The 113,916-nt window shown below is 44.7% G+C and overlaps 2 protein-coding genes across 3 annotated transcripts; one reads left to right on the forward strand and one right to left on the reverse strand.

The window, feature by feature from the left end:
* Positions 1-1,906: 1,906 nt before the first annotated feature.
* On the reverse strand, positions 1,907-60,893 carry OSTF1 (osteoclast stimulating factor 1). 2 transcript variants are annotated; one of them, XM_056118748.1, is made up of 11 exons: positions 60,702-60,893; positions 33,069-33,115; positions 22,426-22,476; positions 18,493-18,556; positions 16,196-16,249; positions 14,731-14,838; positions 13,925-13,974; positions 10,511-10,589; positions 9,407-9,505; positions 2,901-2,931; positions 1,907-2,518 (listed from the first exon to the last, which is right to left on the reverse strand). In XM_056118748.1, exons 1-11 carry the CDS (start codon positions 60,733-60,735, stop codon positions 2,479-2,481), a joined length of 657 nt encoding a protein of 218 aa, XP_055974723.1. In that variant the 5' UTR covers positions 60,736-60,893; the 3' UTR covers positions 1,907-2,478. The 2 variants fall into 2 exon arrangements, with proteins under 2 accessions (XP_055974723.1, XP_055974724.1); XM_056118749.1 differs by lacking the exon at positions 2,901-2,931 and having other exon boundaries at positions 60,702-60,891.
* Positions 60,894-61,241: 348 nt separating this feature from the next.
* Positions 61,242-91,524, forward strand: NMRK1 (nicotinamide riboside kinase 1). Its single transcript, XM_056118750.1, has 8 exons — positions 61,242-61,259; positions 69,185-69,238; positions 78,415-78,505; positions 79,155-79,203; positions 84,511-84,655; positions 84,741-84,812; positions 86,018-86,124; positions 90,868-91,524. Exons 2-8 carry the CDS (start codon positions 69,210-69,212, stop codon positions 90,972-90,974), a joined length of 600 nt encoding a protein of 199 aa, XP_055974725.1. The 5' UTR covers positions 61,242-61,259; positions 69,185-69,209; the 3' UTR covers positions 90,975-91,524.
* Positions 91,525-113,916: the final 22,392 nt, after the last annotated feature.

The following is a 113,916-nucleotide window of genomic DNA, read 5'->3' on the forward strand; positions in this document are numbered from 1 at the left end:
ATTATATGTTTAGGAAGATTATAAATTATAAACCTAAGTTCAATAACATTTCTTTTGAAAACAAAAACCCTCTTCTATTGACTTCAAATTTTGTCCTCATCCTTTGATATCACTTACTTTCTACTAAAATGTAGTTGGGGTATCTGAAAGACCCCAAACAGGTTGATCTCAGAGTACCCTTTCTCTCTGCACCCACTGTAAGAAAAACCAGGGTCACAGATAAAAAAAAAAAAAAACCTAATTAGTTATTCATTTCCTGAGTTAAACCACTTTCATCTTCAAAACATTTCCTTCTCTTCACTAAAAAGTGTTTTCTGAAATTAGTGCTGAAATTTCTTACAATACTTACGGGTCTAAAGTCTGGAAGCTAGACCACTGACAAAGGTCATCATTCTTAGTACTATTGTTTTAGTGATGTAAAATCACAATCTCCAAATGAAGTGTTACTTTCATACTACAAAAGCTCTCTGCAGGAATTCAAATCTTTTAGACATAGAAAGATTGCATTCATCTGGGGAACATAAAGTAACAAAATAGGAGACTAACACCCAAGAGTGGCTGAGATTAGTACCAGGAGGTTTACTCCATGGCTTGGAGGCCAGCCACACAAGCTAGGGGAAAAGGGAGCTCAGATAGAGAAGGGAGCACCAAATAAAGGGTGTTGGGAGGATCCTCCCAGGATGGGAGAAACATGCTGAAAGTAGACTACAGACCAAACATGATCGCCACTCAATGCCTCTTTTGCAAACCACAACACCCAAAAGGAGAGAGAGAACAAAACGGTAAGCCCTGCCACAGAGGCAGGGTGGGATTGAGGGAATGGGGGGTGAGAGGGATAATGGGACCCGTGGTGGTGGGAAATGGGCACTGGTGGAAGGATGGGTATTTGATCATTGTATAATTGAAACCCAAGCACAAAAATTCGTAAGTCTATAACAGTACCTCTTGGTTTGTCACTAATAAAAATAAAAAATAAAAAAAAAAGATCGTGTGACCGCCCACCTATGAGATGGTCAGACTTCTTCGTCCAGACCCTGAACGATCGGTTTGAGGCTCTTCGTGTTCCTAGATCGAGCAGACGCCATTGGGCTGCACTAGCATGTGACAGGGATGAATGGAAACGTTACTGGCGCCTGCTTCAGCAAATCAATGAGTAATGGGATGTCAAGTGATTAAGTGATCAAGTGATGTACAGTGATGTTTATTACTATATTATTGATAACATTAAAATTCTGAAACGAAAAAACGAATTCAAATCTTTTTGTGCTAGAAAACAAATGTTATCATAGAAAAAAACGAGAGCAAAAAATTATTTCATGACACCACTTGCCTACTTATTCCATTTTAGAAAATGAGGACATCTTCCATCGATAGGGAAAAAAAAAAATATATATATATATGTGTGTGTGTGTTATATATCATTTGTTATTAGAATGGGGGCCACACACAGCATTGCTAGGAGACCATGCAGTACCAGGGATCAAATCAGAGTCTCCAGTATGTGTAGTGTGAGTTCAGCCTATAGAGTTGTCTCTGGCCCAGGAACTCCAATTTTTAACCCCTTATGGAGGGGAAGAGGAAGAAAAATCTGGAGATTCTGGTTCTCAGAGGTTACTTGAGGGGGTTGCTGGAGGTGTTGAGGGGTGCTTCATTGACTTGGGCTACCTCCTGGACCTTATTTTTTTTTCAACCTTCCAAACCTTAAGCACAGTCTAATGAGTCTCAGGGTTTCTTTCACCTTGGAGTCAAAACTGAGAGTTCATCACTATTAAAGGTCTCTATTTTATTAGAAAGGCTACCTTCTCAATAGTTTTTATCTAGCAGTATAGACAGCTAAGCATAAGTTTGGCTATTCTGATTCTTCTGTGCTAATAAATATAAAATATAATTAAAGAATAAAACTGTCTTTATCGACACACAAATAACAAAAATCTTTATTAGCAAAGGGTGACAAAAATGAATACGCAAAAGCTGGCAAAAGACCATCACTGGAAATGTTTATTTTTGTCAAAACAGCTGACAATTTTGTGTTAATTCTTCTGATTCATTATTACAACAAGCTTGTCTCCCTTTGGAAAAAAAGAAAGTCGACTCAAAATAGGTCATCTTGAGGTAAAGAATTTTAACTAAAAATCCACACCCTCTTTTTAAAGAAAAACCTTAAATTTCTTTAGCTCGATAAATAGACATAAATCTCTTATAGTCCCATGCCGGAGAACAAAAATGTACTGTGGTTTTCAAAGTAACCATGACCTAAGGGTGACCAGCACTTCAAGGTAAATTGAAAGTAGCAACTATGAACAATGAATTTACAGGTTCCACTCAAACACAGGGAAATTCTGCCACACTCATATAGAATACTTTTTTTTAATTTACCAACACTCTTTTCTTCTCGCAAAGGCAAGGGTTGGAAAGGCAAAAGCAACAGAATTTTGAGATCTCCACGCTCCGGCAGGGAATTAATCAGAGTCTTCATCATCAAGATAGTCCTCTGCATTGCTTAATGTTCGAACTGCATCTTTGAAAAATGAGAAGAAAGCAAAATAGAGAAATTACAAGTGGCTTGAATTCTCTTTTCCCTTTTGATGCTCCCGACAAACGAACAAATTAGATTCTTCCCTCTGACCCAAGCACTGTACTTTGCCTGAGGATCTTTTTTTTGGTTTGAGCTTTTTCAGCCTTGCTGCTGAGTGTCTACTGCCAGAAAACTGAACAAATACACAAGTCCGCATGCATCTTAGACGTGCAGACCAGTAAATCACAGAGCTACAGGACCAGCAGTTCTTATGCAACGACACCATTATACACACCAAGAGCAACACAGACACACCAGACGTCCCGGCACTTGGCAACAACCTCCTCACCCAGTGACAAGTGCACACGACAGCTGGTGGCCTTACCTGTCCGCAAGGTCACTGGATAGAAAGAGGACTAATAAAGGGGAGAAAAGGCAAAGAAAGAGAATGAAATTACAGAAGCTTCCGTTTTATTTCAGAAACACTGATAAACCATAGAAGCAAAAGAATGAAACTGAAAAAGAAAAAAAAAAGAAAAAACTGAAAGAGAGAGCTGGACCCCGCTGTGTGAGAAATCAGTCCTGCAGCAGTTGAGAGGGAAGACGTTTGTGTTTTCATTGTGCAACTATTCAACTGACTGGTCAAATTCCTATTGCAACAAGTTAAAGTTGGCATCATTTTCAAAAGAAGGTTTAAATGCAAGAACTGTTAGAAGTCAATAAATATAAGCTGTAACAGCAAAATCATGGCTCACTGAAGACATGAATTAATCCTAGTCTGGTAAAGAAAATACAAAAAAACAAATTGGGAAATCACTGTCGTGCCATAAAGCGAGGATCCGACAGCAATATTTTGTTTTTGTCTTTAAGCCACACCCAGCAGTGCTCGGGACTTACTCTTGGCTCTGTGCTCAGGGATCACTCCTGGAGGGGCAGAGGGAACCATACATAGAGCTTGAACAAAGCAGAGGTTGGCCATATGAAAGGTAAGTGCTTTAACTGCTCTGCTATTGGGCCCCTTTTTAAACAAAAGACAGGGGCTGGAGCGATAGCACAGCGGGTAGGGCGTTTGCCTTGCACGCGGCCGACCCAGGTTCGATTCCCAGCATCCCATATGGTCCCCTGAGAACCGCCAGGGGTGATTCCTGAGTGCAGAGCCAGGAGTAACCCCTGTGTATCGCTGGTTGTGACCCAAAAAGCAAAAAAATAAATAAAATAAAACAAAAGACAAAGAGAAACAGCAAAGTTCTTTCCCCTTCTACTTTGCTGCCACAATCCTCCATTCTGATCATTTAAGATGGTCTTTGTCCTTCAATGCTTTCTTCTGCTTTTTATTTTAACCTCATTTTTTCTAGAAGCAAGATCACTTGCCATCGTACACTCTCTCTAAATGTAAAACAAGAGGTAGAAATGGGCTGAGCAAAGTCAATTTATCCCCTTCCTTCCTCTTACGAACTGCTCTGAGTCGCAATTTCTCTGGAAACATCCCAGGGGCACAGTGCCCAGTGTCTCCTTGTCACAGTCCTGGGGGCAGGGTGAACATGGGACTATCTCTCCGAAGAGCACTTCCCACATCTCCTACTTTACTTCCACTGGTCTGTCTCACTCAGGTCCTAGACTCACAAAAGCCACAGCCAGCACCAAGGCCAGCAGTGAATAAGTGGTAGAGAGATAAACACAAAAGATGGATGGGTTTCAGGGCAACAGAGTGAAAGAAGTTAGATATCAAAAAAAAACATAGTGAATGGAGCAATAGCACAGCGGGTAGGGCGTTTGCCTTGCATGCAGCTGACCCGGGTTCGATTCCCAGCATACCATATGGTCCCCTGAGCACCGCTAGGGGTAATTACTGAGCGCAGAGCCAGGAATAACCCCTGTGCATTGCCGGGTGTGACCCAAAAAGCCAAAAAAAAAAAAAAAATACTGTCTGATTACATTTACATGTCAGTTTCAAGATGCAGAGGGTCCTAAGAGGCAGCTGGGTGTAAAGAAGAACCTATTCTAAGTGATCTCTGGCTAAGAAGTGCTTTTTGGGGGGTGATGGCGGGGAGGGGGTTGGGTCAATCTCGTGATGGTCATGGATTATCCCTGGCTCTACTCAGAATTACTCTTGGTGGTGCTTGAGGGACCATATGGGATGCTGGGGATCAAACCCGGGTCAGCTGCATGCAAGGCAAGTTCCCTACCAGGGGTACTTATCGGGCTAAGAAGTGAACCTTTTTTTAGTTGGATGACTGAGGAAATGAAACAAGAAGGGAAAAAATCATGAAAAATATAACATGAAAATGTATAAAATGCTTAACAAGACAGCCAGAGATACAGGATAGTGGGTAGAGTGTTTGCCTTGCTGATGCAGATTTGAACCAGCAGCCCAGATGGTCTCCCAAGCAAGGCCAGGAGTGACCCCTGAGCACTGCCGGATGTGGCCCAGAAAACAAAACAAAACAAAAAAAAACTTATAACAAATACAAGAGTTCACTTCTTGGCTCAGGCCCTAAGGTTACCTATTTATGGGATCCATAACTTAATCAGTACAAATTTGGAAGCAGATTAAAGACACTTAGAGTGAACAGAGAAAAAGGGGCCACTACCTCCAGTGTCGTTCTACCAAGATTGCAGAAAAGCTGAGGGAGAAAAAAGGAAGAAGTGTTGGCCAACTGCCTTCCCCTTCTTCAGCTGCTCATGTGGAAACTCGTGCATAAAACCGACTGGCGCAAGTCTTTTCCTTGCCTATCCCCACCAAGTGCAGTATGTTCCTTGCCCCGCCAAGTGCAGTACGTTCCTGGTCCCCACCAAGTGCAGTACGTTCCTTGTCTGACACCATCAAGCTCAGAATATGCCCGAGGTAAAGTAGAGAGAGAGTCTGTGGCAAACCGTCTGCCATGGAGGCAGGAGGAGGGTGAGAAAAAGGTGGGGTATACTGGGGAGATTGGAGGTAGGGAATGTGCACTGATGGAGGGATGGGTGTTTGAACACTGTATGATTATAACTCAACCACGAAAGCTTGTAACTGTAGCTCCCGGTGATTCAATAAAATAAAATTTAAAAAAGAGAAAAGAATATGACTGAGGTTCATAGCCTCTAACTCTTACAAAACCTCACTCCTGGGTCAGAATTTCAGGAGGGCCCCCTATGGCAACAGGAAATCAGTGGCAAAGCAAGAAGTTAGGCCACAATGCCACTTCCTGAGTCGACCAAGGCGACGGTAGACGTGTCTCAGTGCAAGTGTCTCCCACTGGCTGCATCAATTTCTTCCCAGTCAAACTCACAGCTGGGCACAATGTTCAGCTGGCACCTTTCATTCAGGGAGTCAGCAGTGCCCACAGGGAGGCATGCCTGAGGAATGGCTTCTTGGCCAGGCTTGTTCTCACAGTGCACTCTCATGGCTTAACCAACTCAAGAGTCCCAAAGCGCTTCCTGGGTATAACGATAGGGCGAAACATAAAAAGAAAAATTTGGAAGAAAAATCTATCAGTAATAAAAGATAAAAGGAGTAAGAGATTCTTGTGGCAAGAAGCTATATTTGAATTTTGCTGACACTTGAATAGGATTAGTGCTGGCAAGCTCCCTGAAGCCATGAAGGGCAGGAATTATATGCCATTTTGGATAGAATCAAGCAGGAGATAAAGGCACTGACAAAATCTTTCATTTCTTTTGCTAGGAAATAGATATGGAGCAGGAGACATTACCTTTAAAAAAAAAAATGATGCCTAGGAGAGAAGTAAGGTTCCCAAGTGCTTACAAATAAAAGAAAATTCAATTCAAATGCTAAAAACGGATATCAGGATCTCATTACATAAGTTATGAGAATTCTGAAAATGATAACAGCCTCGAGTTAAAATGGAAACAAATGCGCTGGGCCTCCATAATGGGTATTTCTCAAAAGCTATTTCCTCACCAACGAGAAGCAGTCTAACCCTTAGACCCACAACAAAATGGAGGTGTGGAATGAGCAGCAATTGAAAAAAAAAAAAACTTGTGAAAACTGACAGTTCTGTTCAAAACAAAGGCAATGGAAATGTGTGTCATTATCCGCCTATTCTTCCAAGTGACCGTTAAATACATTCGTGTATGAAGTGGCAAAGACAAGAGAAAGATCTGTGTAGTGAGAAAAAGGCCAATGGCTCCAACCAAATCTTGTTGGTTTTTCTTCCCGCCCCCCCCCCCCCACCTTAAACTCTGAGCCAGGAGGGGCAGGAGCTATAGTACAATGGGTAGGGCATTTGCCTTGCACACGGCCAACCCGGCTCAATCCCTGGCATCCCAGATGGTCCCCTGAGCATCGCCAGGAGTAATTCCTGAGTGCAGAGCCAGGAGTAACCCCAGAGCATCGCCAGGTGTGACCCAAAAAGTCAGTAAAATAAAATAAAATCTGAGCCAGGAGGAGGACAGGAAATGAAAAGTGTAAACAGGAGAGGAGACAGTGGGTGAAAAGGAAGGAACATGGTGAGTTCAAGGCAGATTTTCCCAGGATTTCTCTCAGGAATGATCACCATAGAGTAAATCTTGGACCCATTCAACAGGTACACACTGAAAGGCTAAAATACACAGGCAGCCTCGTCCAGTGATCACGAGTGTTTTACACTTTTTAACACAAACTCTCCTTTGCTTTTCGCAAGCCCATTCTCTGCAACATCAATCAATGTCTTATCTTTAAGAAGGGCCACAGAAATTTTACCTCTAAAATCAGCCACTGAAAGAGTGAAATGAGTTAGCAGAGGGACAGATACAGAATAACTGCATTCATCTGTGGGATATTAAAAAAAATGTAATGCTCTACATCATTAATCATCAGGGAGATGCAGATCAAAACCACAATGAGATACCATCTCACACCTCAGAGACTGGCCCACATCCAAAACAACAAAAGCAACCAGTGCTGGCAAGGATGTGGTGAGAAAGGGACACTCCTTCACTGCTGGTGGGAATGCCGACTGGTTCAGCGCTTTTGGAAAACAGAATGGACGATTCTCCAAAAATTAGAAATTGAACTCCCATTTGACCCAGCAATACCACTCCTGGGAATATATCCCAGAGAGGCAAAAATGTATAGTCGAAGTGACATCTGCACTTGTTTGTTCATTGCAACACTCTTTACAATAGCCAGAAACTGGAAGAAACCTGAATGCCCAAGAACAGATGACTGGTTAAAGAAAATTTGGTACATTTACACAATGGAGTACTACGTAGCTGTTAGAAAAGATGAAGTCATGAAATTTACATACAAGTGGTACAATATGGAAAGTATCATGCTAAGCAAAATGAGTCAGAAAGAGAGGGATAGACATAGAAAGATTGCATTCATCTGGGGAACATAAAGTAACAAGATAGGAGATTAATACCCAAGAATAGCCGAGATCAGTACCAGGAGAATTACTCCATGGCTTAGAGGCCAGCCGGGCATTCTAGGGGAAAGGGCAGCTCAGATAGAGAAGGGAGCACCAAATAAAGGGTTTTGGGAGGATCCTCCCAGGATGGGAGATGCATGTTGAAAGTAGACTATGGACCGAACATGATCGCCACTCAATGTCTCTTTTGCAGACCACAACACCCAAAAGGAGAGAGAGAACAGAGGGGAATGCCCTGCCACAGAGGCAGGGTTGGATGGAGGGGTATGGGGGTGGGAGGGATACTGGGATCTGTAGTGGTGGAAAATGGGCACTGGTGGAGGGATGGGTACTTGATCATTGTATAATCGAAACCCAAGCACAAAAATTTGTAAGTCTACAACTGTACCTCATGGTGTTTCACTAACAACAACAACAAAAAAAATGTATGAGACTAATATACAAGGCCAGGAAAAATAGAGGCCAGGAGGAGTGGTCCACGGTTGGGAGAAGAGACCAATGTGACAATAATAGTTAGAAATGATCAATCTGGACAAGAGGACAAGAACTGAGTAACCTTTCCGTATCTATATTGCAAAGCATAATTCCCAAAGGGGGGAGGGAGAGAGAGACAGGGACAGAGGCACAGGGAGAGACAGAGATGGAGACAGACAGACAGGGAGAGAGAAAAGTGCCTGCAATAGAGGTGGGGGGGGGGGTACGGGAGGGAAACTGGGGACATTGGGAAATTGGTGGTGGGAAATGTACACTGGTGAAAAGATGGATATTGGAATTGGAACATTGTTTGACTGAAATCCAATCATAAACAGCTGTGTATCTCACAATGATTAAATTTTTTAAATCATTAATTTAAAAAATCAGCCACATAGAAAAACACAACAAAATCGGGGAGGGGGGGGAGAATCACCCACAGTGCCATGACTAGGTAACAAAATATACAAAATGTCTAGAGTAATTCTGATGACAGTGTTTCCCACCTTTAAAATGTAAAGAAAACATAATGGTGGGACTCTCTGTCACTTTATTTAAAACCCTTTAAAGATAACTCGTCCTAAAAACAGAGCTGAAAAGAGGAAACAGAGAACACAGTTCCCGAATCATGGTGTTGGCAGTGTCTAGAACTTTACTGCAAGGAAAAAAATAAATCAAACAATTATGTAACTTAACAATTAAAACAGGAGTTGTCCCTGCAAATTTGTTTGCAAGGGGGTATTCTGGGGCTGGAGTGACAGGACAGCAGGGAGGGCATTTGCTTTGCATGTGTCTGACCCAAGTTCGGTCCCCAGGACCCCACATAGTCCACTGAGCCCGCCAAAAGTGATCCCTGAGTCTAGAATGAGAAATAAACCATAAGCACTGCCGGGTGCGGTCCCAGAACAAAACAAAACAAAAAGGAGGGTATTCTGCTATATTGGGAGTTCCGATATAGACCAAAAACACAAAAATCTAAACTCAGAACTGACCTACAGAGTTTAGCAAAGAAATAATTTCCCTTCATATTCATCCTGACGGCCCCAGAGGACAAAGAACTGAAGCCAATTACCTGCTCCCTGCTTCTTCTTCAGGAGGGACGCACAGGCCGCGTTAGTGGCCATGTCCAGAGCCAGCTTCTTCTCATTGTTTCTTAAGTCTGTTCGAGCACCTACCCCAAGACAAGTACAGTAAATAAAATGAATCTTTTTGAATATTATCTAGCAGCAGCAGTCTGTCTTCCTTCCACTAAAACGAATCACTTTTGGCAAAAAGAAGTAGAGAACTATTAGCGCCAAGCAGGAAGCTTTTTTTTTCAAAACAGAACAACAAACCAAAAACCTTTCACAAAATAGTAATAATACACTTGGCATGTTTAACCAGGGAACTTCTTGCTGTATCTGTGATTAATTCCACTACCCTGACACTCTCTCTCTCTTTCTCTCTCTCTCTCTCTCTCTCTCTCTCTCTCTCTCTCTCTCTCTCTCTCTCTCTCTCTCACACACACACACACACACACACACACACACACACACAAAAAACCCAACCTGAAAGAACCTCTGATATAAATACAGTAGAGGCTGAAAATTCCAGGATTAAAATGAGGGACTTGGGGCTGGAGCAATAGCACAGCGGGTAGGGCGTTTGCCCTGTGCCCGGCTGACCCGGGTTCAATTCCCAGCATCCCACATGGTCCCCTGAGCACTGCCAGGAGCAATTCCTGAGTGCATGGGTCAGGAGTAGCCCCTGTGCATCGCCGGGTGTGACCCCAAAACCAAAAAAATAAATAAATAAATAAATAAAACGAGACACCCTATTATTCTTCTAACACTTATTATGGCATAATTAGACATAGCAATTTTTTAGGATAAGCAAAGACCCTATATCTATATATCGCTGGAGCAATAGCACAGTGAGTAGGGCATTTGCCTTCGTGTGGCTGACCCGGGTTTGATTCCTCCGTCCCTCTCAGAGAACCCGGCAAACTACCAAGAGTATCCTGCCTACATGGCAGAGCCTGGCAAGCTCCCCGTGGCGTATTCAATATGCCAAAAACAGTAACAACAAGTCTCACAATGGAGACGTTACTGGTGCCTGCTAGAGCAAATCGATGAACAGGAGGACAGTGCTACAGACAGCTAAGCAAAGACCCTACAAGCTCAGCATACTCTTTTACCTTTTTCCAGAAGCAACTGGACGATATCCGCATAACCCTTCCAGGCAGCTGCATGCAAAGCCGTGTCTCCCAACTTATTCTACAGTGATTAAAAAAGAGAGAGTATTATTTTTTTTTTTCAAAATGTGGACTGACAACACACATGAAATTAGATGTGCTCTACGTAAATCTAAAATGAAAATAGTTGGGACTGGAGTGATAGCACAGCAGGTAGGGTGTTTGCCTTGCACGCGGCCAACCCGGGTTTGATTCCCAGCATCCCATATGGTCCCTCCGAGCACTGCCAGGAGTAATTCCTGAGTGCAAACTGTGATGCAAAAATAAATTAATTAATTAAATTAAATAAAAAGCGGGTAGGGCGTTCGCCTTACAAGCGGCCAACATAGCCAACCCGAGTTCGATTCCTCCGCCCCTCTCGGAGAGCCCGGCAAGCTACCGAGAGTATTCGATATGCCAGACACAGTAACAACAAAGTCTCCAATGGAGACGTTACTGGGCCCGCTCGAGCAAATCGACGATCAACGGGAGGGCCTTTACCTTTACCTTTACCTACAAAATTCCAAAGACGAAAAGAGACTCCAGGGATAAGAGGCGAGTCATTTCCAGATGTCGAATGGGCCCCAGGCACAGAAAGTGACATGGCCAAGCACAAGGAGAAATAAGATGTCTGCCGAGGGAGAGGGGCAATGTGCTCCCACGGCAGCCGAGCAGGCAGCAGGAACCCGAGATATCTGGGGTCCTGCAGCAGACTGAGGAAAGACGGGGAAACCAGGAGTACTGGGTGAAAGTGTACTGGGGGGTAGTTAGATTATCACAACTGCAGATCACTTGCCTCTTCCTTTGCTATCCTGTGACCTAGTCATGGTAGAATTACCCTGTCAAGAAATGCATCAGAGGGGCTGGAGCAATAGCACAGCATGGAGGACATTCGCTTTGCACGCACCCAACCTGGGTTCAATCTCCAGCATCCCATATGGTCCCCCGAGCACTGCCAGGAGTGATTCCTGAGTACAGAGCCAGGAGTGGCCCCTGTGCATCGCCAGGTATGACCCCCCCCCAAAAAAAAAAAATCATCAGAGGGACCAGGAAGACAGTTCAACAGGCTGAGGGCATGCCCAGCACGCCGGCACCTGGGTTTAATCACCAGTACCATATGGTGCCATGAGCACTGCTGGGAGCAGCCCTTAACCATCTCTCCTATGCAGGATATAAAGAAACAAAGGGGAATAAACAAATTGAAGGCAGCAGAAATAAAGAGTGTGAGAACTGGTCTTCAGCAGAAAACTTGCCATGGGGGGGCTGGGGGTGGGCCACAGCAGGACAGGGATAGGAACATTACAACAGTGGTGGAGGGAAGCCGTCACTCAGGAGCAGGAGGACGGCTAGAAGGAGGTGCTGTGCATGAAACTATCAGCAATAGTACTGTAAACCATAGTGCTGAACATTTAAAAATAAAGTGTGGGGAGGGCCGAGATATAGTACAGCAGGCAGGGTGCGTGCCTGGCACACGGCTGACCGGGGTTCAATCCCCAGCATCCCATATGGTCCCCCCCAAGCACCACCAAGGAGTGATCCCTGAGCACAGAGCCAGGAATAACCCCTGAGCATCACCAAAGTGGCCCAAAAACAAAAAAAAAAAAAGTACTTGTCATAGAGGCAGGCTGGTGGGTGGGAAGACATCAGCGGAGGGAAGTGGACACTGGTGAAGGGATTTGTGCTGGAACATTGCATGCTTGAACACAATCATGAAAAACGGTGATTCATGGCAGCTAAAAAAATTTTGTTATAAAATTTTAAATGGTCTCTGAGCACTACAGATGACCCTCCCAAACAAACAAATTAGAGGGACAGACAGAGATTAACCAGTTTACAAGCTCATGGGACCTGAAGGTACAAGAGGGGAAAGCAGTAAGGCCAGGAAGGAACTAAAAGAAGAGGTTTGGTGAAAACCTCCACATGAAGCAGGCAGGCCCTGCCTCAGCTGTCCTCGCCTCGCAGACAGCCCTGCTTTGTCGAGTCTCCTACGTTCCCCAGCAGAAAGCTGGAGGAGACTGCTCTGTGAGGCTGAAAAGCCCCACATGTGAAAAAGAAAAGTCCTCCCTCTCACTTCTGGGGAAAAAACAAGCTTCTATAATGCCCATAACCGGGGGCTGGAGAGATAGCAGAGCCTGTAGGGTCCTTGCCTTACATACTGCCAATTCAGGTTCAATCCCTGGTATCCCATATGGTCCCATGAGCACAACCAGGAGTGGTTCCTGAGTGCAGAGCCAGGAGCTTCACCAGGTGTGGTCCCCAAAATAAAATAAATAAATAAAGAGATGAGACCACTCTCCGCACACATGAAGGTACTGGCAGAGGGACAAAGCCACGTGGGTTCCGGGGCTGAGACCTCCAAGCCTACTAGGATTGGAGTCGAGCATCTTCCACCCAGATCCTCCAAATTCCAGTAGGCGGGGGTCACACCCATCACCTGGCCCCCTGGCGCCGTGTAATCCCATCAGCGGCCAAGACTCAGAGACTATAAAATCCAGATCCCGGAACCGCACGGCCGCATTTGCGGCCGCGCGACATCTTATCAGAACTTTTTTTTATGACATCTTATTGTCTCATTCCTACTTTGGACAAACTTGCAGGCTATTGAATGTAGCCTGCCCACAGGGCAGAGTCTGGCAAACTCCCCGTGGCGTACCAAATATGCCAAATACCAGTAACAATGATGGGTCTCATTCTCCTAAAGAGTCTTGAATATAATCTCAGGGCTAGGATGAAAGAGACGTTACTGGGGCCTGCTCGAGGCAATCGATGAATAAATAAAGAGATGCCCATAACTGGGCTGGAATGATAGTACCGTGGACAGGGCACTTGCCTTGCACGAAGCCTTTTATCCCTGGAAACCCATACAGTCCCTCAAGCCGCTAGGAGAGATTCCTGAGTGCAGAGCCAGGAGTAACCCCTGAGCACTGCAGGCTATGGCCCCAAAACAAAACAAAACAAAACCAAACAACACAAACAGCTTAAAGAAGCTTATGGCAAGACAACTCTGTAAGAGCCCTAAGATCCTTGGCATGCCATGCCCCACTCCCCAGTTGTTCATGCCCTGTAAAATTTCCTTCCCTTTCCTGCGGATGAGACCAGTGACTGTCACAGAGTATAGCTCCCCCAATTAAGTCTCTAATCAGCTTGATATTGAGTTCATCAAAGGAGATTATCCTGGGTGAGCCCAGCCTAACCAGGGGGCTCTATGTTTAAAAAAGGTTTTTGACCAGGGTTTGATCCCTGGAAGCCCATATGGTCTCCCAAGCTTGGGTAAGGATGGGTAAAGATCATACAGGACACTAAGATTTTACATGCCCATCAGACGTACAAAGAGACCAAGGCAAAGGTATTAAACGACTTCCGTCCAAGCAAGCTTACCTGCTGGTTCAATTCAATGTTTGGTTGAGTCAACAGCATTTCCACTATATCTGAAATTCAAACAGAGGCGCTATTTATTGTTTTCAGAAGGAAAAGGACAAGATCTGCTAAGTCTGGGCATATTTTAAAAGACATACAAAGTGGAATTAGAAACTTTTTTTCCCAAGTAACATAGCTTTTGTATTTTCATATAATATCTACAAATACTTTAATATTCACAATAACATTTAATATTCTTGCAACTCATCTGAGGCTCATCTTAGATAATATATCATAGCTAAATTAAGACAGGCTTATTTGGGGAGACAGTCAAACATTATCCTCAGGCTATGCTACTTCATTTGTGGAATTCTTTGTTTTTCACTGATGTCAGGAGTGTTTTTGTGTAGGACACAGGCAAACAGAGAAAGAGTGCAGAGGTTCAAATGGAAGTTAGGCTCAAATACATTTTGAAGCTCAATTTTCCATCACGGTAGACTGTAACAGAGACGTTGGGGAAAGGCTACTCTACAGCAATCATTTCTGCCCCTTCCTCTAAAGATCAAACAGGGATTTGCTTTGATTTTACTATTGTTTTCCTGTCACCTTTCCAAACACAGAGAGGAAAGGAAACTTCCACTCTTTCAAGTGAGTGATATCCATAAAGTATAAGGAAGCAAGCCTACAGGGATGTGGCTATTGGCTGGTGTTCTAACAGACCTGCAAAGAATACCTGTCTCTGTTTTGATTTTAATAACAATTCTGGTTGCTTAAGCAAAGCACATTTTCAGCAGCACAGATATTATGATCGCAATAGAATGGAATACCTTTGTGACCCCCGTGACTAGCCCAGTACAGGGCCGTGCTCCCTGCTTTGTCTAAGCCGTTGACCCCAACTCGGTTGTCCAAACACTCTCTCAACCAGCTCAAATTGCCTGTGGGGGGGAAAAAAGAATTTGACATTTGTGAAAACACACAAAAAGCATTTTTGGTTTTTGCTTCACTTTTGGATCAGATTTATTCTCCATAAATGTCCAGTGGATTCAATCAGCAAATCTGAAAATAAGACCTGTCAGGCAATGCATTCACTGTGGTACATTTTTGGCTCCCTATTTATTAATGGAAAACATTACCATCAATTTTTCATGGTAAGTTAATGGAAAAAATGATCTAAATGGGTTTACTTGAAGCTTTTTTAATCTGAAAAGAAAAATGGTTTTTTTCTCTTATAAAATTCTAGAATCTGAGTGGGGGTGGGGGTGGGGGGGGTGAGGTAGGGGGTACAGAGGGGGAGAGGGAGGAGTACCAGCTTCATATATCAAATGTATCTCACAGTGATTCAATAGAGAAAAAAAATAAATAAAATTAAATGTGTTTTCTATTCTTGCCAGAAGCGTATATGCAAAGGTATAACTATTTCAAATCCACTGGCTAACGTCCTAAGAATCTAACTGACAGAGAATTTTTAGTATCAGTTTGGTAGTTCTACTTCTGCATGACCCTCAAGGAATAGTTTCCTCTTGCTCCAATTTTAGATTTCAGAAAGATCTGAAGTAGGATGAAAGGGAGCTCACAGCAGAGAGAGCTCATGGAAGTCACCGAATCTCAAGATATCACCAAACAGCCTGGAGCTTGAAGGAACTTCGACCCAGCCCCAGCTGAGAAAAATAAATCTATAGGAGAAAGCCCCAGGTTTAAGCCAAATTTATCCCCCCCCCCACCCTCCACCCTAGACTCCTTTCCATTGCTCCCTCCACCTCCCACCCCATCCCTAGCCTCACAGAAAGGCCTTACAGCAAGCAACACTCTCCTCAGTGCTGACCACCAAGAAGAAACCAATGCTTCTGCCCTCCAGTTACTCATTTTGGCCTCCTCTGCCAGCTTCCCTCAAACACACTTCATTTACTGTTCTTCCCATATCCTTGTAACGATCTCTTTCTTACAAATCTCTCTCCTCAGGCTGAGTCTGAGTTCTGGGAGCCACAGAACAAGACTTCCCACTTGCCACAGAGCCCCGGTTTTAGACTAAGTATACGTACATGTTTGTTGGCTACAATTTTAAAATTAAAACCCTAGCTCTCTCTTGAGGAAGAGAGCAGTTGGAACAGATTATCTGCAAGGATTTCAATGGGGGGGGGGGGGAACTATTTAGGATGTGAGAAGTTTGAGATCTTGATCTGGGGGTTCATGACTACATGGCTGTAGTCATTTGTTAAAACTCATCAAACTGAATCACTAGAACTGGTGCTTTTCACCAGGCATTTCACAATCTCCCCCCAAGGCCACACCTACCTCTTTTTGCAGCTTCATGCAGTGGATTGTCAATAGATTCTGCCTGCTCAGCCACTAGATTGAAACGAAAAAGCACAAATCCAAGATTGTACAATACCCAAGGGATTCACACCAACTGCTGATTCATTCATCCAAATGATCTTGAACAAAAATTCACCCAGAGGGTCTTCAACAATATCGCTTTCCCCAACTTATTTTGGGTTAAAGGCATAAAATAAAATACAAAGAAAAGAAAATCAAACTGTTTCCTGCTTTAAAAGAAGCCGAACTTTGTGTTAGATGAAAACCAAGCTAAACAATCAGGCGGTAACATAGCAATTAACTCGGGGGAAAAAGAAAACCCACACACATTCATTAACTAGAAGCAGAAACAAAAACAAACCAGATTCATAGTCTGCACAGCATTAGAGTCAGGAATGTAATAAGCAGTCTCAGAGACAGCAGGGCAAAAGAAAACATGTGATGCTCAGGTTGACATTCTAGAAAAGCCTTCCTTTAAATGTGGGTGAGAAGAATGAGTTCCCCATGTGTGAGCATGTAGGGAGTAGAGTAGAAAAAAATGACTTTCCTGGGGCTGGAGCAATAGGATTGGGGGTTGGACAATTGCCTTGCACACGGCCAACCCGGGTTCAATCCCCAGCATCCCATATGGTCCCCCAAGCACCGCCAGGAGTAATTCCTGACTGCAGAGCCTGGCCAGAAGCAACCTCTGAGCATCGCTGGGGGGGTGACCCAAAAAGCAAAAATTTAAAAAAAAAAAAAAGATTTTCCTCCCTGAATTGAGAAAGGGGGAATGAGCATTCCAAGTTCTAAGGAAGGCTTGCTTGCTCACAGAAATTCCAGAACTAGGAGTCGGGAGAGACTTCAAACCTACCCCTTCTCCTGCTTAGGGCGTTGACTGGGTTTCTACTGAGTTACTGGGGACCCAAAGAGGACTATTTCACACCCTGGATATTCATGACAGCTGGAACTGGAGTACATGGTCAAAGAACATTTGGAATTTCAAAGATCAGCAGAATTGAAGCGTCTGAAGTTTTTGTTTTTTGAATCCCAGATGGTATAACCTTTGCAGGATAGCTGAACCCCAACCTTCAGGGAACCCATGGAACCCATCTTTTTAGTCCTCCTTCTCCTCCTCCTCCAGAAGCTTTAAAGTGCCCTCCGTGAAATTTTCTAAGTCTGCACCCACTGCTTGAGATGGGAGCCTGATGCCCCACTGCTCTAATGATTCGTTCAATGCTCAAGTTGAAAGGAAACAGAAATGATTTAAAACAAACAATCCCTCTGGTTATGGAGAAATAAGAGTTTTCCCTCACACAGGGAAACTGAGCTCAGTGGTAACACGTAAGTGCCTTCACTAAGGTCCTTTGTTACTAGGAAGCAACAGAAAACAGCTTTCAACCCACAGACCCTGTTGACCAATTCCGTGCTCTTGTACGTGGCTGTGTTTTGTCTCTTCTAATGACACAGGCGGCATCTCACTGCTGATTTTCTCCCAAGCTTTCATTAGCAGAAAATAAATGTCACTGCCCCAAAACTGCATTAACAAGGCAAACTGACTTGATCACGAAAGAAAGGGCTGGTCTAAGAAATCATTCATGTTTGCCACTCAATGCCTCTCTTGCAAACCACAGGACCCAAAAGGAGAGAGAGAGAATAAGGGGGAATGCCCTGCCACAGAGGCAGGATGGGAACGGGGGGATGGGGGGTGGGAGGGATGCTGAGACCCGTGGTGGTGGAGGATGGGAGCTGGTGGAGGGATGGGTACTTGATCATTGTATAACTGAAACCCAAGCACAAAAATTTCTAAGTCTATAACTGTACCTCATCGTGTTTCACTAATAAAAAATAAAGAAAGAAAAAAATCATTCATGAGAATTTAACAGGAAAAAAAAAATGTGCGTTGTATGAAGTAAAACTACAAAGGGTGTTAGGTTTGTGTAGGTTAGTTATACTTGTTCTAATTTTTTTTTCTTTTTTTTTTTTCTTTTTGGGTCACACCCGGTGATGCTCAGGGGTTACTCCTGGCTCATGCATTCAGGAATTGCAGACCTTGGCATGAGGTCTTTCAAGAGTGGAATGAGGCATTTTTTATTTTTTTATGCTAAGGAGTCAAGTTCAAGAGCCATAAAATCATTAAATGACCATGTAACGAACAAGAGGCTCTTGGAGTAGAGTATGTTCTAGAATGTCCATGATGCTGGTATCTTCTTATCCACAGCAGTAAGCAGAAAGGCCTCGGGAACCAAACAGATGAAAGGTTCAAAGGCAGAAAAAGTCACCGCAACCCTGCTTACCATAGTTGCTTGGGATTAATCCAGTCCTGCCTTTGGAGGTCCCTTTCCACCAGTTGGTATCACTCTGATGAAAGAAGATTGAATTAAGTGGTATCAAATTCAGGTTCTATTCAGTCACTTTAAAACCTTTAGGCTCATGGAATATACCTACTCAACAGCCTCGTTCTAGATGTCTATTCCCCTTTATCGTGTCATTACAATCATTCTCACATCCACCTGCCACACAGTAAATACATTTCATCATAGAGCCTCAACAATCAAACAAGGCTGGAGCGATAGCACAGCGGTAGGGCGTTCGCCTTACAAGCGGCCAACATGGCCGACCCGGGTTCGATTCCTCCGCCCCTCTCGGAGAGCCCGGCAAGCTACCGAGAGTATTCGATATGCCAGACACAGTAACAACAAATCATAGATAATACAAAACAAACCAAAAAAGTTACCCTGGGCTCAGACTACTCCAGGAAACTTTGGTCTAGAACCTAATCTCTCTTAAGCATCAAACTGTTCATTTCTTCTTTTTTTCTAAAGGTCTCTTTCTTTCCCCTTTATTTTCAAATAGCTTTTTTTGAGAGTGGGGTGGAGGGACACTCCCTGCAGTGCTCAGGGCTCACTCCTGGCTCTGTGCTCAGGGGCCATTTACTTCCTGTGCTTGGGATATCAGATACAGTGTCGGGAAGGAAGCTTGAATCAGTCACGTACAATCCAAGAGTCTTATCCCCCATCCCCCTATATAATCTTTTCAGTCCCATAGGGGTATGTCTGATTTTAAAAATTATGACCTATAAAAATTAGAACAATGGGGCTGGAGTGATAGCACAGCGGGTAGGGCGTTTGCCTTGCACGCAGCCAACATGACCGACACAGGTTCGATTCCCAGCACCCCATATGATCCCCTGAGCACCGCCAGGAGCAATTCCTGAATGCATGAGCCAGGAGTAACCCCTGAGCATCACCGGGTGTGACCCAAAAAGAAAAAAAAAAAGAAAAAAAATTAGAACAAGTATAACAAACCTACACAAACCTAACACCCAACTTCAGAAATCATTTACTCTCATCCAAAACTGTTTCATATATACCATCATTCACAACTTCCATTTTCTTCAGATTTTTTTTTTTTTTTGGCTTTTTGGGTCATGCCCAGCAATGCTCAGGGGTTACTCCCAGTTCTGCACTCAGAAATTACTCCTGGCGGTGCTCGGGGGACCATATGGGATGCTGGGAATCGAACCCGGGTCGGCCACATGCAAGGCAAAGGGCCTACCCATTATGCTATCGCTCCAGCCCCTCCTTCAGATTATTTTAAAATAAACTCCAGACATAATTATTTCATCTGTAAATACTTCATTACGTACCACAGAAAAATTATGAACTTTTCCCAAGGATAATTATACTAGTATTGCTCCTTTAAACTAATAGCCCCTCACTGTCAATATTATTGAAATTAACAGTTACATTTTTCCAGTTGCCTCACAACCTGGGAATCCAAATAAGGACCATATAATACAATTGCTGGGGGGGCTGAAGAGACAGCGCGGGTACAGGGCACTTGCTTTGCATGAAGCCAACCCAGGTTCAATCACTAGCATCCCATATGGTCCCCCGGGCACTGTCAGGTATATTCCTGAATGCAGAGCCAGGAGTAATCCCTGAGCTATGTTAGGTGTGGCCCTTAGCCCCACCACTCAAAAAAGCTATTCGCAAATAAAAGGGAAAGAAAACAAACAAACAAAAAATACAATTGTCGGGCTTCCCTCTTTTGTATTCATCCCTTCATAATCAACTTGATGGAGAAGCCACCTTCTGTTCTGTGGAGTTTCAAAGTAGATTTTGCCTATTTCATTGCTGCGTTAATACTGAATGCCTCCTCTGTCCTCCATTATTGCATATAAATTGGTCCTTAGTTCTAGAGGCTGAATTAAATCCACACAGGGTTTTTGGACAAGTCTATTTCATAGAAAGAACTGATTTCTTCCATCGAGACAAATAATACCTACTGGTCTCTTCTGTTGTGGTGAAATCCTAATTCCATTATTCTCTCTTCACTTAAATAACCAGAATATTTTCTTCAATAAAAAGTTGGCTTTCTAGACTATGGACCGAACATGATTGCCACTCAATGCCTCTTTTGCAGACCACAACACCCAAAAGGAGCGAGAGAACAAAAGGGAATGCCCTGCCACAGAGGCAGGATAGGATGGGGGGGGGGGGTGGGGGTGGGAGGGATACTGGAATCCGTGGTGGTGGGAAATGGGCACTGGTGGAGGGATGGGTATTTGATCATTGTATAATCAAAACCCAAGCACAAAAATTTGTAAGTCTACAACTCTACTTCATGGTGTTTCACTAATAAAAATTATTTAAAAAAATAAATAACTTCAAAATCTTTAAAAAAAAAAGTTGGCTTTCTTACATTCTCTCAGGGTGACCGTTGTACTAGATCGTTTGTATCATTGAGAAATGGTGGATTTAAATATAGTAAATGTATTTCAGTCCTTCCATATTTCAATCTCTCCAGCCCATGGTACTTCCCCCCACCCTGGTCCTTGGGCCATACCCTATAAGGCTCAAGTGCTGGTTACTCTTGGTTCTGCGCTCAGGAATTACTCCTGGTGCACTGGGACCAAATGGGATGCTGGGGGCTGAACCTGGATCCACCGTGTACAAAGCAATGCCCAACTTGTTCTAATATTTCTCTGGCTCACATGTTTTATTTTTAATTCTAAAATACATACAATACTTCTCAGAATAACAGTACCAACACTTCTCCAGTAAGACCGTGATCAAAAACAATCTCCTTTTTGTCTATTTTATTCTATTAAGAGATGTTAGTGCAACTCAGCTGTAGAGTCACTTGGGACTGTTGTGCTCTATGTGGTTATGTGGTTATGCCAATGACCCTGGATACAATTAAATACATTTGATTCATCATGTTTTTTAAAAGTAAGAAACCACTTTTGGCATTTAATTTAATCTTGAAACTATGTAGAAGTTTATATGATTCCAAAATAAGATACAATAAGGGGTCATAGTTTATATGATTCCGAAGTATATAAAATAAGGTGTCATTGATCTTCTATTTATCTCCCTTTGCCACCATAGAACAAACTATTTTCAGATTTGTTTCCCTTATGACTCCTCCTTTGACCCTGTATTTCTAATTGAAGAAAAGAGGTATACAGATATCCTCTCACCCTTTCTTAGTGAAGTTATGGAAAACTATTCAGCTTTTATTCACTTACTCAATAATAAAGCACTGATAGTTTTTGTTCCTTTCTAAGCTGTAAAGTACTCTACTCACGGATAGATCAAAATTCATTCAACTTATTATTTTTTTTTTTTCGGTTTTTTGGTGCACACCTGGTGATGCTCAGGGCTTAAACACTCAGGAATTACTCCTGGCAGTGCTCAGGGGACCATACAGGATGCCAGGGATTGAATCTAGGTCAGCTTCATACAAAGCAAATGCCCTATCCTCTGTACTATCATTCTGGTCTCTCAACTATTCTATTGAAGAACTATTTCCAAACTTATACTATTACACTGTCCTCCCGTTGTTCATCGATTTGCTCGAGCAGGCCCAGTAATGTCACCATTCTGAGGCTTGTTGTTACTGTGTTTGGCATATTCAATACATCACGGGGGGCTTGTCAGGCTTTGCCGTGCGGGCAAGATACTCTCGGTAGCTTGCCAGGCTCTCCGAGAGAGGCGGAGGAATCGAACCTGGCTCGGCCTGCTGGCTGTGCACAAAGCAAACACACTACTGCTGTGCTATCACTCCAGCCCACACTATTACAAATCATACTAAAATGAAAAGAACTGAGCACATGTTTCTCTATAGGTACACATTTGACTAACATACAACATAAAGCTACCCAAATTACTTTAGTTTACATGTAGCATTAAAAATCATCACAAAATATCAGCTGGGCTTACCATGTCAGTAATGTAGATAATATCACCTTCTTCGAAGAATAATTCATCTGGCTGAAAGAGGGGGGAAAAAAAAAGTTTGATTTCATGTGATTTTTTTAAATTAAAAATTATATAATAGTTATGATAATAATCATCTAAATTCTAAATTCCAAATCCCCAAATATTATCAATTATGTAGGTTTTATTTTGTTTGTTGCTTTGTTTAGTTTGGTTTGTTTTGGACTTTTGGGCTACAGGTGGTGCTGTTCAGGGATTACTCCTGCTCTGTACTCCAGGCTCACTCCTGCCGGGGCTTGGATGAACACGTGCAATGCCAGAGATGGACTCCAGGTCAGCTGTGTGCACTGTACGTGCCTTACCCACTGTGTTATCTCTCCCGCCCTAACCATATGCTTAAATATGCATAAAACCATATAAAATATCTCTTATTTGCACATGTATAAAAGGCTGAATTTTTCCCAATGTGAATGTTTAAAAAATGATACTGTCACTGTCACTGTCCTCCCGTTGTTCATCAATTTGATCAAGCGGGCCCAGTAATGTCTCCATCATGAGACTTATTGTTACTGTGTTTGACATATCGAATACATCACAGGTAGCTTGCCAGGCTCTGCCGTGCGGGTGAGATACTCTCGGTAGCTTGTCGGGCTCTCCAAGAGGGGTGAAGGAATTGAACTCGTGTCGGCCGGGCCGGCCGCATGCAAGGCAAATGCCCTACCACTGTACTATCCAAAATTCCCCAAACACCTTCTATTCTTCCAAAATGAAAACATACAAGATGTTTTTCTATCAAAATATGATACTAACGTAGTCTCTTCCTTTCTCATACATTTTTCCATAAAAGGATAAATGTCCAGAATTAAAACCTTTAAAAATAGCTATTAAGCTTAGCACACTCTTAAATGATTAGGCTTCAATCTTTAAGGGCCTTCCTATCAATATCTGCTTTCTGCTTATTTCAGAAAAGATCGTCACGCTCAGAGAGAATGAACATGTCATATAGGAGAACAGCTAATACTATTAATAAGTGAAAGAGCTAAACGCTACAAAGCAATAACTCAGTTCAGAGATATAAGTAGTTCCAAGGGGACTGCTTAGTTGACTATAATCAATTTATTCTCTGGCCTATATACTGAAATGTCCGATAGATTCTTCTAATAAAGCCTAACACTTTAACCAAACATCTTTCCCCCATCATTACAAAATAGCACCAGCATGATTTTTATGAGTAAACAGGAAGATGTCTACTGAGAGTGTGTGTCATATATTGGGAAATGCTTAATCACATTGAGTGAAAAAAATGTAGGCAGGGCACAGAATTTCACATAGGATAAGATCACAATTGTGCATGAAATATGTGTACAAAAATTTCTAAACTTTCTGCCATAGGCGTGCGTTATTTTCATAATCATGGTTGGAAAAATCATTTCTGGAAACAGAGGATGTGAAACCAGGGACTGTGGTTCTGAAGTCAAGTCGAGGCCTTTAGGTTCGACCATTGGCAGCCAAAAAAAAAAAAAAACAACGCTTTGTTATTTCTGGCTGGTTACTATTCCACAAAAATTATGCTAGTCAAATGATTTTAGCTGTTCATTTTTCCATTTATTTCCTCCATCAGCTGCAGAGTAGAGCAATAACTATACTCATCATCTCAAAAATCACCTATATTGTCATTATAACTGTTTTCCCTTGAGTGTCAAAGCTATATCACATTTTACCACACTTTAAACAACTAAAATGCATAACTATCTAGATGCAGTATGTATTTCAACATTAAAGTGAGCAAATAATAATCCATAATATTAAAAAGTGGCTTTTTTTAAAAAAAAAGGCCACTTTCTAAAATGTCTGTTGCATTTATGCTTTGGTTTATATAAACTAGATTTACTTATATAGCGCAAGTTACACAGATTCAGAGAGGTGTGACATACATTTTAAAGCATTCCAATTGTGCATTTATTTTAAAAGACATAAAGAACTCTTTTAAAAAATGTTGTAATCATCTCTAAAATGCTCTGGTAATCTACAACCAGTATTAGTATCAATGAGTGATGAGCACAGAAAGTGATTAGGAAAACAAATTCCTTGACTGTCGTTGTTTTCTACTTAAATGAATCAAATGATGGTGGTCCCAAGACACAATTCTATTAACTAAGTGTGCAGCAGTGACAGAGCCTGGATTTGTGAAGACACACTTTGACACACATCTTACAAGACAGTTCTGTAATGATTGAGCTTTGTCCCTGCTGCAAACTGGATCACTCTCTAGGAAAAAGTAAATCACCCCACAGCGTCCAAGCAGGATGTAGTGGACGTCCCTATAATAATAAGATTAGCCTTTGCTGCCAGTTTTAACACAACTTTACTATATCTCCTTTACACAGTAGGGGAGTGGAGACCAAGACACATTTAAAAAAAAAAAGTAAAGAAAACAGAAGATATGTAAAAGCACAACATTTTTCTAGAATGACTGGGTGTCCTACAGTTTTCAAAGAGACCAGTGCCATAAAAAGATCATGCAGGAGTCAGAGAGAGAGTGCAAAGGGCCGGGCACATGCGGGTGGTCTGGGTGCCGCCCACAGTTTGGATTCTGCTCAGAGGGTGAAGCCTAGTACCATTGGGTGTGGCCCCAAATCAAAGGAATAACAGATCTTTCTGATTTTAGAGCCATTCTGGATTTTTGTTCTGTACCATTCTTATTCCAAGAGCTAACCTTACTCACTGTGTATATCTTAACAATAAATCCTCCTCTTGTCATGTTTTTTGCCTGAGAAGGGATGATCTTTCCCTAAAACCCAGGCCTCCTTCTACAACTGCAAACAGCAAATCTGCCTCAACACCCGCATTTAATAAGACCACTGGTCTTTGAAAACAAAAAGGCATATTTTGAAAAATGCTGGAACACGAAACACATACAAAGACCTGTGATTAGTCTTTTTCACCAAAAAAAAAAAAAAAACACCATAAAGCCCAAAAGAATAGGGTTCAGTGGGTATATGGTTCTCTCTCTTTTGGGTAGATGAAAAGGTTTTGGGACTTCTTAAGGCGGGTCACACAATATCAAGAATGTTCCCACGGCCACTGAGCTATTGACGTTAGAAGGGTTAGTTTTATAGTATATGGATTTCACACCAATTAAAAACTGGCAATAAGAAACTGGAAGAAACCTGAATGCCCAAGAACAGATGACTGGTTAAAGAAACTTTGGTACATCTACACAATGGAGTACTATGTAGCTGTTAGAAAGGATGAGGTCATGAAATTTACATACAAGTGGTACAATATGGAAAGTATCATGCTAAGCGAAATGAGTCAGAAAGAGAGGGATAGACATAGAAAGATTGCATTCATCTGGGGGATATAAAGTAACAAAGTAAGAGATTAATACCCAAGAATAGCTGAGATCAGCACCAGGAGGATTACTCCATAACTTAGAGGCCAGCCGGGTATCCTAGAGGAAAGGGCAGTTCAGATAGAGAAGGGAGCACCAAATAAAGGATGTTTGGAGGATCCTCCCAGGAGGGGAGATGCATGTCGAAAGTAGACTATGGACTGAACATGTTTGCCACTCAATGCCTCTTTTGCAGACCACAACACCCAAAAGGAGAGAGAGAACACAGGGGATTGCCCTGCCACAGAGACAGGGGGGATGGGGGGATGGGGGTGGGAGGAATATTATCCATGGTGGTGGAAAATGGGCACTGGTGGAGGGATGGGTATCTGATCATTGTATAATTGAAACCAAAGCACAAAAAATTGTAAATCTACAACTTTAAAAAAAAATAAAATACAATAAAGGGAAAAAAAAAATAAAGAAAAAAAAATTAAAAAATTAAAAAAAAAACTGGCAATAAAGCCTTAAATAGTTAAAACTCTTGAAGTCTTTTAAGTAACTCTTGTCCCTTGTGGTCTGGTAAAGTGCATAGTTCGGAAAATGTTTCTAAGTACAGTGGCTCTGAAACTGCTTTGGTAATGGCTACTGTTCCACACTGAGGTCCACCACAAGCCATTAGGTCAGACATATACTTCGACTGAGGCAACAAGAGGGGGTCCATTTCAGCCAGGTTAAGAAAACTGGACAAGCACACGCAAAAAAAAAAATGAACTCAGACCTCTAACGCCAGGCACAAAAGTCAGATCAAAGTGGATTAAAGACCTCAAAATCAGACCTGAATCCATAAGGTATATGGAAGAAAATATAGGCAGAACTCTCCACGACATTTAAACTAAGGTATCTTTAAGGATAAACACCACGTAAGTGGAAACAAACATAAACAAATGGGACTACACTAAACTAAGAAGCTTCTGCACCTCAAAAGAAACAGTGATCAGGGGCTGGAGAAATAGCACAGCGGGTAGGGCGTTTGCCTTGAACGCAGCCAACCCAGGTTCGATTCCCAGCATGCCATATGGTCCCCTGAGCACCGCTAGAAGTAACTCCTGAGTGCAGAGCCAGGAGTAACCTCTGTGTATTGCCGGGTATGACCCAAAAAGAGGAAAAAAAAAAAACAGTGATCAAAATACAGAGAGAGAAATGGAAAAATACATACAGAATGGGAAAAATTATTTACCCAATACCCATCAGATAAGGGGTTAATATCCAGGATATACAAGACATTAGAAGAACTGTACAAGAAAAAACCTCCAATCCCATAAAAAAAAATAGGGAGAAGAAATGAACAGAAACTTCCTAAAGAAAGAAATACAAATAAAAATACAAAAGATATATGAAAAATTGCTCTACAATGCTAATCACCAGGGAGATGCAAATCAAAACAACAATGAGATATCATCTCACACCACAAAGACTGGCACACATCAAGGAGAACGAGAAGAACCAGTGTTGGCGTGGATGTGGGGAGAAAGGGACTCTCATTGTTGGTGGGAATGCCAAGTGGTTCAGCCTTTCTGAAAAACAATATAGGCATTCCTCAAAAAATTAGAAATTCAGCTTCCATATGATCCACCAATACCAACTCTGGGAATATAACCAGTGGGTGAAAAAAAACACAGCAGAAATGACATCTGTACCCTATATGTTCACTGCAGCACTGTTTACAAGAGCCAAAATCTGGAAACAACCCAAGTAACAACCCGAGTACCCAAGAACAGATGACCAGTTAAAGAAACTTTGGTACATCTACACAATGGAATACTATGCAGCTGTTAGGAAAGATGAAGTCATGAAATGTGCTTATAAGAGTATCATGCAAAGTGAAATGAGTCAGAAAGAGAGGAAGAGACATAAAATGACTGCAACATTTCTGGAATATAAAAATAACCAAAAAAATTAAAAAATAAAAATAACAACATGAGACTAACACCCAAGGACTATAAAGACAAGGGCCAGGAAGACTGCTCCATGGTTGGAAGCCTGCCTCCTGAGCCAGGGGAGAAAGCAGCTGGGAAAGAGAAGGGATCATTAAGTCAATGATGGCAGGAGAGATCACTGTGCTGAAAGTAGATAAAGGACCAAACACGATGGCCTCTCAGTATCTGTACTACAAACCATAATGCCCAAAAGTAGAGAGAGAGAAAGAAGGAAATTGTCTGCCACAGAGGCAGGGGGTGGGAAGGGGTGGGGGTGGTCGGAGGGATACTGGTGGTGGAAAATGTACACTGATGGAGGGAGGGATGTTCGATCATTCTATGACTAAAACTCAATCATAAAAGCTTTGTAACTGTATCTCACGGTGATTCAATTTAAAAAAAATTAGTATTCAATTTAATAAATAAAATACCATTAAAATTTAAAAATGCTGTTTGTTTTATTCATTCTGAGAAAGGAGACTGAGCAGTTCTGTTTTTGTCTTTTTAATCAATACCTTCCAGACACACATTACCCAGAACACATCTTCTTGCCCCCCCACCACCCCCCCACCCCCCGCCAAATTAGGGAAATTAGTCTTACCCTAGACAAGGAAAAGGTCTACCCAATTCTTCAAACTGGGTGGCGGCACAGACAAGGAAGGTAATTTCTAGATTTTAAAATGTCATGGTTTTTTTTACCAACAATATTCACAGTCTGCATTAAATAACCACCGGCAGGACACCTAATGTAAACTGTTCGATGAGAATCTCCTTTTAAATTCCTGGCATTTTACCAATGGAACAGAAATGGGAAAATAGTGACACAATCAAGTAAGCGGTTCTCTATTCTTACCTGATCACTGATTTTAACCACATTCCTCCTTCCTTCTCTCCTTGAAGAGCCACCAGATAATCAGAATAAGTACACTATTGGCAAAAACTTTCTCATTCCCATTCCATATATTCTCATAAACATGCCAATCCCAAGCCATTAATTCTGTTGGCTCATACAAGTATATATTTTATGAAAAATTATAGAAAGATTACAAATTACGCTTTTGAGATTTTTCAAACATAGCCATCTGAAGCCCTCTAATTTAAAAAAAAACATAAATTGTATTCTCCATAGATTTTATTGTTTAGTTATGGGAGGATGGGCTCTATCTAGCAGTGCTGGGGGGGGGGGCCCACTCCTGGCACTACTTGGGATACCATGCCCAATGCTCAGGATCAAACCACAAACACAAGGCAAGTGTCTTGACAGGATGGAACCAGCGGCCTCATGTCTTCAAGGCAAGCACTCTAGTCCTGGGGGCCATTCTTTGTTGCTTTGTTTGGTAGCAGTGCTCAGTGATCTCTCCTGCCTTTGCCCTAAGGAATTATTCCCGGAGGGTTCGGAGGGTCTTAGGAAATACCAGAGATTGAACCCAGGTCTGCTGCATGCCAGGCAAACATCCTACCCACTCTACTAGCCCAGGGGCTATTCTTTTTTTTTTCTTTTTGGGTCACACCCGGCAATGCACAGGAGTTACTCCTGGCTCTGCACTCAGGAGTTACTCCTGGCGGTGCTCAGGAGACCATATGGGATGCTGGGAATTGAACCCGGGTCGGCCGCGTGCAAGGCAAACGCCCTACCCGCTGTGCTATTGCTCCAGCCCCGGGAGCTATTCTTATCCTCACATTGGAAATGAGAAATTTGGTCACAGCAAGTACACCCAGACTTACACCACAACAGTCCGATTCCAGGGTTGTTTCCCCACATGTTTCTGTGCTTTCTCTCACACGGAATGGCCCTACGTAGTTATTACTCGCTGTCATGGAATCACATCCAGGTTGGAAGGCAGAAACCAGCAGTGATTTCCCACCAGCACGTAATGCTGTGCAACAAAAGCAATTCCTGAGATGTGCAAAACGTATTCGACCTCCCGTGCTTGACCCTAACAACAACCCACCAGGCAGGCTCAGTCACCGGCAGAATCTCCATCGCACGGCCAGACTCAACTCAGAGATCAGTTAGTGGCAGGAATGAGCTCCTACTTCAGATGGTGAGAATCTTAGTCTAGAGCTCCTCCTCCATGCAGGTGCCTCAGAACTAGAGCGGCCCAGCAAAGATAACATGGTGGTATAGGGTCTTGTGACTGATTTAGAAATCAGTCACCCGGACTGGAGCGGTAGGATAGTGGGTAGGACATTTGACTTGCACGCAGCCAGCCAGGGTATGATCCCCAGGAACCCATGTGGTGTTCCGAACCCACCAGGAGAGATCCCTAAACCCAAAGCCCTGAGCACTGCTGCGTAGAGTCCCAAAACCAAGAAGGAAGGGAGCAAGGGAGGAAGGGAGAAGGGGAGAAAGGGAGGAAAGGAGAAAGGAAGGGAAAGAGGGGGAGGAAGGTTGGAAGGAGGGGGAGGAAAGGAGAGAGAGAGAGAGAGAGAGAGAGAGAGAGAGAGAGAGAGAGAGATCAGTCCCACATCTAGCACACTTGAATACTCTTTTCTCCCCCACCAACACGGACCCATCCACTGGTCTGTCCAGTCCATCCAGCTCTCTGTACCACATTTTATTAGGCTTCGGGTTAGATAAGAAATAAGAAAACAACCAGGACTGGATGGTGTCAGGACCCTGCCTTTCAGCAAGACATAATGGTTGGCGGGAACAGCCAGGAATGCAAGCTGCCCTGGGTTCCGGCTGTGCATACAGACCCGAGCTGGACACCGCTGCTGCCCTTCCCCATAGGTGGAACACTAACAGAAACACTGGACCCAGAATGCCCTGGAACGTGGCCCCAAAAGCTGGAGGGAAAAAAGAAAAAAATAATATATATATATATATATATATTTGTTAAAATCTATGAATATAGCCGCCACTATTCCATCTAGCAGTAACAAACGTCTCCTTCCTTAGTAGCAAAAGGACCGTGAAACAGTTTATCTCATTTAAAGGTAAGGTAAAGGCCCTCCCGTTGATTGTCGATTTGCTCGAGCGGGCCCAGTAACGTCTCCATTGGAGACTTTGTTGTTACTGTGTCTGGCATATCGAATACTCTCGGTAGCTTGCCGGGCTCTCCGAGAGGGGCGGAGGAATCGAACTCGGGTCGGCCATGTTGGCCGCGTGTAAGGCGAACGCCCTACCCGCTGTGCTATCGCTAATTCTCTCTAAAATTCTATGAGATTATTATTAGCTCAGCACAGTGGGTTTGCCTTGCACACGGCCGACCCGGCCGACCTGAGTTCGATTCCTCCACCCCTCTCAGAGAGACCAGCAAGCTACTGAGAGTATCTCGCCCGCATGGCAAAGCCTGGCAAGCTACCTGTGATGTATTCAATATGCCAAACACAGTAACAACAAGTCTCACAATGTTACTGGGCCCACTCGAGCAAAGCGATGAACAACGGGAGGACAGTGCTCCAGTGCTCCAGATGAGATCAGGTGTTTTCCTAATTTCCCAGGGCACAGTAAAGGAGCCAAGTGGAGGATCCTCTGATTCCCCTACCTGCATACCGCCTCCGTCTTTGCCTTCAAAGCACTTTGCAGGCCCTGAATGCGACACGTCACGTTCATGTGCCTGCTTGCTGTCTGTCTTTTCCCAAGAAGATGGAATTTTCAATGGCATTCACCCTTTTTACTGTCACTGTACTACCCCAAAGCCTGGAGCATCTGGCAGATAACCGATGCTCCCTCACCCATGGGGGACCACGGGTTTAATGAGAACACTGAAGCAATGACAATGGAAATTGCTACCTAAGTTTTTTTTCCTGGGCGCTTTGGGTGATAGGGAGAGGGTGCAACTCTCACAGAGCCGAAGGGAGAAGGTTTCGGAGCAGATCAAGGCGGGTGGCTGTGAGATCTGAGGAAGATGACTAAGACCCATGATTTTATAGAAGTCACCTGGTGACTGTTCAAGCAAATCATGGCACCGTGTGAGTGGAAGCAGGATGATGAGGCAGATGAGCTGGATGACCCGGAGACAAGAGGAACCTGAGTATGAATCAAGCGGCTGAGCGTTCACACCTCTGCACTACAGTGGAAAGATACAAACATCTGTAATGCTATTCTTGGGGGTTTTTTTGGTTTTTTTTTGCTTTTTGGGTCACAGCCGGCGATGCACAGGGGTTCCTCCTGGCTCTGCACTCAGGAGTTACTCCTGGCAGTGCTCAGGGGACCATATGGGATGCTGGGAATCGAACCCGGGTTGGCCGCGTGCAAGGCAAACGCCCTACCCGCTGTGCTATCTCTCCAGCCCTGTAATGCTATTCTTTTGCCTCTCTGTTTTATTTTTCAGTCACCGTGAATTATAGTTTTTTCATGACCGGGGCTCAGGCATACAGTGTTCCAACACCAAATCCCTTCACCAATGTCCACTGCCTTCCACCCATGTCCGCAGTGGCCCTCCTACTCTCCAGCCAGCCCCTAGGATAGACACTTTTAAGTTTTCATTTCCGGCACTGTGGTTTACAGTACCAATACGGTTTCATGCATAACACCTCGCCCGTTTCAGCACCCTCCCCTCCACCGAGTGACCACTTCCCCCCCAAACACTGTCACAGAGTTCTCTTCCCTGTCCTCTCAACCCCCACCCCTGACCTCCCCAACCCAGGGGTGAGTTTCCTCCTGAAGACCAGTTCTCATGTTCTTCATTTCTGTTCCCTTTAGGCATCTGTTATACCCCTGCCGCTTCTCTCTAGACCCAAATATGTGACAGATATGTTGGTCTCACTCCCTCTGACCAAATTCACTCAGCATGATGCCCTCCAGATCCAACAACATAAAAAGTAACAAACTGCATGATTTCACCGTTTCTCACAGTCGAGTAATATTCCATTGTGCAAATGTACCATCATTTCTTCATCCAGTCATCTACTCTTGAACACGTGGGTTGTTTCCAGATTTTAGCTCTTGTGAATAATGTGGCAATGAACTTGGGAAAGCCGTATCTTTTCTGAATTGTGCTTTTGGGTCCTTGGGGTATATGGATGTAACCATTTATGCCTTGCTAAGGAAAGGCAGATCATTTGGGGTAGAGAATTGTCCGGGGGAATCATCTTACGTGTGTGTGTGTGTGTGTGTGTGTGTGTGTGTGTGTGTGTTTCTGGGAATGGAATGCAAGGCCTCACACAAGCAAAGCAAGTATTTTATCTCTGAATCACCCCCAGCCATATTTTTACAACCACTTAAGAGATAAGTAGCTAGAAAAAAGAGATAATGAGCCCTAGCACATGCTTTGCATACAGGGGGCCCAGTTTCAATCACTAGCATCTAAGCACTGCCGGGTATGGTCCTAAAACAAAACAATAAATAAAAATCAAAATAATGAAAGTTAAAACTGAGTACTTACAGTTCTGGGTTCAAATGTGTACAGAGCTCTGAACACCTTAACTTGCCCTAAAACAAAAGAAAAACACAACACGTGATTCATTTTATTTTTGTTTTGTTTTTGGGGTCACACCGGCGATGCACAGGGGTTACTCCTGGCTCATGCACTCAGGAATTACTCCTGGTGGTGTTTAGGGGACCATGTGGGATGCTGGGAATCGAACCTGGGTTGGCCGCGTGCAAGGCAAACACCCTACCCACTGTGCTATCAGCCCCCGATTCATTAATTTCTAAGTGTGCTCTAAAACGAGTATCTTCTTCTATTAATATATTATATCAAATTCTTTTGAAATCCCTAATAAAATTCCATGTGAGAAATTTAAGTGCCTTTTTCCATCATTGGAAGTAATTTGAAAATATTTATTCACTGGGCTGGAGCAACAGCACAGTGGATAGGGCGTTTGCCTTGCATGCGGCCAACCTGGCCGACCTGAGTTTGATTCCTCCGGCCCTCTCGGAGAGCCCGGCAAGTTACCGAGAGTATCTCGCCTGCATGGCAAAGCCTGGCAAGCTACCCATGATGTACTCGATATGCCATACACAGTAACAACAGAGTCTCACAATGGACACGTTACTGGGCCCGCTCGAGCAAATCAATGAACAATGGGAGGACAGTGCTACTTATTCACTGAAAGCATGAATAAACATGCCCCTCTAGCGGACTGCTCGAACAACAGGAGTCAGGTAATTATTTGTACTTCTTTGTACTTAGCCTCTGTACTTCCAAACCTAAGTCAGAGTTTAAAAATAGAAAGGTGAGTGCTTCCCAGGTAGACACGCCTGCCAGACCGGTGATTTGTTTCTCACCATCTGGAGGCTTCATTAATCGTGTTCTGCTTTGTTGGATGGTGCCAAACTAAAGCATAAATGTATAAACAAAAACCATTTCTTTTTTTTTTTTCCTTTTTGGGCCACACCCAGTGATGTGACCCAACTCAGGGGTTATTCCTGGTTCTGCACTCAGGAATTACTCCTGGCGGTGCTTGGGGGACCATATGGGATGCTGGGAGTCGAACCCAGGTCGGCCGCGTGCAAGGCAAGCGCCCTACCCGCTGTGCTATCGCTCCAGCCCCTAACCAAAAACCTTTTCTGCTGGTACAGTCTGTCCAATGCGACAAGCACTGGTGATATGTGCCTGTGTCGGTGTGTTAACACAGAGAGATCCGTCATGTGATAACTGACCATAGCTTGATATTCTTAAAGCAATGGCTTAAAATTTTACAGTTTCTAAAAAAAGAAGACAGCATGGAGGAAAAAAAGTACCTGTGGAACAAAGCTATGATTCCATTAAATGCCCCAGCAGAGAATAGGGTAAACAACTTAAGTGAAGAGGAAATCCTACGGCAAAGATGATGGGAAAGTTGTATCATCTTGTTAATGCTGGCCACACAAACACACATACACACACACACACACACTCACAACTAAAATGAGAGCACCAGCATGGGGGAATCTTTACACTCAACTTTTTTTTTTAATTCTAAGCACTTTCATTTTTTTTTATTATTACTGAAACACCATGAGGTACAGTTGTAGACTTACAAGCTGTTGTGCTTGGGTTTCAGTTATACAACGATCGAGTACCCATCCCACCACCAGTGCCCATTCTCCACCCCCACCGATCCCAATATCCACCCCCACCCCTCCCATCCCCCACCCCACCCTGCCTCTGTGGCAGGGCACTCCCTTTTGTTCTATCTCTCCTTTTGGGTGCTGTGGTCTGCAGAAGAGACATTGGGTGGCAATCATGTTCTGCCTATAGACTACTTTCAGCTTTACACTCAATTTTACATGTACTTATACTCATTACACTGGGCATGTAATAATCTGTGAGGGAAAAGCAAAGATAGTATGCGGGGAAGAAGAATCTCTTTCTTCTAATGGCCCAAAGACAGAAGAGAAGCTCATATTCCTTTAGCATCGGGGAAACTTTTGTTTGTGATCTGAATTCTCATTCCACTTTGCATTAGTGGCTTACGGGCCAAGAAGCAAAATTGAGTACTTTCTATTTGCAGCTTATTTTTCGCCCACACCCTGAGAAAGGAAACACCAAGCGGAAGGAGGCGCCGCCAGGAGAAATATTTTTTGCTGACCTGATTGTCTCTCTGAAGGGGAAGATAGTTATCTTGATTACTTCAGACTTTCCAAAGAGAAGTTACACAAAGAAGCGGGTGCGCTGGTGACCGAGATCAATAATAACAGAACTTTCAAGTCCCTTTGAGAGAGTGGCTGCCATGTGACACGCCTAATTTTGGAATCAAGATCCATTATCAGGGGCCTGGAGCGATAGCACAGTGGGTAGGGCGTTTGCCTTGCGCACAGCCAACCCAGGTTCGATTCCCAGCATCCCATATGGTCCCCGGAGCACGGCCAGGAGTAATTCCTGAGTGCATGAGCCAGGAGTAACCCCTGAGCATCGCCGGGTGTGACCCAAAAAAGCAAAAATAAATAAATAAAATTGACTTTAAAAAAAAAACAAAGAACCATTATCAACTCACTGGGTTTAGATAAGCCAATATAAGTTAAAGAACCTGAAAATCACTTCAAGAATGGCTCCACCCCTAATTTTCTGTATCTTCTGTGCTGTTCACAATGCAAAGAAAATAGAAGATTCCTCAGTGGTTTGACTTCAACTGAACATAGATCGTGAGGCAAATTCTCAGGCTATTATTCCAAAAGGGAACATTTGGTAGCAAGTCGTAGAAAACACCTTCACAAATACTACATATTTTTCAATTAACATTGGGATGTTTGCCTCTGGTGGATAGCCTTTAATTAATACATTACAGAAAGTTCTCAGCCTTTATTTAGTCCATTCTGAAAATTATGGGGAGAGATAAGAAAGGCACCAGGGGACGACAAGCCTTGCAGGTGGCCCCCTCCACTTGCATCCCAAACCCCAAATGGGTACCACTCAAACATCACCAGGGACTCCCTTAGAGTCCCTGTGGGCAGCTTTGGGGTGATCCATGTAAAACAAGGCACCACAGGGCCCAAGCAACACTGCTTCCTTAGGTCCATGAACTACACGGACAACCTGACTAGTGGAGACCCCGCAGGAAGCTTCTCAGCACTGCTGCTCCTTCCCGGGGGGGTGGGGGTGGGGGAAGGAGCCAAGGGAAAAATGAGAAGAAATGCACTGAAAAAAAAAATAAAGTAGGTGACTTTCATGATTGTATTCCTAGAATTGCTCAAGAGAACAGCAGCAATTCACTGATCGCTTTTTACATCGTATTTAATCAAACTGCAAGCAACGTTCTATGAGCGTAGAAAGAAAGTGGATTTGAGAAGATGAATTACCCTAAAAGCACCCCGGAATGTGCCCTGAATTAAGAACTGGAAAATGGCCCAATCTTTTGACTGATGTTTTACGTGAATCTCCAGCAAGACCGGGCATGTGAATGATATTAAGGAGTTCAGCCAGTTCCCCTCCTGACTAAGCAAGATAAGCGAATCCCCATGTCCTGGGCAGCAGGCCCCTGCTGGTCTGCTCTTTCCTGGCTTCTCACCTTACCAGGCACACCCTTCCTTTTTCTAGGCAACCAGGCCCTGCACCATGAGGGACTGAGTCCCTAGTCATCAGCCAAACTACTTCAAATAAACAAAACCATCAGATCTCAGTTATCTGAAACAAGTCCATTATTTCACACTCATTCTGCTTGACAAACATTGGGAAGCATGAGGTATTTCAGGCAGACTTCATTAAGAATGGCTAAGATATCTGCGGAACACCCAATCTAATCTTTGAAACTAAAAATATTGACATCGGCGTTAAGACGGAAACAGGACAATGGGAATTCTTTGGAACTACCAGTGGATACACCTACCAGTGGTTATAATCGCTATAAAAAAATATTTGGCAGTAGCATTTGTTTACTTTTGTGAGTATTAACAGGCCTTTGGGATTGTATATTTCATTACATTCAAGAAAAGACCGTCACTAGAAAGTCCTCATTGATCTTCTACAGAACTGAAATACTGTATACAAAAACGATCACTCCTGAGGTCAGAGAAACAGTACAGCAGATAAAGGCTGGCCTGGGTTCAATCCCCAGCACCTTATATGGTCCCATAAGTACTGCCAGGCGTGACCCCTGAGCTTAAAGTGAGGAGTAAAACCCTGAGCACCACAGGGTGTGGCCCAAAAACCAAACAAGAAAAAAAAATCTCTCCCTGATGGTGTCACTAATCTCAGAGTATTCAGAGTTTTAACTGCAGCTCATGGCCTATTAAGAGACTGTGAAACTAATTAGTAGTTTTTTCACAACTACCAAATACAACAGGAAAGACTAAAAATACACTGTACATGATAAAAAGTAATTACGGTTGTGTGAAATCTTTGTTTCATCAGACCGAATAGATGGGTTCTGAGCTGGACGTTTACTTGAGAAATTTAGGGGCTGGAGAGATGGTACAGGGCATAAGGTACACGCCTTGCATGCAGCCAACTGCGGTTAGATTCCACAGAACTATGTGGTCACTTAGCACAGCAGGCGGCAGTCCTGGGAGTCCCTTAGCACACCAGGTGTGTTTCTTGATGCCCCCAGCAAAGCTGGAACACCCTGGGGTATGGGGGGTGTAATTCCTGGCATCAAACTACAGGTCCAGTTGGTGGGGAATTGTGGGGTAGGGTCCCCTGGCCACCAGAGCAGTTTGGGAGTCCACCCACCCCCACCCTCAAAATAAGAGAAACGTACCAACAACACATTTTGGCATGTCAAATGACCAAAAACTAAAAGCATTCAACTATCTGCCAAAGTCAAACAAACTTTGGGGTTCAAGATTTTATAGGCAGCTGGGACACGAAACTGAATCTGAAATTTTATTCGAAAAATAAACTAAGATTGTAATTTTACGATTAAAAATTCTGGTCCCATTTTGGGTCATATAAGACAGGGAAATAAAATGGCAAAACCCACAATTCCTTGGCATTATCAACTACAAATCAAGAAGACTTTTGCAAAGCTCAACAAATGGTCTTTCAGATGAGGTTGTGGAAAAAGAAGGTAATTTTGGTGTCAGCTCTGACTTTGGTGTATAAGCTGTTGCCTGGGGTAATATTGTTGTCAATTTAGTGTATTTTCCTTCCACCCTAATAGAAACTGACTGGGGTCAAGACTTTCCTCCTCTTCAACTCCTCGGCATTAAAGATTGGTCTAAAGCTGATGGTGCAATTTCACTGAAGGCAATCCCACAAAGGAGACAGTGGTTTACAAAATAATCATTTGGCTAGCGATGGACTCTTTCAATATTAACTCTCAATTTATAACTATAATTTTTACTACTTATGTCCTACATTTTGGACATATAATATGTAAATATGCAAATAAATATGCACTATCATAAATAATTGTTGCATTGCTTTACTCTCCAATAATAAAATATAAAAATTAAAAATTAAAATAAAATATGAGGTTACCGACCCATCCTTCCTGCCCCGTAGAGACCACAAGTTGCCCCCCACGAGCAGCTCTCTGGCACAGCCATGACCCCAGAGGCACACGGACCAAATTCGGAACCCAGCGGCTTTTGGCAGAAACCCCTCCAGACTTGATTAGTAAAATATCAGAAATATTTCAGCCGTGCAACATCATATGCTTTTCATAAGCAACAATAGAAAACAAATTATTTAACAATGTCTTTTCAGCAGATCTGATTGCTGAGGGGAAATTCCAAATAATAATGGTGCATCTTTTGTCAAAATAATGAATGTAATCAAAGTAGAAAGAGAGTTAAGTGGAAATCATCTGCTTCACAGGCAGGGGGAGGGGTGGGATGGGAGGTATATTGGGGATCTAGGTGGTGGGAAATGTGCACTGGTGAAGGGATGGGTGTTAATCATTGTATAAGGTAAAGGTAAAGGCCCTCCCGTTGTTCATCGATTTGCTCGAGCGGGCCCAGTAACGTCTCCATTGGAGACTTTGTTGTTACTGTGTCTGGCATATCGAATACGTCACGGGTAGCTTGCCAGGCTCTGCCGTGCGGGCGAGATACTCTCGGTAGCTTGCCGGGCTATGACCGAGATTAAACCTGAAAGCTTTGTAACTGTTCTCACAGTGATTCAATAAATAAATATTTTTTTAAAAAAATAAAGTATGAAAAATAAAAAATGTAAGTGTTCAACTGAGAATTTCCACATACAAAGAGTCAGATCAGAATAAAGCCTGAGAGGCCTGGGGGAGACTTTAAGGGACCAGAACACTTGCTTTTTTACACACTGGAAACCCAAATTCTATTCCAACCCTGCATGGTCCCCTGAGCACCACTCGGAGTGACCGCTGAACACCACCAAAGTTTGAATGTCATACCTTTAGACTACCTGATCAAATGAAGGGGTTGATATCAGCCTTTGCCACTACTTTATTTCAAATTTGAGTAGCCATTATCAAAATATTTACCACTTCCCACCCACAGGAGATGGTCTGAATCCATGCAAGCGCTTTCAAAAAGAAAAAAATTCTTTGGACAAGGGAGAAGTACGAAAAAATAAGAATTTGCTTCAAACTTGTCTAAGAGAATGCAAGGTACATTAATTCTTACTTTATGTGAGCATTCATTGTGAATGTCATGCCTACGGGTCTGAAAAACCACATTAACACCCCTGAATAGTCTCAGAGTAAGTAAACGTCTCAATATTACTTCTCGTCGGTATACTTATGCTGCCTAATTCTACTATTCTACTAATGCTGCCTGATGAAACCGGATGTTTTCTGCTGAAAAACCAAACAGGAGAGTACATGACAGCAGCCAAGAGCCACGGCCAACATTCCCATGCGAGAGCTACAGGAAACAGCTGCCTTCTGTGGAACCAAAACGGGGTTCCCCTGGGCTTTGTCGATTCCAGCGCCCACAAACAAGGTGATTACTCAGAGCAGGATTCTAGAAGACCTCTGTTTCTGTCATTCCACAAAAGTCCACCCACCGCTCTTGAAATTAAACCACAGAAGTTTAATCCTTGCAAAGAAAATCACTGTAATCATGCAGTGGCCAAGGTTTTCCCATGTAAAGACTAAGTTTCCATCAGTCAGCTTAATCAACGGCTGGATAAATAGCAGTAATCCTACATTTAAAAAAAAAAAGACTAAGTTTCTGGAGGCTGAAGCAATAATACAGCAGGTAGTGCACTAACCTTGCACGCAACCACCCAGAGTTTGAAACCAGGCACCCCAGATGGTCCCACAAACTTACGAGGAGTGATCCCTGAACACTGGGCCTAGAGTGAGCCGTGAGTACAGCTGGGTGTGGCCCCCCAAAAAATAAAAACTAAGTTACTTCCATCCCACATTAACCCCTGAATTAAGAAACACAAGAACATGCATTCATTCTATTTGCACTTTTACAGGATAGAAGTGATTAAAAAGATTAAGAAAGTAGTATGTTCCATGGCGACGACAACACCGCCTCTTCTCTGTTTGCCTTCCTGATCCAATTCAAAAAAAAAAAAAAAATTTGTTTTTGACCTAAAGAATCTGAAACGTGTCTTCATTCAGCTTCAGGAATGGCTGATTCATTAAAAACAGTGGGCAGTGTGTTTGCAGACAAGAGGGTTCTGTTTATTAACAGTGCGCCTTTCTTATGCATTTTCCCTTTGCTTATATTTTTTAGTGCCTTTCAGTAAATTTGGCTGCTTGCACATCTTGAGGGGTCAAACCCTGGGTTATTTTTATTTCTTCCCTGAGATATAACATAAAAGTCCCAAAGAGCAGAGTTCAGATGTTGAAATGACTAGTTTATTGCCAACTGTCATGACTGGCTAAACATTAGAGAAAGAAGTTAAGGCCCCTAAAGACAGTTTATACCAAGACGGCTTTGAAAGTCAGTTTGTGGAAAAAAAAAGGGGGGGGGGTAGGGGGAGGCAGAGTCAGAAAAGGAAACTATTTCCACACTTGGTATTTCAATTAAATTACATGGTCACGCCACTGTCAATGTCACTGTCCTCCCGTTGTTCATCGATTTGCTCGAGCGGGCCCAGTAACGTCTCCATTGTGAGACTTCTTGTTACTGTGTTTGGCATATTGAATACTCTTCGGTAGCTTGCCAGGCTCTCCGAGAGGGGCGGAGGAATCGAACCCGGCTCGGTCCGGCCAGCTGCGCGCAAGGCAAACGCCCTACCGCTGTGCTATCACTCCACTTTAAGCAAAACACAAGATGAGAGGGCCAGAAAGATAGCCCAATGGGCTGGCGCGCATGCTTTGCAATGCTGCTTTGCAATGCAGGAGGCTCCAGATCCAGCCTTGCACCTGACGGTCCCCCAGCACTCCAAGGAACGATCCCCAAGCATTGCATAGCCCCTGCGCAGTGATGGGCGTGCCCTCCTCCCCTGCAAAAAGGAAACCCACGACCCAAGTCAGCAATGCCTGTTTTTGTACAGCCCAGGAGCTGTAAATGGTTCTTAAATGGTTGCAGTAGGAAATGAGGGAGGGGGGGTTAAAAAAATAATAATAATAAGAGAATATTTTGCAATACATTAAAATGATCTGAAATCCAAATTACAGAGTCCATTAGAAATGTTAATGGAACTGGAGCACAGAAGGTTGCCTATGGTCGCCTGTGCACGAACTACACCAGAGATCTGAGCAGCTGCGGCTGAGGTCTGGGACCCACAGGAACTCACATTCTTACTGCTCGGCCCTCGACAGAAAAAGCCTGCAGCCCCTCTGCTACAGTCTGTGCTTCCTTATTTGGTGGCAAGGTAGAGACATGCCAGCAGGACAAAGGATGATTCAAACGTCTCCTGTATAACAGAACCACATACTCGGTCTAAAAAAAAAAAAAGATGGGACCCGTGGTGGTGGGAAACGGGCACTGGTGGAGGAATGGGTATTTGATCACTGTATAATTGAAACCCAAGCACAAAAATTTGTAAGTCTACAACTGTACCTCATGGTGTTTTGCTAATAAAACAAAAAAAAAATTTTATAAAATACTATAGAGATTTTGCATGTGGAGCCAGTGGGACAAGGGGGACAATTGACATGTATGAACGAAGTAAAAATGTTGGACAGTGCTGTCCAAAAATTCAGGATGGGCTGGGGGGATGGGGGTGGGAGGGATACTGGGATCCGTGGTGGTGGGAAATGGGCACTGGTAGAGCGATGGGTATTTGATCATTGTATAATTGAAACCCAAGCACAAAAATTTGTAAGTCTACAACTGTACTTCATGGTGTTTCACTAATAAAAATTAAAAAATAAAAAAATATTTTTTTAAATTACCCTTTTTAAAAAAAATGGAAAAAAAATAAAAAGTTGTTTGATACTGGAAAAAAAAAAGGAGAGAATCTCTCTCAGAGAATGAGCCTAAGTGACATTCACTGAGAGTGAGGAATAAACCTGTAGGTGAAGATACTCAAGTGTTTCCAGGTAAAATGGGAACTCTCCTGTCACAAAAGCAGCTCTCCAGATGGATGTGGAAGTACCCAACACAAGAGGAAATCCTAATTAGAGAACAAAGATTAGGCACATCACTTGGAAAAACTCAAAACTCCCCCTTCAAGTCAGAGAACAAAAGGATTCAAATTTTCATACAGACCACATAACCAAAGAAAAAAAAGGAAACAGAAAAAATGAGTACAAGAGATCATTTCATAGGAAACTAGCAAGATATTCATGTATTCACAACAGTCTATACACGGGAACTGCTTCTCTGAGTCCCTTCAAGTCACACAGTCGTGCTCCTTCAAATAAAGGACTCCTAGATTTTCCATGTAAATCTACAAGACAATCACACATATCCTAAGCCCTGTCTGGTGGTCCTGTAAAAAGGTCCCTGGCATGACCCCTCGCCCTGGAGTTGAACACACCACAGACTGGCTATTCGTTCCAAGGTTAGTCCTGGAAGGCTCAGAAAAATCAGGGGAAGTCTAAGTTGGGGGTGGAAAGGTTGATAGTGAGTTTCTTCCCCAACCTGTCAAGGTTTTTTTCTAGAAAGATGAGAGAGAAATCGAAGAAATGCATCTGATCTCAGAAGAGGTCGGGGTAGTGAGGGGTGGGGGGGCTGAAACCTAAAGAAATGTCCTGGGCACATATGCTGCCTGACCCAAGCACACATGCCGCCTGCATCTCCCCTCTGAGATGTGGACTTCCATGCTTTCTTGTGTAATGCTGGAGTGTGTGTAATAGCTCTCTCTGCCTTTGGAGAATCCCAAATTCTCTCTCTCTTTTTTTTTTTTTTTTTTTTTTTTTGCTTTTTGGGTCACACCCAGCGATGCCCAGGGGTTACTCCCAGCTCATGCACTCAAGAATTACTCCTGGCAGAGCTCAGGGTACCATATGGGATGCTGGGAATCGAACCTGGGTTGGCTGTGTGCAAGGCAAACACCCTACCCACTGTGCCACTGCTCCAACCTGCCCCGCACCACATTCTCTCTTTTTTTTTTTCTAAATTTCTTTTTTTTTTTAATTTTTATTAGTGAGACATCATGAGGTACAGTTGCAGACTTACAAATTTTTGTGCTTGGGTTTCAATTATACAATGATCAAGTACCCATCCCTCCACCAGTGCCCATTTCCCTCCACTACGAGTCCCAGTATCCCTCCCACCCCCCACCTCCCCCATCCCACTCTGCCTCTGTGGCAGGGCATTCCATTTTCTTCTCTCTCTCTTATTGGGTGTTGTGGTTTGCAAAAGAGGCACCACCACATTCTCTCTTGAGCGCTCTCTCTCTCACTTTCTCTCCTCCCTTCCTCTTCCTAAAAGCCCCAAATAAAATGTTTTTACTTCAGAAGAAAAAAAAACTGTCCTGGGTCTGGCTAAAGAACCTATGAGATACACACACGCATATATATTCATATATATATACATATATACATATATACATATATATAGAGAGAGAGAGTAGAATACCACTCAGGTGTAAGAAAAAATTAAGTCACATAATTTATTGCTATGTGGATGGGTCTGAAGAGCATCCATGAGTGACGAGTGAAGCCAGAAAAGAGTGATAAGCGAAGTTAGAAAAAGAGGGATAGACACAGAATGATCTTCTTCGTGTGTGTGTGTGTGTGTGTGTGTGTGTGTGTGTATGTGTGTCATTCCAACAGCAGTGGAATGACAAATGGCCAACGACAACAGAAACAGAACAGGAGAACCGGTCCTCAGGAGGAAGCTGGTCACTGAGGGAAAGGGGAGAGGTGAGGGAAAGGGACACTAGAGCAGGACGGAGGGGGACAGTGCCTGCCACAGAGCCAGACTGGGCAGCAGGAAGGATCTAGGGACATTGGTGGACACTGGTGCCGAGAGGGTGTTGGAACATCGTACGCCTGAAACTTACAGAATCGTGAGCAACTGGAACTCGATTGAAAAAGAAAAATGAAAACGGGTCTGGTGTTTTTCTCAAGCCAGGCCGGCTATGGAGAGAAGGGTTCCCCTAAAAAAAAATTTAAAAAAAAAACCTAGCCGAAAATAACAAGGCCACTCCAAATAGAAAGCTATCGTTTTTCTGATTGAAAATTAAAATGAGAGTTCGGCACACTCACCATCCCACTCAGCGACTCACTTCAGCTAGGCCCAAGCCACACCGCAAGCCCCTCCTGACCTTGCACATTGCTCAGAAACTTTCCCTTTTTTTTGGAGGGGGGCATCACACCTGGCGATGCACAGGGGTTACTCCTGGCTCTGCACTCAGGAGTTACTCCTGGCGGTGCTCAGGGGACCATATGGAATGCTGGGTGTTGAACCCAGGTCGGCCGGGTGCAAGGCAAATGTTTTACCCGCTGTGCTATCTCTCTAACCTGAAACTTTCCTTTTTAAAAAGAAAAAAATTTTTTTTCACTTATGGACATCTAGGTCATCTTTGCTTTATGAACACAGGATCAGGGTCAGTGAATGGCAAAGAATTAAGACACACTGGAATCTACCTTTTCAGTTTCAGGAATACCCACGACGCCCTCTCAAACCTAAGAGTGCAGAACAATTTGCTGTTTATTATGCGACAGACTGGCCATGAAAATAATAACCTCTTTGCCCATAGGCAAAAAAAAAGAGGAAAAACTAGGTGTTTTCTAGGGCAGCAGTTTTCCGCTGATACAGACTGGTCATCTAAATTGCAGGCTTTCATAATAATTACCAGGCACTTGCCTTCCTTCAGTACCGAGCTGTAGAACTGTCCACTTTCTCTGGGCACCTCTCCTGACAAATTGGAGTTCTTTGCCTTTGGGTTTAAATATACTAGTAGAAAATTAATACTCAACAGTACTAACGCAATTTTGTTGTTGTTGTTGTTGTTGGCTTTTTGAGCATCACACCTGGTGATGCGCTCAGGAATTACTCCTGGTGGTGCTCTGGAGATCATATGGGATGCCAGAGATCGAACCCGGTCAGCTGCATGCAAGGCAAACGCCCTGCCCACTATACTATCTTCCTGCCCTTCACTAACGTTATTTTTACCTATGAAAAGCTTTTGTGTGCTACGGGTTCGTAGCAAGAAAATGTATTCCCGTCAAACCTTTTTGTTTTAAATATTGTATTATATGGGCTGGAGCGATAGCACAGCAGGTACGGCGTTTGCCTTGCATGCGGCCAACCAGGCTGACCTGTGTTCGATTCCTCCGCCCCTCTTGGAGAGCCCGGGAAACTACTGAGAGTATCTCGCCCACATGGCAAAGCCTGGCAAGCTACCCGTGACATATTCGATATTCCAAACACAGTGACAACAAGTCTCACAATGGTATTATATCAGACTCACTATAAGAATATACACATGATCTTTTTATCTTATTTTACTTTTTTGGATTTTGAGCCCCACATACAGAGTTATACTCAGAGCTTACTCGTAGCTCTGATTCAGCAGGGATTACTCCTGGAGAGTTCCAGGGATCAATCATACGCAATGCCAGGGATCAAACCATAGTTGGCAGTGTGCAAGGTAAGAGCCTTACCCATTGTACTATCTTCTTGGCCCTGAATATTATTAAAAGAGGATGGGCGCTGGTGGAGGGATGAGTATTCAATCATTGTGTGGCTGAAACCCAAGCACAAGAATTTGTGGGTCTGCGGCTGTGCCTCATGGTGTTTCACTAGTAAAAATCTAAAAAATAATAATCACTTGATCACTTGATCCCCCGTTATTCATCGATTTACTCGAGCAGGTGCCAGTAACGTCTCCATTCATCCCTGTTGCGTGCTAGTGTAGCCCAATGGCATCTGTTCAATCTAGGAACATGCAGAGCCTCAAACCGATCATTCAGAGTCTTGACGAAGAAGTCTGACCATCTTGTACCACCAGTAAAAAATAATAATAATAATAATAAAATCAATTTGAAAAAAAAAGTCAGGTCTTTTGACTTGTTCTGTTTTTTTTTGGCTGAAACCTAAAAAATGATGCATGAACTAATAACCAGTCTTGGAGGGAGAGTTAAAAATTATCTGGGGGGCTGGAGCAATAGCACAGCAGGTAGGGCATTTGCCTTGCACATGGCCAACCTGGGTTCGATTCCCAGCATCCCATATGGTCCCCTGAGCACCACCAGGGGTAATTCCTGAGTGCAGAGCCAGGAATAACCCCTGTGCATCACCGGGTATGACCCAAAAAGCCAAAAAAAAAAAAATTATCTTGGGGCCAGAGCAATAGCACAGCGGGTAGGGCGTTTGCCTTGCACGTGGCCGACCCAGGTTCAATTCCCGGCATCCCATATGATCGCCCAGCACCGCCAGGAGTAATTCCTGAGTGCAGAGCCAGGAGTAACCCTTGAGCATCCCTGGGTGTGACCCAAAAAGCAAAAAAATAAAATTAAATTAAAAAATAAATAAATAAAAATTATCTTTCTTCCTTTCAGCAATGAAATATGAGAATTTCTATCAAGCAAAGATTGAACCTGAATCCATGACTTAAACCTATTCAGGGAGGGAGGATAGACAGTACAAGGGGTTAAGGCACATGCCTTGCACGTGGCCGACAGTTGACTGATAATCACTGCAAGGTGCTCTCCTGAGCAGAACCCCCCTCCCCAAATAACAGAGAAAGGCAAGAAGAGAAAAAAAAGAAGATTCTGAATGACATTTCTAAAAGCTCGCAAAACATATATCCTAAGATTTCAGATAAGTGGAGTTAGTGTTAGAGTTAAAATTAGATTTAAATATTTCCCAAACTAACCACATTTGTAAGAATCTCCTTTGAGAGAGAGAACAAAAGGGAATGCCCTGCCACAGAGGCAGGGTGGGATGGGGGGATGGGGGGGTGGGAGGGATACTGGGACCCGTGGTGGTGGAAAATGGGCACTGGTGGAGGGATGGGTGTTTGATCATTGTACAATTAAAATCCAAGCACAAAAATTTGTAAGTCTACAACTGTACCTCATGGTGTTTCACAAACAAAAATTTAAAAAAAAATGTAAATGATGGAGAATGGGCACTGGTGGAGGGTTGGGTACTGGATCATTGTATAACTGAAACCCAAGCACAAAAATTTGTAAGTCTACAACTATACCTCATGGTGTTTCACTAATAAAAATTTTTTTAAAAATCTTGTTTTAAACTTTTCTCTGTCACTGTCCTCCCGTTGTTCATCGATTTGCTTGAGCAGGCCCAGCAACGTCTGCATTGTGCCATTTGTTACTGTGTTTGGCATATCCAATACAACACGGGTAGCTTAACAGGCTTTGCCATGCAGGCGAGATTAAAAAAAAAAAAAACTATTTAAACACCATGATTTACAAAGTTGTTCACAATACAGTTGTTTCAGGTATTCAATATTCCAGCACCAGTCTCACCACCAATGTGCCCTTCCCTCCACCAAGGTCCCTCGTTACCCACCCCCTGCCTCAAATCCTGCTCCCTTAACAGGCTCTAATCTACTTTATATGCTTATTATAACATATAGCTCATAATGGCATTGCTAAAGTTACGGTGTGAGTATTTACTAGTTGTTGTTTGGCTGGGTCTTGCAACCTAACAAGTTGGGCCTTCTGTGTTATTGTTTTCACTCACTGAGCTCGGTGGAAATTAGATTAATTTCTCATCTCATTTTCTTATTTCTCCTGGGCTGTCTCTCTGGCCCCTGTAAGATCAGTTATAAAGCGGGGCCACTTCTCAGGCAGTGGGGGGAGTTAGACTGAGTGGGTGAGCGCTGGGCCTTTGGCAGGGCAGGGACTCAGTCTGCCCCATCCCGCCAAGGGTCTGGAGATCTTGGCCCAGTCACGGCCAGGCCTTCCTGGGATAACTCAGCTGCTGACATCTCTCCACGAATCTAAACTTATTTTCTTAAGATAAGCTTTGGGGAGGGGATTATGATGTATCGATGATTGGCTTAACACATGAATTGGCTCGTCAGAAAGCTATGAAACAGTGAGTCTGAGCTCATAGTCATATAGAATTGCTAGAAGAGGGGCTGGAGCGATAGCACAGTGGGTAGGGCGTTTGCCTTGCATGCGGCCGACCCGGGTTCGATTCCCAGCATCCCATATGGTCCCCTGAGCAACGCCAGGAGTAACTCCTGAGTGCAGAGCCAGGAGTAACCCCTGTGCATTGCCGGGTGTGACCCAAAAAGAAAAAAAAAAAAAGAATTGCTAGAAGAAATTAAGTTTCAGGTAGATGTCAGTGAGAGAAGTCTGAACAGCCTAAGATTCTCTCTGGGTATGTGGGTCTAGTCCCTTTAGATGTCGTTGTCAGGGTTCAAATAGCTGGTTGTGCCGTTCAGCATTGCCAAAGTTTAGATGTGAAGAACATAAGGAGCCTATGGGAAGTCCATCCACGAGGAGACAGACCCAGAACAATCTTTTTCTTTTTTTTCTTTTTCGGTCACACCCGGCGATGCACAGAGATTATTCCTGGCTCTGTACTCAGGAACTACCACTGTGCTCAGTGCTCAGGGGGCAGGGGGCCATACTGGATGTTGGGAATCGAACCAAATTCGGCCACGTACAAGGCAAACGCTCTATCCACTGTACTATCACTCCAGCCCCAGACCCAGAACAATCTTAAGAATCACATAGTCAAAACAGTACTGGTACTGTTTAGCCAAATATCCAAGGGACAACACCACAGACATGCCTCCAGCCCAGTGCCAGGCTGTCTCATTCGGGAGGGGTGAGGTCCCCGCTCTGGCAGATGAACAAATAAATAAATAAATAAATGATCCAAGGGACACAGGGGTCAGTGTCCAGGTCAGGAGGTGCAGGGGTGGGGTTAGCCAAAGGCAAGGGTTACAGACCAAAGTGTTCGTAAGGCTATAGACAATTGTTATGAAGCAGTTATGCTCAGGTGCCAGTCAACAAGGGAGTCCCAGAATAGATGTCAAGACTTCAACAACTCAGTCCTTAGCGAGAACTGGACAGGGGTGCACTATGGAGATCAGAGCTCCTACCAAACCAGTGTCAGGTTCTAGGGATCCATTGAGCGCCTGTATTTAGCTTACAGAACTGCTCTTCAAGAATGAGAAGGCAGGGCCGGAGCAATAGTACAGCGGGTAGGGCACCTGCCCTGCACTCAGCCCACTCAAGTTCAATCCCCGGCTTCCCATATGGTCTCCCAAGCATCACCAGGAATCATTCCTGAATGCAAACCCCTGGGCATCACTGGGTATGACCCAGAAAACAAAAATAAAACAATTTTAAAAGAGAGAGGCTTTTTTTTTTATTTTTGGGTCACACCCGGCAATGTACAGAGGTTACTCCTGGCTCTGCACTCAGGAATTATTCCTGGTAGTGCTCAGAGGACCATATGGGATGCTGGGAATCGAACCTGGGTCGGGCACGTGCAAGGCAAATGCCCTCCCCGCTGTGCTACCTCTCCAGCTCCTAAGAGAGAGAGACTTTAGACAAGGGTCTAAAGATAGACATTTCTTTTTTTTTTTTTTTTTTTGCTTTTTGGGTCACACCCAGCGATGCTCAGGGGTTACTCCTGGCTCTGCACTCAGGAATTATTCCTGGCGGTGCTCAGGGGACCATATGGGATGGTGGGAATCGAACCCGGGTCGGCCACGTGCAAGGCAATCGCCCTACCCGCTGTGCTATCACTCCGGCCCTAAAGATAGACTTTAGATAGGCCCATGTCAGAGGCTCGGAAAGAGGAAGTGGGCAGTCACCATAAAAAACCAACTTCACGGCGTTTTGTGGGCCTGGGTTAGAGTGAACAGCTACTTGGGTGATTTATTTAGAACCTAAATCCAAAGGAGTCAAAGAGAATACTACCCAACGGAGAAACAAGGTAGAAAACTCTTAGTTTCTGCCATATCGTTTGAAAGCTAGCTCGGGAGGGAATGGTTCCTGCTACAGTGCTTCCTAGTTGCCTGAAACCAGCAGGAAACTGTCCTGGGGAATGTCCAGAGATTACCTTTGACAAACCCACGCTGACTCAAAGCAAACAAGACCCAGAGAAGCCAGCAAACCCCGTCAACCTGGGGCAACAGCATTTCTGAGATAGAGGTAGGCGCGTGGTTTTCAAGCAGGGAAACGTGAAACTCTGGAATTTTCTAAATCCTCCTGCAGTCTGAGATCCTTGGCCCTTACACACACACACACACACACACACACACACACACACACACACACACACACACACACACCCCAAAATCATTCTCCTCTCAGCCAAGCTGCCCTCAGCTGTCCTCCGAGAGCCGGGATGTGGAAACAACAGCCCCTTGGCATTGATTTGATTAGGTGGTTCCTAGGAAACACAGCCTTTCCAGAATTTTCTTCAGGTAAAAGTCATTTCCTTCTCTTGTGTAAGTCCTCCTGGGTGAGCTGAAATAAATACTCTCAGAACCCAGCAAAGACCCTGACCTGTAAGGGTGTCAGCCACTGTCTCTCAGACAGCCGTCAGACCCTTCCTGTATAGGGGTCTGCGACTGTCATCAGGCAGGAAAATAAATCCTGCAGGTCTCGGGAATCTTTCTTCCTTTAAATTCAAATGACCTTCCAAGTGCCCAGGGCATCAGAGCATAACATGGAAGACTCACACTGAGTGCATGCTTAGGAAGCTGAAGCAGTGATCAACTTTAATCAAAATAAACATCTGAGAAGTCCCACCTGAGTTAAACAGGTTAAGGTCACCGTGGTAAGAAAGAGCAACTTTCACAATTTTACTTTTGCTGAAGTACTTCTGATAATCCCATTCATTAGTCATTTAGTTGCAACAAACAATATTAAATAAATTATTGTGCACCTGCTAAGAGGTCAGGCTTGGGGGATGCCTGGGAAAATGGGGAGAAAAGGTCACTCTCGTGGTGGGGCTGTTGTTGGAACACCGGAAGCCCGGGACAAAATGTATAATGCACAACTTTGTAAACCACAGTGTTTAATGGGAAAAAAAAAAAGGAAGGAAAGGAGGGAGGAAGAGAAAAGAAAAGAAAAATCCCGGCGGGGGCCAGAGAGATAGTACAATGGGTAAAGCTTTCGATCCCTACAGTCCCTGGAGAGCACCCAGGAGTAAACCCTGAGCACAGCTGGGATGAGTCCTAAACAAAAATCAAAAATAATAAAATTTTTTTTTAATTTTTATTAGTGAAACACCATGAGGTACAGTTGTAGACTTAAAAATTTGTGTGCTTGGGTTTCAGTTATACAATGATCAAGTACCCATCCCTCCACCAGTACCCATTTTCCACCACCACGGGTCCCAGCATCCCTCCCACCCCCCATCCCCCCATCCCACCCTGCCTCTGTGGCAGGACATTCCCTTTTGTTCTCTCGCTCCTTTTGGGTGCTGTGGTTTGCATAAGAGGCCTTGAGTGAATAAAATTTTTTTAATATTTAAAAAATTCCACCCTAACCAATTGCACAGATACAAAATTCTTCCCTCAACTCTAACCCCAATATAAAGGAGGAAGTTGCCCAGTGACTTGCTAAAAGAAAAGAAAAGAAAAAGTCTACAATCTGCCCACACATAAAAATGTTGGGCAATAATGAGGACTGGAGCGGTAATACAGCCGGGAGGGCGTTTGCCTCACACACAGCCAGCCCAGGTTCGATCCCCGCAACCCACATGGCATCTCGAGAACTGCCAGGAGTAATTCCTGAGTGCAGAGTCAGGAGTTAACCCCTAACCCACATCACTGAATGTGACCCCAAAAAGCAAAAAGGAAAAAAATGAAATAAAATAATGAGGTCCCTCCCCTTTCTTCAGTCCCATGGTGACTTTGAATCGGTGTCTCTCTTTAACTCATGCCACACCCTCAAGACACATATTCAAGCTCAGTTCTGCTGATGGGCTAGGGCTGACACAGGACTTTCTCCTTTCCTGGGAGGCACAGGTGCCAGTTCTCACCAACTGCTGCCTTACGCAGACGACTTTCTCTTTCATTCAGAACGCATCCCTCGGGCTCACAGTTCCCAGTGTACACACCAAGTTTCCATGCAGTCAAGCAAACACAGACAGGACGCGCGCCCCATTCATTCACTTCAGCCCAGGTCAGTGGCTGTTGGCCCCTTTGACCTTGCGAACTCCTACTGGGCACTCAAGACCCTGGTCTTCTGTGGCAAACGCTCAGACTGAGAAGCTCCAGGCCTGTTTCCTTTGAAACAATTTGATACGATCACACTTTGCGACTATCTCCTATCACATGCACTGCAGTTTTTCTGCTCAAGGCATGTTTTCACATTTGTTTGGTAGGACGGCAAACTGGTACAATCTCTGGAGAACATTCTGGATGCATCTATCATACAGGCAATGCCCACATTCTCGATAAAACTGGTTTACTGCCAGGACTTTCTCTTTTGGATTTAATTCCCACAAACCCAGGAACTTTTTATTATAATAAAAAGAGTGAAAACAACTTCGAAGCGCACGAAAAACAGTCTAAATAAACACAACGGTAGACCAGGCAGTTGTTCAAAGGAACCGAGATTGTTTCTCTCATGATACCTGAAAAGTTCCCCACTCTCCTTAAATTCTTTTAACAGAGAATCTTGTTTTTCTTTTTTTGCCTACTTTATTAAGGATTGTGATAGAGAATCTTTACTTCACCCACGAAGGGCCATCCGATCTGATTCTTCTCTCCTACCCAACTCTCAAACTAAATGCTTCCTTTCCAAGTCTAACCACTGTCCTAGGTATTCACATCTTTTCTATATAATCACTCTATGTGAACAAGAAATTAAAACATCTCAATTAGCAGTTACACCTTTTTTTAATCTATTAATCTGTTGTTGGCAGCTTAATTGACAGGACCAAAATACAGAACCTAAGAGGACGAAGGAACTTTCCCCCTCTTTGCCAGGGACATATCAGAAAAGCTTATTGAAAATAGTCACATTGGGGCTGGAGCGATAGCACAGCGGGTAGGGTGTTTGCCTTGCACGTGGCCGACCCGGGGTTCGATTCCCAGCATCCCATATGGTCCCCCAAGCACCGCCAGGAGTAATTCCTGAGTGCAGACTCAGGAGTAACCCCTGTGCATTGCCGGGTGTGACTCAAAAAGCAAAAAATAAAATTATATATATATTTATATATTATCAAAAAGTCATATGGGGGGAGTGGGGTGGGGAGATAGAGACAAAGAATGGGGGAGGAACCACTGCAGGCAGTGCTCAAGGACTGTTCATGGTTCTGTGTTCTTATTCTGTGTTCTGTGTTCATGGTTCTGTGTTATTCTGGATTACACCAGATGGTGCTGGGAGACCACAAGTGGTGCCAGGGATCAAACTGAGGTTGGCAGCATGCAAGGCAAGTGCCTTAATCCCTGTATTCACTCACTCACTCACTCTCTCTCTCTCTCTCTCTCTCTCTCTCTCTGACCTTGATTAACACTGAAGTCAAGGGTGGATCGAAAGAGGTGGTTTCCAGAAGTAAAGCTGATGTATTAGTAGCACATCCGTGACAGAGCAGTAACGCTGAAGACGCTGAAGACTGCCTCTAACCTCTGCTGCTTCATCGTGGATCTACCCAAGGCACCACTTTCCCCTTCTTTCAGACAAACACTTCATTAAAACTTTCAATGTAGGGGTCAAGGTGTGGCCTGGAGGTAGAGAATAGGTCTTGGGTTTGATGCCTGACACCACACACACCACCAAAAAAAAAAAAAAATTACAAAAGAACATGATGAAGAAGAAAAAGAAAAGATTTATAACATGTTGGTGACTGTGTTACTATAAAAAAAAAATAATAAAAGGAGGGGCCGGAGTGATAGTACAGCGAGTAGGGCATTTGCCTTGCAAGCAACCAGCCCAGATTCGATCCCGGTACCTCATAGGGATCCCCAAGCACTGCTAGGCATGATCCCGGAGCACAGAGTCAGAAGTAATTCCTGAGCACCACCGGGTGTGGCCCCAAAAACAAAAGGAAGAAAGGATTCTACTATCAAAAAGTGCCTAGCAGTTCAATAAAGATCGTTTGGAAGGAGTTAATGCAAAACAGATGTAAATAGCAGAACTATGTAATTTACTAAAAATAGCTGTCCAACAAAAGCTGGTTCAACCTCGAATCCTCACATTTTTCTTTCCAGCATGCAGAGACTGGGTAAGGCCTATGCCTCATCCAAGTCAAACCTTTTTTGTTTGTTTGTTTTTATTTTTGGGGGTTTTTTTGTTGTTGTTGGCTTTTTGGGTCACACCCAAAGATGCTGAGGGGTTACTCCTGGCTCTGCTCTGCACTCAGGAATGACTCCTAGCAGTGCTTGGGGGACCATATGGGATGCTGGGGATCCAACCCAAGTTGACCACGTTCAAGGTAAACACCCTCTCTGCTCTACTACGGCTCCGGCCAAGTCAAACCATTTTTAAGCTTTAAGACCTGAAGTTCTTGACTAGAAGTCCTACTTGATCCTTAAAGTGGAGATATTATAAGTCATGTCACAGGAAAGTGACATGGATTCCGATAGAGTCAAATAACTATTACTATTATGATCAGATGGCAACATACAGGCATTAGATTATTTTGGTTTGTTTGTTTTGTTTTTCAGGTTCAGGCATTAGATTTTTAAGATGTTTCATAGACTTGACCAAGGTATAAAAAGAGCTACAAGTTTTTGAAATACAACAAAGTCTCCAATGGAGACGTTACTGGGCCCGCTCGAGCAAAATTATTCATGTGCATACTTAAAGTCAACACTCTGACCATTGACCAATTTATTTATTCATAAGGTTAAATATATATTAAAAAGATTCAGGGGTTTTTTTTTTTTTTTGTGCTTTTTGGGTCACACCCAGCAATGCACAGGGCTTACTCCTGGCTCTGCACTCAGGAATTACTCCTGGCGGTGCTCAGGGGACCATATGGGATGCTGGGAATCGAACCCGGGGCGGCAAATGCATGCAGGCAAATGCTCTACCTGCTATGCTATCACTCCACCCTCAGATTGTTTTAAAAAAAAGACCATTTCCTTTCAAAGATGTTAGATAAAATGGCTTATCTAACATCTTTTAAAGTTTTGTGGATTTTTTTTTCTATTTTTTGGATTTTCGACCACATGTGGAAGTGTTCAGTGCTTACTCCTGGCAGGGCTCCGGGGACCATACAAGATGCCAGGGAGTGAACCTGGGCATTTAGTCCAAGGCAAGTTCCCTACATGCTATACTAACTCTCTGACCCTGAAGTTTTATGTTCTTACCGTGAATACGAAAGAGGCCCCAACACTATCATTTGCTTCTCTGGAGTCGCCAAAATTCAGCCACACAAGACGCATGAAATATTACACCATTTTTCTCCCACCACCGAAATCAATATGCCATTTTTAGTCAAGGACAGACATTCAGTTACTGAATTCAACGTTACCAAACCAAGTTAGGATGAGATGATTTTAGTCCAGATCTCACCCAATATTCTTTGGCCCTTCTTAACATCCGGTGTCACGAGATATATTCTCAATATATCTGAGCGTTGCTGTCTTCTACTCCCTGACAAGTCAGGCAAGTGTGCCCTGAACTGAACGGCAATACCTTTAGGAGTGGCAGAAATGGGGCTGGAGAGATAGCACAGCGCGGAGGGCGTTTGCCTTGCACACGCAGCCAACCCGGGTTCGATTCCCAGCATCCCACATGGTCCCCTGAGCACTGCCAGGAGTAACTCCTGAGTGCAGAGCCAGGAGGAACCCCTGTGCACATCGCCAGGTGTGACCCAAAAAGCAAAAGAACAGAAGTTCCATATGGGGGCCAGAAAGATTGCCTAGTGGTTAGGCCGCTGGCCTTGTACAGCAGACCTGGGTTTGATCCCCAGCACCACATAGAGCTCCTGAACGCTAGCAGGAGTGATCTCTGCTGAGTGCAGAAACTTGAGCATCGCCAGATGTGGTCCCAAAATAAAACAAAAGTTCCATAAGCTAACTTTTCCTCTGGCTTCCTCTGACATTTTTCTTTGGGGGTACCCCAGAAAAACCAACACCAACACACCCAGTGGTATGCAGGGGACACCCCTAACTCCGTGCACAGTACAAGGCGGCGGTTGGGGAGAACAGAAGGTCTCGGTGACGGCGAACCGGGGTCCACATGCAAGGCAGTACCTTAATTGCTGTACTAGATCTCAGGCCCCTGGTTTTCTTTTCTGCTTCTTCCCCTCCCTCTCCAGCAACTACTTTATTGATTTATTCTTCTTTTTTTTTTTTTTTTTTGCTTTTTGAGTCACACCTGGCAATGCACAGGGGTTACTCCTGCCTCTGCACTCAGGAATTACTCCTGGCGGTGCTCAAGGGACCATATGGGATGCTGGGAATCGAACCTGGGTCGGCCAAGTTGGCTACGTGCAAGGCAAACGCCCTACCGCTGTGCTATCGCTCCAGCCCCCAATTTATTATTCTTTTTAATTTCTCATTTGTAACGAAGTGAGAACCAAGAGACCAAACCTTAAATACTCTCTGCCACATCCAATTCCAAAATCTGACATTTCAAGACAAGAAAAAAAAAAAAGTACTTCTGTTCTGGTCCCAACAAGAGCGACCTTTACACAAGTGTATGACGAAGGACCAGAGGCACGCTGCAGTTCTTACCCACCAGCTCTGCCACAAACATGACTGCCCACAAATGGTGCGTGGGGACTTTACAGCTCAGAAGCCTGACTCTTGAGGCTGGAGAAGGTAGCTCAGCGGCAGAGCCTGCCTTGTGTCTGCGAGGCCCTGAGTTCAATCCCTGACACAGCGGTGGCAACGACAGTATCAATTCAACTGAAGTCACAGCCAGACTCCCCAGACAATAATCCCACCTGCTCCACTATGACCTCCGCAGGTCACTGGGTTTTTCTAATCTCCCAACTTGATTTCTTTGCTTTTCAGTTTTGGTTTTGGAGTCACACCCGACAATGCTCAAGACTTATTCCCGGCTTGGGACTGGAGAGATAGCACAGCGGGGAGGGCGTTTGCCTTGCACGCAGCCGACCCGGGTTCGATTCCCAGCATACCATATGGTTCCCTGAGCGCCGCCAAGAGTTAATTCCTGAGTTCAGAGCCAGGAGTAACCTCTGTGCATCGCCAGGAGTGACCCACTTGGGTCTGATGAGAAAAAAAAAAAACAAACTTATTCCCAGATCTGCACTCAGGGATCATTGCTGGTGGGCTCAGGGGACCAGAGATCAATCCTAGGTTGGCCCTGTGCAAGGGAAAAACAGCCTACCCTCTGGACTACCTCTGGTTCCTATTTCTCACCTTCATTCCTGTCCCCTGGGCAAGAATAAAAACAAAGATAGTGGCCTCAGAGGACTGCCGTGAAAAGTAAATGAGTCACTGCACATACAAGTGATTAGATTTGAATCTGGCACACAGCAGATGTGGGCCAGCACTTGAAGGGAACAGTTCTATTTTCAATCAAGCCAAGTCACTCAAACTTTCAAATCTGATGAAAACTTGGGTTCTGAGAGAGAGAGAAACAGAGGTTAAGGCGTCTGCCTTGCACACAGCCCATCTGGGCTCGATCCCGGACACCGCATACGATCCCTCAAGTACTACCAGGCCTGACGCCGAAGCACAGAGCCAGAGGTAAGCCGAAAATGAAAACAAAAGAAACAGTAAAGTCAAAACTGATCCCCATGCTGACCATATTTGAGTCTGAATGTCAATCAAACATCAGTAAAGCGAAGTCCTTTTACCCATTTGCCTCGGAATTTGCTCCGGAAAAAGGAGCACTCTGGTCTCAAACAAAACCGGTTAGGGGAGTGTTGGGGGGGGGGGGGGGAGGGTTGGAGTGATCCTACAGTAGATTGGATGTTTGCCTTGCTTCTGGCTGACACAGATTCAATCCTGGGCACCCCAAACAACCCCGAACCCCACCAGGTATGATCCCTATGTGCAGAGCAAGGAGTAAGCTCCAAGCACCGCTGGGTGTGACCACCATGCTACCCCTCTCAGCCCTCCCCCGGCACAGAATGGTTCCTAGGACTGCAGCCCCAATCTGTCCAGCTGCAACCCAGCTAGCTCACGTCTGCAGATGAAAAGCCTCAAGAGTTGCTTTTTGAAATCGCTGTTAATGTACTTGTGTTAGCTATCAAAGAACAGCTCCGCTTTGTTGGAGTCCTAGAGGCCCGATTTACATCAGAGTTCAGAACATTGGAACCCCCCCTCCCCCCAGACACCCATTTATAATGCAAGCACTTCATCTGACAAGGAGCAAAAAAAAAAAAAAAAAAAAACAATTTTAGGAGCCACACCCCAACTTGCTCAAAGCAGAGCCCAAGTCTCAGCAACCGTTTCACACCCTGCTGACCAAACTTAACTCCTCAGCGGCTCACTCTGCCACGTGTGGTGTGTTCAAAGAAAATGAGTGGAAACTGCCAGGGTACCACCGCCAAGAAACAAATGCCAAAGAACAACAGAAAGCGCTAGATCAAAGCCTGGACAAATGATTACTGTTCACCCCTTGCAAACAGAAGTTGCTTGGAAATTTGATAGCAATGGCAACACTGTATGAAATTTACATTGCAAGGCAGTGGGGGAGGGGGATATTAAGACTGATTTCTCTTCCATTTTCTAGGCTTTGCGCAATTACCTATCCAAATGAATGAAAGAGAGGGTAAGTTAAGTAGCTTCCTTTCCCTGTAGCCCACCCAGGTTCAATCCCAGGGACCCCGTGTGGTCCCTGAGCGCACAGCCAGGAGTAAATTCAGAGCACTGTGGGATGTGCCCCCAACTCCCCTAACTCGACCAAAAAAAAATTAAAAAATCAAAATCCGAATGAATGCAAAAGTTTGTTCCGTATGGAATTGAAAATAGTCCCTTTAAAATGATCTCCCCCGCTTCTCCCCGTCACACACACACATACACACACACACACACACACACCACACACACACACACACACACAGCCCAAAATATTCCCAGAATAGTTTAAAATGAACAGAGATCACTCTCCAAGAAAAAAAAAAGAAAAACTTGGGTCATTCCACCCTCTCGGGTCTGAGCTCGCAGGGAGCCCAGGCGAGCTCTGCCCCCTGCGGAATGGGCACGGCCGGCCGGGGCGCCCCTGGGTGGGCCCGGGTTCTCCCCGCCTGGGGCGGGGGCAAGAGGCTCCCCCAGGTCCCTCGCCAGACCCCCGGGCGGTGGCAAAATCCGCCCCCAGCCCCCACCACCACCTTCCTCTGGGCCGGCCCCCGCCCCGCGCCGCGCACTTCCCGTTCCCCGCGGACGGACGAGAGCTTGACAGTGACACACTCTGAAAAAAAAAGAACAAAATAGAGGAAGTGGCTCGAGGGTCGTTTCCAGGCATATTTATAGCATCGCTCCTGCAGGGAGCCCCGGGGCCCGGTCTTCCAGGAAAGCTTGTCCGGGACGGCGCCCTGAAACTTGCAAAAAAAAAATAATAATAATAATAATAATAATAGGAACGACGTGCAAGCCACCCAAGGCAACAGCGACTGCCGAAACTTGCAAATAATAATAATAATAATAATAATAATAATAATAGGAACGACGTGCAAGCCACCCAAGGCAATAGCGACTCCCCAAAACTTGCAAAAAAAAATAATAGGAAAGACGTGCAAGCCACCCAAGGCAACAGTGACTCCCCAAAACTTAAAAAATAATAATAATAATAATAGGAACGACGTGCAAGCCACCCAAGGCAACAGCGACTGCCCGAAACTTGCAAAAATAATAATAATAATAATAATAATAGGAAAGACGTGCAAGCCACCCAAGGCAATAGCGACTCCCCAAAACTTGCAAAAAAAATAATAATAATAATAGGAAGGACGTGCAAGCCACCCAAGGCAACAGCGACTGCCCGAAACTTGCAAAAAATAATAATAATAATAATAGGAAGGACGTGCAAGCCACCCAAGGCAACAGCGACTGCCCGAAACTTGAGAAAAAATAATAATAATAATAGGAAAGACGTGCAAGCCACCCAAGGCAACAGCGACTCCCCGAAACTTGCAAAAAAAATAATAATAATAGGAACGACGTGCAAGCCACCCAAGGCAACAGCGACTCCCCGAAACTTGCAAAAAAATAATAATAATAATAGAAACGACGTGCAAGCCACCCAAAGCAACAGCGACTCCCCGAAACTTGCAAAAATAATAAATAAATAAAGTGGAAAGATCTTTTTTCGTCTTTTTAAATGAAGCTTCCCGGCCACCGCCTTCTTTCCGAGCCCGGCGGTCCCCGCTCCCGGGGACGCCGCCGCCGCCGCGGCCGCGCGCAGACGGCCCGGAGCGGGGTGGGAGCGCGGAGCGGTGCCGGGGACCCCCGTCCCCTCCCCACGAGGGCAGCGGGGTCCACGCGCAGCCCCCCGAGCCCCTGTACCTGGCTTCACCGGCTTGGGCGGTGGCTTGGACATGTCGCTGCCCGGGCTGGGGTCGGCCGGCTGCTCCGAAACGCACGAAAACCCCCCGAGGCTCCTCCCGGCGCTCCGCGTCCTCCTGGCGCGCTCGCTCGCCCCCCGACCCTCCGTGGGGCCCGGCGCCCACCGGCCTGCGCTGCGGGAGCCGCGGACACACTGGCCCGCCCCGCGCTGCCCGGCCCACGAGGAAGTGGCCGCCGCCTCGCCCGGCGCTAATTGGCTCCCGGCTGGGAACTTGGCCGCGGCGGGGACGCGCGCGCGCGCGCGCGCTCGCGGGGTGGGGGGGGGGCGGGGAGGGCGGCAGTGGCGCCGGGAGCCGCCAGGGGGAGCCAGAGAACGCGCGCCGCCGCTGGGGCAGGAGCCCGAGCCGGGCTCGGCCCGCGGGAGCGCGCGAGCGCGCGTGCCCGCCCGAAGCCCCGCCCCGGCCGCGCGGTCCCGCGGCTGGGCCGGGCTCGGGCCAGTGACAGGCGCGCGCCCGCCGCTGGCTGGGCTGGAGAGGAGTCCGGCTGTGGTCGTGCACGGTGAGTACCTGTCGGACCCCCCTCGCCCCCTCGCCGTACGGCTTCGCTCGGGCCTGGAGCGCTTCCAGAATATTCCCAGGCTGCAAGGCCGAGCCTGGTCCTGGCCCGCAAACCCCCTTGGGACTTGTGGACCCTGGAAAAAACGGGCCGACACGTGACCCACCCGGGAAGACGGTGGCGCTGGCGGTGGTGCAGCGCCCGGGTGGGTGCACCTTGGAGTGCCTTCATCTGGGGGTGGGGGGGGTCTCACCCTTAAGGATCGGACCCCAGTCGCGGTGGAGGCTCCTGGTTCGTTGCATAGGAGGACAAACGTTATTGTAGCGCCAGGCTGATCAAGGCGCTGACGTTTCTCTTAAGAAGGATGGAAAGAGGCAAGACTGTTGGGTGGCTCGTTGGAAAACTCCATGAAATCTGCATTTCCCTGGATCCAGTTTTGTCAGGACACAGCCACGCTTGCTTGTCCTTGGCGTTGCTTGGTGGCGACTTTCACTTGACTGTTTCAGGGCTGGGACAACTGTCCCAAAAGCCAAAAAGCATCTGGCATGCTACAGAGGTTTGGCCTCTGACCTACAGATTGAATCTGGGATGGGAGGGAAGGACAGACGCCCAGAAGCTATATACTGTGCAAACTTGACCTGGCACTGTCCATGTTAGAAGTACGTTTGGGGAAAGAATATTTGAGAAGAGGGGGAAAAAAAAAAAACCAAAGCCCTCATAAAATGATGGTTCCAAATTTCTGCTAAGGGTGGCTCCAAATTTCCGCTAAAGGCTTGTTAATGATTGAGCCACTCCATTGGGAAATTGGCCTGACTTTCTGTTCAGAAGCCCCACGGTCTTGGGAGATTTTTTTTGTTTACCAGAGTTTAAACAGTGGTAGGAAAAGATTTCCTAAGTCTTGCCAATTAAAAATATCCATTGAGGGGCTGGAGTGATAGCACAGTGGGTAGGGCGTTTGCCTTGCATGTGGCCCACCTGGGTTTGATTCCCAGCATCCCATATGGTTTTTGAGCCCATATCTATCCCTGAGCACTGCCAGGAGTGATTCCTGAGTGCAAAGCCAGGAGTAACCCCTGAGCATCTCCAGGTGTGACCCAAAAAAAACAAAACAAAAAAATCCATTGAGTAAAACTAAGGAGTAAGAAGCCCTGAAAACTCATTTTTAAAAAAAAAATGGGGTCCAGAGTGGGAACATAATAAGAAGAGTGAAGTAGGCAGAGCCATAATAACAGGGGAGAGGCTTTGCATGCAGCTAACCTGGGTTCAATCCCCAGCATCCATATATGGTTTCTGAGCCCCACCGGGAGTGATCCCTGGGCACAGAGCCAGGAATAAGCCCTGAGCACAGCAGCTGTGGCCCCAAAACCAAGGAATTAAAAAAACTAGAATATCAAGAATGAATCCGAAATATACACCATGTAGTAATGAGATTTAAAATAATAATAAACGGATGGATTAGGAAAAACCCTCAACAACATACATTGATGCCCTTTTAAAAAATATATGAACAGCGATATGGTGTTTGCCTTGCACGCGGCTGGTTCGGCTGAGTGGGGTTCGATTCCTCTGCCCCTCTGGAGACAATGGAGACGATACTGGGCCTGCTTGAGCAAATCGATGAACCATGGGCGGACAGTGCTACTCTTTTGGGCTGGGACAGGGGGTGACTCAGAGGGCACAGACTCCATTCCCAGCGCTATTTGATAGACCCAGAGCACCTTCGGAGGTGATTTTCTTGCCACCTTAAGCCTCTGGCTGGCTAACTAGGCTTTTCTCTCATGCATAGAATCTCTGCTGTTAAGGAAAGCTTTGCACTTGCTGGGAGGGTAGAATCTATAAATATCCCCCTGGGCTTGGAGGTGGTAGAGATTTCCTAGTGAGCAGAAGCCTGGACTGGGGCCTGAAGGGCCCAAGTTACTCTCTCTAGAGACATCTAGTGATTTACACTTAGTTGGAGAGCGATAGCACAGCGGGTAGGTCGTTTACCTTGCACACAGCTGACCAGGCTGACCTGAGTTCGATACCTCCACCCCTCTCAGAAAGAGCCCAGCAAGTTATCGAGAGTACCTCGCCCGCATGGAAATGCCTGGCAAGCTACCCGTGACATATTCACTATGCCAAACACAGTAACAACAAGTCTCACAATGGAGACGTTACTGGGCCCGCTAGAGCAAATCGATTAACAACGGGAGGTCAGTGCAGTGCAGATGAAGTTTGTGTTTGGCTCATGAAGCTGCTATTCAGGTCCATTTGTAGCTGGGCAACACTTGATTAGAAAAGGTTTCCATATCATTTAGAAATTGTTTTCAAGGAGGCCACCAGACAATGAAAATCAGAGCCTGGTGGAACCTGCCCTCTCTAACTCTGAAGTCCATTGAGAATTGTCCAGCACTTTGAAGTAAAAAAGCCTTCGGGATTCTGTGCCCAGCTGCTCCTGAGCCTCTAAGCCGGCCACCTATCTGGTTGCGTCTTGATTCCACATTCACCCAGAGTATTATCACCTGCCCGTGCCCTGTGCCAGGCACTACCTAAGCACTGCCTTCAATAGGCTGCCTTCTAGCTAATACAGAAATGAGGTTTTCTGTTCTGATGAAAAGTTGATTTGTCTGTGAGAATTCCCACCAAAACTCCAGAATTTTCTTTTCTTCATTTTTCTAGGGATGGGGGACTGGGAGAGAGGGGTCAAGCCAAATTCTCATCCATAGGAGGCATACACTCTACCCCAAAGATACCCCAGACGCTACCTTTTACAAGTAGGGTTTAAAAATACTAACAAGGGGCTGGAGCGATAGCACAGCAGGTAGGGCCTTTGCCTTGCATGCGGCCGACCCGGGCTCGATCCCTGGTCAGCCCATATGGTCGCCCAAGCACCGCCAGGAGTATTTCCTGAGTGTAGAGCCAGGAGTGACCCCTGAGCATTGCTGGGTGTAACACAAAAAGGCAAAAAAAAAAAAAAAAAAAAAAAAAAAACGCTAACATACCAGTGTTTTGGTGGGAGTGGGGGCAGGGAGAGGCACACACTCATCATTGCTTAGGGCTTACTACTGGCTCTGAGCTCAGGGATCACTCCTGGCTGGGTTCAGGGAAACATATAGGGTGCTGAGGATGCAACTCCCGTCTTCTGTGTGCAAGGCAAGTGCATTAACCGCTGTACTATCCCTCGACCTCTTAAGAAAACTCTTGACTCTTCTTTACATCTGGCTTCTGAATTGCTAGTTTCCCCTAAAATAAAATTAAAAATTTCCCACAAAGCCTGTTTCTGATACCATCACGACACTCACTTCTGTGCATGCTACGGCTATGTGGTCAGTAGAGTTTTCTCAGGTGTGGCAGGAAGGATGGGAGACCAGAATTCATTTCCCTCCTGCCTGCAGAGCAAGTGTGTACCCCATCTGTAACCCAGCAATTTTTAAAAAAAAAAAAAGGCATCAGTTATACATGCCTTATAATTACTTCAGCAGATGTGCAACCTTTTTTAAATTTTTTTTTTTTTGGAGAAATAAAGAGTGGAAACCAGTTCGCTCACTTGATTAGGTTTCCTCTGTGGCTTGTCCGTTTTACTAGCTGGGCTTGGACAAAACTCTCCATTGGGCCACTTTCAACGTCAGCACAAAGAAGGGCTGGGTTTAGCGATCCTTAGGCTCAGCTAACTGTAAGAATTTATGTGCTGAGAGTCTTCTTGACGAAAAATCAGCAAGGTGGAGAAGCCAATGGCTAAGTTCCGAGGATTCCCCACCCCCATGCCCCCACCGAGGCTACCTACTGCCCACATCTATTTTTTTTTTTTTTTGCTTTTTGGGTCACACCAAGCAATGCACAGGGGTTACTCCTGGCTCTGCACTCAGGAGTTACTCCTCAGGAGTTGCTCCTGGCGGTAGCTCAGGGGACCATATGGGATGCTGGGAATCGAACCCGGGTCGGCCGCGTGCAAGGTAAACACCCTTCCTGCTGTGCTATCTCTCCAGCCCCTGCCCACATCATTTTATAGGAGAAATAATATTTATTACCAAAACAGCAAGAACGATGCCATTTAAGAATAACGGCAACCTTATCTTTCCCACAAAAGAGTAGTTGGCGTGGGGCCAGAAAGATGATACCCCGTCTGACCCAAGTTCAAACCCTGGCACGCATACAAGTCACCAGAGCGCACCAGGAGTGATCCCAAAGTGCAGAGCCCGGAGTGAGTCCCCAGAATTCCTGGATGTGGCCCCCAAATTCAAAACAAAACCCAAAGCGTGTTGGAGTGATAGTATAGCGGGTAGGGTGCTTGCCGTGCACATGGTCGACCCGGGTTTGATCCCCGGCCGTCCATCAGCAATGATTCCCTAAGCACAGAGCCAGGAGTGAGTCCTGAGGACCCCTGGGTGTGGCCCCAACACAAAAGACTTTTGTTACTATTATTAATTTTGCGGGGTTTGTTGGGGGCCCTGCCCGTGGTGCGGGGCGGAGGGGCATGTGGTACCAAGAATTGAACAAGACAGCTGCTTGAGCAGCAAGCCCGATTCTTTTTTTTTTTATTATTATTAGTGAAACACCACGAGGTACAGTTGTAGATTTACAAATTTTTGTGCTTGGTTTCGATTATACAGTGATCAAATACCCATCCCTCCACCAGTGCCCATTTCCCACCACCACGGATCCCAGTACCCCTCCCACCCCCATCCCACCCTGCCTCCGTGGCAGGGCATTCCCTTTTGTTCTCTCTCTCCTGTTGGGTGCTGTGGTCTGCAAAAGAGGCATTGAGTGGCAAACATGTTGAGTCCATAGTCTACTTTCAACATGCATCTCCCCTCCTGGGAGGATCCTCCAAACACCCTTTATTTGGTGCTCCCTTCTCTATCTGAACTGCCCTTGCCCCTAGAATACCTGGCTGGCCTCTAAGCTATGGAGTAATCCTCCTGGTGCTGATCTCAGCTATTCTTGGGTATTAATCTCATATTTTGTTACTTTATATCCCCCAGATGAATGCAATCTTTCTATGTCTATCCCTCTCTTTCTGACTCATTTCGCTTAGCATGATGCTTTCCATGTTGTACCACTTGAAGCCCGATTCTTTTTATGTCAGTTTTGGTTTCTTGGGCTGGAGCCATAGCACAGCAGTAGGGCATTTGCCTTGCGCGCAGCCAGCCCAGCCAAGCCGGGTTCGATTCCTCCATCCCCCTCGGAAAGCCCAGCAAGCTACCGAGAGTATATCTGGCCCACATGGCAAAGCCTGGCAAGCTACCCATGACGTAATCAATATGCCAAACACAGTAACAACAAGTCTCAAAATGGAGAATGGAGACGTTATTAGGCCTGCTCGAGCAAATCAATGAACAACGGCGTGACAGTGACAGTGATTGGTTTCTTGTCTCACCTAGGCTTGTTTTCTTTTCTGGATTTGGGCAGCTCGGGGGACCAGGGGTTGAACCTGGGTGAGCTGCATGCAACCTAAGCGCTGTACTGGCTGTGCTATTGCTTCTCTCACTCAATCTTCTTGAAGGAATAAAGAACATTATCAGTTAGGGGAAGCCATCACCAAGCAATGATCTAAGATTCCCTGTTGTTGAGCTCTAGCCTGTCCATTTAAAGACGGTCAGTTTGACCAGGTAAACCACTGGGCTTACATGTGCTGCAGTCCACGCCTTCCACGGAAGACCATGGCCTGTGGTTACACTGTGACTCTTCACCTGGATATTAGCAACCAGTTGTGTGACTGGCAACATCGTCTTTGAAATCCAGTAAGAGAAATGTTAATCCCAAGTAAATAAGGAAGTCTCTTCCTGTCCTTAACACTCATGTATTCCCAAAAATAAGACTGTACTGAATTATTATTGTTTTTACTTTCATTTTTAGAAAAGAGTGGAGGGCCCAACTAGTCCTACACGCCCTATTGAGGTCACGAGTTGCCCCCCACGAGCGGCTCTCTGGCACGGCCGTGGCTCCAGAGCCACAGAAACCAATCTTGTAACTATCTGGCTCTTGGCAGAAATCCCTCCAGGCTTAATAAGTAAAATATCAGAAATCCAAAATCGCACGGCCGCTATCATGGCCATGCGACATCATATGGTTCTCATAACCAGCTAGGTAAAGGTAAAGGCCCTCCCGTTGATCATCGATTTGCTCGAGCGGGCCCAGTAACGTCTCCATTGGAGACTTTGTTGTTACTGTGTCTGGCATATCGAATACTCTCGGTAGCTTGCCGGGCTCTCCGAGAGGGGCGGAGGAATCGAACTCGGGTCGGCCATGTTGGCCGCTTGTAAGGCGAACGCCCTACCACTGTGCTATCGCTCCAGCCCCATGACCAGCTATATAGAAAACAAATTATTTCACAATGCCTTTTCAGCAGTTCTGATTGTTGGGTGTAAACCCTAAACAATAATGGTGCATCTTTTGTTGAAATAATGAATGCAATCAAAGTAGATAGAGAATTAAGTAGAATTCATCTGCCTCACAGGCATTGGGAGGGATGGGAGGGGGCATATTGGGGTTCTTGGTGGTGAAAAATAAGTACTGGTGAAGGGAAAGGTGTTTGATCATTGCATGACCGAGACTTAAACCTGAAGCTTTGTAACTTCCCACAGTGATTCAATAAATAAATATATAAAAAAAAAAAGAGTGGAGGGGGTAGGATCAGAGAAATAATACAGCAGGTAAGGCACTTGCCTTTCTTTTCTTTCTTTTTTTTTTTTTTTTGGCACTTGCCTTTCACACGACCAACCAGGTTCAATCCCTGGCATCCCATGCCCACATGGTCCTCCAACAACTGGCCAGGAGTAATTCCTGAATACTGAGCCAGAAGTAACCCCTGAGCATCGCCGAATGTGACCCCTGCAAAAAAAAAATAGGTGGAGGGGATGGGAATATAGCTCAATGGTAGGGCATTACAAGACCCTTGATTCAATCCCCAGCACCACCAAAAATAATTTGGTTTATCTTTTATTATATAAACACCTGCATGATAACTTTGGTTTATCTCTTGTTATATAAATGCCTGCACGATAATTTGGTTTTTCCTTTTGGTCCACAAATCTCACACATTTACTGCTTGGACCATTTTCAAAATAGTTTGTTTTTCTTTCTTCTCCCTAGACCAGGCTTGGCAAGGAAATAGGCCAAATCCCTCCCCTCCCCCCCATCCCCATTGCAGAAGAGAGGAGAGAGGCAGAGAGGCAGAGACTCGCTCTGTAGGTTGCCTGGGTCACCTTAGGGGATCAGTTATCTGCCAACTCAGGGGAGTTTGAAACCCCAGTGTGTTGTGAGGCCCAGAAACCCTCCCACTCATGAAAACAAACGTCCAGGATTACAGGAGGCCTTTCAGTTCCTGGATTGCCATACCTGGGCATGCCGGCACTTGGCAGTAGAGTGTGTCCAGAAGTAGGTGTATCAGAGATTCCCAAACATTTGAGGCCTACTACCCGTTTTCAGAAAACTGAATTACTCATTGCACTTGTAAAAAAAACCTTACATGCTTCTGTAAGGAAACAAATTAAGGGCCAGTGCAATAATACAACATGCAGGGTACTTGCTTTGCACACAACCGAGCTGCATGCCATCCCCCTTACCCTACATGGTCCCTTGAGCACCACCAGGAGCGATTCCTGAGCACAGAGCCAGGAGTAAGCCCTGAGCACTGCTGGGTGTGCCCCCACCCCAAAAAATTAGACAAATGGAAAACACCGTCAATTGCACTGAGTCTGGTACAACCCTGCTGTTCGTGGTCAGCAGTGCCCAGCTCTCTTGAGGCCCACTGCAGGGTGGGCTAGGGGGTCCTCCCGGAAGGCAGGGAAGGGAGTCATCCAGGGCTCGGTAATCCACAGATCTCTCATTCATCATCCTCCCTCAGCTGACCCTGTGAAATCCAGGCCGCGTCTTTGACCCTTGAGACATCTTAATGATAAGCATTCATTTTCTTTTCTTTTATTTTTTTTCTCTTTCTTAAATTTTAGGAAGACGTGCTTTTCAAAGCTAATTATGAAAACCTTTGTCATTGGAATTGGGGGGTGAGTAATTTTGCTACTGGTTTAGATTCTCAAGAAGGCATTTCAGGCAGCTTAGATAGATAAGGGACCACCAAGTAAAGGGTGCTCGGAGGGCCCACTCGGGATGGGAGATGCGTGCTGAAAATAGACTCTAGGGTGGGGTGGGAGGGAGATGGGGTGGGGGTGGTGGGAGGGATACTGGGATCATTGGTGGTGGAGAATGGACACTGGTGGAGGGATGGGTACTGGATCATTGTATGACTGAAGCATAATCACGAAGGTTTGTAAGTATGTAACTGTACCTCACAGGGATCCATTACAAAAATAAAATAGTTAATTAAAAAATAGCACAGTGGGTAGGACATCTGCCTTGCATGTGGCCGACCCTGGTCCGATTCCCAGCATCCCATATGGTCCCCTGAGCACCGCCAAGGATAATTCCTGAGTGCAGAGCCAGGAGTAACCCCCGTGCATGGCCAGGTGTGACTCAAAAAGCAAAAAAAAAAAAAAAAAAAAAAAAAAAATGACAATGTTTGAGCTACAGGCAAACACCAAATATATCTATTTTTCTAAAAAAAAAAAGAATGAAATGAAGGTATTTTATGTGTATGAGGTGGTTGGGAGAGAGAATCCGGAAGAAAGACTCCTGTGCCCCAGAGAACAGGAACACTGGCCCCCTAAATGCCAACCGGCAGTGGAGAACAGCCCAGGGTCAAAGCAGGGAGGCAGGAAGTACGTTTTCCTGGTTTACTGCCGTCATCCTGGAGCTGAGTCCAGCGACGAGCTGGTGCTCGGACGCCGCTTTGGTTCATGGTGATTTCTCAGTCTCCATCCAGAAGGCTGTGCCTCAAGTAGAAAATTCAGTGCTTTGTTCCAGGTTTGCCCAGTTTTGAACAGAAGCTGGACAGAAGCCCCTCCCTGCGCTGTTCTGAGCCGGTGTTGTTACTCCTTCTGCCTCTGGTACCAGAGCTGCACAGGAAAATAAGACATCAGTAGTGACCCAAAGGACATGATGCGCTTTCCTGCAGTATTCCTCATTATTCTGAGCCATTCACATTGTGTGTGATATATGTGATACATGTATCTTCTTGGGAGTTTTTTTTTAATAGATTTTTCTTTTTTAAGAACTGTTTTGTGACTCTAAGTGGTAAAACCAAGGCCTTTGTCCTTGTCTGACTTTGACAACATGGAGTAGTTGCGTTGATTTTTCTACTGTGAAAAAAAGAACCTCAAGGAAAAAATAAGATTCGGAAACAAGACATAATTTGAACCAAGACTTTTATTTATTTATTTACTTTGCTTTTTGGGTCACACCCAGCGATGCACAGGGGTCACTCCTGGCTCTGCACTCCAGGAATCACTCCTGGCGGTGCTCAGGGGACCATATGGGATGCTGGGAATCGAACCCAGGTCGGCTGCATGCGAGGCAAACGCCCTACCTGCTGTGCTATCGCTCCAGCCCCAAACCAAGACTTTTAATGCAACCTCCTGTGACCTTATCAGGGTTTGGGTAGTTTCTGGAGAAAGGAATCACAGACGCGATGCTCGGTGAAGAGAGGAACATCACTTGAGTTTCTGGGGTTTAAGATATTGCTTAGTGATGACAATATTATTATTTAGCTCACAGAGTCGAACAATGGTTTTGCTTATTATAAAATCCTAGGTTGACAGGGCTGGAGCGATAGCACAGCAGCAGGTAGGGCGTTTGCCTTGCACGCTGTCAACCCAGGTTCAATTCCTCTGTCCCGCGATCAGAGAGCCTGGCAAGCTACCGAGAATATCCAGCCCACACAGCAGAACCTAGCAAGCTTCCTATGGCAGATATGCCAAAAACAGTAACAAGTGTCACGATGGAGACGTTACTGGTTGGTGCCCGTTCGAGCAAATTGATGAACAACAGGAGGACAGTGCTACAGTGATACATGCGGTACAATTAATAAACCTTTGGTGCCAAAGCAATAATGCAGCACGACTACCTCGGTTCAATCCCCAGCATCCCGTATGGTTTCCCGAGCCCCGCCAGGAATAATTCCTGAGTGCAGAGCCAGGAGTGACCCATGAACATTGCTGGGCGTTGCCAAAAAAAAAAAAAAAGGTTTTTTTTTTTAATGAAAAATATATAATGTGGGGCTGAAGCAATAGCACAGCGGGTAGGGCGTTTGCCTTGCACCCGGCTGACCCAGGTTCAATTCCCAGCATCCCACATGGTCCCCTGAGCACTGCCAGGAGCAATTCCTGAGTGCATGAGTCAGGAGTAGCCCCTGTGCATCGCTGGGTGTGACCCCAAAACCAAATATATATATATATATATATATATATATATATATATATATATAATGTGAGGGCCTAAATGATAGTACAGTGGGTAGGGCACTTACCTTGCATGCAGCTGACCCAGATTTGATCCCTGGAACCACACATAGTCCCCAGAGCCCTGCCAGGAGTGATCCCTGAGTGTAGAGCCCATAATAAGCCCTGAGCACACCAGGGGGGTGACCCCCAAACCCAAAACCAAAAAAAAAAAGATGATAATAATAACCACTTTTGAAGACAGACTTAGAAGCTGGTAATTTGGAGGAACTCATTGTATTCTTCTATTACGTTACTGTCGCAATCAGAAGTAAAATGGAATGAGCCAACTGTCCAAAGTCTGCCTTTTCTCACTCTTGTCTGCCAAGAACCAGAGACTCATTTACCCCTGCAATGCTTCCCTTGTCTACCTTCCTTCCCACAGGTACTGCCACCAGCCCATTCTGGGCCCTCCCTCCTGAAGTTCTCACTTCTAATCTTTTTTTTACATAGACTGTGAGTTTACTCTTTGTTTTTTAATTATCTAATCAAAGTTAGTTAATTATCTAATTAATTATCTAAATAATCAAATTTAGTTAATTATCTAATCAAAGGGCTGGAGCGATAGCACAGCGGTAGGGCGTCTGCCTTGCACGCAGCCAACATGGCCGACCCGAGTTCGATTCCTCCGCCCCTCTCGGAGAGCCCGGCAAGCTGCCGAGAGTATTCGATATGCCAGACACAGTAACAACAAAGTCTCACGATGGAGACGTTACTGGCCCCACTCGAGCAAATCGATGATCAATGGGAGGGCCTTTACCTTACCTTTTACCTAATCAAAGTTGGGCTGGAGCGATAGCACAGCAAGTAGTGCGTTTGTTTGCCTTGCACGCGGCAACCTGGCCAACCCAAGTTCGATTCCTCCGCCCCTCTCGGAGAGCCCGGCAAGCTACTGAGAGTATCTCGCCCACACGACAGAGCCTGGCAAGCTGCCCGTGACGTATTCGATATGCCAGACACAGTAACAAGTCTCACAGTGTTCCTGGGCCTGCTTGAGCAAATCTATGAACAATGGGAGGACAGTGCTACAATCAAAGACAATTTTTATTGTCTTACCTATTGAACCATTTTCAGTGATTCTAAGTTATCTCGAATAAAAATCTGAATTTCCTTGCATGTGAAGACCACTGGTAAACAATAAAAGAAACAGCCTAAGGGGTAGACAGGCTTCAGGGAAGGTTTGCTCCCAGAGTTCAGTTTTGTCACCAAAGATTCATTTTCCTCCATCTCTCCTCATCTTTCTGCATTTGGATTCATCCTCCAGTTGGCTCCTTTTTTGTTTGTGTGTTTTTTTTTTTGGTAACGTCTCCATTGGAGACTTTGTTGTTACTGTGTTTGGCATATCGAATACATCACGGGGAGCTTGCCAGGCTTTTGGGATCACATCCAGTGATGCGCAGGAGTCACTCCTGGTTCTGTGCTCGGGAATTACTTCTGATGGGTCTTGGGCAACCATACAAGATGCTAGGGATTGAACCTGGGTTGGCCATGTGCAAGGCAAATGCCCTGAGCACTGTACATTTGCTCCAGCCCTTAGTGGGCTCCTTTTTTTGGCTTTTGTTTGTTTGCATTGGCTGGTCGGTTTTGGTTTTATTGTCCCAAGGATCCTCCGTGAGCTGTATTGCGGATTCACTACCAGGATCTCACCATTCTACAAAGAAGTGATCGTTGATGTCAAGAGAGGGGTGCGGCAGGGTGATACCATTTCACTGAAACTCTTCAGTGCCACCCTCGAGAACATCATGCGACGACTGGAATGGGAAGGAATGGGAGTGAAGATAGATGGTCGGCAACTACACCACCTCCGCTTTGCTGATGACATTGTTTTAATAACACCAAACATCAGCCAAGCGGCACAAATGCTGGCCGACTTTGACCGTGAGTGTGGAAAGGTAGGACTACAGCTGAATCTTACAAAGACAATGTTTATGAGAAACAGCCTTGTTCCTGACGCCCCATTCGCTCTCAATGGAATGACCATCTCCGAATGCAACAGCTATGTGTACCTAGGTCGAGAGGTCAACATGAGAAATGACCTGGCACCCGAGCTGCGCAGGAGGAAGAGAGCGGCTTGGAACGCCTTCAAGAACGTCGAAGAAATAGCTAAGAGGACGAAGAACCTCCGGCTCCGGGCACATCTCTTTGATTCCACTGTTCTTCCTGCATTAACATATGCCTCAGAGACCTGGGCCCTACGCAAACAAGATGAGAACGCCATTCAGGTCTCCCAAAGAAGAATAGAAAGAGCTATGCTTGGAATATCACGTTTCACTCAAATGAGAGAAAGAATCCGGAGTTCTGACATCCGTCGACGATCAAGGATCAGGGACGCTGTCTCATTTGCCAAGGTGTCGAAAATCAGATGGGCTGGTCACGTAATGAGATTTAAAGACGACCGTTGGACTAGAGCTGTTACTGATTGGATTCCACGGGATGTCAAGAGACCGTGTGGCCGCCCACCTACCAGATGGTCAGACTTCTTTGTCAAGATCATGAACGATCGGTTTGAGGCCCTCCATGTTCCCGGAGCGAACAGATGCCATTGGGCTACACTAGCACGCGACAGGGACAAATGGAGACGTTACTGGCGACCGCTCGAGCAAATCGACGACTAACGGGAAGTTAAGTGATTAAGTGATTAAGTCCCAAGGTTTGAACTCAGGGTAAAGATGCAAGAGAAAGGGCCAGAGTGAAGAGTCCCGAGGGTAGAACACTTGCCTTGCAGGTGGCAAACCCGGGCTCTGTCCCCAGCATCCCCTGTGGGATTGATCCCTGAGTACAGCGTCACCAGGTGTGGCCCCAGAACAGAACAAAGCGAACAAACGAACAACAGAAAGATGCAGGACAGGCTGTCTACCACTGAAGGACTTTCCCCAACCTGCCTCCACTCTCTGTTGCTGTTGTTGGGGGCAGGGGAGGGGGGAGGGAGGGACTTGGGGGCTCCCACACAGTGCTCAGACAGCTCAGGGACCAGCCATTCCCAGTGAGAGGCAACAACGGGGGTGCGAGCCAGTGCTCAGGCACTGCATGCTGTGGACCCTGCCAGGGCCACCCCAGAGATGCTCAGGAGCCCCAGCCCACCCCCAGCAGTGCTCAGGAGGCCACGTGGGGCAGGGATGGAGCTGGGGTGGGTGGGCGCCTTAGCCCACACTCTCTGTGGCTCCCAGCTCTGCTTTCTGAGCTTGGTTTGAAGTATGTGAACAAAGTCGAGCCAGCAGCCCGGGTGGGATGTGTCCCCCACGCTGAGGGAGGGCAACTGTGCTTCTCTCTACAGCACACGGTTCCCTCTGACTCAACCAACAACGTCACTTTGTCCCAGTCACTGTGTCCAAAGGAGGGATTCTGCTGAAACCAGTGCAGCCCAGTCAGTCTGGAAGCTGCGAAAGACAGTGACCCTGATCGCTGCAGGGTCCAACCCAAACTCAAGTCCCCTCAGCCCAGCATGACAGCCGGGCCCTTGCCCTAGAAACCTGCCTCAGGCCTTGAGCGCCCCTCCCCCACCCCACCCCCCGCTGACCCCAGGGCTTCCCCTAAATTCCCAAGAACATCTGCCAGGCACCGTTTCTTCCTCAGCCCCACTTAGCCCCACTATAAACTTCAGTGTTTATAGAGCTGCCACTGTTGCCACAGTGTTTATAGAGCTGCCACTGTTGCCTTGCTCTGTACCCGTTCTGTCCCTCCAGAATCTCTGGCTTGGAGCTCCCGAGGGACTTAGCTGCCAGGAAGGAATTATTGAAGGCAGAGTGATCGTTGGAAAAGGTTTCAGAGAGAATCCATGACCCTCCTTGAAATTTGATGCATATTTGTTTTGTCAGGGGAAAGGATTTATAATCATCAGATTCTTACAGCAGTCCATGGTGTTAAAGAAAAAAAATTATATATATATGTATATGTATATATATATATATATATATGGCCCAAAGGGAAAAAACATTTTTTCAAGGCTTGGAGTAACACCCACCCACTTTTTCCTGTCATCAAAGGTTAATCGAAAAACTCTTGTGAATCAAGTCCTTTCTACTTTGTCAGTATGAGGGATTTAGTTCAGAACCGAATTGTATTAAGTAAACCAGTTTGATGAGTGTTAGTTCTTTTCTTCCTTTCCTCGGTCATAAGCATTCTAATTCATCTCACGTGGGAGTGAGCACAGGTTCAGTAAACGTGCACCAAGGCGCTTTGCGTTCTGTGAATATCTGTTGGCAGAGTCCTGCCTTGACATCTCAGCTAAACGGTTTCAGCTGTATACAAAGTGAAAATACAGGAATACACGTGCAACCAATTGTACTGAAATTATCTTGACCTCCTCCTGGCTATCCTTGGTCAACCAGACCAGAGGGTTGAATGCCAGGCCCCACGGATGCAATGCCGCTCGGACCCTGCAGTATGCCAGATGGACAGTGCACTGGGTCACCAAGATGAGATCCAGTGATGCTGGGTGGGGGGGAGGGGGGGATGAGATACAGGGGATGGAATGTGATTTGGGAGTCCCTAACCCTTGTACTATCTCCCAGCCCTATACAGAATTAGGGGACTGGATGGTGTAGTGTAGAGGGTCATTCGGCCTCACCTGGGTCTGTGGGCCTACTGCCATGCTCAGGGGACCATGCAGTGCTGGGATATCGTGCAGCATTTTTCTAAGATACATTAGACACCCTGGCGATCAATGGGGTGACAGACGTCGCAGCCAGATCGCCCTCACATCAGCCTGGCAAGCTAGCCGTGACGTACTCGATATGCCAAACACAGTAACAAGTCTCATGATGGAGACGTTACTGGGCCCGCTCGAGCAAATCGATGAACAACAGGAGGACCGTGACCGTGACTGTGACATTAGAAACAGGGGCCAGAGAGCTAGTACACTTTGTTACCTTGCCACAACCAGGTTCTATCCCCAGCATCAAGTATGTTTCCCTGAGAACCTCCTTGAGTGATCCCTGATCACAGAGTCAAGAGTCAGCTCAGGAGTGGCCCAAACACATACACACACACACACACACACACACACACACACGTACACACAGGCACACACACAGGCACATGCACTCATGAGCATGCATATTAGAAACAAATTATGGAATTCTGTGTTTTTGTTGTTGCTACTAAAAACCAGTGTCCCTAAATTTGAAGTAATACCAATTGGCAGATCTGTCTCACAATATCTGCCCCAACGGCAGCTTGATATGAAAATCTCTGGGACTTCTATTAATGATGAGGTCATGGGTATTATTCTTACTTTCTCCTTTTCTGGTGTTTGGGCCACACCCAGTGCTGCTTGGGGGCTGCTCTGTGCTCAGGAGTCGCTCCCAGCAGTGTTTCGGGGGACCGTGGGGTGCCGGGAAACAGATCCCGAGTCTCACACATGTGTTTAGATCTTTGAACTATCTCTTCCTGTCACGGGTTTTTTTTTTCTTTTTTCCATACTACTACTGTTACCTCTCCGTATAATTCAAGGGAAAGTGAAGTGTGTTAGAATTCATGAAAGTAAAGATGCCACTTTCCCATTGGGAGTCACCACGCCCCTCAGTCTGTTCACGGATCCCTGGTAGCTGCTCAGCTCCAGTTAAAGACAAGCGAGCTGATGGGACTGGAGCGATAGCACAGCGGGGAGGGCGTTTGCCTTGCACGCGGCCGACCCGGGTTCGATTCCCAGCACCCCATTTGGTCCTCGAGCACCGCCAGGAGTAATTCCTGAGTGCAGAGCCAGAAGGAACCCCTGAGCATCGCCGGGTGTGACCCAAAAAGAAAAAAAAAGTGAGCTGAATGTTGGCTGGGGAACGGAGACAGCTCCTGTGCAAGGTACAAAACACTAGAAGCAGGAGTCTTGCAGTGGATGTGAAAGGCTACCAGGAACTGCCAGTTAGCCCCAAAGCAGAGACTCAGAGGAGGTGTGAATTCCTGCTAGTAGGTGAGCCTGCGCTCAGCCAGCCCTCCTTTCCCCACAGTGCACTAAAACAAATCTGAGCCACCATATGCAGTTTTCTAGACTGTTCACCCTTGAACAGTCTAGCCACAACCCCGCTTGCATTCAAAAATCCCCTTATGCCGTAACTCCCCTCAACGACGGTCCCATCTGGGGGATTGGTTGGTTTCAGGACACCCAGCGTTCCACCCATCTACTTCCACAGAGAAAACAAAACTGTCAGATGTTCCTGTTGCTTTTTGTTCAACACTACGGATCTGTGACTCCGTGAAGGTAGGACCCACAGGTAGAAAAACATCTCACGTATAAGTGAGTCTGTGTGGTCCAAACCAGTGTCATTCACGTGTCAGTTTTTAGGACAGCCCTAAAATGTGTCACTTATATTCTCTGTGATGCTTAAGAAACTGGTAAATGTTTCACAGTAGAAAAAAAAAAAAGAAAAGAAAAGAAAAAAAGCTTTTGTTTCCAGTACAGTGTCTGTCTGGGTCTAGTCTTAACACTTCACCTGTCCGGCTCCTTTTCTCATCCATCCTGTCCAGCTTATTTCTCACCTGCTATTATAGTAGATGTACCTGTACCCCTGACTGGACCAGCTGAAATATATTAGCTCTAAAATACTTTATTTATTTATTTATTTATTCGTTGCTTTTTGGGTCACACCCAGCGATGCTCAGGGGTTCCTCCTGGCTCTGCACTCAGGAATTACTCCTGGTGGTGCTCAGGGAACCATAGGGGATGCTGGGATTTGAACCCGGGTCGGCTGCGTGCAAGGCAAACGCCCTACCCGCTGTGCTATCGCTCCAGCCCCATTTTTGAAAGACCAGACATGTTGTTTTATATGTTTTATATTTTTTCAAATGTCTTATGGTTTTTCTCAAACATATTTTCTAAATAGTTTCTTTCCTTTTTTTCTCCCTCCCCACTCTAGAGTGACAAATGGCGGAAAGACAACACTGGCTAAAAATTTGCAGAAGCGCCTTCCAAACTGCAGTGTCATATCTCAAGATGATTTCTTTAAGGTTTCTGTAAAGCTTCTATGATAATGTGTTTCACACACAAAAACGTTCTAGTGGAGGGGATAAAGCCATAGCACAGTGGGAAGGGCATTTGCCTTGCACGCCACTGACCCAGATTTGGTCCCCAGTATCTCAATATCAGTATGCCAGGAGTAATTCCTGAGTGCAGAGCCAGGAGTAACCCCTGAGAATCACAGTGTGTGGCCCAAAAACAAATTAATTTTTTTTAAAACGTTGTAGCGGCAAATTTATTGAAATTATATCCAATAAAGTCTTTCTTGGGGCGCAGTGAAGGTAGGCTCAGTGCAGTAGTGTGATGTGGCCACTAGGTGGCACTACCAATTGGTGCTGATCTTGGTATTCCGCTTGATCACCCAAAGCAAGTATTAAACATTTTTCACGTTTGTTTTGGTTTTTGGTCCACACCCACCTGTGCTCAGGGCCTGGCTTTGTGCTCAGGGATTATTCCCAGCGGGGCTTGGGGGACCATATTCAGTGTTAGGGATCGAACCCCCCAGGTCAAACATATGCAGAGCAGACGCCTTGCCTAATGTACTATCTCCTGCCCATCACATATTAAAAGTTTATCAGTTATATAATTCTATTATTTCTGTGCTGCAAAGTTTTGATGGATACTTTATTATTTTTCTAGCCAGAGTCTGAGATAGAAAAAGATAAAAATGGATTTCTGCAGTATGATGGTAAGTAGATGTGCTTGTAAGACTTACTTGTTCATGCTCATTTTCTTTTTCAAACTTAAAATAACTTTGCTATCTATGAAGAGCCTAGAAATGTGTTAAATACATTTTATTTTTATTTATTTATTTATTTTGCTTTTTCAGTCACACCTGGCGATGCACAGGGGTTACTCCTGCCTCTGCACTCAGGAGTTACCCCTGACAGTAATCAGGGGACCATATGGGATGCTGGGAATCGAATGCGGGTCGGCCGCATGCAAGGCAAATGCCCTACCCACTGTACTATCTCTCCAGCCCCTTAAATACAGTTTAAACCTGATTTTGTAAACGTTTTTGATTTGTCTTCAGTTATTTCAATAGATATAGTCTTCCTAGTTTTATGCTTAAAATGGAGACTATTGGAATGCTATTGGATTTTTCTGCAAGATGGGCTTCCGAATAATGTATTGCTCATCTCTGCCTGGGAATGATCAGCTGGGCTTCTTCCTCCCAACCTTTCCCCACAACAGGTTTGGTTTTGTTTTTAACTCTTTACTGTGCCTCAAAAAGGAAAAGATTGGTGAATATTTTTTTTAATGAACGTACCTCAGTTTTTTGCCCAAGCTAGTACTGCTCTGAAGCTAAATGAGTAAAGGTTTATCAGAAAAACGTTTCTTTTCCTGCAGAGGATATCATGCAAAACTATGTTTAACAGTGTTTTCAACTTTTATGATTAAGATAATCGGTGAAAACTTTCACAAATTATTAGCAGCGAAAACCCTGTTCGGGAGCTGAAAATGTGATCTTTATTTTTTAAACTTTGAAACTGTGGAGGAAAAAAATGTTATGTAATCACTTTGTTCTTAAGACACTTAATAGTTTAAAGAAAGAAAATCTTCTTAGAATGGACATCAGGTTCTAGCAACTTGAGATGAAGCCAGGGGATTTCTTTCTTTAGTTCCCTTTTTACTTTGGACGGCAAGTAAGATTCTTACAAAGTATGAATTAAACAAGAAAAAACTTTCAACAGTTGGCAAAGAATCATTCCTAATTTAAACAAGTTTTTACAAACCACTAAGAAAAACATTGAAATACTATTTTTTTTTCTTTTTGGGTCACAGCTGGCGATGCACAGGGGTTACTCCTGGCTCTGCACTCAAGAGTTACTCCTGGCGGTGCTCAGGTGACGATATGGGATGCTGGGAATCGAACCCAGGTTGGCCATGTGCAAGAAAAACGCCCTACCCGCTGTGCTATCTCTCCAGCCCCAAAACATTAATATTCTAACTGAAAACTGTCAGCCTTTCATAAACATGTAGAAAAGATGATTAAATATTTCATAGCTCACAGTGCATATTAAATACAATTTGATTAAGTACTATAAAAGGACATCTCAAATGCAGTCAGAGAATTATATATTATTTCCCCCTTTACTAGTCCACACACACACACACACACACACACACACACACACACACACTCTGTCCTCCCGTTGTTCATCGATTTGCTCGAGCAGGCCCAGTAACGTCTCATTTTGATACTTTTTTTTTTGTTACTGTGTTTGGCATATCAAATAGTAAATTAATTTTTAAGCAATAACAGTTATCTAATGATGACACCAACTCAATTAAAAAAATAGACAAAAATCTTGTCTGGAAATGAGATTGAGATAAAGAGCAAAATGACTTTGAAGGTTTCATGAGTAGAGCGTGGAAAGATAATACAGTGGGTAGAGACTTGATTGCACAGAGCCAACTAGGGTTCTATCCCCAACACCCCAGGGCCCCAACTCCTGCCAGGAATGATCCCCAAGTGTGGAGCCAGGAGAAAGCTGGCTGTTTTTTTATTTAAAAAAGAAAGAAAGAAGAAAGAACAGGGGCTGGAGTGATAGCACAGCGGGTAGGGCGTTTGCCTTGCACGCGGCTGACCCGGGTTCGGTTCCCAGCATCCCATATGGTCCCCTGAGCACCGCCAGGAGTAATTCCTGAGTGCAGAGCCAGGAGTAACCCCTGTGCATCGCCAGGTGTGACCCAAAAAAAGCAAAAATAAAACTAAAACATAAACCAACAACAATTAAAAAAAGAAAGAAAATGGAGATTTAAAAAAAGGATTGATTGATGTGTACAAGTATCTCACATACAGAATTTGTCTTTAGGAAAAATCTGAACTTATTCGGTAAATGTAAAATATTTAAGGTGTGTCAAGGTAATTTGAAACCTTTGTCATAGTCATCAGAACAGTTTTTAAATATATGCCTATTCAATTCATAAAGAAGTGAAATATGAAAAAAAGCAGTTGCTAGCTGGGTAACTGTCTCAAAGGACTGATGCACATGCAGGGCGTGTGGAGGCCCTGGGTTTAAGTTTCTCCCCTCTCCAGCACTGCCAGGGTTAGCCCCGGTGGCCTACTTCTGCTTGAGAGACCACCCCCCAAAAATGGCTTGTCAATGCAAGGTAAGTAAAATGGAGTGAAAAGACGAGGACTTAAATGTCAAAGGATGGACTGGATGTGGTCCCGTGATAAAACCACATAACTTGCGTGTGTGAGCTCCTGGGTTTGATCCCTAGCACTACCTGGTGGGGGCCACTTTGGAATGGAGGCGTGGGGGAGGAGACAGAGAGGGGGTGGAGGGGTCAGGACCCAAGAGAGAGTTCTGGGGTTAGGGCGCATGCCTGTTGTACCCCATATTCAGTTGGATTCCTGGCAACACTTGGTCCCCCAAGCATCTCAGGGTGCAGACCTGGAGGGCTGAGCACAGGTGGGTGTTTCGGCACTGCAGGGCCTAGCAGCATCGGACCCTCAGGCTTTTGTAGGGAGCCTACAGTCTGCTGGGTCGAGACGTATTAGTTGTGTCCTACCCCCTCCCTGAGCACCTCTTGGGAGGGCCTACACCCCCTTCCCCCCAAAAGAAGAACCAGCAAAATAATTTTTAGTGAAATGATGATTTAACAAATAAAATAGGAAACAATAGTGAGAAAATAGCTACTTTAAGTTAAAAGAATGAAAGAAATTTTTTTTTTGGCTTTTTGGGGTCACAACCAGCAACACTCAGGGACTGGAGTAAAGCCAGGAGTTGGCTTTACACTCAGAAGTTACTCCTGGTAGTGCATGGGGTACCATATGGGGTACCAGGGATTGAACTTGGGTTGGCCACATGCAAGGAAAACACCCTACCTGCTGTACTATCGCTTTGGCCCGAAGAAAGGATTTTTTTAAAAGCCATATGTAAGCTCCTTGTAGGAGATGTATTTAAACATTCATTGTTCGTCGATTTGCTCGAGCGGGCCCAGTAACATCTCCAATGTGAGACTTGTTGTTACTGTGTTTGACATATTGAATACGTCACAGGGAGCTTGCCAGGCTTTGCCGTGTGGGAGAGATACTCTTGATAGCTTGCCAGGCCCTCTGAGATGGGCAGAGGAATCAAACTCCTGTCAGCCAGGTCGGCTGTATGCAAGGCAAACACCCTGCCCACTGTGCTATCACTCCAGTGCAGAGTGAAAAGAAAAGAAGGAAAAAAAAAACCTGACTTTAATTCAGAGAAATTCCTTCTGAATTACCCAAAACGTGTATTTTAAAGTATACTCATAGGTTTAAAAAAGTAGGTAGTAAAAATGCTAGGAAAAACAGCATGCAGACAGCTACTGAAAGAAAGTTTGTATAATAATACTAATATCAAAGGGTTTTTGTTTTTGTTTTTGTTTGGGGGGTGACACTCAGCCATGCTCATAGCTTGTTCCTGGCTCTGCACTTAGGGGTCACTCCTCATGGGGCACAGGAGACTTTATGGGGTGCCAGGGATCGAGCCTGGGTCGGCCACTCACAAAGGAAATGCCTAAACTTCCATGCTATCTCTCCAACCTCTCAAAAAAAAAATGGGAGGTACTGTTTGGGGCCATACCCGAAGGTGCTCAGGGATCACTCCTGGTGGGCTCAAGGGACCCTGCGGGGTGTGAGGAATTGAACCCAGGTCAGCCGATTACCAGGCAAGCATCCTACCCCATGTACTGCTACTCCAGCCTTTCAAAATATATTTTAAGGCTGAGATGGAGACAAATGGATAAATTTGCAAAGAAGATAAAACAAACTAAAATGCATATACTATATACCTAATGACGTGACCTTAAAATACATTAGGCAGGGGCTGGAGCGATAGCACAGCGGGTAGAGCATTTGCCTTGCACGCAGCTGACCCGGGTTCGATTCCCAGCATCCCATATGGTCCCCTGAGCACCGCCAGGAGTAATTCCTGAGTGCAGAGCCAGGAGTAACCCCTGTGCATTGCCAGGTGTGACCCAAAAAGCAAAAAAATAAAAAATACATTAGGCAGGGGGCTGGAGCAATAGCACAGCGGGTAGAGCATTTGCCTTGCACGCAGCCGACCCAGGTTTGATTCCCAGCATCCCATATGGTCCCCTGAGCACCGCCAGGAGTAACTCCTGAGTGCAGAGCCAGGAGTAACCCCTGTGCATCACTGGGTGTGACCCCAAAAAAAAGCAAAAAAAAAAATACATTAGGCAGAGGGACTGGAGCAATAGCACAGCAGGTAGGGCTTTTGCCTTGCACTCGGCTGACCCAGGTTCGATTCCCAGCTTCCCATGTGGTCGCTTGAGCACTGCCAGGGGTAATTCCTGAGTGCAGAGCCAGGAGTGACCCCTGTGCATTGCTGGGTGTTACCCAAAAAGAAAAAAATATGTTAAGCAGAATCTGACAACACTAAGAGAAACAGCCAAATCTATAATTACTGTGGGATAATTAATAGTTTTCTCAGTAACTAATGGAACCAGCAGACAGAAGTCAAATAGAATCTAACAGATTTAAACAAAACAGCAAACTTGACCAAACTCATCTATAGATCGTACACCTAACAAGAGTAGAATAAATTGCTCTATCTCCCTGCACCCCAGGCATTGCATTTTATATGAAGTAAAAGACTTCTAACTATAGTTATCGACTATATATTTAGTTATTAACTACTTTCTAACTATAAAAAACTATAGTTTTCCAGAAGTACATTTTCCAAAATTATAATTGTATAAAAGTAAATTTTCCAAATGTATAATTATATGCTCAAAAAGGATGCACATTTCAGAGTTTAAAAATGAAATATCTGCATTTTTTTCTGATTACCCTCTTATTTATCATAAGAATTCTTTATATATTAAGGATACTAGGTCTCCAAATACATTGCAGATATTTAACCCAGTGTGACAATTATCTTTCAACTATCTTTATATGTTTAGGGTCCTAGAGATACTCATATTAAAAGTCTGAGCCACAAAACACCTTGCTGTATTGATCTCATATATTCGTATGTTTTTTTTTTTAAAGTGCTTGAAGCCCTTAACATGGAAAAAATGATGTCAACCATTTCCTGCTGGATGGAAAGCCCAAGGCCATCGCCAGAAACAGACTGGGACAGCACTGAGGACATTCCCATTTTAATCATCGAAGGATTCCTTCTCTTTAACTATAAGTAAGAACCCTCACTCTAATAATGAATGAATGAATGCATGAATGAAGGGAGAGAAAATTGTAAACTAAATATGCTCTTATTTTAGGCCCTTGGACAGAATATGGAATAGAAGCTATTTCCTGAGCATCCCGTATGAAGAATGTAAGAGGAGGAGGAGGTACGTTTTGAAATCAACTTTGTGGGTGGAAATTCAGATAACCAAATTTAGGACAAATAAGGGAAGCACAGTATTAAACAGCAAGCATCATTTTTGAAACAAGGAAAGCACAAGTCTTTCACACAACGAACAGAACCTTTTTCCATAAATGGTTGTTCATGGGTATCACAGATTTTACTTTTCTAAGACCCTTATATAAGTAAGTTTTATGGCTTCTCTTTTCTCTCTCAGCTGGAGCGATGGCATAGCGTGTAGGGCCTTTGCCTTGCACGCGGCCGACCCGGGTTCGATTCTTCTGTCTCTCTCAGAGAGCCTGGCAAGCTACCGAGAGTACCCCGCCCACACAGTAGAGTCTGGCAAGCTCCCTGTGGCATATTTGATATGCCAAAAACAGTAATAACAAGTCTCACAATGGAGACGTTACTGGTGCCTGCTCGAGCAAATCGATGAACAATGGGAGGATATTGCTACTTTTATCTCTCAATCTTCAAATGAAGCAATCTCCTTGTTGCTTATGATTTTTAAAGTAGTCATCCTGTAGTCTGGCAACAGCTACAATACCAGTTAATTTAAAACTTAATCTAATGTACCAATATTTCCATCACAATTTACATTGATATTTGTCCTTCATTGTTGCTATTTATTTGTTTGTTTGGGGTTTATGTTTGTTTTTTTGTGATGCCAGATATTGAATCCAGGGACGCACATGCCAAGTACACACTCTGCCACTGAGCCACAGCCTTGACCCTGTCCTTAATTGCTTTATTCATTATGAATTATGAATTATAAAATATGAATTGGGGCTGGAGCGATAGCACAGCGGGTAGGGCGTTTGCCTTGTACGTGACCAACCCAGGTTCGAGTCCCAGCATCTCATATGGTCTCCCGAGCACCATCAGGAATAATTCCTGAGTGCATGAACCAGGAGTAACTCCTGTGCATCCCCGGGTGTGACCCAAAAAGCAAATTTAAAAAAAAAGCAAAAAGATAAATACAATATGAATTTAACAAAGTCCATTTTTAGACCAGAGAACTAAATGCATGTTGTAACCTCTGTGACTTGTCATTATGCCTCCAAATATGTGTGTAGTCTTGACCTTGTCTAGATTCAGTCTCTGGGTGCTCTTATAATCCTCACCGTGATTGTTTTGCTTTATGTCAATGTGTGTTTCTGGCAACATACAATTCCTAATCTGTTTCGGCAGTACCCGAGTCTATGAGCCTCCAGACCCCCCAGGGTACTTTGACGGCCACGTGTGGCCCATGTATCTGAAGCACAGGCAGGAGATGGAGAGCGTCTCCTGGGAGATCGGTGAGTGCCTTCGCTCTTTCCAGAAAAGCTCCTTACTGGCCTTTGCCTCAGGCAGAGATGTTCAACCTCTGGTCCACAGACCAGTGCTAGCCCACATCTGTAAAATGGTTGAAAACGAGGCCCAGAGTGATAGGACAGCAGACAGACCACTCGCCTTGCACTCGGCCAACCCAGATTCAGTTCCTGGTATCTGCCAGGATGGCACCTGCCCATCTCTGCCAGGAGTGATCCCTGAGCACAGAGCTTGAAAGGAATTAGCACTGAGCACTGCCAGGTGTGGGCCCTCCCTCCTCCAAGAAGGTTGAAAACCACTCCTTTAAACTACACAAATGAGGGGCTGGAGTGATAGCACAGCAGGCAGGGAGTTTGCCTTGCACACGGCTGACCCAGGTTTGATTCCCAACATCCCATATGGTCCCCCAAGCACTGCCAGGTATAATTCCTGAATGTATAAGCCAGGAGTAACCCCTGAGCATTGCTGGGTGTGACCCAAAAAGAAAAAAATTAAAATAAAAAATTTTTTTTTTTTTTGCTTTTTGGGTCACACCTGGCAATGCACAAGGGTTACTCCTGGCTCTGCACTCAGGAGTTACTCCTGGTGGTGCTCAGGGGACCATATGGGATGCTGGGAATCGAACCTGGGTTGGCCGCATGCAAGGCAAATGCCCTACCCACTGTGCTATCTCTCCAGCCCCAAAATAAAAAAATTTTTTAAAATTACACAAATGAGAGAACTTTTAGAAGCTGGAGCGATAGCACAGCAGCAGGGCGTTTGCCTTGCACGCAGCCAATATGGCCAGCCGAGCCAGGTTCGATTCCTCCGTCCCTCTCGGAGAGCCTGGCAAGCTACCGAGAGTATCTCGCCCGCACGGCAGAGCCTGGCAAACTCCCCGTGGTGTATTCGATATGCCAGACACAGTAACAACAAAGTCTCCAATGGAGACGTTACTGGGCCTGCTCGAGCAAATCGATGAACAACGGGAGGACAGTGACAGTGGACAGTAACAGCTTATTAAAGGACTCATTTTTTAAAAACTGAGGTGGAATTGTTTTATTGAAAGTAGTTTATTTATAGAAATGTGAGGGAAGAGAAAGAGAGAACATGGGCTACTCCAGAGTAGAAGAAGTAGAGAATGTGTTTTGGGAGAAGGTATATACCATTTCTCCAGACTGTCTAGGTCTAGAGTCTTCACATGCATAAAAATTAATCTGGTGCCAGAGAGCTAGTACAGGAGGCAGGGCAAAGGCCCTGCACTCGGCTAAATGGGATTCATTCTTCAATACCACATACGGTGCCCCGAGCACCACCAGGAATAAACCCTGAACACTGCTGGGTGTGACCCCCCCAAAATCAAACACGTAAACAAAAAGTGAATCTGGGTGTTTATAGAAAAATCCTTTGACTCGTGATGGTCCTTCCATATGTTTATCAGGACGTTGAGATTCTCCTGTGGCTTCTTTTCTGAGGGGTCACTCCTCCAGGGGACAAGGGGCCTGGTTTATGCCTCTGGGTGGTGCCTCAGTTTCTCCACCTCCAAAGAGCCCAGGAATTTCATCTCAAATGGAGGCGATCCTCATGACTTTGGGCTACTTCAGGGCTGGGAAATTTCTCATTAGTTTTGTTGTTTCCCAAAAAGCTCATTCCAAGAGAACTCTTTAGGCCAGAACATTCTGCATTCTGAGCTCAATTTTGACACCAGGCTCTGCCTCTATGGTAGGCACTTTCTCTCTCTCTCTCTCTCTCTCTCTCTCTCTCTCTCTCTCGTTCTCACTCTCTCTCACTTCCTCTCTTTCCCTCCTCCCTCCCTTTCTCCCCACCCCCCACCCCCATGCCTTCTGTCAAAGCCTGTCAATTTCTAGATGCCATTCATTCGACAAGTATTTTATCACCCTGGTGACAACAAAGGACATACATTGAAAAAACACCCTACTTTTATGAAATCCACGTTCCAGTACCAGTTAATACACGTGAAACACTGGCTGTGTGTTCTAGGTGCATCACGTTCTGCGACAGGAACTTCCTGAGTCCCAGTGGTAAGGGAAGGCTTCCTTGAGTTGACCCCATTTGGGGAGGATATGGAGGGACTGGCAAGTGTTGTTCACTGGCTGTTCTTAGCCAATAGGAGTGGCTATTCAGTGCAAGGGCCAAAGGAGGTCCCCCTGAAGGTGTTGGGACCTCCAGTTCAACAATGAACTACTCCAGAGTAGTGATGGGGAGTCTCCAGGACAATCCCGGGCAGTGCTCAGGGAACTATGAGGTACCAGGAATCAAGCCCAGGTCAGATGTATGTTAATACACCCTCACACTACACTATCGACCTACCAGTCTCAGGAAGCCACTTTTCAACCACCCTTTGATGTGTTTAACTGAACAAGGGAATGTGCGGGGGGGGGGGGGGGGGGGGGGCGCCAGACCGCTCTCCAGCCTGCAGAGGTGGCCCTAGGATCCGTAGGTGCTGAGAAGGACCGACCGAATGAACACGAGACACAAGAGACAGAATGCAGCTCAGAAAAAGAGAGAAAAAGGGACAGACTTTATTGGGGGCAATCAGGGTATATATTCATTAGTGAGGCAGCTACACAGAAGGTCGTGCCCATATATGGTTAGGGAGGTTTGCTACACAAAGGGCCATGTCCGTATGATTTATAGGCATCACATACTAGGCAAGAGATAGTTACTTCTTGTTATCACCATACCTCAAGGTAACCATACCTAGCACTGGCCTTGCCTGTTGCAGGTCACGTAGCACAGGCACTTAGGCCTTGGTCAGTTAAAGGGCCAACTTCCCACAGGAATGTCTGTGGGGGCTGGAGCAATAGCATAGCAATAGCACAGCAGGTAGGGCGTTTGCCTTGCACGACCTGGGTTCGATCCCCAGCATCCCATATGGTCCCCTGAGCACCGCCAGGGGTAATTCCTAAGTGCAGAGCCAGGAGTAACCCCTGTGCATCGCCGGGTGTGACGTCCCCAAAAAAAAATTAGAAAAAAAAATGTCTGTGGGCAGATAGAGGATTGCTATAAAGCAGTCTTGCACACCAAAAAGCCAGAAAGGGAAGAGAAGAACAACGCCTGAAAGCAGCGTCAAATATTTGTAGTAGAGAAATGTATTAGTGGGAAAGTGATTTATTCCTGAGCTCCCGGGTTCTCGAGAATTTGGATGAAAGATTCGCATACAAACCTCAGATGCTTAAGAAACACATTGCACGTTTTAAGTAGATGGACTCAGGTCCGTCCCCAATGCCCAGGCCTCTCCTTTTACCCAGGAGTAAGGTCCCGTCCCCCGGTGCCCAGTCCAGATTATGATGTCCTTGTCCTGTCCCTCACACTTGCTCACCTCCAGTGGACAGTGGGAGTCTTGTCCCTATGTGTTTCTCTGTTCAGTACTTGCTTTTCGAGTCTGGAATCAGTGGCCTGTCAAGTGTGTCCCTTGCTGGGATTTCCTGCTCTTGTCACTGGGCCTCTCATGGGCCATACCCACCGGCTCCCAGCCCTTCAGCTTTCCTTAGTCTAGGCTCTTTTTTTTTTGTAGGAGAACTGCTATTTATTCAGCCATTGATTAGCTGATTGAATTGGGCATGAACTCCACCTGAACTTTAGTTATTTTTTTTTCTTTTTATATTTATTTATTAAATCACTGTGGGAAAAGTTACTAAGCTTTCAGGTTTAAGTCTCAGTCATACAATGATCAAACACCTTTCCCTTCACCAGTACTCATTTTTCACCACCAAGAACCCCAGTATACCCGCCCTCCCACCCCTCCAAATGCCTGTGAGGCAGATGATTTCTACTTTTCTCTACATTGATTACATTCATTATTTTGACAAAAGATGCACCATTATTGTTTAGAATTTCCTCCCAAACAATCAGAATTGCTGAAAAGGCATTGTGAAATATTTTGTTTTCTATAGCTGGTTATGAGAATCATATAATGTCACGCGGCCACGATTTTGGATTTCTGCAAAGAGCCAGATAATTACGAGATTGGTTTCTGTGTGTCCGGTGTTATGGCCATGCTGGAGAGCCGCTTGTGGGGGGTAACTCATGACCTCAGTAGGGCGTGAAGGACGTGCCAGTACTGCCCCCCCTTCCCATGAGACTGCAGTTGCCCCTTCACCTCCGGCTCGTACCTGGCTTTCCTATAAGCTCTGAGGTGGTAGCCACCTTGCTGCCAGGGTAGTCTAGGCTCTTTAGTTAAATAAATTAATATCCTTGGGGTAGGAGAGATAGAACAGAAGGCTTGCCTTACATGTGACCAATGCAAGTTTGAGCCCAGGCACCACATACAGGGTTCTGAGCACCATCAGGAATAATTCCTGGAAGCAATAGCACAGCGGTAGGGCGTTTGCCTTGTGTGCAGCCAGCCCAGCCAAGCCAGGTTCAATTCCTCTGCCCCTCTCGGAGAGCCCAGCAAGCTATCAAGACTATCTCGCCCACTCGGCAAAGCCTGGCAAGCTCCCCATGACGTATCCGATATTCCAAACACAGTAACAACAAGTCTCACAATGGAGACGTTACTGGGCCCGCTCGAGCAAATCGATGAACAACAGGAGGGATCAGGAAAAGCCTCTGAGCATCGCTGGCTGTGGCCCAACCGTATTCCCCCTAAATTATAAAATAAATAAAATAAATGATAATATAAAATAAATAAACCTCTTAATATTCTCAAATGATCAAAGTGCCAGAGTAAACATCTAGTGAAACGCTTGCCCACACTGCAGCCTGCTCTCTTTTCTCCTTCTCAGTTTACCTGGATGGAATGAAGTCTGAAGAAGACCTCTTTGCACAAGTGTATGAAGATCTCACGCAGGAACTGTCAAAGCAGAACTGTTCCACGGTCCTGTCGAAGTGAACGGTGAAGGAACAGCCAGGAAACTAGTTCATCACATAGCCAAGAGCAGCATACGAGAGTGCTCACATAGGAGTGATTGTTTCCGTTCATTCACCGCCTTGAAAATAACTCCAAATCAGAGACCTTGATAAGCTTGAGGCATTGATTATTTTGCTATATGGGTACTTTAAGGGTACTTTAAGGTTAAAAGATTAACCTTTGTTACATCTCATAATGACATTTATGTTACTTTCTTTAAAATTTTTAGCTGGAAAATAAAATAAAATTTTTAGTTGATACCTCCTATTTCAGTAGAGCTGAAGTTAATGTTTGGGACAAGTAAAATTAAAATGCTGGTGACCTTGGGGCTAGAGTGATAGTACAGCGGGTAGGGCGTTTGCCTTGCACGCGGCTGAACCGGGTTCGATTCCTAGAATCCCTATGGTCCCCTGAGCTACCACCAGGAGTAATTCCTGAGTGCAGAGCCAGGAGTAACCCCTGTGCATTGCCAGGTGTAACCCAAAAAGAAAAAAAAATACTGATGACCTTTATATAATATGTCTAAAATATCCCCTCTTTCTCCTGTAACTCTCTTAAAGAAATTTTTGTATTTATATTTTGCAAATACTTCAAAAATAAACAATATTTTAAAAATTATTGATTGTGTGCTTTTTTTAAGGTTTTCTTATTGAGTGACATATTTTGCAAGTAAAGGAAAGCCTCCTAAATCAGCCCAGGCAGAGGCAAGCACGCCCGTATCAGAGATGTCCAACTCCAATGGACGAAGGAACTTAAGAGGATCCACATGTCTCTGCCTCGGTTCCAAATTCTGTTTTGGGTTTATTAGGAAATCAGGCTCTCCCTACAACAGACATGACAGCACCACCCCTCCAAGCCCTGCAGCCCCTGAAGGGACTTACACATTTTTCTCACTTGTTTTGCATTTCCCAATTATCTATTTTTAAACACATGTTTTGAAAAGAAATTTCTGGACTAGGGAGATAGTACAGAGGTTAAGGCACTTGTCTTGCATGTGGCTGACCCTGATTCAATCCCCAGCATCACATATGCGTCCCTGAGCACAACAGGGGTGATCTCTGAACACAGAGCCAGGAATAAGCTCTATGCACCACCAAGTGGAGTCAAAAATACTACCCCCACAAAAAAAAAAAAGAGTTCTTCATCTTCGGCAAGCTGAGAAGTCCCAAGGGAGAATTTGAGTGTTCAAAGATCCCATGACATTTGCAAGCCCAATCTTCTTTGCTCATGGCATGGCTGGCATGCTCCATCTGCTTGGCCAGGACTGGGGTTGTTCTCATCCTGTCATTGAGGAAGACCTCTCCTACGATCTAACTTAAGGGTAGAAATTCTCCCAAGGTGAAAAGACCAGGACAGGAGGTACAAACCAGAAGAATAATGGATGCTGGAAGAAAAAGACAAAACAACACTATAGTTGAAAGTGAGCATTTTAAAATCAAAGACTTTTCATAACCAACATGGAAAAACACAACCATTCATTGACTCAAAAATGGGAGTGACTCCAACAATGAAGAATGTCATATATTTTTAGTGAGACGCAGCTCCCCTACCCAAATGTGATCATTTCAAAATCAGATTTCCGGGGCTGGAGCAATAGCACAGCGGGTAGGGCGTCTGCCTTGCACGCAGCCAACATGGCCGACACAGGTTCGATTCCCAGCATCCCATATGGTCCCCCGAGCACCGCCAGGAGCAATTCCTGAGTGCATGAGCCAGGAGTAGCCCCTGAGCATCGCCAGGTGTGACCCAAAAAGCAAAAAAAAAAAAAAAAATCAGATTTCCCTTATTCTCAGGAAGTTCCTATCTGACAAATAGAACGAGACCAGCTCGGTAGCCTGTTCATTCTCCACTCCTAATTTCAGAATCAGCCCTTTATGTTCCCATGAGTCATTTGAAGAATTTTCATAACCATTTTAATATGGCTTCCAATAATTTATAATCGTTGACAGATATTCCTGCCCATACCTACCATCTGCTAAGCTGGTGAAAGGCAGGCTTCCCACAATGAAGCTCGGGGCACCAGCATGAGTGGATGTAGAGAGTGAAGAATTAAATGGTGAGGGAAGTACAGTGGGTAGCACATTTGCCTTGCATGCAACCAAACCCGGTTCAATCCCCGGCACCCAATATGGTCCCCTGAGCACAGAGCCAGGAGAAACCCCTAAGCACTGCTGGTGTGGTCCCAAAACAAAATAATCTAGAGAGTTCAACTTTCATGATGGCATCCAAGCCAAAACCATTTTCCAAGTGTTATTGGTTCATTTCCTGGCTTTAATGAGAAATTCCAGGAGCTTTTCAGCGGCTGGACATTTTAGCCTCTATGTTCTCTTGACAGTGGCCCATGCTGACAAAGATGAAGGGATTATGTCACACACACACATTTTGTATGGTTAATCCCGTATCAAATGCCAATTTTGCCATCTGGTAGAAATCCCAAGAGTTGCCGGCAGTTTTTAATGGGCTCTGAAACCCATCAGAAGTACCAACGTGACACCCTCTTCTTTTCCTGTTTCCCAGAGGTCAGTAAGGAGCTATTCAACTATGTCTTTTTGTTTTGGCTTTGGGGTCACGCCCAGAGATGCTCGTGGACTATTGTCGGCTCAGTGAGTGCTTGAGGGGCCTGACAGTGCTTGAGGGGCCATGTGGTACCAAGACTAGAACCCAGGTCTCCTTGAATTTGAAGCATGCTCTCCAGCTCATTGAGTTATTTCTCTGGCCCTGGAATATGACACATTTATTTATTTCATTTATACAATCCTGCAGATCAAACCCAGAGCCTCTCACTTACAAGGCTGCTTTATAATAATATAAAGTAATTATTATAATTACTGAGTGCAGAGCCAGAAGTAACCCCTGTGCATCACAAGGTATGATCAAAAAAGCAAAAAAAATTTTTTTAAAAATAATAAACACAGGGCTTCCCACTGACACTGTCCCCACAACAGCAAAATGAAAGAATGAATTATCAGACCATGTTGTTGGCATTTCAATGCATAGGAGAAAGATGCTACATCCTCAGATATTGACATTTTTCTATATTGAATTTTAAATGTAATGCTTTATAATACTTGGCACTCATGTATGCCTTATCTAAGACTATTTTTCTTGTGTACTAGATCAGAATTTCTTTTTATCTTCTTTTCTATTTTTTTATCTTTTTGAGTCAGCTCAAGGGTTACTCCTGGCTCTGCACTCTGGAATTACTCCTGGCAGTGTTGGGGGTACCATATGAGATTCTGGGGATTGAACCTGGGTGGGTCGAGGGCCAAGTGCAAGGCAAATGCCGTATCCACTGTACTATCGCTCTGGCCCTAGATCAGCATTTCTTACACTTTTCCACGCGTAATTCCTTTTCACCCAAAAATGCAATGTAGGTTGGCACTGCCAAAAACACCCTGGGTTCATTACACATTTGTTTTTATTAATTCTTGGTCATTGCAGGTGCAGAAACATTTTACTGTTGTCAATTTTTTGGTAGTGCCCACGTTCAGTTACAACATGGGGCTGTGATCCATAGTTTAAGATTTGAGATATTGGATAAAGTTGGCTTTATCCAGCCAGTGTTGTGGCTCACGTGTAAAAGCACAGGCCTTTGGGGGCTGGAGCGATAGCACAGCGGGTAGGGCATTTGCCTTGCATGCGGCCGATCCGGGTTCGATTCCCAGCATTCCATATGGCCCCCCGAACACCGCCAGGAATAATTCCTGAGTGCATGAGCCAGGAGTAACCCCTGTGCATCGCCGGGTGTGACCCAAAAAGAAAAAAAAAAAAGCACAGGCCTTCAAGGAGGTATTAAACATAGGACTTCCAGGGGCTGGAGCAATAGTACAGTGGGTAGGGCGTTTGCCTTAAACGCTGCTGACCAGGGTTCGATTCCCAGCATCCCATATGGTCCCTCCCACCCCCAGCACTCAGGAGTAATTCCTGAGTTCAGAGCCAGGAGTAACCCCTGTGCATCGCCAGGTGTGACCCAAAGAGCAAAAAAAATTTTAAAAATAATAAACACAGGGCTTCCCACTGACACAACAGCAAAATGAAAGAATGAATTATCAGACTATGTTGTTGGCATTTCAATGCATCGGAGAAAGATGCCATATCCTCAGATATTGACATTTTTCTATATTGAATTTTAAATGTAGTGCTGAATAGTACATCAATTCAAGAGAGAGATTATTGAGCCATTTCTTAATTGTTATATCATTACTAGATTTAATAAAATAGTAGTATACTTCAGTAATAATTATTACTAACTGTTACTAGTTTTTCAAAGTATCAGTACATATTGCTCTTTTCCTCTTTTTGAATTATATTAAAATTCTTTTCAAAAGTAAAATTTGCTTAGTTAAAGAATATAAATGTTTTTACACTTTATATCCTTCAAAGAATAATTATTGGGCTGGAATGATAGTACAATGGGTAGGGCATTTGCTTTGCACACAACCAACCCAGGTTCAATCCCCAGCATTTCATATGATCCCCCAAGCACCACCAGGACTGATTCCTGAATGCTGAGCTCAGAACCCTGAGCATCTCTGGATGAGATCCAAAAATTAAAAAAAATTTAAAAAGAATAAATACTACACTCAAAACTGTGTTTCTCAGGAGGCCAAAGAGATAGTACAATAGAAAAGCATTTACCTTACATGCGACTAATCAGGGTTCCATCGCTAGTATCCTCTATGGTCTCCAAGCATCTCCAAGAGTAATTTCTGAGTGTAGAACTAGGAGTAATGCCCAAGCATTGGTAGGTGTGGCCCAAATAAATTTTTCAAAAAATTAAAAAACAAAACTGTGTTTCTCCAATATGAACTATGAAATAGACATACGGTAACTTTACCGTTAAATTTCTAAACCAAAATTAAAGTATTCAGCTAGACTCCCTTGATATAAGAGAAAATATTGATGGCAACAATACTTCTCTCCCCAAATTAGAGATAACACTCCAAAATATGAATTCTACTGCAGCTAGTCACTCTTTGGGAAACTCTTTCCATTCTCTGCTCCTGACTCTGTGCTTAGAAATTACTCATGGTAGTGCTTGAGGAATCATATGGGATGCCAGGAATTCAACCAACTTGTTCTCTTGCAAAGCAAACACCCTACCTACTGTACTATCTCTCCAGCCCCCTTCATTTCCTATATTTTAATTAAAAAAAATAAGAATCGTGAATCATCATTGTATACCAACACTTATCTTCAGAAAATAATGTTATTACCAGAGTTTTCAAATACACCACAATTAATTGTTTTGACATAAAAACAAAATCCAGGGTCAAAGAAATAGTACAGAGATTAAGACCCTTTCCTTGCATGGGGCAACTCTGAGTCACTCCCTGGCACTGCAAATGTTCCACCGAGCATCAGCACTAATGATTCCTGAGCACGGAACCAGGAATAAGTCACCCTGGGCCCTGCAGGATGTGGGCCCCCCACATAAAACAACAGAACAAAACAGAAAAACAAAAAATACTGCTCACAACTCTCTTAATACTTACCAATATAAACTATGTTGTTACATTAACTTTAATAGCCTCTATAAACTCATTTGATCAGCTCTCATGATTTCTGTTTGTAATTACCTCACACTCTGATGACGAAGGGTTTTGTTGCCGCACAAGCACACATACTACACACACAAAGCTGAGTTCAAATTATAGGTCATCTATTTATTAGCTCAGTGGCTTTAATCAAGCCACTTAAAGACCGTACTTCCTCTTTTGAAGGTGGCAATATCAGCATCAGTGTGGGGTAGGAGTGAGTCAAGAGAAAGTTGGAAATCCTTAATGTAATTCCTACGGTGCTCCCTGAACTAGTTTAGGGCATCCTAAACATCTAAATGCCTTTCTTTTTTTTTTTTCATTTTTATTATTTTTTATAATTTTTATTATGTTTCGGTTTGTTTATGAACAACACTAGGGAGGGCTTGCATCAGGTTCTGCTTTTACACCTGGTGGGGCTCAAGGAACCACATGTGGTGCTGGGGATCAAACCCAGGTCAGCAACATGCAAGGCAAATGTCCCGTCCACTGTCTGCTCTCTCGGACCCCTCTATCTATATTTTTCATCACCCAACCCAACCCTGCTGTGTTCAGTCAGTAGGATCCTCTCTCCTCAAACATCGCCAGAACTTATCTGCTTCCAGATGGCAGCACGTTCAGTGCCCAGTGCTCAGAGCAAACTTCCCTAATTTCTCCCAGCCAGCCTGCGGACTCCTGGTCTTCCTTCTAAAATTCTTCTGAAATTCCTCTGAAGCTTCTCTCAAGATTCCTGCTAAAATTCCTCTAAAGTTCCACTTCCGGGAGGACTTTCCTTGAAGTTCTTAATGTTCCCCCTACTTTTCTCTAAAGGTCTAACCACAATCCTTCTTTTTTTTTTTTTTTTGACTTTTTGGGTCACACCTGGCGATGCACAGGGGTTACTCCTGGCTCTGCACTCACGAATTACTCCTGGCGGTAGCTCGGGGGACCCTATGAGATGCTGGGAATCGAACCCGGGTCGGCCGTGTGCAAGGCAAACGCCCTACCCACTGTGCTATCACTCCAGCCCTACCACAATTCTTCTTGAATTGCCCCTTACAGAACTGCCCCTTCTGTACCTGTCTCTCCAACCGGCATGCAAGCTCCATGAAGGCAGCGCCTACCCCCAGGATTAATTACAAATATGTTGCAGCTAATTGTTCCACACACAGCAAACATAGACACAAAATGCTACATATTTTAAGAAATTACTGTAATAGCATTCTCTCCCCTCAACCCTGGCCTTGGGAGCGATAGCAAAGCAGGTAGGGCGTTTGCCTTGCGGGTTCGATTCCTCAGTCCCTCTTGGAGAGCCTGGCAAGCTACTGAGAGTATCCTGCCCATAGGGCAGAGCCTGGCAAGCTCCCCGTGGCATATTCCACATGTCAAAAACAGTAACAACAAGTCTCACGATGGAGACGTTACTGGTGCCCACTTGGAAATCGATAAACAACGGAAGGACAGTGCTACACAGGGGAGCTTCTGATTTTGTTTGATTGGTTGTTTCGTATCATAAGAAAGTAGACTATGGACCAAACATGATTGCCACTCATTGCCTCTTTTGCAAACCACAACACCCAAACGGAGAGAGAGAACAGAGGGAAATTCCCTGCCACAGAGGCAGGGGGGATGGGGGCGATGGGGGGTGGGAGGGATACTGGGATCCATGGTGGTGGGAAATGGGCACTGGTGGAGGGATGGGTATTTGATGATTGTATAATTGAAACCCAAGCACAAAAATTTGTAAGTCTACAACTGTACCTCATGGTGTTTCACTAATAAAAAATAAAAAATTTAAAAAATTAAAAAAAGAGAAACTCCAAGGCAGGCCATAATTTACACATGGTTGATAGTTTAGGAGGAAAAAACAAAATTAGAGGAGACTCGGTTAAATTTGAGTACCAGGGGCTGGAGCGATAGCACAGCAGGGAAGGCGTTTGCCTTGCACGCAGCCAACATGGCCGATACAGGTTCAATTCCCAGCATCCCATATGGTCCCCCGAGCACCGCCAGGAGTGATTCCTGAGTGCATGAGCCAGGAGTAACCCCTGAGCATCACCGGGTGTGACCCAAAAAGCAAAATAAATAAATAAATAAATAAATAAATGAATTTGAGTACCAGACAAGTAGGAGATAGCCTTTCAGTTCACTCAGTTTCAATACTATACATGTTACACATGTTACGGTCTCTGATTTTCTGAAATTCAAATTCAACAGGTAGTCCTATATTTTAGTCTAGTGAGCAGTAACTCAAAAGAGTAACAAAAAAAGCCAGAGACCCTCATTCTTGGTGCATGACTCCCTCTGTCTCCAGATAACCCAAGAAGGCAACAGGAGTTTTCATCAGTGCCAGTTCTCAGGCAAGAAGATGGGTAGAGAGAGCGATAATAGGCACATGGAGCCAGAGCAAGAGTACAGGAGGTGGGGCACTTGCCTTGCACAGAGTTGACCTGAGTTTGATCCCTGGCTTCCCATGTGGCTCCCTGAGCACTGGCAGGAGTGATCCCTGAGTGCAGAGCCAAGAGTAACTCCTGAGCATTGCCAAGTGTGGCCCCAAAATGAAACAAAAAAAAATTTTGGCACTTGCCTTTCAAAATCACCTAAGATTGGATCCAGAGAGCGTACAGTGGGTAAGGCATTAGCCATGCACACAGCACACAGCCAGCTCGGGTTCGATCACTGGTACCACATATGCCTCCCCACTAGCCCTGGGTCACTGCTAGGAGTTATTCCTGAGAGCCAGGAGTAAGCCTTACTTATCCGGTGTGTCCCCAATATCCCCTCCCCTCAAAAAAAAATTCCAGATTGACTTCCCCTTTGTCTCCAGGGTCAAAACTGGCTCACAAGACCACTTCTCACTGCAAAGAAGACTGGAAGTGAAATATCCTTATATATTTGGAATTGCTTATTGTCTAGAGATGTTACCACAGGAACAAAATGAAGACTTGGGGCCAGAGCAATAGCACTGCAGATAGGGCATTTGCCTTTCATGTGGTGGACCCAAATTCAATCCCCAGCCTCCCATATAGTCCCCCAAGCACAACCAGAAGTAGTTCCTGAGTGCAGAGTTGGGACTCAACATCGCCGGGTGTGACCCAAAAAAGCAAACATAAAGAAGACCCTCCTAGCAAAAAAGAAAGAAAGAAAGGAAGGAAGGAAGAAAGAAAGAAAGAAAGAAAGAAAGAAAGAAAGAAAGAAAGAAAGAAAAAGAAAGACTCTCCTAGTAAGCAGTAAAAGTAATCAAAAGGTCTACTGTAAAGTTTTGCTACATTCTGCTGGCCATGATTTTACAATTATAGCAGTCTGAAGGGATTTCTGTCATGGTGCTATCAAAAAAAGTAGTATAAAGTATAGGTATAACTTTTCAAACTTCGTTTCCAAGAATTTCTGAAATAGCTTCTTTTCCCCTTCTCCCCACAGAGAGGTGTGTTCCTGCTGACTGAAAAATATTACACTTTTCTCCTACTTTCAGCTGTGAAAATAAAGGCTCTATTACTGGAAGAAAAAACAAAATGCAACATAAAACAACACCAAAAAATTTTTAAAAAAAAACAGCAAACGTTCAGTGAAAACTTTTAAGTATTTGGGGTGAAAATAAATATCTTTTTGCTTAATAATATCAGTGATTAATAAACCAGGAATTGAAATAAGAATACCAGTGGTGAGCTGGAGAGATCATATAGGAGGTAGGGCACTTGTCTTGCATGTGACTGACCAGGGTTCAATTTCCAGTATCCCATATGATTCCGTGAGCACCGCCAGGATTAATTCCTGAGTGCAGAGCCAGGAGTAACCCCTGTGTATCACCGGGTGTGACCCAAAAAGGAAAAAAAAAGAGAGAAAAAAGGAAGGAAGGAAGGAAGGAAGGAAGGAAGGAAAGAAAGAAAGAAAGAAAGAAAGAAAGAAAGAAAGAAAGAAAGAAAGAAAGAAAAGAAAAGAAAAGGAAAAGACAGACATGGGTCAAGGGCTGGAGCCATAGTACAGCAGGTAGGGTGTTTACTTACACACTGCCAACCTGGGTTCAATACCTGGCATCTCATATGCAGAGCGAGGTGTAACCCCTGAAAAAAAAACACAAAATAAAAACATAAGTCTTATCTATCAAAAAAGGAGCAAGGAGGCAAGACTGCTCAACCCTTCACTTTCTGTGCATAAATAACCCAACCCCTTTAGGGTAAATTTAATGCAAGACTTTATTGAGCTTAAAATTAAACATAGAGGAGAGTTTAAAAGAGAACTTCATGCACAGACTGTCAGGATGAGATTCAAGCCTGATGATTTTCTTTTTAAGAATATGCTTGTGATAGTCCCTGGGGTTATGAAATGTTGGAGCAGCATCAGCTGCTTCAACACTCTATATTTTAGTATGGAAATTAGAACCAGAGCTGGTAATCCTCCCAGCTCCGGGTTATTTATTAGTGGTGGGAGCAAGGCCAGCCCACAATTCCTACATCACACAGACATGAACATGCGCACACACGCATGCACGCAGACACACACACACACACACACACACACACACACACACACACATTTAAATTTTCTCAGATTGCATTCATCTGGGAAACATAAAGTAACAACATAGGAGACTAACACCTAAGAGTGGCCAAGATTAGTACCAGGAACTTTGCTCCATGGCTTGGAGGCCAGCCACACATATTAGGGGAAAAGGGAGCTCAGATAGAGAAGGGAGCACCAAATAAAGGGTGTTGGGGGGATCTTCCCAGGATGGGAGAAGCATGCTGAAAGTAGACTATAGACCAAACATGATTGCCTCTCAATGCCTCTTTTGCAGACCACAACACCCAAAAGGAGAGAGAGAACAGAGGGAAATGCCCTGCCACAGAGGCAGGGTGATGGGGGGGATGGGGGGTGGGAGGGATACTGGGATCCGTGGTGTGGGAAATGGGCACTGGTGGAGGAATGGGTATTTGATCATTGTATAATTGAAACCCAAGCACAAAAATTTGTAAGTCTACACCTGTACCTCATGGTGTCTCACTAATAAAAATTAAAAAAAAATTTTTTTCCCTCCTGTTAGAGACACAGAAAGATTGCACTCATCTGGGGAATATAAAGTAACAGAATGGGAGACTAACACCCAAGAATAGTAGAGATAAGGACCAGAAGGACTATTCCACAGCTTGGAAGCCGGCCTCAAATGCTGGAGGGAAAGACAGCTCAGATAGAGAGGGGAACACCAAGTAAAGTGTATTTGGGGGACAAGCTCGGGTTGGGAGATGGGATGTGAACTAAATGTACACTATAAATTGAACACAATGGTCACTCAGTGCCTCTAGAGCAAACTACCACACCCGAAAGGAAAGAAAGAACAGAAGGGAATGCCCTGCCACAGAGGCGGGGGGTTGGGGGATTGGGATAGGGTTGGTGGGAGGGACACTGGAATCATTGGTGGTGGGAAATAGGCACTGGTAGAGAGATGGGTACTCGATCTTTGTATGACTGGATCGATCATTGTATGACTGGACCGGAAGCACGAAAGTTTGGAAGTCTGTAACTGTACCCCCACAGCGATTCACTAATAAAAGAAAAAATTTTCTCTACTGTTTTTGGAGTCACACCCAGCCACACCTAGCCACACTCAGGGTGCTCTGCTTATGAGAACTTGGGGGGCCATGTGTGGTGCCAGACTTCAAAACCAGGTTCGCAGCATGCAAAGCAAGTGCCTTACTCCCCCATACTATCTCTCCAGTCACATTTTAAAATTTTAAAGTAATGAATGACAGAAAAATTATCTGCTGAAATACATCCTCCTTTAAGTGAGGACCTTGGAAAGGCAAGAGCTGTGTCAGGGAAAAATGAAACCTTTGGAGTTTAGTCAAGGAAGCAAGCCAACTTCTGAGGTTATCCGCAGGCCAAGAAGCAGGAATGAGCTCATGTCAGCTCCATGCCACAAGCTGTACTGACCTTGGCCTTGTGGCTCTCTCTGTCCTTTCAATACTCTATCCAGAGTGGAGAGCTAGGAACAAGCACGTGAAGGGAAAGGAAGAGTGAGGTCTCAACCGGCTTTTGTGCCTAGACAGAAATAAACTTTAATTGCAGCTACAGCTTTGAGAGCCTCTTAGCATGACTTGGATAAGAAGAACAAAAACAGAATTTGTGGTGTTGGAGACATAGCTCCAAGGGTGGAACGCAGGTCAGAGTGATAGTACAGTGTTAGGGCGTTTCCCTGGCACACAATCCAACTGGCTTCAATCCCTCACATCACATATGGTCCTCCAAGCCCTGGCCAGAGTGATCCTCGATCACAGAGCCAGAAGTAACTCCAAGTATTGCCAAATATGGCCCCTCAAAAAAGAGAATGGAGCACAAATCTGGTATGTATAAGAACCTGGGGCTGGGACTGGAGCAATAGCACAGCAGGTAGGGCGTTTGCCTTGCACGCATCCGACCCGGGTTCGATTCCCAGCATCCCATATGGTCCCCCAAGAACCGCCAGGAGTAATTCCTGAGTGCAGAGCCAGGAGTAACCCCTGAGCATTACTGGGTGTGATCACAAAAATCACAAATCATCCTGTTAATCGTCGATTGCCTCGAGCAGGTCCCAGTAACGTCTCCTTCATCCTAGCCCTGAGATTATATTCAAGGCTCTTTAGGAGAATGAGACCCATCATTGTTACTGGTATTTGGCATATTGGGTACGCCACGGGGAGTTTGCCAGACTCTGCCGTGTGGGCAGGCTACATTCGGTAGCCTGCCAGTTTGTCCAAAGTAGGAATGAGATAAATGGCGCCAGGGGGCCAAAAAGCAAAAAAAAAAAAAAGCCTGGGGTTGATCCCTGACACACCATAGCTGCTGAGTGCCACAGGGTGTCGCCTAACCCTAGGGTTTTGGGGCTTCCCCACCAACACTGAGACCCCGGGTGTGGACCTATTTGAAAATATCAAATTTTTTTTACCAGAAAGCAATTTACAATGCATTCATGCTCATGAATTCAGAAACATGTAAACAATGCCAAATCTGAGCTATTAGTAACAGCTTCCCTGCTGGCTTCCAGATCCCAGAGAAATTAGGCAGTACACAATAGCCAAAACCTTGAAATAACCCAAATGCCCAGTAACAGATGAATGGATAGAAAATGTGCATGATCACAGTGCAACATTACTCAGCCCTAAGGTAAAATCTTATCTTTTGCTTCAACTTGGATGGAACTAGAGGGTGTCATATTCAGCAAAACAAGAGAGACAGGACAAATGCCAGATGATCTCACTTTTTTGCGGAACATAAAAAACAAAGGGACAAAAGACTGAAGCAATAATACAGTGGGGAGGGCGTTTGCCTTGCATGCGGCTGTTGACCCAGGTTCGATCCCCAGCATCCCAGATGGACCCCCAAGCACTGCCAGGATTGATCTCTGAGTGCAGTGTCAGGAGTAATCCCTGGACATGCCTGGGTGTGCTCCAAGAATCCAGAAAAAGAAAGAAAGGGAACACACAGTGTACAAGGAAAGCAAACTCTTGGACTCTGACAAAAGAGCAAAGGTTACCAAGTGGGATGGAGGTAGGGGAGAGGATAAGGCAGATTAATAAAAACCTGAGGACATTAGGAAAAGGTTTGGGGGACTTTGGTATAGTGGCAGTGAGCAAATTTGTTTGTCTAAAACATAAACAAGCTGGAGAGAGTATAGTGGCTAGGATGCCTGCCTTGCAGGCGACCAACTCTGGCAGAGCATATAGTTGTATAAAGCCAGGAGTAAGCCCTGAGCAAGCCTGGTATGCCCCCAAACCAAAATAATAATAACAATAATAATAATAGCACAGCGGGTAGGGCGTTCGCCTTACAAGCGGCCAACATGGCCGACCCAAGTTCGATTCCTCCGCCCCTCTCGGAGAGCCCGGCAAGCTACCGAGAGTACTTGATATGCCAGACACAGTAACAACAAAGTCTCCAATGGAGACGTTACTGGGCCCGCTCGAGCAAATCGACGATCAACGGGAGGGCCTTTACCTTTACCTTATTATTATTCACACTATTATAAATTGTTATTGAAATAATAATTTTAAAATAATTTAAATAAATTAGATTGTCTTCTTCAAAATTAAAAACTGATTAAAATGAACACAAAGATATTCCTTTATTTGACTGTTTCCTTTAAACCTGCATAGCAAGTTCCTAGAATTTCTTCTCATAGCAGTGGTATGTATCAAGCCTTGGTATGTATCAGTATTAATTTGAGGCTGCTAACACACAGGTCGCAAGTCCTCAACTCCAGAGTTTCTGATTCAGTAAGTTTGGTGTAAACCCTAGAATCTTCATTTAAAATTTTTTTTTGGAACCACACCCAGTAATACTCACAGAGCTTACTCTAGGCTCAGCACTTAGGGATCATTGCTGGCAGAGCTTGGGAGACGATATGGAACACAGGAAATCAAACCCAGGTCAGTTGCTTCAAGGCAAGCACCTTCCTCCTTGTACTATCATTCTGACCCCTTAGAATCTCATTTCTTTTTTTTTTCTTTTTGGGTCACACCTGGCGATGCACAGGGGTTATTCCTGGCTCATGCACTCAGGAATTACTCCTGGCGGTGCTCGGGGGACCATATGGGATGCTGGGAATCGAACCCGGGTCAGCTGTGTGCAAGGCAAACACCCTACCCGCTGTGCTATCGCTCCAGCCCAGAATCTCATTTCTAAGAAGTCCCACGGTGAAATTGATCATTGCTGATCGAGGGACCACACTTTCAGAAATACGTCTCGATAAAGTACAGAGCATTTAAATACAGGAGAGTTCACCCTGCGGATTACTTGGTTACTACAGATCTGATATGTATGTTTTATATGTTATTACCCCCTAAACATAACATAGATTTACCCTTGAAGAGTAATTTATTTTTTAATTTATTCTTTTTTGGGTTTGGAGCCATATCTGGTGATACTCAAGGGTTACTTCTGCTCTGCACTCAGGGATCACTTCTAGTAGTGTTCGGGGGTGATATGAGGTTCTGAGGATTGAACCTGGGTCAGTGGCCTGCAAGGAAAATGCCTTCCCTACTGTACCATCTCTCTAACCCAGAAGTGTGTGCGGAAAAGCAGCTGTCATCACACTGGCAGGCTTTCTGAGACCTTCAGTTTTAGGTTTCTCTTTCTTTTCTTTGTTCCCCCCTTATTTTTGGGATGGGGGGGAGTTGGTGCACATGTGATGATGCTCAAGGCTTACTCCGGTGCTTGGAGGACTATACGGGATACCAGACACGAAACCTGATTGGCCATATTGAAAGCAAACACCTTATCCACTCGAGTATTTCTCCAGCCTCACCCTTGAAAACTATTTGAGTTAATTCATTCTTTTTTTTTTTTTGCTTTTTGGGTCACACCCGGCAATGCACAGGGGTTACTCCTGGCTCTGCACTCAGGAGTTACTCCTGGCGGTGCTCAGGGGACCATATGGGATGCTGGGAATCGAACCCGGGTTGGCCACGTGCAAGGCAAACGCCCTCCCTGCTGTGCTATCTCTCCAGCCCCAAGTTAATTTATTCTTAGCTCCAAAATCCCCTTCTCGCCTCATCTGTGAAATAAATGTCGTTTCTTTAATTTTTTTTTCTTTACCATTTTGATAATTGAGGGCATAAAAGAAAATGTATTTGAAAAAAAAAAACTTCAAATTTTGTTTCCTCTGGATGTTAACTGTTACAGAGTGCCTCCTCACGGTCTGCTTTTTTCCATGAATACTTAGAGAATAGGTTCCCAGCGAAGTCGGCAGGCATGACACCATAACCACTCCTCTACTGTTCGGAAGTCTTGGCTGTGCCCCTATGGGGAGGAGAGGGAGTATTGTGGGGTCACACTCAGCAGTGCTCAGGACTTACTCCTGGCTCTGCACTCAGGAATTACTCCTGGCAGTGCTCAGGGGACTATTTGGAGTGCCAGGAGTAAAACCCGGGTCAGCCATGTGCCAGGCAAATGCCCTACCGCTGAGCTGTCTCTCCGGCCTTTAACTGCGACTTCTTCAACAAGCTGTGACTCATCAGTAGAGAGTGGATGGAAAAACGACATCTCTTCCTGGCTGTTCCATCTCAGGCCTAGGAAAAGTGACTGTTTCTTGTGTCTGTCTCCTTTTCCATCATTCTCTTCACCTCTTAGTAGCCAATCCCTTGTTCATAGTTTATTTCTATAACAAACGCACACAGATTCATAAATATGTATTTTCCAAAGCAGATGAGATTTGTCCTTTCCTGATGATCTAAACATTCCATAGCTACCTATACAAGTGATTGGCAATTTTCTAGAAATAAGTGCCTGTATATGCCTTGCTGTTCAGGCAGATGTGAATGTGTAGAAACTGAAGGCCTGGGTCTCTAACTCATCACTACTGACTTTGGAGTCTTAGGACTGTTTTGGTGGAGAGGATGGTGCTGTCCTGTGCATGAAGGACTCCAGACTCCACCCCTCCCCTCCACTTTCCTAGATGCCATTAGCATCTTGTTGAACCCTTCAACTGTGACAATAAAAAATGACCTTATTTACATGTTGTGCTCTGGAGCAGTAGTTCTCAGTCTGGAGCCCCTAAACTACCCCAAGAGTGAAAACCTCAGAAATGAGGGGCACATGGCAGGAAATTAGGGGTACAACAGGCTGGCTACAGGAAGGAAACAAGGTCAGTAAGGGGCCACGGTCAGAAAAAAATGTTGAGAAGCTCTGCCCTGGAGGACAACGTGACCCCAAGCTGAGAATTACTGCTGAGAAAGTGAAAATTAAAATTTTTTCAAAAGAGATGCAAGTAATTTATCTGGTAAAACAAACAAACAATAAAACCACACCATAGAGCAGAGCGATAGTACAGCGGGTAGGGCGTCAGCCTTGCATGCAGTGGACAAGGGTTCAATCCCCAGCATTGTATATGGTTCCCCAAGCACTGCCAGGAGTGATTCCTGAGTGCAGAGCCAGGACTAACCTCTGAACACTGCTGGGTGTGACCAAAAAACAAAAATCAAAATAAAGTAAAATAAAAAATAACCATAAAAGTTGAGTTGTATTGTCCTATTAACCATTTTTTTTGTATCTACATTAGCTCTCTTAGTCAAATCTATTTTCAGTTATTGTAAATGATTTTTATCGCCAATATTCTTCGAATTAACCTTACCTCACTATCTTGTCAATAACATGTTAAATAAATCTTGAACACATGGTCACTTGATATTTTTATAATATTCATATTTTAAACATTTTGAAAGCATCTTTTGTCAGTGATTTCATTTGCCTTAATCTTCATATTGATAAGGCTTTGGACAGTAAAGGCAGATTAGCAGCACTTCTTCGAAACTGGTTTGGAGCCCAAGTAAGTCATCCTGACCGTGAGTAGTGCTGACCTCCTGATCACCTTGATTACTATGTCATGAGACAGACACCCAACTCTGTGACCTGGTGTGTTCTTGTCATCGCATTTACCTTGCAATTATATGCCCGTAGCTCTTGGTCACCAATTTATATACCATAAAGAGGCATCATAGTTCAAAATCCAAGAGTGAACTAGATTATTCTTTTAACGTTGGAACACACAGTGCTCATTATATAACAAGAAGTTGACATCAGAAGAGATCAGTGACAAAATACATGGAATCTGTAGTTTCTCAATTCAAGAATCCAAGCTCAACACATCGTTTGAATTTACCTCCATTAAGTTGTTACTCTTTCTCTTTTCAGGCAGAAGACAGCCCTAGGAGAAACTCCCAGGGAAGCTATTCATGTTAGTAAAGGTAAAAGGTAAAGGTCCTCCCGTTGATCGTCGATTTGATCGTCGACTTGCTCAAGCGGGCCCAGTAATGTCTCCATTGGAGACTTTGTTGTTACTGTGTTTGGCATATCACATACTCTCGGTAGCTTGCCGGGCTCTCCGAGAGGGGCGGAGGAATCGAACTCGGGTTGGCCATGTAAGGTCGCTTGTAAGGCGAACGCCCTACCGCTGGGAATCTGAATTACAAAGATCTTGGCCACCAACTAATGATGAAGCCAGTCATATCCACAGATTCCTCTAACTCTCTTCAATTTTGTTCTCTTCGGTTTATTTATGGAAATAGACCCCCAATTCTATTACATATTTTTTGGGTTTTGGCAATGCTCAGGGGTTACTCCTGGCTCTGCACTCTGGAATTATTCCTGGTGGTACTTGAGAAACTATATAGGATGCTGGGGATCAAACCCAGGTCAGCCGTGTGCAAGGCGAACACCTTACCCGCTGTACTACCGTTCAGGCCCAGTGAATTCTACTATTTTTAGTTCAGCAACCTCTTATTCAGACTACCACTCCCATGACTGCATCCCAGACTTCGTTCAGATAACTTTATTACCTTTATTTTGTGCCTACCTTCACCTCTTAACTAATGACTTTGACCATAGTCTTCCTCCACAGAAGAGCACAATATTGCTAGTCAGGATTGAGCAGGTTTGAATAATTCTGTTCCTGTCTTCCTGCTTTAAAAAGAAATGATAGGGATTAGAGAGTTAGTACAGTGTTTACGGGGCTTTCTTGGCACACAGTCAGCCCTGGATCAATCCCTGGCACATAATCTCCTGAACACTGCCAGGAGTGATCCCTGATCACAGAGCCAGGAGTAAGCCCTGAGCACTTCCAGTGTGGTCCCCCAAATCTCCCCTCTCAACAACGCTCATTGAAAGAAATATGGTAGGAAAAGTGATAGAGAACAAGCCTCAAATACCTGAGGCTTGGGGATCAGTGCCTGGCACCACCAAAAAAGATGACAGGACATGAAGGAAGAAAGGTTAGTGACCGTGATACAAGTCTCACTTTGCATCCTCTGAGAAGATTTTTGTTGGGACTTTGGAGAGAATAACAACTCTTTAGAAATGTTGCTTTTTGATTGCATTCATCTGGGGAACACAAAGTAACCAAATAGGAGACTAACACCCAAGAATAGCGGAGAGAAGTGCCAAGAGGTTCACTCCATGGTTTGGAGGCCAGTCACACATGCTAGGGGGAAAGGCAGCTGAGATAGAGAAGGGAGCACCAAATAAAGGGTATTGGGAGGATCCTCCCAGGATGGAAGAAGCATGCTGGAAATAGTTGCAGTGGGCTTGGGTTGTGGGGACAGTCCTAAATTGCCTGGTACCTGGCATTAGTACCACGTGGGAAAGGGTATTACTGGCTTGTTATTCTGTGATAGAAGTTTGATAGAAGTAGTGATCATGGAATTACGGGAACTAGATGACTTTTTTCACATCTGAAAGATGCAGTGGTGTAATTTGATATCTCCAGGAATAAGTTAGACCAGTCAGGGAGAATCCCAATACCATAGCATTAGGAATACACAAAATCAGAAGGCATAGTAAACAAATTCTCTTCACTTGGGTTCAGAAGGTGTAGAGCAGTAAGACAAAGGCGGATAATGGCCAAAATAATCCCCTCAACTACTTTGGAGTAATATGAGAGCAAACTGACCTCCTAACACCATTCAGAATTATTTAATATTACACATGTAGTTACAAACAACATTGGATTAATAAAACTTTTCCAAGTAGGCAGGATTTTATAAATAATGAGAAAGAATCATGCTTACAAAAAGTAAGTTTATTCTCGGGACAGGGGCTAGAGTGACAGTACAGTAGGTAGGATGTTTGCCTTGAACACAGCTGACCCAGTTCAATCCCTGGTACCCCAGATGCCCCCCCAAGCCCTGCCAGGAGTGATCCCTGAGCAAATAGTCATGAGTAAGCCCTGAGCACTGCCAAGAGTGCTGCAAAAAAATTCTCCCAACAGGAAAACAGAAAGTAAAAGGAAAAAAAATGAGGCTGGGGCAATAGTACAGAGGTTATGGTACTTGACTTGCATGCTGCCAACCTGGGTTCTATCCCTGGCATCCCATATGGCCCCCTGAGCAATTACAGGAGTAATTTCTGAGTACAGAGCCAGGAGTAATTCCTGAGCATCACCTCCCCCAAATAAAAAAGAATGAATGAAAAAGAAATAAGATCAAGAGTTGAGTTGAACCATAAAGGAGGGTGGAAGAAAGGGAGAAGGGGAGGGATACTGGGAACATTGGTGGTGGAGAATGGGCACTGGTGGAGGGATGGGTACTCGATCATTGTATGACTGAAACGTAAGCACAAAAGTTTGTAAGTCTGTAACTGTACCTCACGGTGATTCATTAAAAATTAAAAATTTAATTAAAAAGAAACAACTGAGTTGATCCTGCCCAGTCTATTCTCCCAAATATACCAATCAGATGAGACACACAGAAGGCAGTAGAGGTACACAAGGCATTTTACTTGGCCAAATCCTCTTTCCACAAATGAAAACACAAAGAGAGGGAAAGAAAAATAACACTTTTTCCCAGAACATTGATTTTTCAAGATATTTTACATGAATGGTAAAATTCTGGCACTCCCTGAGCCACAACTCTAGCTTGAAGTTTTATACTTTAAATTTAGTCGGACAGTTGATACTCAAAAGAATTGATTCTGGTCTCTCCCTAGTTCTTTTTGAGTGACTACTGAATCTATAAAATTTGGGATAAGCTTTCAGATTCTCAAATATGGAGGGATGTTTCCTGTTTCTGATTCCACCTACTTCCATTCTAGCTAATATATTGAGAGAGAACTAGAGATAATATCTGAGACCCACAAGGGCCTCAAGATGGTATGGGGAGGGGCTGGAGTGATAATACAACAGGTAGGGTGTTTGCCTTGTGCGCAGCCGATCTGGGTTCGATTCCCAGCATCCTATATGGTCCCCTGAGCACCGCCAGGCGTAGTTCCTGAGCGCAAAAGCCAGGAATAATCCCTGTGCAATGCTGGGTGTGACCCAAAAAGCCAAAAAAATATATATGGGGGAAACAGTATTTATGACAATAAAAGGCCCTCCCGTTGATCGTCGATTTGCTCGAGCGGGCCCAGTAACGTCTCCATTGGAGACTTTGTTGTTACTGTGTCTGGCATATCGAATACTCTCGGTAGCTTGCCGGGCTCTCCGAGAGGGGCAGAGGAATCGAACTCGGGTCGGCCATGTTGGCCGCTTGTAAGGCGAACGCCCTACCCGCTGTGCTATCGCTCCAGCCCAATACAAAATGTTTATTCTCAACTTTTATTTGCCTATAAAAAGAGTTAGCAAAAATATTATGTCCAATTGGTCAAATCCAACCAATTATTTACTTTTTAAAATAAGGCTTTATGGGAACCTGTCATTCCTGTTCTTTCATGTGTTCTGTGTGGTTACTTCCATGCCACGATGGCAACTAGGAGCCTAATAGACTTTATGACTTGCAATGCCCCAAATATTTATTAATTTTTAATTTTTATTGTTTTGGTTTTTCAGCCACCTTCACAGTGCTCAGGGCTTACTCCTGGCTCTGCGCTCAGGGATCACCTCTGGCAGTGCTCAGGGGACCATATAGGGAGCCAGGGATTGAACCCATCGACCACCTCAAGGTAAGCAAACTACCCATTGTACTATCTCTTCAGCCTCCACAAATATTTATTATCTGGTTCTCCACCATTGTTTGCTGAGCCTCCCTTAGTACACAATCACTGGATGAACAGCAGTTACCTATACTGCATCAGATTCGGTCTAGAAACAGTGATGGTCCGTGCATAGGCAACATTCTGCTGGAGGACTAGGTATTTCAACAAATTGCAAAGCAGTATGAGAAACTCACTAAGAGGAAAGTTCTGAGGTCCAAGGGACGAGTAACTTTTTTGGGGGGTGATGAGGGAAGAGGTTCAAAAGGGAACCATGTTTGAAAAGACTTCCTGTGACTAACTTAGGAACATTGTATGTTGTTGAAGGACTTAAACTTCATATGATAGGTAGTTGATCACTTGATCACTTGATACCCCGTTACTCATCGATTTACTCGAGCAGGTGCCAGTAGTGTCTCCATTCCTCCCTGTTGCGTGCTAGCATAGCCCAATGGCATCTGCTCATTCTAGGAACATGCAGAGCCTCAAACCGATCAATCAGGGTCTTTTTTTTTTTTTTTTTTTTTTTTTTTGCTTTCTGGATCACACCCAGCGATGCTCAGGGGTTACTCCTGGCTCTGCACTCAGGAATTACTTCTGGCAGTGCTCAGGGGACCATATGGGATGCTGGGATTCGAACCTGAGTCAGTCATATGCAAGGCAAACACCCTACCTGCTGTGCTATCGCTCCAGCCCCTCATTCAGGGTCTTGATGAAGTCTGACCATCTTGTAGGTGGGCATCCACGCAATCTTTTGACAACCCCCTGGAATCCAGTCAGTAATGGCTCTAGTCCAGCGGTCATCTCTAAACCTCATTGTGTGTTCAGCCCATCTGATTTTTGGTGCCTTGGCAAATGACACAGCGTCTCTGATTCTTGAGCGTTGACGGAGAGAGGTAGTTAACTATCATTAAATATGGGTCAGAAAAGCAAGAGAGAGGGCTGGAGTGACAAAATAAAATTAGAAAACAACAACAGGGGTCAGAGAAATAGTACAGTAGATGAGGCACTTGCCTTGCACCTGGCTCACCTGGGTATGATTCCCTGGCACCCCACGTGGTTCCCGAGTGGGCCAGGAGTGATCCCTGGTAGAAGCACAGGGATCCAGGAGTAAGCCCTGAGCACATCTGGGTATGATCCCCAAAATTAAACAAATTAAAGCAATATGATCGATTCATTTTTGAAAAGGAAGTTATTGAAACAAGAATCGAAGTTACTACTTTATTAAAAAGGGAAGGCTGGAGGCTGGTAGATATGTTAAAGTGTTGCAATAGATCAAAAATTTCGTCTAGGTCAAGCCTTGCCCCAAATAACTTTCATGTAAGCCAATTTATTAGCAAGTAAATTACATAGCACCAGGGTTTAATTTGGCATAAAGTACAATTAACTAAAGCCAAACATTAATCATGTGTACCTATATTTAGTTATGACTATGCTATGGGATATATTAATAAGAGAGGATCTATTCCTTAAAGAGAATTTCTGTCACATATTTTTTTCTTTTTTCTTTTTCCTGTTTAAACATGAAGATAACTCATTCTAAGCTCTTAGCAGTGGACTACCCCCATCTCTACATGCATTCATCATTCTTCTTGTTAAAAGATGAAATTTAGTGCTGGAGAGATAGCATAGTAGGTAGGATGCTTGCCTAGCATGGAGCTGACCTGGTTTCAGTCTCCAGCACCACATATGGTCTCCTGAATCCACTGGGAGTGAGGCCTGAGCACATAGCCAGGAGGAAGCCCTGAGCACCGCTGGGTATGGCCCCAAACCCAAAAATTAAAAAGATGAGGTTTGATTAGTTTAGGTATGAGATATAATATTTTTCATTATCGTGAGGATAATATTAATTATCCTAAACCTGTTATGGTAATTCTTTTCTGTTGTCTATCTTGTCTATACCCAGATATGTTCAGTGTTTACTCCTGGCTCTGTGTTCAGAGATCACTCAAGGGAACGTAGGGATGGAATCCAAGTCA

The sequence above is a fragment of the Sorex fumeus genome, unplaced genomic scaffold, assembly GCF_029834395.1.
Source record: "Sorex fumeus unplaced genomic scaffold, SorFum_2.1 ptg000038l, whole genome shotgun sequence".
Lineage (NCBI taxonomy): Eukaryota > Metazoa > Chordata > Mammalia > Eulipotyphla > Soricidae > Sorex > Sorex fumeus.

What these genes read in the sequence shown, in the direction of transcription:
- OSTF1 (XM_056118748.1), bottom strand. Translation starts at nt 60,735, where the DNA reads ATGTCCAAGCCACCGCCCAAGCCGGTGAAGCCAG. An exon ending in GCATGAAGCTGCAAAAAGAG is followed by an intron (nt 14,839 to 16,195) that starts GTAGGTGTGGCC and finishes TCCCCCCCACAG; the next exon opens with GCAATTTGAGCTGGTTGAGA. An exon ending in CCAGTTGCTTCTGGAAAAAG is followed by an intron (nt 9,506 to 10,510) that starts GTAAAAGAGTAT and finishes GTCTTGGGGTAG; the next exon opens with GTGCTCGAACAGACTTAAGA.
- NMRK1 (XM_056118750.1), top strand. Translation starts at nt 69,210, where the DNA reads ATGAAAACCTTTGTCATTGGAATTGGGGG. An exon ending in TTTGTCATTGGAATTGGGGG is followed by an intron (nt 69,239 to 78,414) that starts GTGAGTAATTTT and finishes TCCCCACTCTAG; the next exon opens with AGTGACAAATGGCGGAAAGA. An exon ending in TTCCTTCTCTTTAACTATAA is followed by an intron (nt 84,656 to 84,740) that starts GTAAGAACCCTC and finishes CTCTTATTTTAG; the next exon opens with GCCCTTGGACAGAATATGGA.